The sequence below is a fragment of the Manis pentadactyla genome, chromosome 10 (genome assembly GCF_030020395.1).
Source record: "Manis pentadactyla isolate mManPen7 chromosome 10, mManPen7.hap1, whole genome shotgun sequence".
In the NCBI taxonomy this organism is placed as follows: Eukaryota; Metazoa; Chordata; class Mammalia; order Pholidota; family Manidae; genus Manis; species Manis pentadactyla.
Window position 1 is genome coordinate 35,131,851 of NC_080028.1, and position 114,370 is coordinate 35,246,220.

The 114,370-nt window shown below is 38.3% G+C and overlaps 2 protein-coding genes across 2 annotated transcripts; both read left to right on the forward strand.

Annotated features, from left to right (window-relative positions):
• Positions 1-18,265: 18,265 nt before the first annotated feature.
• LOC130678981 (cyclic AMP-dependent transcription factor ATF-1) lies at positions 18,266-35,006 on the forward strand. The gene is made up of 5 exons (XM_057486573.1): positions 18,266-18,422; positions 24,357-24,487; positions 26,934-27,116; positions 27,198-27,357; positions 34,421-35,006. Exons 2-5 carry the CDS (start codon positions 24,442-24,444, stop codon positions 34,563-34,565), a joined length of 534 nt encoding a protein of 177 aa, XP_057342556.1. The 5' UTR covers positions 18,266-18,422; positions 24,357-24,441; the 3' UTR covers positions 34,566-35,006.
• Positions 35,007-49,016: 14,010 nt separating this feature from the next.
• On the forward strand, positions 49,017-82,061 carry LOC130679256 (transmembrane protease serine 12-like). The gene is made up of 6 exons (XM_057487879.1): positions 49,017-49,137; positions 51,126-51,656; positions 52,067-52,262; positions 57,971-58,239; positions 78,612-78,754; positions 81,532-82,061. Exons 1-6 carry the CDS (start codon positions 49,017-49,019, stop codon positions 81,781-81,783), a joined length of 1,512 nt encoding a protein of 503 aa, XP_057343862.1. The 3' UTR covers positions 81,784-82,061.
• The last annotated feature ends 32,309 nt before the right edge of the window (positions 82,062-114,370 follow it).

A 114,370-nucleotide genomic window follows, 5' to 3' on the forward strand; every position in this document is an offset into this window, starting at 1 on the left:
TTTAAAATGTCTTTCTGGCATGTCTGGCATAACTTCCATACATTTCTAGTAGATCAGATGTCAAGGATCCAGGAATACTTGGGTGAAATTTGCCTTTAGGCTGGTGTCCATCCTAGCTGGCTTACCCTCTGATTTAGCAGCTGCTCACCACTTTCTTTCACTCACCTCATTGCCTCCACTCACTGGCCCGTGCACGAGCTGCCTCATTCAGCTTCTGCTTGGCCGTGCTCATTTGCATGCTTCCATTCCAAATAACAAACTATGCTGTCACTTTTGAGATTGCCCAGAGATTTTAAAAGGTTCATTGATCATACTTGGGGTCAGGTAGACAACAGTTGCTTTCATGGAGATTTATTTATTTCAATCACTGAGCATTTCCCAGGTAACTGATTAATAGACAATCCATGAACTTAAAGACCTCTTACTGAAATGGCAGGGATGGTGGCGTTGAGGGGAGGCATCATGGAGAAATACCGTGCAGGGAGCTGATGGGGTATGTGCCCTCGAGAAGACTTGAGAGTGCAGCAGTAAAGGAGCCTGGGGAAAGCCAGAAAGAATTTGGGGAAGAGGTGACCTCCTTTTGTGACCCCACACCCCCGCCCAAATGAAGTTCCTCTCATAGCAGTCACATCCTCCAGCTGTACACACATCACTCCTGTAATTGTCATCTTCCCTAGGAAACTGGTAATTCAGTAACAGCATACAAAGTGGGTGCTTAAGCCACATTTATCAAGTGAAGGCATATGATCTCAGTCTTATGGGGAGAGTTGGACTTGGCTGTGAGGATGGGGGATGTTCTCCCAGGCAGAGGAAGTAGAAGGCAAGAGGAATAGAACAATACAGCTTCCCCAAACCATCACTGGCGTACCTTCTCCAGCTGCTTATCAGAGGGGCAGGGAGTCCTTTCCATTTTGAAACAGGCTCATTTGGCTCTGCCATAGTTGGGGGTTATGCAGAATAAAACCTTTTGGCCAGGTAGCTGACAGATTCAAAGTCAAACCGCCAGCCACAAGCACGTCTCAGAATATGGTTCCCTCCTTGAGAGACAGCGCTGTGATCATGATGGCACCTGCCCTGGACTCCCCACGAGTGCTTTGTTTATGGCTGTCCCCTTCAAAGCAGAGTGCAAACATGCTCTGAATGAGCAGGCAGCGTAGAGTCTGTGTACCTACAGCCCTCAACAAAGGCAGCAGAGCTGGAGAGCTGCCAAGACAGTAAGCTGCCTGCTGCACAACCAGGAAAAGGAACCGCTAGGCTTCTGTCTCTGGCACCTCCCCACCAATTTCTCGATATCCTTAGGCATCTGAACAGGCTGCTGTTGCTCTGGGGCAGAGTGACGCGCACAGTGACATTGATATTAACATCTTCCTGATGACTTCCTTCTGTTTACCACACCGTAACATGAAGGTGGAATTAATCCAGAAAATGTAAAGTATGTGTTACCAAGACAATGGACTCACCAGGTTTGGGAGATGTGTCCTATAGCTGCTGTCCTATCACACAGCCCAGCCCTTGATGCCATCCCCTCTGTTTGGGGCACTGGGTAGGTTTGGCAGGACTGTCCAGGCAGGAGAGGCCCTCCCTGTTAGTGCATACTGTGCCACCAGGGACCACACTGCAGGTGTGCAGGCCAGAGGGAAGTCTGCAGGATCTGGAATTGCTGGTTTCTGAAAGCTGCTCCCTGGTGAAGGCAGCCACTCCCCAGGGCTGCAGCGCCCTGCTTTGAAGCTCAAGGGGCTTTGCCAGGCATGAACTCTGGGTCACCCAAGAGAAATCACACCTTCAGGTTCAGTAGGGGTCATACACTCCAGCAGGAGATGTAAGAAGGACATTTGAGACATAGGGATCTGTGCTGAACCCGTGGACATTGCATGTTTGCCTCAGGCCCACAGCAACTTCATGCAAACCTCTCATGCAGGTGCATGTGTTCAGGCAAACCTGCCAGCAAAGTGTGACACGGCCAGGATGTAAAGGAGCCAAGGTAGGGAGTGTGGATAAAATGAGAGTTCCTGTGGCCAGGATTCTCACCTGGCCCTGGTTGACTAGCTCACTGCACACCTGTGGGCACTATATGGCTGTTGACTCTATAAAAAGAGCTCCACCCAGTGCTCTGGGTGAGACATGGCGGCAAGGCTGCAAGGCTGCAGGAGAGCAGAGGAGAGGCTGGAGGGGTGGCAGTGCCTAGGACAGACGCCCAGAGGATGGCTGTGCTGGAGGACTGTGCAGAGAGGCCTGGAGGATGGCTGCGCAGGACCACTGTGCAGGCAGAGTGGCCCAGAGGACGGCTGTGAGGACAGAGGGGCCCAGAGTCAGAGACCGACTTGCTGCATGCAGACTCACTCTGAGTGAATGGGATTCTAGGGACTGACCTGCCACCTGGAAATAAAGTTGGGTATAACCCTTTCACCTCAAGAATGTTTTGCTGTCATTTTCTTTGGTCACACTGAATCCATAGCGAACTTGCCTGGGGCTGAAACCCATTGGCAAGACAGGGAGGAAGAACTTTCTCCCTTATTCTTCACCAGGGGCAGGAACAACTGAGAAGTCAGTACACAGGAATGGCCCTACTGTTGGAGCATTTGGGGAGCATGGCTCTAAAATCTCGGTCCTGACTGCAGGAGCTGATTGTAAAAGCTCTCTTTTTATAGAACTGTTTTATGTGCTCCTGAACTTCTCATGCATTTTCAGTCTCCTTTGAAGGACACAACCCATCTTGTGGGGTGCCTGGGGTCCCTCCTCTGCCCCTGTGATGCATATGGAAATGAAAGGCATGAGCCAGGGCCTCAGCTGTGATGGACCCAAACTCCCAATCTCTGCCTCCCACAGCACCGTGGGAACACATCTTCGTCCCTCACCAGAGGCCCAGAATGGGGCTGCCTCTGAAAAAGGTGTAGATGTTTGGTTTGGCAAACTCACTTTCTTCTACATCTGGGACTCACATCTCAAGTTTTTTGTGGGAACTTGGATGTAATATTTTTCTTGGCTTGGTCTAAATATAATCTTCAGAAGGCAGAAGAGGAATGCTTAGAAAGTACACACCTTGCTGGTGTCAAGGGGAAAGAGTTCTAGTTCCTATTATACATACAATTCGGCTTCTATACCACTCAGATTTCTTTATTCAGCTGCCATTGTTCTAATTCTCATCTGCGAACTACCTAAAATAATAACTCTCAGGGTCTACAGTAGTTTCCCCTTTGGCAATCCTGCCAACATATTCCTAGAAGAATCTTGTTTCCTCAGCCTTCAATGGAGGATGGTAAAGCTCTGAACAGAGCTTGATACAAAAATGACTGCAATTTTTGGAGAGGGTATCCTTTTCCTAATTTGCATAAAAGCTCCCCATGATTAATGATGTATCTGGGAGAAAGAGAACTCTGGCCCATGCTTTATGTGTATTATTCCTTGTCTCTGAGCTTGTGGTTTGAGGAAGGGAGGGCCACTTTTTTCACTCACCCCCAGCCTTAATTGTTAAAATATTGTAACAAACATACTAAATGGTTTTGAAAAAAGAAAGTAAATTAGTAATGCCACAGTTATTCTTGCAAATTCTGTCATTCCTGTCCACATGTAACGTACAGATTATATCAGAATGTATTCATAATTTTCTCTGCTACCATTTTTGACTGAACATTATATTATAAGCACTCCACATTTCTATGGGTTTCTGTTTTTCATAATTATAATTTTACTAGTATATAATTTTCACTGAAGAAAAGAATGACAACAACTTTAACTTTTTCCTGTTGTTGGATTTTGACACTGCTCATAGTGTTTTGCCTTCATAGATCACACCTCTGCAAGTAGTGGTGGGTCTTCAGCTTGTTGTGTTTTTAATAAATTCCCAGGAGTGGGATAAAGTATTACCAGTTTAAGGGCCTTTGATATGTGTTGCCATACTGATTTCTTATGTAAACGTTTACATCCTGTGGATTCTTTGTGGCTGAATAATGCACAAGCCAAGTCAGGAATGATTTTCAAAGTTTATCAACTAATTGGAGCATTGGTAGTGACTGATCTAAACTGACGTCAGCTGGTAAACCTGCCTGGGCACATTGCCTGGAAACGTATTAGCCCAATTAATTCTTGCAACAACACTATCAGTTGGTTTAGTACCATGGTACAGACATGAACACTGAGGCTTAGAAGGTTAAGTTACTTGCCTAGACACACAAAGATGAAACATGACAGAGGTGAGATTCTAACCCAGTCTGGCTGGCACCCTAATTCTTAGCCAGGAGGTTGCCCAGCCCACAGGGTGTTAGGCTACAACATGAGCAGGAGGGCAAAAGGAGAGAACTTGAAATCCTGTGGGGACTGAAAATGGGTTGTTTCAGTTTCCTTTTTGCTCTTTTGTTTCCTACATTATTAAACTTTTTCATTAGCTTCTCCTGGTGTCATATTTATTTGCAACTGTTAAACATTAGAAGATTTCAGAGGGGGAGTTTATTTAAAGCATAGTTATTAAAATGGCTATTTTGATTTAAGGATTTCTTCTGCTTTGCATTACTCACTTGTCTCATATCTCTTTAATCTATAGTCATTTCTAATAAAGAACATTCAGAACCTACCAGCCAAAGCACTTTAAGTGATTCTTGCCAAGTCTCATTTAAGCATATTATCTCTCTGTCAAATTATTACTCAGCCATATCCTTGTCCTTTTATCATTTATAAACTTGGCAATGTGTCCATTCAGGAACATTACAAAGTCACTTATGTATATGAGACTGTGTCTTCTTTATAGTATCCCGTATTCTCTTAACTGGAAAAGTCCCTGATTGTTTTTCCCTATAATGTGCAGTTTTTTTCAGTTGAATTTCTATGAGCTGGACTGTAGATGTTGACCTTTGAATGGGGATGGATGACAGATGTTTTGGAGAAGTTGAGAAAAAGCTGTTTCTGGTTGTAAACATCAGAGACCCTAAAGAAGAAGATTAGAAACCAGCCTACAAGATTGAATATCCTGGATGTTTCCCTCAAGAGCCTAGGGCCTGGAGAGAAAACTAGGACTGCTGAGCACCAGGGCTTAGTAGCAGGTGAGTGATGGTTGGAGTGGGCAAGTTCCCTATATTAGTGTGAGTTTCCCCAAAGCAGAGACTGAAGCAAGAAACTGAGTCAAAGTAACTTATTTGGGAGGTGATCCTAGGATGCTGGAGTGAGAGAGCAGGAAAAGCGAGGAATAGAGAACAATTTAATGTGGAGGGACATGTTCAATGTCACTAATGCAGGCTTAACTTCTGAGAAGTATATGGAATGTGTTCTACAATCTTCCACTTGAAAGACAAGTGGCTGGAGCATTTATATGACTCCAGTCCCCTGTTAGTTGAGGTTGCTCTGGTGTAATAATGCCCCCAGGCTGCACTCCGTGTGGGCCGCTTCCAGGCCAAAAGGGCTCCTCCGGTCCTGGAGAAGTAGCCGCAGGTGAGAGGGAGCTCCTGGGAACTATCGCAGCCATGGCTGAAGGCAGAGGTGAGCCAAGGCAAATAACACAGCCACCAGAGGTTTCCACTGCACAACCACAGAATGAGATTTGAGGCTCTAACTCAAAATGTATCTCCAACTTGACTTCTCCCCACCTCTACCATCATCACCCTGGCCGAGGCCACCTTCATCTCTCACCTGGACCTCCGCAGAGCCTCCCAACTGGTCTTCCTGCCTCCTCACTTGCCTTCCTACATTCTTTGCACCTCAAGCACCCCTGGAAGCACATCATACCACCCTTGTAGGCAAAATCCTCAAGGGCTTCCTATCACCCTGAGAATACACGACCAAGTTCTCACGTACCCCTGGCTCCCTCTGTAGCTTTATCCCCAGTGACTGCTTGGTCACCGGGCTCCGGCTGCAGGCGTCTGCTTCACCAGGAAAACGGTTCTGCCTCTCCCTTTGCTTCAGCCTGCTATGATCTTCCCTCTGACTTTCACTTGGCCCCCAGTCACGTTTTTTGCCCCCTTATCAGTGTGGGCTTCCCTGACAACTCTTCCTAAATTATAAGTCTAAACTCTCTAACTACCTGTATCCAGACTTTTTTTCTTCATAGCACCTTTTGCCATCTAACACTAGCTTGTATATTCGTGGCTTAGTTTGTCGCTTGTCTTCCCCGCCAGAATAAAATTGCACGAAGACAGTGGTTCACCATCTATCCCCAGCATCAAGAAAAGCCCCTAGTGTATTATAGGTTCTGAATAAATGTTTGTTTAACAAGTGAATAAATGGATGATGCCAGAAGCTTGCTGCCTCCTCCTTTGAATTCTACCCCCAGTGCTCCCTTCAATGCCATCACCCCGGTGACCCAGAAGGGCATGCCTTCCATGGGTGCTCCATCACATAGATCAAGGCAGTGAGAGCACCTGGTAACCTGAGGTGGGAGGGAAGGTGGGCAGGCATGGGGGCACCGGCATGGGGCTGAGTCTCAACCAATCACCAACCTGTGGTCTCTTTGAGACCAGCCCTGCTTGACGTGTTGTGTGAGGACCAGGGCTGGGATTGGCAAATTCTGTGCTTCTTGCCTCTTTTCTAACTCTTTCCTCTCTTCCACCCCCTTAGGAAATGACAAGGGAGGAAGAACTAGACCGTCTGGGGCCGTGGGAAGGTCTGGCAGAGAGAAATACTTGACAGTGGCAGTACTTGGGAGGCATAGCTTCATCTCCTTGTAGCCAGGGACGGATTGAAATAATGCAGGCCAGGGCCAGTTACGGATGTGAGCCTGGCTTTGCAGGAATGTGCTTTGGGGAATTTTCACAGAAATCAGCATTTTTAGCGAGAGGATTTTTGTGAGGAGGCAAAGACTTTCTGCATGGCCCCTCTTTCTTCACCTGCACACCAGAAGACCTTCTGCTAACACCAGAGAAACTTGACATTTCCTCAGGTAGTGCCCCAATATCTGAACTCATCCACACATTTTGTTCTTCAAAACTTACCCGTGCCCTTTAAGACTCTGTTGATGTTTTAATGGGAAAAGGCCAGCATCCTGTTCTCCTACTCAAGTAACAGTTTGATGGCATTCTAGAAACAACACCTGCAGCTTCCTTTTCTAGGTCAAAGAAGTGATTCTAAATATGGACCTTGAGGCTAGCAGGAGGAGAGGACAGGCCACTAGAGAGGAGAATTTGTGGCAGGCGAGACTTCATGGTGTGGACAGTTGTCTTCTTTGAGGACAGGCTCTAGAACCTGACTTCCAAAGTCCAAATCCTAGTTTTGCCGTGTGGTTAGTTTTGGATCAGTGGGGATTTGTTAACCTCCTCATGCCTCAATTTTATATTCCGCAGAGTGGCGATAATAGCCAGACCATCCTCGTAGAGTTGGTGTCATGTTAAATCATAATAACTGGACCTTTCTCATAGGGTTGGCATGAGTATCAAGTGAGGTAATGCATACGCAGGTGCTTACAAAAATGCTTAGGAAACTAGGTTTCGGAGAAGGTGGCAATGATGATTCTGTAGGACTTACAAAGAGAATTCAGAAAAGCCAACAATTCTTACTCCTGGCTTTCTGCCTTTGTAAAAGTGGCTTACCTAGTTTCCCTGTCTACAACACTTCCTCAAAACACTGTTTTGGGTATGGAATTGCAAAAATCCATCACTTTCTGAAACATCCTGTGACATATTGTTGACCAGAGAATGAAGTCAAGGACACTCAAAGATCTCTCTGATCTGTCCTCAGCTATGCACTATGATTCTTGTGGTTACAGGTGAAAAACCATGTAAACTGGGTAAACGAATAGGGAATGTGCTGTCTTCTCTATCTGAAAAGTCAAATGAGAGATTTCTTTAGACATGACAGGATCCAACGTGTGTAAATGAGGTGACCTTTCTCTAGGGCAGGCACTCTCCTCAGAGGGACCATTAGAAAGTTCAAGTTTTCATCCTCCTTTACAGCTACCACTCTCATGGAAAGAGACTCTTAAAATTCCAAGAAATTCTTAGAATTTAGTCTTGGGACATTGGATAACTTATGTCATGTACCTATTTTGAAGCAATTACTACATCCAGGGAAATGGAAGGTAATGATGGGTCAAGTGATGATCACAGACTCTGCAGAGCGGGTTGGTCTGCAGATTTTAAGAGTACATGGGTTTCCCCAAAAGGAAGAGTTTCCATAATGCAGAGAAGGGATTGAGTAAGAAAAAGTAACAGATGTCCGCCACAACCTACTCTTCCTGAATTCCCTACCGTTCTTCGAACACATGCTGCAAATTTCCACTTCCTGCCCTTGTACATGATGTTTTCTTTGTGCCTGTCTCACACCTCCACCTATCAAAAGTTCAAAGTATATTTTAAATTATACTTCCTTTATGCAGCCTACTCCCTGACAATCATAATTTATTACCTTTCTTATAGTTCTTACCATCATCCAACGTGTATTATATAATGTATTGTGTACATGCCTTTCTTTTGTTACTGGAATGTAAGCTCCTTAAAGGAGAAAATTGTGCCATGTACCATGTTGCACACATGTAACATGAGTGTCCTCTGTCATATGAGAGCCTTGTGTCAGCTGTAAAGATTAGCTGTTGTTTTCATCATTATTTTCTTGTACTATGTTGTCTACTTTGTAATTTCCTAATAAATGTTTGATTTACTAAAGTACCTAAGTGTAATAAGAAGTGATTTTCAGCAGTCTCAGAATTGTCTATATTCACTCTCTTTTCAAACTCAAGATTAACATTATTCAGGTGCAGAATTATGCCACCTTTCAAGATGCTTCAGGCATCTGGGCCAAGCAGAGTTATGATTTTATTTTGTGTCTGCTTTTAGATTAAATTCTTTGGCATTGCTTCAGTTTTATCCCTTAGCAGCCTTCTACACGTTAATACTCCCTCTTTATCTGATGGTTCTTAATCAAATGCAAAGCTTTGAGTTTTTAAAGAGCCTTCCCTAGGGCCAGTGAGCATACCTCACTTGCCTTTGGATGGTCAGATAGCCTGTAATAACAATGCATGTCATTAGCAGGCACTGGCCCATGCTACCAAGGCCTGCGACCTTGATCTGACCCTGTGACTTTGGCTTTCCTCAGAACCTGCAGCCCATTCACCAACCTAGCAAATGAGTGTTGCTGGGCACAGGAAGGTTGATGCCTGGCAAAACCTGAAGTGATTACCATTCTTCCTCTGTCTTCCCTTCCCCCATTTGTACATACCCTTCCTTTCCTGAGAGATGCCCATAGTCTACACCCTCTTGCTGTTCAGGACTACATTTAGGGAAGGCCGTCCACATCTCTATTTTCTCCCCTGTGCTTCCTCCTCCTCTGTTCATAACAGTTCTACTTGGTGAGGACTCTTTCTTTGGGGCCAATAATGTTTTATTAGATTAGTTGAAGTTATTGGTTATGATCAATGAGTTATGGTTGTTGGTGACTTGATAGGTCGATCCTTCCAGATGGCACATTGAATTCACACCCCGAAAGGGACTGTGCAGAAAAAACCTTCAGCTCAAAGAAAAGACAAAAAAAATGAGATGGATCTCAGGCAACAAAGCAGCTGTGTTAAAGGCCTGGGGATGGACCAGAGTTGGAGCAGGGCCAGATAAGCATGCAGTTAGCAGCCTTAGTTAAATGAGCATCCCCTAAGAGGGAGCAAGAAACAAGAGTGAGTGTGAGACCAGAGCAGAATATACCCACTGATACTAATGCCAGAAACTCACTGAAAACACTCGTTACTCAGTCCTCCTGGTAAGCTAATGGTGCTGCTTCTATTTATATTTTAAGAGGTGGGAGTCTGGGGTCCAGGGACAAAATCCACTGGTGGGAGCAATACTTTGGGCCAATTTTTTTGCTACACTTAAACCATGTGCTTATGTGCTTTATATCTATTAACCCATTTAATCCACCTCTTAATCCTTCAGGAAAGTTGCTGACAGAAATCATCCTATTTTGCAGGTGAGGAGACTGAGACTCAGAGGTTGGCTTACATTTCCCAAGTTTCCCAGTTAGCATACTGTATTAATATTCAAATCAAGGTCTATTCCAAAGTCCTTGTTCTTCACCACCACTGTCCTCCTATCCAATCCTGTCAAAATTGGCAACTTAAGCCTTTTCTTTAACTTCTCATACACAGATCCATCCACAACTGACTTCTCATCTACAATGTGCAATCCCTGTTTTGAAGCATTTTTGAGCATCTACAAGGTACAATCACTATGAATTACCGAGAATACCAAGATATGTAGCAAGTGCTCTGGAAGCAGTAAAGATGGAGCAATGAGCTATGCCTAGAGTTTGATGAATTTGAGTTGGTTGTTGAAAGATGAGTAGAACTTTGGCAAAGAACAGGAGGAAAAATGCTTTAGAAGGAATCATATTGTTTCCCTTTTGGGCTCCGAGAACATGCCCAGTCCTAGAAAGCGAGCACAGAGTTTGCCAGATGACCCTGACCTTGTTTGTGTTCCTCCTGTTCTATGTCCCTGGAAGAGGATGTGAGCTCCTTGAAGAGGGTGGGAGAAGGATGAGCAGGTCTGGGGTGACATGACACAGCAAGGAACAGTACAGGAAGCCTAGAAACTGCAGAGGAAGAATAAGAAACAGGAATGCTGGTTTGGCTTTTTCATAACCAGAGCTTAGGGAACAGAGAGGCAGAGGCATAGATTGTGAGGATGGTAATTTAAGTCAAAACGATATGGATGGTTAAACTGAAGCAAAGACCTTTAGGCTGAGGTTTCAGGGAGACTGTCCTGGTTAATTTGTCCTAATGAGAAAAAATTCATTGGTTTGCATAAAGTGATATTAGTCAGTGGTACCTAAAATAACAAAACAAAAACTCTAAATATTAAACCATAGGAGAACTATTAGGTAATATTTGGTGTATCAATGCAATTGAGTCTCGTAAAGCCATTTAGAGCAACAGTGTAAGAACACAGAAACTGCTTACGTTAATATAGAACAATACAAGATTATATTCACACTCCCAGTGTCTAGGAACTGTAAGTTAATATACCAAAATGAAAGTGGTTGTGTTGGTTGGTATTATTTTTACTTTTCACATTTTAAAAGGGAAAGGTTATCTCAAGGGGATTTTTCTAAGGTTATGTGATAACATTGAGAGTAATGGCCACTAACATTTATTGAACACAGTCTATGTTCCAGACCCTGTTCTATTTCATGGATCATCTCATTTAATCCTCATACCAGCCCTGTCAGGTGAGTGTGGTTATTTGCTTATTTGATGAAGGACGTTGAAGGCTCTTGCCCAAGATCTTACAGTCAGATCTGAGACAGAAACCCAGATAGTTAGACTTCAGAATTCATGCTATTTGCCATCATGCTGTGCTGCCTCAGTTTAACAAGGTTATTTTGACTTGAACAGCCTTTCTAGCTTCAAGGTGACCAATGTCATTTTGAATCTTCTTGGGGAAAAATATTTTGAGTAGTCCATTAAGAAGGCACATGTATTTAGGGCCAGTGGGCATAATGCAATCCTGCACATAAGAAAAGCTGGATTCTCTGTTCAGTTTAACCATGGAACAGCCCAGCTAATGTGGGAAATTTCCTCAAGTCCCTGACTCCAAGAATTATTTAATCTCTCTGTATAGTGCTATAGCTCCTGTTATACACAAACCCTACGTATCTAATAACTCTTAACAGAATCTTCTCTGTCAGCAGAGGTAAAGCAATCAATTACTGGGCATAGATTTATAAGTGAACAGGGCATTCACTTTAAAGAGTCCCTGGAGGAGCTCTGTTAACATCGTCCCCCAAAACTGTCTAAGCTATGCCATGCCAAGTTCTGGCTGTGTGTGCAGTGAAGTAGGTTACTAGGTGCTGTACGATGTAGAATTTGTGATAAACACAGAATTGTACATTTTGTAACAAGAATGCAGCACACTTTCATAGAAGTTTTTAATTGGTCTTTGTTGGGGGTTGAATTGTGTCCCCCGAAAAATTCATATGTCGAATTCCTAACCTCCACTGTCTCTGAATGTAACCACATTTGGAAAAAGGATCCTTGCAAATGGCATTAGTTAAGATGAAGTCAGCCTGGAGCAGGGCGGGCCCCTGATCCCCTATGACTGGTGTCCTTCTCAAAGGGGGAAATACGGAGACAGACATGCCCAGGTGGAGAACACCATATGAGGATGAAGACGGGGTCAGGGTGATGCAGCAGATCCAAGGAGTGCCAAGACAGTGCCCAGAAACTAGGAGGGAGGCTCCAAAACTGGGAGACAATAGTTTTTTGTTGTTTAAGCTACTCAGTTTGCGATGCTGTTATGGCAGCCCTAGTAACTAACATTGTCTCTACCCAAGTAGTCTCTTAAGAGACTAAATGATTATTCTCCCCCATAATACAAATAACAGTCAACACTTAACAAGTTCGAAAAAAGATCAAGCATCTTATATGCATGAACTCAATTCTCACAGCTCTTAAGGGTAGGAATTTTATTATTCCCTCTGTTTTGTAGATAGAAACTAAGGCACGGAAACCAGGGTACCCCAGCTAAAAAGCGCTGGGGCCAGGATTTCAAATTGAGTGTTGTTTCCACAATGCCATGAAAGGGAGACAAAGGCATGGGAGAGCTGCAGAGCAGCAGAAATGAAATGACAAGGACACAATTATTGAAAAGGAACTGGAATTTCTGGGCAGACTGAGACATGGGGATAGAAGCAGAGGGCAGGAAAATGAAACTTTTGGGGGTACATTTCCAAAAATGTATTTCATGGAAACCTGTCAGCCTGACATGCTGCATGAAGAAATGGTTCCAGGGTTACCCAACTGGGAGAAAGGCTGCTTACTCTATTTCCTACTCAGAGATTCATGGCATCCCTCAGCATTTTAAATACTCTGACAAATTTTGCAGAAAAGAACTCTATTTCACTTGGTTTAACCCAGCACTATTCAAACTTATTTAATTATGGAATCTTTTTGCTGCTGTTTATCTCTAATGTTACAGAACAAGTTCTGTGGGCCAGAGAGAGCAGCTGGAGCAAAGAGGCCTATAGATGAGTCTACATAGCAGTTAACATCCTTATGTTAGTTAAGTTCTTTGTCCAATCCCATCACCTCTTTTTCTCTTTCATAGCAAGACTCTCAAATATTACTAATTTTTTAAGTTAAATACTGGGCATACAAATAGTATATGGAGAATAATATAAAAAACACTCATGTTAACATCACCCAGCTTAAGAAATGTAGCAGTATGCATACAGTTGGGACCTCCTGTGTAACTTTCCCAAGAAATTCTCTTCTTTATAACCTCACCTGCTCTCTAGTGGTAGCTACCACTACTATCCTGAATTTCTTAAATATTATTCACATGCACAGCTTTATGCTTTTATTACATATGTATGCATTCTTAAACAATATGACGTGGTTTAACATGTTTTTAAACTTGGTATCATTGTATATACCTTCCTGCAACTTGCGTTTTTCTTCAGCATTATGTGTGTGAACTTTTTCCATGTTAATATATTACCTCTAGTTCATTCACTTTTACTATAACATGGTGTTCCATTGTAAGAATATGCCGATATATATTTGTGCATCCTCTTATTTTTTTCCCATTTTACTATTACAAATAATCCTGCAATAAATAGTCTCATGCCTGAAGTGAGAAAAGTATGAGAAGCTTTCTTTAGCACATATGTAGAAGAGTTGGGTTGTTGTGTATATGCATGTTTGGTTTTACAAAATATGTATTGCTAAGTTGGTATCTAGAGTAGTTATGCTGAGTTCAATTCCTACTCACTGTGTATGAGAGTTCCAGTGGCTCCACATTAACTCTTGTTTTCAGACTACATCATCCATGCCAAATTAATGGTTAGAAATATTTAATTATAGTTTTAATTTGCACTTGGCCATTTACTAATGCGATCACTGGTTTTATTACACGCTGATTGGCCATTCAGGTTACCTCCTCTGTGAATTGCCTCTTCCTTTGCATATTAATTTTCATTTATTTTTTTCTACTGATTTGTTTATCTTTTTCTCAGACTTTGTAAGTTCTTTATTAGTTCTCAATACTAATCTTTACTCAACTTTTTGCTTTGTAAATATCTTCCCGAAGGCTAGGGATTTACTTTTCACTTTTTGGAGGTTTCTTTGCATATTAGTTATAAATTATAATATAAGCAAAGTTATCTACATTTTCATTATGATTTGAACTTTCTGTGTTTGTTTAAGAAATCTTTCTCAACACTCAAGTTGCAGAGATACTCTCCTCTTTTCTTCTAAAAGTTCTAAAGTTTTGCTTCTTACATTTATATCTTTAATAAACTTGGAGTCGATTTTTGTATATGATGTGAGGTAACGATCCATTTTACCCCATTAGATAGCATATGGTCATAGCACCATTTGTTGAATAGTCTATCATTTCCCCCATAGATAATCTTTGCTGCTACCTCTGTCATGATATGTTAGTATTATACAAGTCCCTTTTGGATCATAATACTTTATCATTATTCTGTTTATATCTACACCAAGAGCATACTGAATTAGTTACTATCTGTAGCTTTATAATAAGTTGACTTCTGGTATGGTAGGCTAGTTGCACTGATGGGTATAATTAATGGGCTCCTTGAATCCATGCCATTTGCAATACAACTTTACAGCTCATTGGATCAACTACTTACTACTAGCTAAAACAAACTCTAGTGTCATCTTCCTTTTCTACCTGCCAGAACTCAATATGCACAAAATCACAAGGACCGTCAGGACGTCTGAATGATTGCTTTTATCCTTTCAGAAATGTAAATTAATCCCATCAGAAGCTCTCCCCATTAATTAGTTAAGTGATTGACTTCAGCTAGGGTCTGAAAGGTAAGGGGACCTTTAATTTATTTTCTGTGAATGTAATGATAACTCTAGAGTCAGACTCTTAAGATTTGTGAATTCTCTCTTTTTATCTTTTTAATTTCTCTATCCCCATAGATACTGTACATTTGGTACAGTAAGGAAGTTAAAGGCTTTCTTAAGGGAAAGCACCTTTTGGGGTACTGCCAAGGAGAAACAGAGCCAGAGACATTTGTTAAAGGTAGCAAGACATTTTATTCAGACTAATGCAGTATAGAAGGGAGACTGCAGCATAAATCGAGCTCAGCTATGGGTGGGAGCCTTTTAAACTGCTGGGGTATGCTAAAGAAAAAGTGCTGAAGATGTTAGTCGGGGAGGTTGGTCAGGTTCATTAAGTCATCTGTGTTTGCTAATTGGCGCTTATCAAAGTTAGGGTCCTAGCCTCCCTGGTGATTCCATTTCAAAAGAATAGCTCCCAAGTCCTTGAGAAAGACATTTCTGGGTAGTAGATTTACATCTCAGGGGTCAGAGAAAGGATTTATTTATAACTGCAAGTTTCCTAAAGTAAATCCTTTAAGAAAAGTAAGGTCAGGGGCCTATACTCAGGTTTTGACTGAACAGGATACTAATTCTTCAGCAGCATTTAAGGAGGCTGGGGTCATCCTAAGGCACATGGCCTTCCACAGAGCAACTGTGATAGAATTTGGTTTTGTGTATGGGCCAGGGGAGGTTGGATGGAGTGGTTTGCGTTGGCAGTTCCTAGTACCTGGATAAAATTTTTTATCTAAAATTTCATGAACAAGGGATGATAAAACTGGAATTTTATCACAGAATCTTCAGTGAAAGAGAATAAGGCATTGTTTTGGGGGTCCTATGCAAACAAAGAAAAGAGGGAAGCATTGGGAAAATGACTTGCAGTACCTTAGAAGCAGCCTTGGATTTTATTTTGCAACTTAAGTCCAAGAAGAATGGTGTGACCCAGAGTGGGCCAGAGGATGATGAGAGATTTCTGTCTGGCAAAGCTTCTTGGAAGAAGTAGAACCTGAGCTGAGCCTTGACGGTTGATGGGCAGGCTTTTCTTGGTTTAGCACTTTATTTTGGTATTTCCATGAAACCCATCTAATTTCCACAGAACTAAATTATAATTTCACGATTCAATTTTTTATTTGAAATTACTGATTTTTCCTTAAAGTCACTGCCCAAAATTGGTATATTTTCTCCTTCTTGACTTGATTTTTCTCCTTTTCTCCTTTTCAAGTTCTTGGTTTTCAACCAGATCTCTTCAGTAACACGTTCTAAAGAGGCTCCCCTTTTTTATATAACTTCTCCGCCCAAAATACCTTTTGACCCCCTCCTCATACACACCTTCAAAGAATTGTTTATCCTTCAAGACCCAGCTGAAGTAGCACTTGCTTTGCTCCCACAGTACAGTACTTTCCATGAAACCCCTAGTGCAGCCCATAGAAATACCTCTAACATTTGATTAATGGATGTGGTTAAATATAATACTCTCTGAAATGTGTTTTCCAGTGTAGATCTCAGCTGTCCTATGTGTATAGGTACAGCTATTCAAAGAATTAGTGGTTGAGAGAGGAGATTTTTATATCTGAGTCTTCAGACACATTGAAGTTTCTGTAGTTATGCTATTATAAACCAACAGAACAATTAAACAGAAGACAATTTGGGGGGAGGTTATTGCTTAGAATTTAAGGATGTTAAAGGCTTTCTTAAGGGAGAACACCTTTTTATCCCAGTGGTATCCTTCACGAAAAAGAGAATTCTGAAGGGTGATGATGTGAGCATCTTAGCAAAGTAAGAAAATACCTAACTTACGCTTTATGGAGGTCAGATAAAAGAGAATTTTCTCATAGAAGAGGATGTTTTTATTTATATCTGTTATCAACCTTCATATTAACACCTGATAACAGTAGGAAGGAAGGAGCTACCCTGGGTTCCTTTTCTTTCTACTCTTTCTCATTTTATCTTCTGGCCCCTGAGAGTGTCAGAATGCCTTTGGTCCTCTCTCATTTTTAGAAGTGATAATTCTGGAACAAAAGCTGTATACCTCATTTTTTCCTCCTGGACATGTAGTGTTTCTCAGTGTTATCAGCTCTAGGACTACATCTTTCTGTGATTTTCCTATATGCAAGGTGGCTGCTGTGTGGATTTTTGAGTTTAATATGAAGATTTTACTTTTATTTGCCAATGTCATGAAAGAGAAATAGTTGATCTTAATTATGAGTAATCTCTTAGTTTTAGAAATTTTCTTATTTGCCTTTAGTGTGAGGCTTTGGGATGAATTGAGGGACAAGCAGTGAAAATAGTTAAAGGTGCCGATTAGAAATGGCATATCCATAATACTTGAGGAAACATGGAAGTGACATACTTATTAGTGTTATTATTTCCTAGTTATAAGCTGTGAATTTTTTCTTATTTGAAGATTGAACATAGATACAAATAAGTAGTTATACAAGAGAATTTGTTTTTTAAGGAGATTATAGGATATAAAACAAACCTCTCTGAAAATTTAAAATCCAAGTCTAAATAGAGGAAGGCTTTTCTGTACATAGTAAGTAATGTAGAGAATTGATTTGTTACATCCTTTCTTGAAGGCTGTTCAGGATATTTGGAGATACTTTTAAGTGAAGATGAAGTCTGGCATCATAATGGAACAATGGACAAATGTTGGGAAATTTAATACATTTTAAAAATAGAAAATAACTTGTTTTCTCAGTTATAATAAAACTTGCATATTGTGTTGACATATTTTTAAAGAGTTTATTATTAATAACTTAACATTTAATGTGTGCTTGGCCATATCCATGCACTAAATGCTTTACACATATTAATTCATTTAATGGTGAAGGTGAGGTGAAGCTAATTATGTTACACCTGCCCTTGCCAAATCTAATGGTTTGTTCTTGGCCTCACCTGTTAGCAGCACTCGTCACAGTTGATTATTCTTTTCTCCTCAAAATACTGTCTTCACTGGTTTTCCAGGCCACCTCACTCATTTGTTACCCTCCTGCCTCAGTGGTGGCTTGGTCTTGGTCTCATTTGTTGGTTCCTCCCCTCCTTTCCAACCCCTTAATGTTAGTGTCCTTGGTGCCCTTCTCTGTGTCCCCATTGAGCTCATCTAGTCTTATGGTTTTAACGGCTATCTAAAGAATCTGAAGTTTCTGTGTCTGGGCCAGACCTCTTCCCTGACTCCCAGGCTTGTATATTCAGCAGTGTCCTCAATGTCATCATCTAGTAGTATTTCAAAGTTACCATGTCTGAAACCCAAACCAGATAGCATTAATGATTTAGAAAAACTTTTGAGTAATGTGAGTCATACAGAAATAGGGTAGAGCTCAGAGACTTGATTTTACAACTCCAGTGAAATAATATTGCTTTATTTTGGGGATAGACTTCTTAGTTTGAACCTGCTGTATTGTGTGTTACTAAAATAAACTTTGTCCTTTTCTTCCTTTCTTTTAGACCTTAGATTTAATGATAAATGAATTTGGGTGGCAGAAGACAGATCGTCTTTTTCTGAAAGTAGAAATTCAGTTCATTAGTTTTCCATCTGATTGTTCATCATCATAAAAACCAGTTCTGTTTTTCAGGTATCATCTTTATCAGAAAGTGAAGAGTCTCAGGACTCATCTGACAGTATAGGCTCCTCCCAGAAAGCCCACGGGATTCTAGCACGGCGTCCATCTTACAGGTAAGTGCTCTTGTATCAAACCTTGCATGTATTTGTATGGAAAAAGAAGTGTTGAGAGAGAAATTCAAGCCAGATTAGGAAGGGCCCAAATTGGTATGCTGGGAGAAATTTAGATTTTCTTCTGGCAAAGTATTTGATTTCCACATTTACTTTTTGATAGTTAACTTTAATACCAATAGGAAAAAAGACTGTAGATTTTAGGAATTGAGCTACTTTGTGTTTCTTTTCTTAGCTTCCTAACTCTGGGCTCTGTGTATCCCTTTACTGAAACACATTCTGCATGTTTTTTTATGCCCCATTTCCTCCTGGAAGCTTTCTCTGATTACATTCTCTCCAGCTCCCCCAGACCAGGTTAGGTCTTCCTGGTGTGGCATCCTTTTACTGACCCCTGTTAACATTACTTATCTCATCCTGTTGGAATTCTAGTTTATTTAAGAGCATAGCCCATGTATTGTTACTTTTTGTGATCTCAAGGACTAGCAAAGTGACCATACAAGAGTAAATACTTAATAATTGGTGAATGAAGAACTGGAAGTAATATAACTAGTTGACAGAAGCTGTTGAAATAACCTGGGGGATTGCATATGGGTAATGAGAGATCCTTGGAGTGTGTGGATTTGAGATACCGCTCTGGTAGAAGTGACCAAGCCTGGTGACTAGATGGTAGGAGGAAAGGAGGAGAGAAAAGGATAAAATGCTGTCTTTGGAATGTATAAATAAATGCAATAAGATTTCAGATGTTATGAAAGAACATTCCTGCTTGGCGGAATGAGCAAGGAAAGACTTCATAAGAGAGATGATTTGGATCACCACCAATCTGAGATATCAAAGATAGATTATATGATAATGAAGAGGTTGGCCTGTGGCCTGTAATGGAATTGGGAACTTAAGGTGCAGGGAGGAAGAAGAGGTTCTGTAAGAAAAGGTAGGCAGGAGTGAAATTACTTAGAACCATGTTAAATAACAGACAAAATTTTGTCCGGAGTTTTTTGGGATGAAAAGAAACCCTACTAAAATGAGCTCATAATCCATTATTGGCAAGCAGATACAACGAATGGAATCAAACCTCTGAAGAACTTCAGATAATTATTAAAGTCATAAAACCCTAATAATACTACAGTGAAAGACTGTGAGGGATGTAAAAAGTAAGTACAACTTGCCATCCTGCCTAAAGCAATCTACAGATTCAGTGCAATCCCTATCAAAATATCAGCAACATTCTTCAACGAACTAGAGCAAATAGATCTAAAATTCATATGGAACCACAAAAGACCCCAAATAGCCAAAGCAATCCTGAGAAGGAAGAATAAAGCTGGGGGGATTATGCTCCACAACTTCAAGCTCTACTACAAAGCCACAGTAATCAAAACAATTTTGTAGTGGCACAAGTACAGACTCATAGATCAATGGAACAGAATTGAGGGCCCAGATATAAACCCAAACATATATGGTCAATTAATATATGGTAAAGGAGCCATGGACATACAATGGGAAATGACAGCCTCTTCAACAGCTGGTGTTGGCAAAACTGGACAGCTACATGTAAGAGAATGAAACTGGATCATTGTCTAACCCCATACACAAAAGTAAACTTGAAATGATTTCAGGACCTGAATGTAAGTCATGAAACCATAAAACTCTTAGGAAAAAACACAGGTGCAAAAATCTCTTGGACATAAACATGAGCAACTTCTTCATGAACATATCTCCCCAGGCAAGGGAAACAAAAGCAAAAATGAACAAGTGGGACTATATCAAGTTGAAAAGCTTCTGTACAGCAAAGGACACCATCAATAGAACACAAAGGCATCCTACAGTATGGGAGAATATATTCATAAATGACATAAGATAAAGGGTAGACATCCAAAAATATAAAGAGCTCATGCACCTCAACAAAAAGCAAATAATTCAGTTAAAAAATGGGCAGACAATCTGAACAGACACTTCTCCAAAGAAGAAATTCAGATGGCCAACAGACACATGAAAAGATGCTCCACATCGCTAATCATCAGAGAAATGCAAATTAAAACCACAATGAGATAACACCTCACACCAATTAGGATGGCCACCATCCAAAAGGCAAACAACAACGAATCTTGGCGAGGATGTGGAGAAAGGGGAACCCTCCTACACTGCTGGTGGGAATGTAAATTAGTTCAACCATTGTGGAAAGCAGTATGGAGGTTCCTCAAAAAGCTCAAAATAGAAATACCATTTGACCCAGGAATTCCACTCCTAGGAATTTACCCTAAGAATGCAGCAGCCTAGTTTGAAAAAGACATATGCACCCCTATGTTCATCGCAGCACTACTTAAAATAGCCAAGAAATGGAAGCAACCTAAGTGTCCATCAGTAGATGAATGGATAAAGAAGATGTGGGGTACATATACACAATGGAATATTATTCAGCCATAAGAAGAAAATAAATCCTACCATTTGCAACAACATGGATGGAGCTAGAGGGCATTATGCTCAGTGAAATAAGCCAGGCAGAGAAAGACAAGTATCAAATGATTTCACTCATCTGTGGAGTATAAGAACAAAGAAAAAACTGAAGTAACAAACAGAAGCAGACTCACAGAACCCAAGAATATACTAACAGTTACCAAAAGGTAAGGGACTGGGGAGGATGGGTGGGAAGGGAGGGATAAGGGGGGAAAAGGGGCATTATGATTAACAGACATAATGTGGGGGGGGGGGCACAGGGAGAGCTGTACAACACAGAGAAGACAAGTAGTGATTCTATAGCATCATACTACACTGATGGACAGTGACTGTAATGGGGTATGTGGTGGGGACGTGATGATGAGGGGCGTCTAGTAACCATAATGTTTCTCATGTAATTGTAGATTAATGATACCAAAAAAATAAAATCATTTCAGTCACAGGAATGGAAGTATAGCATAGGGAATTTAGCCAATAATACTGTAGTATCTTTGTATGGTGACAGACAGCACCTATACTTATTGTAGTATTTATAACTGTGTATTATTGAATCACTATGTTGTACATCTGAAACCAATATAATATTCTGTATCAGCTATATTTTAATCTAAAAAATTATTTGAAAACTAATTTAAGAAATTACTAAATGGAAGGAATGTAAAAATAAAGAAAAGTGAACCTAAGATTCATTTGTGACAATTAACTGTTTAGAACAGTAATGATTAATTGGATAGTTCAAAAAGCAAAGAAATATATCAGACAGGAACGGCCTATTAGAGTCTTCTGTTGATTACCTTTAGATTTACCTCAGACTACTAAAGGCAGTCACCAAAATACAAAAAATTTAATTTCCGAACAATGGGACTCTCCCAGCACACAATTAGGAAATAATAGAAATCTCTTGAGTCCCTCCCCCAGTAAACATAAAAGCTATGTACATACAAATACTGACCTGAAGCCAGACACATGAAAACCAAGATACACCCACTTCAGCTCAAAAAAGCAGAAAAAGTATTTCATCAAATTTAGTACCCACTCGAATAAAATAGGCTTCCTTGGCATTCATAAACTTTGAGAACTGAGCTATATATAGGGCAGACAATGCCTCAAGTCCCAGACTGGCCTCTATACAGTACACACTGGCACTACAGAGGCTTAAAAAACTGAACTGACATTGGAACCACAACCTAGAGGAGGCTGGTCAAAACTTGCATCCTGGACACAACCAGGTTGACAGCCTGCTTAAAACAATATCAAAAATTCTTCATAGGATTTAAATAAAACTTGAGAGTCTGATATCATAATATTAAAAATGTCCAAAATTACTTTTTATACAACAAACCTGGAATAATCAACTTGCATGGGAAAAGACTTCAGATGCTATCTCCTAGATGACACACATGTTGGAATTACATGACAAAGGGTTTTTTTTTTAATTTTTCAATTTTGATATCATTAATGTACAATTACTTGAACATTATGGTTACTAGACTCCCCCCATTATCAAGTCACCCCCACATACCATATTACACTCACTGTCATCAGCATAGTAAGATGCTATAGAATCATTACTTGTCTTCTCTGTATATACTGCCTTTCCCGTGTCCTGCCCCCTATATTATGTGTGCTAATCGTAATGCCCCATTTTCCCCCTTATTCCTCCCTTCCTACCCATTCTCCCCAGTCCCTTTCCCCTTGGTAACTGTTAGTCCATTCTTGGGTTCTGTGAGTACATGACAAAGATTTTAATTCTGTTTAAATGAATGGAAAGATAGGAACCTTCAGCAAAAACCAAATGGAAATTTTGGAGCTAAGAAGTACAGTAACAAATAGAACCTCACTGGATGTGTTTAATAGAAGAGATGAGATAAGGAATTAATTTAATGGAGATTGTCCAATCTGAACAACAGAGATTGGAAAAATTAGTTCTCAGGGACTTGGAAATCAATAGCAAAAGATCTAACATTTGTGTCACTACAGTTGGGAGAGAAGTATGTTGCAGAGAAAATATTTGAAGAAGTAATGGCTGAAATGTTCCCAAATTTGGTGAAACCTACAGATTAAGAAAGCTCAGCAAACCCTAAACAGGATAAGTGCAGAGAAATCCCTGCCCAGATAGATCATAAACTGCTGAAAACTAAAGACAAAAATCTTGTGAGCAGCCAGAGAAAAATGACACATTATTTTCAAGGGAACAATGTGAATCACTACAAATTTCTTATCAAAAACCAAGGAGGCTAAAAGGAAATGAAATAAGATTTTTTAAGTGCTGATAATTCAGAATTCTGTGTCTGTTGAAAAAGTCCCTCAGAAATAGAGGGAAAATAAGTAATCTATCTAGGTGAAGGAAAACTAAGAGAAGTCACTGACAGCAAGCAGCCCTGCTTTAAACTGCTAAGACAGGAGACCTGGAAAGTTAGGAATGAAGACACAACAGTAGCAAGGTCTAGGCAAATAGAATGGACTATTCTTGTCTTACTGAATTCCTTAAACTATATTTGATGGTTGAAAAAAATGGTATTTTTCTGGTGGGGTTTTCAGTTTATAGAGATGTAATATATGAGACAACTGCAAGGGGGGAAGATAAAGAGATTTAATGTGGTATGGTTTCTAAGGTTCACTTAAAGTGGTAAAATAGTAATTCTAAGTAGACTAGGTGTCTGTAACACCTAGAGCAACTACAAAAAATACTGTACAAAGATTTAGTGAAATATGCAATATATAAAATAAAATGAATTCTGAAAAATCTTCACATAGTCAAAGTAATGCATCAGAATTCTTTTTAAAAAATGGTATAAGATCAGTAACAATTTTATTAATAAGACATGGTTTAAACTAATTAAAAGATTATAAAACTGTAGACCAGTATTCATCATGAATGTAGACACAAAAGTCCTCCAGAAAATACTAGCAAACAGAATCTAACATATAAAAAGCATAAACCGTAAACAAGTAGGATTTATGCCAAAATGCAAGATTGGTTTAAGTCAATTAATGTAATACGACCATCTCAACAGACACAGAGAAAGCATTTAACAAAATCCAATACCCTTTAGTGATAAAAATGCTCATCTAATAGAAGGAAGCTTCCTCCACCTGATAGCTATCATATTTAATTTAAGAAAAAATTTTTGATCTTTTTAAATGAAGGTCACTGACACTATTTAGAAAATGAAGAGGAACCTTGTTAATTAATGAAATACTTTGCAACGGAGTCATCTCTGCAGGGGAAGAGACGTTTTATACTTCTACAAGGGCCTTGTACATTGAAAATTTGTTCACTGTGTCTTTCCAAGTAGGCATAAACTAAATATAACTAACTGCAGTACATAATTACAATAGTGTGTGCTTAACCAAAGGATTCCTTGACACACCAGTTTAGGTGTCTAGTAGATTATAGTACTTTTAACCTGAGATTGAAAAAGGTTGAACAATTTCTTTTTCTAAAGCTATCCTCATTACCAGCATTAAGAGTTCTATTTTTCACAGAAAAATTTTGAAAGACCTATCTTCTGAAGACACGCGGGGCAGAAAAGGAAACGGAGAAAACCCTGGAGTTTCTGCTGTCACGTCTATGTCTGTTCCAACTTCCATCTACCAGACTAGCACCGGACAGTACAGTATGTATAGGAATAAATTTCCACATGACAGATACACAAAAACTAACCTTCCCATGTAAAGAAGTGGTGTGCAGAAAGACTCATGCTTCAAAAGTGATGATTATTAAAGGATAACTTTTGAGCCAAAAGTAATGCAGAGTACCTTTTTCAGCATTATTTCATACACTCTTTACAACTTTGGGAGGTGTAGGCAGTTATCACTTTGGGAGGGAACTCAGGCTTAGAGAATCAGACAGTGTCCCTAAAGTGACAGAGATTGTTAATGATACACTTTGGAGTTTTGACAAGTGTGAAATACACATCCCATCTGACTACCTCCTACCATCTCCAGTCACTACCACCACGTTGGTTTACACTTTAGCCTGAACTACTATAGTAGGTCATCCTGCTTCCATTCTGGCTCTCATAGTTTTACATACCTCAGTTTGATTGATTTAAAATGTCAATTCAATCACATCACACTTAGAGTAAATCCTGCAAGGCATTACATTCAGGATCTGGCCTTGCCCACCTCACTGATCCATGTCCTGTCACTTGATGGCATTCTGACACTTTCTTGCTGTTGCTCAGACACATGAAGCTTTGCCTGATTTTTGGAGTTGTCATCCCTCCTGCCTGGCACATTCTTCTCCCATCCTCACCTCTGCCCTGCTTAAGTGTCACCTCCTCAAAGAGACCACTCTTTATAATTATGGATGAGCTTGTTTCGTTTTTAAGGAATGTAAGTTCCTTGAGGGAAAGAACTTTGCAGCTGTTCCCTTGATATATAGAACCTGACACAGAGTAGGCTTTCTGATTTAAAGAATAAATATAGAATACCTCTGTGAGGAGACAAAAAAAATGGGACTGATTGTAAGGACAGAAAGGAGGCAGTTAAGCAAAACTGATTTTTTTTAATGTACACATGTATTACTGTTTGCTGAGGCAACATATTCACAAGTTAAAAATTATGACATACTAATATGACTTACTAAAACCACTAAAAATTATGAGAAGTACATAGAAACTCAGACAAATATTGCATATATTATAATTGAGAAAAGTACAGTACAAACTAGTATGTAGGGCAGCACTGAGTAGAACTTCCCTGGTGATGGAAATGTCCTATATTTTCATTGTCCAACAGATAGCTGCTAAGTGTGACTGTTGAGCACTGAAATTCACTGGTATGAGTAAAGAACTGAATTTTTTATTTGGTTTAATTTTAGTTAGCTACATGTGACTACCATATTGGACAGTGCAGATTTATATTCAAACAGGTAAATATACATGTTAAGAATAGGAAGACAGGTTGAAAAAATGGAAACAATTCTGTATTATAACATATATTTAACATCAAAAGATGTATACCTATACATATGTGTGTATAGATACACATATTTTGATATACATGAATATATCAGTCTCCTAGGAGCATAGAAAAGGATTAGGAAGGATGTGTACCAAAAGTAACGGTTACCTCAGGATGAGAGTGACAGGTGGACAATGGAAGAAATAGGGATATGTAATGGGACTTTTTATATATTTACATTTTCAGGGAAGGAGATTGAAAGCAATTGCTAATGTAAATTTAATACAAATCTCTGCATCTAGAAAGTTTTAATGTCTTCTGAGTCAAAAAGTATGTGGGAATATTTATGGCAGTGAGGGAGCATAACTGGGAACTCCTGAAAAAAATTTTCAGTTAAAACACAGAGAGAAGTGTATTTTGGCTCCCTGGTAGCCAAAGCATTAAAGGGGGAAAAAGTGTTGCATAATTACAGTATGAAAAGAGGATACAGGCAGTAGATTCTTAAGGGGAATTATTATGGAAATTACATATTGCTAAAAGTTTTCTATTTGGCTATGCTGATGGGTGTTTCATTTAAGGTTTAAGGAGAAAGCATGAACCTAAATAAAATTCAGTGAAAAATGCTTGTGGGGAGTTTACATTTAAGAGGTGTTACTGCTAGGGAGTGGAGCTAAGAAACAGTATGAAGAATTATTTTTTCATTATGCAAACTTTATCTGATTTGGATTTTTTCCCCATAGGCACACTTACATACTCAGTGCTTCTTTTGAATAAAAATTACAAACTATGTTAACGTTTCCTTCTACTTATTTTTCCTTTAAAAGTTAGCCCTCAGTACCTTCTTCTAATGCCCCAGAACTGCTGTAACAGTGTTAGCAATTAGCATGGAGTGCTACATGGAGTCCAAAATGTTTTGACCAGTTACGTTGTACAATTTGAGACCAAGGGAAGATGAGCACACCTGAACCATAAACATTTGATAAGGAAATGCCATTTTCTTTCTTTTATGTATAGCTCACCCAAAGTAGTCAGTAGTTACCAGGTGGAACCGCATTCAAACCTGCTTTAACAAGTAGTGCTTGTTTCTTTCACCAATCCTTCGCAATTAGTATATTGCATAGCCTCACAATAACTATGTTGTCTCCTTGATTAAAGTTGCCATTGCCCCAAATGGAGCCTTACAGCTGGCCAGTCCAGGCACAGATGGAGTACAGGGACTTCAGACATTAACCATGACAAATTCGGGCAGTACTCAGCAAGGCACAACAATTCTCCAGTATGCACAGACCTCTGATGGACAGCAAATACTTGTGCCCAGCAACCAGGTGGTTGTACAGAGTAAGTATGTTTGTCTGTTGGAAGCATCCCAAAGTCATTTCAAAAGCACTTAGGAATTAACTCATTCTTTTGACCACACAGCTGCATCAGGAGATATGCAGACATATCAGATCCGTACCACACCTTCAGCTACTTCACTGCCACAAACTGTGGTGATGACGTCTCCTGTGACTCTTACATCTCAGACAACTAAGACAGATGACCCCCAATTGAAAAGAGAAATAAGATTGATGAAAAACAGGTAGGTAGAATTATCCTACCAGAATGGGTGATGTTTTGCTAATTTCAAAACATAACCAGATGTTAATTGGAATTCTATATTAGAAAGAAGGAGGATTATGTTAGCTTTATTTTACTGAGTGTTAGATTGTCTAGTTAGTCCCATTCTTGCTGCTCATCATTGATTATAGAGCAAGAAGAGGAAAGAATTAGTGGGAATGTGCATAATACCTAGCATACTTGGAACTAATATAGAAATGCTTTTAAAAACTAATTTTGATATGAAAGTACAGCAGTGATTTAACTCCCAGAAACATTTACTTTCATTTTAAAACTGCTATATGCTTTCTGTGTATATCAGGTATTAAAAAAAACCACTGGTTCCTTGAGAAAAAAAGAATATAATGGGTAGCCTTCCTCAATGTGTTCAAGATTTTTTTTAAAGCTACTAATAAACTATACTAAGAACAAAAAAGGGTGTAATTAGCCAGATACAAATTTTTAAAATTACCATAGGATTCTATTTTCAGTTACTCAGCTATAAGTTATAAAATTAGGATAAAAGGATGATTTTCTAGAGCAATAAAAGTTGTCATGAAAGGACCAGATTCAAGATAAAGTATTCCTTTACTAAAAACTAAGAGCAAGCATCACTGTAAATGAACTTGGTAACAATGCAGGGACTGTCGTTTGGAAGTGCCAACAAATGCAGTAAGTTAAGGAAATGAAGTACAAGAATGATACTTCTTTGCTAATGATGTGATTATGTACCTAGAAAACCCAATAGACTTTAAAAATTACTAGAATGAGACTTCTCTTTCTGACAGTGTGACCTCAGCTACATATTTTTAAAAGCTTGATGAAATAGAAAAACCACCCTTTTAAATGACTGGGTGAGCCTACAGAAAAGAGAAATCTGTTAGATTAGGAATCCCAGAAGTCAAGACCCAAAAAATACTACATCCGTAAGCTGAGAATTGTTTAAAAATGGTTCCAAGTCCATACTGCTCCTAATTACTTAGAAGAAAGCTAGGCTTCTCAACATAGGCTTCAGTGAGTTCCTATACATTGAGTTTTAACAAATACAAGTTGAAAAATCAGACTACCCAAGGAATTAGGTCTCCATCATGATATAAATCTTTTGAAGTGTAAATAATAATACATACGTATTTTTTGAGATGATGAAACTGAGGCCTAGAAAGGTTATTTGCCCATGGTTATACTGCTTAGTAAGTGGAAGAGGTAGGATTTAAACTTCTATATCCAGGTTCCAGAGTCTTAGATAGTACTACATTACACTTCAGGAACAAGAGTTAGCAGAAAGGGCAGAGAGCAAGTTTTGTAAAGTCTCCAGTTATTTAATGAAGAAAGGGAAAGAAGTATGTCTGCTACATGTAAAGAAAAAGATGTCACTGAAAATCAACAGATATATTCATCTGCTTAGAATATCCAGGGACTCATCTGCAAGATATTTATTTAAAAGCTTGAAGAAGAACCAGTATAAAACAGAAAAAAAGAATAAAAGAATTTAGATGAAAGAAGTAAAGTTATTACTATTTTTTGTATGATTGCCTTGGGGAAAAAAACAAATGAACTTACAGAAAAATTATTAGAAGTAATGATTTTAAAAGGTTACTACATACAAAATCAGTTTTCAAAAATCAACAATTTCTTCACATCAGCAATAAAGATTTTGGTAATAGTTATAAAAAAGATAGCATTTATGTTATCAACCAATAAAATAACTGAGAAAGCTAAAAAAATGTCTGGGACTTTTATGGAAAATACTATAAAATGTTTAAAAGACATTAAGGAAGATCTAAATAAGTGGAGAAATGCACTACATATACAGATACAGAAACTCAGTATTATAAAGATGACTATTTTCCCCTCAACTGATCCAAACAGGTTGCTTGAAGAGCTGATAAGGTGAAACTAAAATATATAGAAGAGTAAAGGGCTAAGAACAGCTAAAATATTCCAGACGTAAGGGTAACGTGAGGAGATACCAAGTTTAATTTAAATCTATGTTAATTAAAATAGTGTGATACTGGCATTGAGATAAATGAAATAAACCAGTGAAGTAGAATACAGAGCTCAGAAACAGATCCATGAACATGAAACCTTGATATGACAGGAGAGATTATTGGGTGAATGAGGGACTCCTCAATAAATGGTGCTAGGATAATTATACATGAACAAATATTTTCTGTCTTCCTCCCACCATACATAAAAATCATTCCAGATGGATTAAAAATACAAATGTAGAAGATGAAATTTTTAAACTTTAAGGTGAAAATACGTAATTTCATAGAGGTATAGGGAAAGGTTCCTTGAAACCACACGCAAATATTAAATGAATCTCCATTAAAATTAATAACTTCTATTCATCAAAAGATAACATAGAGCAAGTGAAAATATAAACTTTAAACCTATAGAAGATACTTGCAACATATATAACCAAATAAAGTTGATTGAAAAAGTACTGGCAAATATATGAATAGGCATGTCCCATAAAACAGAAGTGGTTAATAATCACATAAAAAACTGTGCACCCTTATCAGTAATCAAAGAAATGCAAAGTAATATCATACACTGAGATACCATTTATCCCCACCCACCTGGCAAAAATCTTAAAGTCTAACCAGGAGATGGCAAGAATTTGGAACAGTGGAATGGAACTCAAATACTGCTTATGGGAGTAAATTGGTACAACCACACTGAAAATTATTTTGTACAGTCGACCTGGATATGCTCTGTGACTCAGCTGTTTTACTCTGTGTGTGTGGTGACAGAGAGTTTGCAGGAACTATGCATAAGATTTTATGCTATTTCATAGCAAAAATTAGGAAACCACTTAAATAATCCAATAATAGAATGGGTACATAAATTGTGGTTGTTTTTATACAATGTGATAATACTCATTTGTAACAATTGAGTGAATTATCACTTTAGCATGAACAAATATTAGAAAAAGTTGCAACAATACATAAAAGTAAATTTTATGGGCATATATACATATATGTTAAAATTATAAAAATAAGCAAAAGATTGAATCTGATAATTGCCTCTGAGAAGAAGCAGGGGTATGGAATCAGGACAGAGGGCCTTTCAACAGTATGGATAGTATTTTCTCTTATTAAATTGGGTATTGGACTTACATGTGTCCAGTTAATTATTATGCTTCATAATTTCTGTTTATCTCACATACATGTTTTTTTTGTATTCTTCATAATAAATTTTTTAAAAACAAATTTATAAGGAAATTTAATAGAGTGTTTTTTTACTAGAATTACCATCTTGCAAATAATATGAGAAGTGATGTTATCATATTAGTGACAAAAACTACAAAATACTTAGTAAACTTAACAGGAAAGGCCAAGATCCACATTTAAAAAATCATCTTGAGAGCTGAACAATATCTGAATAAATAGAAAATACACTGTGTTCTTAGAAGACAAAGACAATTAATATTAAATTTCAGTTTTTCCAAAATCACATACAAACTTTATGCAATTCAAATTTAGAATCTCTATAGATCTTCATGGAATTGGACGAAATCTGAAAATTTACATGGAAGAAATCAGTTGCTTATAAAGAAGGTGCTTGTCTTATGAGGCATTCAAACATAATCTAAAGCCATTATAATCAAAACTTGATATCAGTAAGGGGAAGGACAGTAACATTAGCAAACAGGATATAGAGCCCAGAAATAGCTGCTTGTGCTAGTTAACTACACTTGTAAAGGACAGCCTTTTTAATAAATGATACTAAAACAGTCAACTCCATATCTGGAAAAAATTAAATTGGACTATTTTAAACCATTTCAAAAGTAATTCCAGGTGGATTAAAGACTTTGTGAAAACTTAAGCCATAATATATAGTGTATGGCATTTTTATGGCAGCCACGAAAGAGACTTAGAGTATGGCATAAGATACAAAAATATGAGAAGTCAAATAATGTAGGCTAGAAAATAATGTAAAAACAGATAAAGGATTAGTATGTATAATGCACAAAGTTCTTAGGTTTGTCTTAATAATTTCTACTTGTAAAATGGGCAAAAGGTATGAATGGATAAAGTGTATGAATAAGCAGTGTATATAAGAGCAGATCCAAAAGACCAATAAACTTTCAGAAAGATGCTCAGGCTTACTAGTAGAGAAATGAAAGAGATCTGCAAAAACAAAACATCATTAAAATAGTGTGTAAAAAAGTTGCAAATAATATCAATACATAGTATAATAAATACTCCAAAAATTCAACATCCATTTATGATAAAAACTCAACAGCAAAGTGGGTATAAAGGGAGCATACATCAACATAATAAAGGCCATATGTGACAGATCCATAGCTAACATACTCAGTGATGGAGTACAAAGCATTGAATGTCCTCACCACAGCAATCAGACAAGAAAAAGAAATAAAAGGTATCTAATTAGTAAGGAAGTGATGATATTATATATAGAAAACATTAAAGACTTCACCAAAAAACTACTGAATTCATTAAAATTGTAGGTACAAAATTAATATACAGAAATCTATTGTATTACTATATACTAATAATGAACAAAGAAATGAGAAAACAATCTCATCTAAAATTGCACCAAAAAGAAGAAAATACTTAGGAATAAATATAACCAAGGAGGTGAAAGACCTGTACTTTGAAAAGTATAAGACGTTGTTGATGAAAGAAATCAAAGATGACACAAATAAATGGTAAAATACACGATGCTTGTGGATTGGAAAAACATTGTGAAATGTCCATACACTCAGAGCAATCTATAGAGTCAGTGCAATCTATAGATTCAAAATGCCAGCATTTTTCACAGAACTAGAACAAATAATCCTAAAATTTATATGGAACCACAAAAGTCCCCAAATAGCCAAAGCAGTCTTGAGGATGAAGAACAAAGCTGTAGGTATCACACTCTCGGACTTCAAACTATACAACAAAGTTACAGTAATCAAAACAGTATAGCACTGGCACAAAAATGAACACACAGGTCAATGGAACAGAATAGTGCAGAAGTAAATCACACTTAGGTGGTCATTTAATCTACAAAAAGGACAAGGATATAAAATGGGAAGAAAATCTCTTCAATAGTGTCACTGGGAAAACTGGACAGCTATGTGCAAAAGAGTGAAATCTGACTGCTTTCTCACAGCATATACAAAAATAAACTCAAAATGGATTGAGGATCTAAATATAAAATCTGAAACTGTAAGACTCCTAAAAGAAAACTATAGGCAGTAAACTCTTGGACGTCAGTCTTAGCAGAGTTTTTTGTTGTTGTTTTTTAATCTGGCCTCTCAGGCAAGGACAACAAAAGGGGGGAAAAACCCATTGGGACTTTAACAAAGTAAAGTTTTTGCACAATGAAGGGAAAGCATCAACAAAATGAAAGGCAACCTACTAGATGGGAGAAGACATTTGCAAATAATATAGCCAATAAGGGGTTAATAATCCAAAATATATAAAGAACTCATACAACTCACCACACAAAAAAATCCACTTAAAAAATGGGCAGAGGGCCTGCATAGACAGTTCCAAAGAAATCAGGTAGCCAACAGACATATGAGAAGATGCTCCACATCACTAATCAGCAGGGAACTGCAAATCAAAACCACAATTAGATAGCACCTCACCTGTCAGAATGGCTAGTATCAGACAAGAAATAACAAGTGTTTGTGAGGATGTGGAGAAAAGAGAGTCCTTGTGCACTGTTGGTGGGAATGTAAATTGGTGCAGCCACTATTGAAAGCAGTATAGAGATTGCTCAGAAAATAAAAATAGAAATATCATACAATCCAGCAATTCCACTGTGGGTATTTTCCAAAGAAAACAAAAACATGAATTCAAAAAGATATATACACCTCTATGTTTACTGCAGCATTAATTACAGTAGCCAAGATACACAAGCAACCTAAGTGTCCCCTGATAAATGAATAAGATGTGGTATATATACACAGTGGAGTATTATTCAGCCATAGAAAATGAAATCTTGAATTTGACAACCTGTATGGACCTAGAGCCATATTATGCTAAGTTAAATATGTCAGAGAAAGACATACAATATGATTTCACTTACAGGGGGAATCTGAAAAATAGAACAGACTCATAAAGATCGAGAAAAAACAGGTGGTTGGGCAGATGGGCAAAATAGGTGAAGGGAATTAGGTACAAACTTCTAGTTACTAAATAAGTCACAGGGATGTAAAGTGCAGCATAGGGAATGTAGTTAATAATAATGGTAGTAACTTTGTATGGGGACAGATGGTAACATTTTGTGATAAATATAAATGTCAAATCACTATGTGGTACACCTGAAACTAATATTGTGTGTCAACTACAATAAAAAATATTCAAAATAACACTTTATAACTTCTATATGTATATAATACTTGTATGTGACTTCTTCAAAATATCCTTAGAGGACGTACAAAACTGAGTGTCAACTGTATATAATTAAAAGTCAGTGAATAAAATTCAAAGAGTCTATGCCATAAGTTAACCAGAGGACCCATAAATATCACTCGTTGGTATTTATTCAAGAAAAGACAAACGTTCACAAAGAGAATGGCACAAGAACATGAATAGCAGCTAAAACTATAAAGAGCCACGAGAATAATCAGTAAATGGAGGTACTCATAGAGTGGAATTCACTCAACAGTATAAAGGAACAAACTGCTGTGCAGCAACAGAGGTGAGCCTTGAAAATATACTGAGTAAAAGGAGGCCAGATGCAGGAATACACATATGACTGCTGTATGAAGTTCTAGAATAGGAAAAACTTCTGTGGTGATAAAAATCAGAACAGTGGTTGCTTGGGGCGAGGACTGATCAGGAATAGGCATGGGGAAACATCCTGGGGCAATAAAAATGTTCCGTCTTGATAGGTGTGTAGGTTATATGTTTGCCAAAACTGATTGCATTCTACACTTGAGATCTGTGAATTTGCTGTATACAGATCTTAGTTTTTTAAACAAGGGGGAAAAAAAGGTAACCAGAGAAAATTACTAAAGTGCATTTACCATTTAAAGAATGTAAACTTATCTAACACTGGTTTTTAATACTTATATTTAGAGAAGCTGCTCGAGAATGTCGCAGAAAGAAGAAAGAATATGTGAAATGCCTGGAAAATCGAGTTGCTGTCCTGGAAAATCAAAATAAGACTCTAATCGAAGAGTTAAAAACTTTGAAAGATCTTTATTCCCATAAAAGTGTTTGATTCTTCAGAAAGAAAATATTTTTGTGGACTTGCCTAAAAATTAGATGGATTTTTTTTCTTTCTAGTGGAGTTTTATAAGTTAAAAGGTCAAAAATGAAGACTTTTATTTAGGCTTTTGCAACTGAAAGATAACTATCTTATGCAAGAGATCTGGTGACAGAGGATAAAGTGGAGAATGACCTCAAGGAAGTTACTGGCACAACCGGAAGCTCTGTAAACTTAAACATACACAAACTCAGGAAACAGTAAATGAACTTGCACATTTAAAATTTCCAAATAACAATAGCTGTCAATAATCCAAAAATAGATAAGATGAAATTTGGTAAATTGAATTTTTAAAAATGAATCAGTTTACCCTATAGGTTTGCATTTCTTACTGTTTCCTAAAATCTACCTTTTCAGTTGTGTATTTTATTTCTACAACAAATCCTTAATTACAAATATAAAAGCTAAAACAACTATATAAATTATGTGTTGATTATGTATACTTGTTCTATTGTCAGGTCTTTTAAATTGGTTTTTAAAAGTTTGTTTATTGGGCTTGAGAGGGTTTTGAGACTGGGTCAACTATTTTTGAGGCCTTGCCCTACAAGGCATCTAAGGTACCTGAATGGAGTGTGGTGACTTGGTAATATTTTTTATCAGAATGGAAATAAAATGTTTAAAACTACAGTCCTTTTAAACAGTTTGTTTTCTGGTTACTCTGGGAATGATGATTTTTTACAAGTATATAAGAAATTGTTTTTTGATTCTATATTCTGTATGCATTTGAATATACAGTACTTATTCTGTTGTGCTTTAATAGAATGGAATGTTTACAGGCCCTTGAGATGATATTAGCGTATTTTTTAAAACCTGAAGATGCATACCAAAGTTTTCCAAGAGGATTTTAATAATCAATTTAATGTAAGGTTTATCAGATTCTAAAATAGTACAGTTATTTAAGGCAATTTTATGTTAGAGACTATTTTGTAATGCAGTGAATGGTACATTTATAAGAAAGTGACTGCCAATATATTTTTATAGCTAATCTTTATAAATTCTAAAGTTGAGTTTTTAATGATTAAATTTTTATATAGTGTGTTTAGTAAAAAAAAATATTTTGCATCTCAAAAGTATCGTTTTTATATATATAACGGGAAGTTCCCAGATTGGCTAATATTTGAATTGTAAGTTTCATATGCAGTTTATCCAAAATTCAAAAATGCTGTCAGTACACCAGTGTTTAACCTCTGTATTCCAATTTGTATACACTTTGAAATTGTACTGCAAAACTATCGTGTGCTTAATGTATTGTTGTCTGTGAAATTAAAGAACATCTGATAAAATTAAGTTTGCTGGATGTAAAATAATGTTGCTTGATACATGAAAGACAAGCTTCCTGATAGCCATTCTATTAATTATGCTAATTACAGTGTATTTCTAGTTTTAAAATGAGGATGAATTTACAATTTTGGTCTATACAGTCTCTCAAGAGGAGACATGTTTATTTGTTTTGATTCAGTCAGAATCAATTATAACAAACTAAAGTTTTTGTTTAGGACATGGTTAAGGCTCATGTTATATGAAAATCTTAACCCAATTGGTAAACTTGTGATTAATCTTAATGAAAAATTTCATTAACAGGGTCTTTTAAAATGGGACCCTGCTGACATGACAGCAGTTTATGAAAAGAAAGGTTAGTCACCAGAGTGGGATTACTTATATTACTTAATTGTGTAAAAAGCCAGAGTCTCAAACTATTGGCCCATTCATTAGGCCTGAAAAATATGAGGAGGTGTGGGTCATATGTATCAAGAGCATTTTGAAGGTAATACTGGGTAGATGTTATGGTTGGCTTCAGTAGAGAAAGTCAAGCTCTTAGTGCCTTAACAGCTGGACACACAGAAATGCTTGTAAACTCTTCACTGCTGGTGTAGGGTCTTGCTCTCACTAGCCCAAATTACCTACTGTAGTGTGTATAACAGGCATGGACAAGCCACTGGTGATTCCATAAATACATACCAAATTATCTTCCTAGGTGTTTTCCTTATTTGAATCCAATGTGGAGCTTATGACATTTTAAAGGTGATTATAGCCCAAATCTGAAATTAGACTTCAAAAGTTCAGTAGACCGTAAAAGTTACTTTCTTAGCTAAATTTGCTGTTTTATATAAACTTACTAATTTATATATTATATTGATGGAAGTACGTTATGGCCCATAAACAGACCTGGAGCATATAAAATAAGATGGTTATTATTATTTTGAAGAGCAGGCATGTGTTAGAGCTTTGGAAATCTTAGTACATGATTATTGATTCAGCAGTTATATCAAAGTTACTGGTTAAATCTTTGTTTTTCTCTTAACGTAAGTGGACATAGAAAGGGTATAAAATTACATATTATGGCTTGGGATTACATAGTTACCATAAAGACAGTTCAACTTCCCAGGAAAGATGCTATAATTGATAAAAAGTGAGGGAAATTGGACTTGAGGACTTAGTAGCTAAGTAAAAGGAAAGGTCACGGGTTATACAAAATAATGTCAAAGTTTATAAAAATCTTACTGCAGTAATCATACATTTACTCTGCTATACAAAATAAGTTTTTCCTTTTGATACTGCTTGTTTTTACTATAAAATTTTCAAGATTGTACAATTCAGAAGCCTGCTCTAGAGAGACTTTGGCAGGAATCTTTGAGGGACAGTCATTTGGAGGGAGTTTTAGCCATGTAATGCTTTTTTAGAAAAGAGAGGTTCTGAAACTATAACCTTTTACCAGTGTAAGTTTCTTTGCAGCAAATGGATAAGCACTAGAGATTAAGTCCTTGCTATTTCATGGTTGAGATGCATTTGCCCAAAATTGACAGGATATATGTAGTACAGTTCGCTGCCTTCAGTAAGTATATATAATAGTTTTTAACTGGTAAGTTATGTAAATACCAATTTACATTGTTAATAAATCCAGGTTATCTGTTTACATAATCTACACAGTCATACTATTTCCTTAATAGTTTGACTATTAAATAGATAGTCAAATAATAAATAGGTACTATTTATTGCTATGTATATGCACCAGAAACTATTAAGAGTAATTGCATTCATTTCACTCAGCAACTATCAATTGAAGGTCTTTTATATGCCAAGCATTCCTAGGAAAAAAGCGATGAACAAAGTAGTGTTACAGCTTTTGTGGCACTTAGATATTAATGTCATTCTGTGAGACTTGTCAATCTTGTCTAAGATTATGAGTATTAATAACTAGGGGCCTGGGATTTTAACCCAATCTCTAATCATTCAATCTAAAATTGTAGTCTCTCCCCAACCCACAACACACCTTTATTAAATCGAAGGGGAGACTGTTTTGTGCTCTTCTGTATCCCCCCAGTTTAGGGCAGTGCTTACCTGGCTCCCTAGAGTGTGCCATGCTTGTCAAATGAATGAGGGTCTGGGGTTCAAACTCACCAAGGCACAAAGAGTTGATACTTGGCCTAAGGTCACACTGTAAATAAAAAAGCTAGGGTTCAGACCTAGGTCTGATCAACTCCGAACTCTGTGGCCTTAACCACCAGAATGTACCTTTCTTACCGTGTGTTGAAGAGTCTGAAAAGCTTTATTCCCTTATCTTTATGCACCTGTATCGATTTTAAAATTCTATTTAGATGTGTCCACTAGGTGGCAACTTCCATTTTAAAATCAAGTTTTACAACCTTTTAAAAATACACAGTAAACTCACATTAATCTATCAAATCCTTGTAACCTACCATCTAGAATTCAAAACTGTTAACTTTTTATCTTAAGATCATTTTCTGAAGAAAAATGCAGAAATATAAAAATTCAAAATATTAGTTTTTTAATATACCTCTCATAATTGACAGAAAAGGAAAATAAGACAGATTTGAATGATTAAAAATCTTGACCTGATTTATTGAATTTCATCAACTAAGTTACCACTGATAAGGCACACCATTACCTTAAGAACCACTAAAAGAAAAACCACTGCCAGGTAAACTATGACATCTCACTGATGGCCAGAGGCTTACTGATTTTACTGATGTTTGTGAAAAATGTGCATCTTACAATCAATGAAATTTGATGTACAATACAGACTTAGAAATAGTTCTTTTCAAACATGAGTGTTTATAAAAACAGAACCATGTACTGGGTAGTAGATTAAGTCTGAACAAATTTTCAACGGATTGGCTTCATACAGGCTGTTGCATTGATCTCTGGGTGTCTGTCCTTTCACCAATACTGCACTGTCTTGATTACTGTAGTTTTATACCTAAGTCTTGAAATCAGGTAGTATGAATTCTTCCAAGTGTTATTGTTTTGTTTTTTTCCCCCAAATTGTTTTGGTTATTCTAGTTCCTTTGGCTTTCTATAAGGACTTTATAATCAGCTTGTCTTTATCTACCAAAAAAAAAAAAGATTATTATATTTGTACAGTGATCTGTGACAAGTGATTATGATTTGCTGAAAGCTCAGGAGGTGGTTAGCATTTTTTGGCAAGATGTTATTTTTAAATTAAGTACGTACATTTTGAAAAGATGTTATTGAATTATATCTAATAGAATACAGTATAGTGTAAATACAGCTTCTCTATGCACTGGGAAACCAGAGAATTCATCTGACTCATTTTACTGTAACTTGCTTTACTGCAGTGGTCTGGAACCAAATCTACAATATCTCTGATGTATGTCGGTATTTCTTTTCCTTTTTTGTTACAACTATTTGAAATGTTTAAATTTCAGTTTTCAGTTGTTTCTGGCTAGTAAATAGAAAGAGGCCTGTGTTCTGCAACCTTACTAAATTCACTTACTAATTCTAGGAGTTTTTGGTAGATTTTAGGGGGTTTTCTACTAGATAATGTCATTTTTGAATATAGGCAGTTTTTCTTTAAAATCTGTATGCCTTTACAATGACAATAAAAACAGTCTAGAAGAGTTTCAAAAAAAAAAAAAAGACTCAACCTGTTGTTTTCCAGTGAATAATATATTGTTTTATATGTTTCTGAGGATAGTAAATGTAGCTTGGGGAAATTATGAAGAGTTCTTTTAATATATTTTCTGAATTATATAAAAAAAAATCTGTATGCCTTTAATGTATCTTGCTCTATTGTACTGCCCATGCTTTCTACTATAATGTTAAACAGGATTGGTAAGAATGGGATTTCTTAATTTGTTCCCAATCTTAGAGAGAAACGACTCAGTCTTTCAATATTAAGTATAATATCAGCTATAGGGTTTTTAAAATAGAAGTCCTTTCTCAGTTCATGAGATCTGTAGTGATGTCCTTTTCTATTCCTAGTTCATGAGATTTTTTTTTTAATCAAGGATAGATGCTGACTTATCAAATGCTTTTTCTACACCCATTGGTATTATCATACGGCTTTCTTCATTACTCTCTTTATATGATAGATTTTGTTAATTGATTTTCTAATGTTGAACCAGTCTTGCATTCTCAGGATAACTACCACTTAGTCATGATGTATAATCTTTTTAATATAATTCTGGACTTATTTTGCTAATATTTTATTGAAGATTTTCCTGTCTCTGTTCATGAGGGATATTGGACTGCAGATGTTTTTGTTCTTGGATGTCTTCAGGTTTTGGTATCAGGGTAATGCTGGCCTCTAATGAGTTGCTATTAAAGAATTTTAATTAATATTTTAAGTGTGATAATGGTGTTTCAATGTTTTAAAATGTTAATATTTTTTAAATTAAAAAATTTATAGATAAAATGACATAATTTTTGGTATTTACTTCAAAATAATTTTGATAGTTGGGGAAAGTAGGTAGGGATATAAATATAGCAAGACTGTCCATGAAATGATAATTGTCAAAGCTATATAATGGGCACATGGATTTTATTATTCTTTTGTATATATTTGACATTTTCAATACAAAAGGTTTAAAAACTAAATAAATGGCGCTAGAACTATTGGTTATTTACATAGGAAATTGAGTTCCTACATCACACCATACACACAATTCAATTCCAGGTGGATGAATTTGTCCACCTGGAATATACAAGTCAAAAACAATAAAACCTTTAAAAGACAATGTAAGAATTAGCTTTATGACTTCAACTTAGGGAAGGATTTAGACAAGTCACAAAGTACAAAGCAAAAGGAAACAGTGCTAGATTCAGTTATGTAAAAATTAAGAATTTCATCAGAAGATAAGCAGAAGAAAATAAACAATAAATTAGAGCAGAAATCAATAAAATTTTTAAAAAAGGAAAATCAATGAATAAACTAATGAAGCCAAAAGCTGGTTCTTTGAAAATATCAGTAAAATTGATAAGCCTTTAATGTGTCTAAGAGAAAAAGAGAAGGCATAAATTAATTTTAGAACTGAAAGAGGGGACATCAATACAGATCTCAGAGGCATTAAAATAATAAAGGAACACTTTGAATATGCCAACAAATTTAATAATTAGATAAAATGGACCAATTCCTTGAAAGATGGAATCTGACAAAACCCACACAAGAAAAACTACAATTTGAATCGGCCTTTATCTGTTAAAGAAATTGAGTTAATAATGAGTAACATTCCAAAAGAGAAATCACCAGACCCAAATGGGTTCATTGCAAGATTCTACCAAATCCTTAAGGAAGACATTACACCAGTTCTCCACAATCTTTTTCAAAAGATATAAACAGAATATTTCATGACCCATTCTATAAGGTTAGCATCCTAAACCCAAACCAGACAAAGATAGACAAGAAAACTACAGACCAATATCTCTCATGAACAGATGCAAAAATCCTCAATAATAAAATATTAACAAATCAAATCCAACAGTTATATACAAAAAGAATTGTACATTACCAAGTAAGAGTTATTGCAAGTATGCAAGGTAGTTCAACGTTCAAAAATCAATGCAACCCACCACAATGGGCTAAAGAAGAAAAGTCACACAATCCTATTGATACAGAAAAAGCATTTGACAAAATCAAACACCCATGTATGATTTTTAAAGAACTGTCAGTAAAAAGGAATAAAGGGGAACTTCCACAATTAGATAAATATCTACAAATAAGCCTACAAGTAACATCACACTGGTGAGAAATTCAAAGCTTTTCCACTAAACTGAGGAATAAGACAAGGTTATCCCCTCTCACCACTGCTTTTCAACATTATGTTGTAAGTTCTAGCTAATGCAATAAGACAAGAAAAGGAAATAAAAGGTGTACAGGTTGGAAAGGAAGAAATAAAATTATCTTTGTTCACAAATGACATGTTCATCTGTGTAGAAAACACAAAAGATTGTAAAAGGGAATTCCTGAAACTTAGTAAGTGATTATAGTAGGGTTGAAAGATACAAGGTTAATAAAAGTCAATTACTTTCATATATACCAGCAATGAACAAATGGAATCTGAAATTAAAAAATACAAGACCATTATATATTAGCACCCCCCCAAAAATGAAATACTTAGGTATGAATCTAACAAAATATGTATAAGATCTATATGAGTAAAATGATAAAACTCTGATAAGAAGTAAATAAAAGGAGAGGTGTTCTATATTAATGGCTAGAAAGACAATATTGCCAAGATGGCAGTTCTTACCTACTTAGTCTACAGATTTAATGCAAGCCCAAATAAAATCCCAGCAAAATACACTGTGGATATCAACAAACTTATTCTAAAGGTTAAAAAGAGAGGAAAAAGACTCAGAAGAGGCAATACAGTATTGAAGGAGAGCAATGATGGAAGATTGACAGTACCCAACGTCAACAAATACTATAAAGCTACAGTAATGAAGACATGGTGGTATGGGCAAAAGAACAGATAAATAGGTCAATGGGACAGAACAGAGAACACAGATATAGACACATACATAAATATAGTCAACTGATGTTCAACAAATGAGCAAAGGCAACAAAGTCTTTTCAACAAATGATGCTGGAACAATTGTACATCCACATGAAAAAAAAATGAATCTAGACATAGACTTTACATACCTCATAAAAATTAACTCAGACTGGGTCACAGATTTAAATGTAAAACACAAAAGTATAAAACTTTACAAAATAATATAGGAGAAAATCTAGATGACCTTGGTCTTGGCAATGACTTTATAGATGCAACCCTGAAATTATGATCCATAAAAGAATGAACTGGTAAGCCGGATTTCACCAAAATTAAAATTTTCTGCTCTGTGAAAGTCAATGTGAAGACAATGGAAAGACAAGTCACAGACTGGGAGAAAATATTTGCCAAAGACATCTGATAAAGAACTGTTAACCAAAATACACAAAGAATTCTTAAAACTCAATAATAAAAACAGAAATAACCTGATTCAAAAAAAGGCCCAAAGACCTTAAAAGAGATCTCACATACATAAATGGAAAAAAAAAACCATGAAAAGATGCTCCATATCACATGTCATCAGAGAAATTCAAATCAAGGTGAGATACCACTATACACCTATTAGAATGGCCAAAATCCAGAACGATAACACCAAATGCTAGCAAGGACGTGCTACAACAGAAATTCTTATTTATTGCTAGGAGAAATGCAAAAAAAAAAAGGCAGTACAGCCAGTTTGGAAAACAGCTTGGCAGTTTCATACAAAACTAAATGTACTCTTATCACAAGATCCAGCAACTGCACACCTTTGGGTATTTTCCCAAAGGAGTTGAAAATGTATTTACACAAAAGCCTGCACGCAGATGTTTACAGCAGCTTTATTCATGATTGACAAAACTTGGAAGCCACCAAGATGTCCTCAAACAGGTATAATGGATAAATAAACAGTGGTACATCCAGACAATGGAATAGTGAGCACTAAAAAGAAGCTATCAAGCCATGAAAAGATGTGCAAGAATGTTAAATGCATATTATTAAGTGAAAGAAGTCAATCTGAAAAAGGGTACATAACTGTACGATACAGTTATGACATTCTAGAAAAGGCAAAACTATGGAGACAGTAAAAAGCTTGGTGGCTGCCAGTTAAGGACATGAATACAACAAAGATAAATAAATTACCCAAATGGGTACTTAATATAATTAATGAATGTCCCCTAAATATATGAAAATATATTTCCTAAAATATTCCTTAAAAATATGAAAGAGAGACAAATATACAAACTCATTCAAAATCAGGAAAATGCAGATTGAAACCATGATTTCTCAATGCATATCCACAAGACTGGCAAAAAGTTAAGCATTGGTGATAATATGAACAATGGGACCAATGCTGCTCATTAGAGCATATTGATAAGACATTTCAGAAAACAATTTGGCATATAATAAGGCAATAGTATAAATCCTCTGTGAGCCAGCAATCCCAACCTGGTATATAATCCAGAAAAACTCACGCTTATATGCATAATATTTGTTGTAATAGCAAAAATCCGGAAAGAATTCAAATGTCCATCAATAATAGATTTCAATGTTGATAAATACATAGTCACACCATGTGCAAGTAAAAATGCATGAATTACAGATACAGATAACTACATGAATGAAAATCAAGAACCTAATACTGGATTGAACAAAGCTAGCTGCAAAACAGGATCTGGGAAGAGAGAGGCAGAGGAAGATCCTGAACTTGCCATCTCCCACAGCCCCACCAATTCTACAGCTACATATGGACTACTTCCCTGTGAAACAGATCTGAAAACTTGATGAACTGCTCTCCACAACAAAGGATGAAAGAACCACTGAGATAGTAGAAGAGACAGAGACATGATCTCTCAAAAAGACAGCTTTGTACTATCTTCATAGTTTTTCCCTTTCTAGGGGATATAATACACTGGGCTCTCACCAAACAGGCACTTCTCCCTGAGGGACAAGGGGCTGCTGCACTGTATCAGGCACCCCAGCCCCTAGGATCTGCTCCAGAGAGATGAGCCCCCAGAACTTCTGGATTGGAAAGCCCACAGGGCTGATACCTGCAGGTCCCAAATGCCATAGGAACCTGAGAGTCCCCTCTTGGAGGGCTGGTGTGCAGTCTTGCTTGGAGACCAACTGAAATACAGCAGTTTGAACAAAACCTAGCATGCCCCACAAACAGAAGGAATGGCACCGGCACGGAGGTCCTCCCTGAGGAGGAAGGGTTTCAAGCCCCACTCTGGGCAACCCCCACCCTGGGGATCTACAGCAGGAAGACAAGCCCCTGAAACATCTGGCTTAGAAAACCAGCGGAGCCTAACACAGGGAACTTTGAAAAATAGCTGGGCTTACTTTTGGAAGAACCAGAGTTACAGGAAACCAAGGGCCCTTTGCTTGTAAAGAGCCCGCACACCAGTTTCACTGACTCTGAGACCAAGCACAGAGGCGGCAGTTTCAAAAGTGCCTGGGCCATACTCGGGTAAGATTTACTAAGTTTAGAGTGTGAGCTAGAGGGACAGGGATCTGTAAGAGCCTTCTCAGGAAACAGAAGTGCTGATGGACACCATTTCTTTTGCCCTCATCCAGCCTAGCTGGCCCAACACTGACAAGTATCTGTTCTGACACCGTCCAGCTACACTGCTAGCACTACTTGCCCTACCTTGTATTCCAGTGTGGATGTTCCCAGCCCAACCCCCCTGCCCCAGCAACATCTGCAAATGATATATCGAATAAGGGGTTAATATCCACTACAAAAAAAGCAAAGAATCCAATTTAAAAATGGGCAGAGAACCTGAATAGACATTTCTCCAAAGAAGACATACAGATAGCCAACAGACACTTGAAAAGATGCTCAACATCACTAATCAGCAGGGAACTGCAAATCAAAACCCCAATAAGATAGCACCTCACCTGTCAGAATGGTTAATATCAGACAAGGAGTAACAAGTGTTGGTGAGGATATGGAGAGAAGAGAGCGCTTGTGCACTGTTGGTGGGAATGTAAATTGGGGCAGCCACAGTGGAAAACAGTGTGGGGTTCCCCAAAAAACTACCATATGATCCAGCAATCCCACTCTGGGTATTTTCTGAAGAAAATAGCAACACCAATTCAAAAATATATATGCACCCCTATCTAATGTTCACTGCAGTATTACTCAGAATAGCCAAGATACAGACGCAACTGAAGTACCCACTGACAGATGAACATGTGGTATATGTACACAATGGAACATTACTCAGCCATGAAAGAGAATGAAATTTTGCCATTTTAGCCAACATAGGTGGACCTAGAGAATATTATGCTAAGTTAAATATGTCAGACAGAGAAAGGCAAATACCATATGATTTCACTTACATGTAGAATCTAAAAAGCAAAACAATTGAACAAACAAAACAGAAAGACTCAGAAATACACAGAACAAGCTAGTGGTTAACAGAGGGAAGGGGATTGGGAGGATGGGTAAAATAAGTGAAGAGGATCAAGAGGTACAAATTTCCAGTTATAAAATAAATAGGTCATGGGAATACAAAGTACAATATGGGGAATATAGTCAATAATATTGTAATAACTTTGTATGTTGACATACAATTTAAGTTTAACTTTCAGTTGAATAAAAGTTCAGTTCCTCTGTAATGTTAGCCATATTTTCAGTGTCCAACAGCCACATGTAGCTTGTATGTCATTGTATGTATGTCAACTATACTTCAATTTTAAAAAATCCAAAACAAACACAAAGCTAGCTGCAAAAGAAAATTCATTGTGTGATTCAACTTATATAAAGTTCAAAAACATGCAAAACTGAATAATATTTGGATCTGTCCAATAGAACTCTCTGCAATGATGCAAGTATTCTATAACTTTGCTGTCCAGTGTGATCATCACAAGCTACACGTGGCTGTTGGACACTTAAAATATAGCTAACGTTACTGAGGAACTGAACTTTTATTCAACTGAAAGTTAAACTTAAATTGTCACCCATGGCTAGTTGCTACCATATTGTACAGCCAGGTTTATAAAGAGAATCAATTAAATAACAAATATGAAATGCAAAATATTGTTTACTTCTAAGGGAAAGTGAAAGGGACAGATTCAGGGAGGGGTGCGAAGAGGATTTCAAATGCAACAATAATGTTCTTTTTCTTAAATGGGTATCCTTGTATTTTCATTCTTTAAATCCTTCACAAACTGCACTGTAACTATTCTTTCATGTGGATGAAACACTTGACAAAACAGAAACAGTGAATGAGGTGATTGGAATGTGGATATTTACATTGTTATTATTGTTTAAAAGTCTACATAATGAAAACGATTATTTAAGGGTTCATAGCACTAACTTAGACGTATCCCAAGTGGAGCAGGGAACAAATAGGAGGAATAAAACCCCTCCCAACTCCAGACCCTGTCAACCCTGCCCCTCCATGGGTGCCCCTGGTCACCCCAGACCCCAGCATAATGTCCCCATTCTACTTCAAGGGTAGGAGAAACAAGATGTATTCTCTGCTGCTGCAACTTAGTGGCTTAAAAAAAAAGTGTTATCTCACAGTTTCTGTGGGTCAGGAATCTTGAGTGTAATTTAGCAGGGTACCTTTGGGTTAAGGTCTCTCAGGAGGTTGTGGTTAGGGTGTTAGCCAGAACTGTGGTCTCATCTGAAGAACTGTCCACAGGAAGATCTGTTGCCTGGTTTGCTCATGTGATGTGCTATGACTGGGTTCTTCATGGGCCGATAGACTGAGGACTTCAGGTCCTCACTGCCTGCTGCTAGAGGCCACTCCATAGGGACACAGAGCCGCTCACAATGTGGCAGCCAGTTTCCCTTCTCTAGCAAGAGAGCTTGAGAAAAAGTCAAGGCAGAAGTCACAATCTTTTTATAACCTAATCTTGGAAGTGACAGCCCATCACCTCTGTCACTTTCTATTTGCTAGAAGTGTGTCACTAAATCCAGCCCACGCTAAAGGGGAGGAGACTCGACAAAGGTTTATACCTTACTGGGAGACAGGGCTAATTAGAGGCCATTTCAGAGACTGCCTACCACACTAGAGGATATTTGTCTGCTGGTGGGAATGATCCCACAAAGAAAGGAAGTGACAGTGCAGGAGAGAAGGGTGAAGATCTAGAAAAAGCAGAGGAAAGCCAACCATTGAAGGTTTGCGTTTACTGACCCACTGCATTTTTCATTGTCCTTGTGACTTGGGTGTATGCACTTGTTTTTCAACAGGTGTATAAAAGAAATCTGTTAAATCTACTGTCTGTCGCAGCAAGACCTGTCATCTTGGTCAGTTTACAAAGCCAATCTGATCACATCCTAACACACAGAAACGCCCCCAAACTATTCTACCCCCCACCTTTTAAGTATCATCGTCCACTAAACTATTCGGGGAACAGGGACTTTGTTTCTTGTCTGCCCCTGGGTCATGTCATGCTGAAACTTATTTCTCTAATATCACCTGCCTCCCACCCACTGATTTCAGCTCAGCCCTGAGCTTCTGTACCCTTTCCCACCTGGTACCACCTGTAAGCCCCAATTAATAGCCTCCTTTGATTTAATGCTGCTTACCACGACAACCTCAGAGGGACGGCAGGAGCAGGGCGGCTGTCCTTCAGCTGGCCCCTACTTTAATCCTCTACTGTGTGACCAGGCTACTACAGCCCACACTGTCCCCTTGTTACTAAAGGCATGGGGTTAACAGAGGCAAGCTTCAGCACAGCTCAAGAGAGCAAGGATGAAACAATTTAAATGGAACAGTAGACATCATTGTTCCTTAAAAACCCAGGGTCGACCCGGCTCACTGACACTCACAGACATCTCTGAGGCTCAGGCCTGGTCGGTCGTATGCCATCTTGTTGGTCTGCCTTCTTCTTTCCTTCCTCCTTCTCCCCCAGCTTCCTTTGCATACTGACAAATTTCTCTTCACTATGCTGAGCAATCAGTGCCCTTCACCAGATGTATGAAGCAGGCTCCTCAAGAGCCATCTTAAATGGCTCATCTAAAGGGAAGAAGAGCCATATATGTTGACTCTGAACTCAAAGCAGATTCAAGTCAAATACAAAACCAGGAAAAAGGCTTCAATTTAGCTTTTTCTCTTCCATATTTTGATAAAAAATTTTAAGGCATGGTTTCTCTCTTCAGTCTCCGTAAGATAACAGAAAACAGTAAAAATAATAAAATTATATACACACATATTATTTTTGTGCTAGGTAATTTTATGTGTCAACTTAACTGGGCTAAGGCTGGTAACATATTCTTTCTAGGTGTGCCTGTGAGGGTGTTTTTGGGAGAGATTAGCATTTGAACTCGTAGACTGAGTAAAGATCCACCCTCCCCAACGTGGGCAGGTGTCATCCAATCCAATCCCCTAAGGGCCCAAATAGAACAAAAAAGAGGAGGAAGAGCAAATTTTTCCTCTTTCTTCTTGAGCTGGGACAGCCATCTCTCCTTCCCTCACACATCAGAGCTCCTGGTTCTTGAGCCTTTGGGTTGGACTGAATTACAGCACTGGTTTTCTAGATCTCCAGTTTATGGCACATCCTGGGACTTCTCAGCCCCCACTGCATAAGCTAATTCCTATAATCTCCCTTTTGATACCTCTATATATGCAACTGGTTTTGTTTCTCTAGAGATACAAGCATGGATACATACCCACGCCTCTGTCTTTGCCCAGCCTGTCCTCACTACATCTTCTTCCACCTCATGAGCTTCAGTCTAGGCCCTGTTCACATTCCTCTCCTGCAAGTTGCCTTCCCAGACTGTAAGGCAAGAAAATAGATATGAGCGGAGTAGAAAGAGAATAGGCCAGTAAAGCCCACTAGAAAGGACTCAGTTAACCAGTTAAAACTAGAAAGCCAGAAAAGACTCAAGAGTTAATCAGTTAATCAGTCAAGGCTCAAAAGGTCAGGAGCAACTTGGCCTTAAATGTTTGAATATTCCCCAGATAAAGAGAAGTATCTCAGTATAACCCATGTCTTCACTGTGCCAATTAGATCATGCCATTGTAAAATTTACTTCAGCCTGCTAAAAGGCCCAGCTATAAACACCATATTAAAGATAGGAAGATTTTACTTTAAAGTCAAAATTGCATTTTAAAAAATCCAGAAAGTTAAGATTCTTAACATACTGTTTAGCAAATAGACAATAACTCAGCCCATCCTGGGGGCAGGGCAGGTGGTCTTAATTGATAAGCCCTCAGACCAGGAAGTTGCTGTTCTGGGAAGAAATCAGCCATAAATTTCTTATGTTAATTTTGCAGAATTACCTGGAGAACTAATAAGAAAAGAAACTTAATGACTCATCTAGGATGAACATTCTGGGAGCACTTAACAAGTCCACACCCATAGCCCTTTGAAAATCCTCAACCACCTATAAATCCCCAGACCCTAAAACTTAGGGGCAGGTGCCTCTTCTTTGAGGTAGTCCACACTCCCCTTTCTTTGAGTGTGCACTTTTTTGCTTTAAATAAACCTCTCACTGCTCAATTTATAACGTTTTGTCTCTGTGCTTCTCCCGTGGTGTCTTCTTTGTTACTCTGCTTTTTCATTCTAATCCTCTGGATTTCAGCTCAAACCTTCACTCTCTCTGCCCTATTTCAGATAAATTGGAAGGGGCTACTGAGAGCTCAGATCTGGGTCTCTCTGCCCTGTTTCAGATAAATTGGGAGGAGCTACTGAGAACTCAGATCTGGGCTTGCAAATTACCGTCTCCTGGGTGACCCAGACAGAACTGCAGTTTAAGGCCATACTCTTTAGTAGCCTGCCTGAAAGTCTCCCTTCTTTGCCTTTAGGAAGTTCGCAGAACATAATCTCACTCCATCCAGTGCTCTGTGGCTCCCACAAATCTTGGGGTAGCCGGGACTGAGTTCCCACGCCATGCAGATCCAAGCAGACACTGAACCCCAGGTGACATTGGCTTTAGGAGTTGGCGTGGGATGTGCCCCATGCTAAGTAGCAGTTCAATGAACTTCCTTTATCATTCTGTTCTGTCATTCCCTGGCACTCTTACTTTAATAAATTCTTTCCTCCCCTTGTACTCTTGACTTCCCTGCGTCTCTGAACTGACTTGCCCCCAACAAGACCGCCACAGCTCACACCAATATCTTATGTCTGAATTAACATTAGGCTTGAGGGTCACCATTTATTTCTTTGCTCCCCATGTGAATTAGTCCTGATTTTCTCCGCTGGCCAACTTGTTAAGTTCTCTGGGTCAGAGGACCAGGTCTTAACACACCTCCAGTGATGTGGTACTTATTTCGGGTGTTTGGTACATAGTGTGAGGTTAATATCTTTGTGTGTTTGGTGGATTAACTGAAGCCATTTATCTGTGCCCTCTCCCCTCACAGTTTTGAATGCCAGGGGGGCACTTCACGGGTTCTGACAAGGGCAAAGAATAATGCATCTCTCAGGCTGGGGGATGAAGAGAAAAAAGAGAGGGAGGGAGAGAGGGTGTATGCGCAAGTGTGTTTGTGGGTGGTGGTGGTGCAATTACCATCATTCAGGCTTTGTCCTTAACTTTGCATGTCTTTAAGTTTGATTTTATCATTTTATCCTGAAGTGATTGGTTGAAGGCAAGCTACTACAAACCAACTGATAATGAGATCAATCTGTGTGTGTATAATGGCTATACGGTCTCGAATCCAAGCCTCCGTCCTTGCTGTGCCTTGGCTTTACCTCGCCCTTCCCTAGCCGACCCGCCGCGGTTTACACGCCCTGACTTCCGGAAGCCTTGTGGCCCTACAAATCTGAGCTAGCAGCACCCAGGTTCCAGCACCGCCCGCCTCTGCTGGCCTGTGCAAGCGCACGGCTCTGACAGGCGAGGCGGCCGAGCGCCAGGAGCTTCCCGTATTGCTGCCCGGTAAGCGGACGCCCGCTGGTTTACCCCCGGAGGCCAGGGTCATCCGGGCACCCGCCCGCCTCACAGGCTGCCGGCGCCTGCTCGCCCCTCGCCTGCTTTGCGAGCAGCCCTCGCGCCTCTCCGCCTCACACACCGCGGCGCGGGCGGGGAGTGCTGGCAGCCATTTTGCGCCCCCGGAGTTCCGAGATGGGGCCGGGGCTCCTGAGCGCGGCGCTGTTTGTGGGCAGCGCTCTCCTGTTCGCAGACCACTCACGCTCCGAGAGGAGCAGGCGCGGCCCCTCCTGGGACCCGGCCGGCGGCCCCGGGTGGCTTGCGGCCATGCGGGGGAGGCTCGGGCAGAAGGGCCGCCAGGCCCAGGCGAAGGAAAGGTTGGATGCAAAGGGCAGTATCTTCGGACGGTCCCCCTTGGCCTTTTTCCCACTTGTAGGGCTGGGACGTGGGTCCGTTCTTTTCTGTTGTTCCGACTGTCTTGAAAACTTATAGACCTAAGCAGTCCAATTATGAGGAGACTGTAGTAGTAGAAGTAGTGGTAATGGTAAAGATGCCATTAACTTATGTGGGGCATCTGTATATACTCCTCAAAGCATTCTGCGGTTTGTTATTCCCATTTTACAGATTAATAATTCATTGGAATTCAGAGTTGAAAGGGCTATTAGGTGACTTCGTACTACAGTTGAGAAAGACTTACCCAACAAGTTAAACAGGAAGTATTAGAACTTGTAGCTCTTGATTCATCAGTTTTTTAAAATAGGAATTTCAAAGATTAATGTGTTAAGATTAGAAATTAATATTATTAGGTGTTCAGCCAAATAATATATCATTTTTATTTTTAGATTGTGGAAAAGCACCACTTGCGGATGTGCTGAAAGGGCCTCAGATTACAGGGGGCACGGTAGCTCAAACTGGCGCCTGGCCGTGGATAGTTAGCCTGCAAATTCAGTCTGGTAAAATTTCTGCTCATGTCTGTGGGGGAAGCTTAGTGAAAAATAAGTGGATCCTCACAGCCGCCCACTGCACTAAGGATTTTAGGTATGTAGACAGAACACACCTCCTGTTTTATCCTCAGGGGATATCTTGAAGTGGTAGAGAATCATTTGACTCCAGCCCTATTCAGTTAAGCTGTATGTTTGCAAGTAGCCATAATGCCTTATACACAGTGCACTGAATATTTGTTGAAATAAATCCTTTAAATCAGAGGTCAACAAACCTTTTCTGTAAAGAAATGTTTAAGGCTTTGCAGCCCATACGGTCTCTGTCACAACTACTCAAGTTTGCCTCTGTAGAACCAAATCAGCGATAGACAAAACAATTGAGTAAGTTTACTGTGACCCTATAAAATCATTTATGAATATTGGAATTTGAACAAAATATTATTTTGTTATTTGGTTTTTTTTTCCTAATCATTTATAGGTGTAAAAATCATTCTTTGTTCATGAGCAATATAAAAAGGAGACAGGCCAGATTTTTGGACTGTGGGTTGGAGTTTCTTGGGCCTTTCTTTAAATAATGAAGCTTTAAAAATTATATTGTAATCAGGTGTTTGTCTTTCTCACCATTAGATCATGAGTTCTTTGAAGACAAGGACTGCATGTTTTATTTTATATTCCTGGTACAAGTATAGGACTTGGCATACTTTATAGGAGACATGGTAAATGTTTATTGAGTCTATGGATGATGTCAGTCTTGGAGAAGTAGGATTTACCAGTTAGAATAAAACTTTACAACCATCCTAACCTATTTAATATCAAGGTCTATAATAAATCCTTTAGGAAACCATGGAACCTGTCATATGGTCTCTGTTTAGTCTTTAATTTTTAAGAGACTAGCTGTCTTAGAAAAGTCTTTAGGAAGAACTAACAAGAATTTCAAAATCCAGTCAAGGGAAAGTGGCCTAATGGAGTACCTAAAGTTTTCCATTTATATACTACATTTTAAACATTTTGGTTCTATGAATTGGCCTTTTGAGGAATAGGGATTAGAAAAATGGGAAGATACTGAGGTATAAACCAAGGATTTATACCAAGAAAGAGGTCAATTCTGTTCTTTCAGGTGTGGGTGTTCAACAACTACTTTCTAACATGCTATCTTTAAAAACTGCTTTTCAACAGCTTTCAAACCTTAATCCAAGGGAGGAAAGACCTACTTGGTATGAAGAGTCTTGGAAAAGGTTCTCTTGCCTACTTAGTCCTGACATTGTACCTTTACTGGTCTATTCCTTTGACACAGTAGGGAGAACAAGGAGTTTGAAGTGGACCTGTATCTTAGTCCTCCCCTGACACTTTGTGGTGCAGTGGTGTTAAGACTCAAAAACCTGCTATATGTATGACCTTGGTCAAATAATTTAGGTTCGCTATCTTGTCAGAGAATCTTAGAATCAAAGAGGCATTTTAAAGGTCTAGTTCAATCCTCTGTCCTGTATATGAAAACTAACTACAATATTAAAATAATGTATTCTCTAGTCAGAAATAATTATTGCTTCAATGTACTGAGCCAGGCATTCTTTCATACGTAATTTCCACTAATCTTCACAACTGCTCTTTAGGGAGACCCTGAGACTTCAGCATTCTTAAGTATTTGCTCATGGTTCCATGCTGGAAAGCAACAAAATCAGGAATCAAATCCAAATTTGTCAGACTGAAACCCACCCACATAACCATAATTGTATCATATGGTTCTGTACTTGAAATACCTCTTGTGAGGTTGAATTGTCTTAGGAAGAATCTCATTTCCATTTCAGACAGCCTTAATTCTTAGAAAGTTTTTCCTTATGTTGTATTGTCTTGGTTTTTGTTCTGCCTTCTGAAGCCATGTATATAAAACCTGATTCTTCTTCCAAGCATTTGAATATAATGTCCATATTCCACTTAACAGTTCTCAAGACTAAATCTTATTGATGTTTTTACCCCTTTACTCAACAAGCATTTAGTGAATGTATGTTATACACTAGAACAGGACTCTGTGCTGAGGAAGTAGATATTACTGAGGCATAGTCTCTACAAGTTTCAGGAGTTTCCTTCTGTCTCAGAGGACTAACTCTGTCACCTATTCCTGTTCCCCTCCTTGCACATCAATTATTCCTTATTCCCTTTTATAACAACCATTTATCAAAGACTTGCTCTAAGATTAGGTTTTGTCTAAGGATGTTACATATAATTCTAAATTTAAAAAGCCCTCCTCAGTGGTACCCCTCTGCAAAGCTATTATAATCTCCATTTTACACTTGAGGAATCCAAAGACCAGACAGATTTGCTAACTTGCCAAAGATCACATTGCTCTTAAGAGGCAGCCCACTGATTTAAGCCTAGGTCTCAAACCTATGCTGCCTCAATGTCTCTGCTATTTTTCAATCTGTTGTTCGTTTCTTCCCTATAGACTTCAAACATGTTTAGATCACCTCATCATTATTTAACAAACAAACTTTACCTGTTCCTGTTCTTCCCTTTACTGGGAGACTCCTTGAAAGTGACACTTCCTTTTTGCTCATTGACTCAGAAAATCCCAATTGCAATCTGATTTTTGTGGCCAAAATATACTATTAAAGATCCACATCCGTGCCAAAGCCAATGACCTCTCTCCATCCCCGTCCTGTTTGATCTCTAGAATACTTGCCGAAGTTGACTGCTGCTCTCCTTGAAATTATCTTTTGTTGATTTCTAAGATACCACGTTCTGTCTCTTTTTGTCTTTTCTCCTCCTCCTTGATAAGCCTTTGTCATCTTTTAAATGGCAATATTTTCTACACTTCTACTTTCTATCCTCTTGGCCTTATCATCTGTGCTCTTTTCTAGAGATGTCTCATCTACTTCTGTTTCAGCAGTTTGTGTGCTGGCAACTCCAAAGTCTCTCCAGCTGAGTCATATTTCCAGCTCCCAACTATACATATATATTGGAGTCACATTCTCAACAAGTCCAAAAATGAATTTTTAAAAATCTTTCCTTTAATCCTATTCCTTCTCTATTCTCCCATAATAACATCACCAATAGCTCTATTACCCAGAAGGCTAGCTGACTCTCTGTATTATCTCTGAAACCTGTTTCTTCTGTCCCCAATACCCCCTGCTGATCAGAAGTAAATTCAGAGTATCAGTCCCCATATCCCTAGCTCATCACTTACACTACTCCTATAACTATGTGAATGAGTGAAGTGGTATCTTGCTTTGGTTTTGATTCACATTTCCCTAACGATTAGTGATGTTGAGCATCTTTCCATGTGCTTTTTGGCCATTCATATATCTTTTTTGGGGAAATGTCTATTCAAGTCCTTTGCCCATTTTTGAAGTGGGCTGTTAATTTTTTTGTTGAGTTGTAGGGTTTCTTTATATAATATATTCAGGATATTAAACCTTTATCAAATATAATTTGCAAATACACTCTCCTATAGGTTGTTTTTTCACTCTTGAGAGTGTCCTTTGATGCACAAAAGTCTTTAATTTCAGTGAAGTCAAATTTATCTATTTTTTCTTTTGTTGGCTGTGATTTTCACGTCGTACCCAAGAAATTATTGCCAAATTCAATATCATGAAGGGTTTCCCCTGTGTTTTCCTTAAAGACTTTTATTACTGTTATTTTTAGGTCTTTATCTGTTTTCAGTTAATTTTTGCATATGACAAAAGGTAAGAGTCCAACTTTATTCTTTGGAACGTATATATTCAATTTTCCCAGCACAATTTATTGAAAACCCTGTCCTTTCCCCATTGAATTATCTTGGCACTCGCAGTGAAAATCAATAGATCCCATATAAAAGGGTGTATTTCTAGGCTCTCTATTCTTTTCTACCTGTCCTTACGCCAGCACACACTGTTTTCATTGCTGTAGCTTTGCAGCAAGTTTTGAAATAAGGAAGTGTGAGTCCTCCAACTTCATTCTTCTTTTTCAAGATTATGTTGGCTATTTGGGGTCCCTTAATAGTTTATGAATTTTAGCATGGGTTTTTCTATTTCTGCAAAAAACCTCATTGGGATTTTTATAGGGATTGTATTGAATCTATATATTGCTTTGGGTAGTATTGTTATCCTAATATTATTAAGTCTTTCAATCCATGAACATTCCATGTCTTTTCATTTACTTATGTCTTTAATTTCTTTCAGCAATGTTTTGTAGTTTTAAGTGTATACAACTTGTTTTATAATCTTATGATCTGAATATAAACTGCAGTGGATAAATAATATAAATTGAGTAAGTTTGGAAAAGAAAGGAAGTATTTCAAAGTAGCTTAAAGCAATGATTTCTTTTTAAAATAAATAGCACTAGCACTTTAAAATTTTTCACAACCTTTTTAGAGGTGGCCTAGTCCACTTTCATGACAACCAAATATGTTCTATTTCCTTGAGAGAAATTCTAGGAAGTAGAATTGCAGGGTAAAATAAAATGCAATTGTTACAGACTATTGATACATATTGCCAAAGTAACCATCTACTTACACTTTCTACAATGAATGAGTGCCTTTGTTCCTCTGACTCTTGTCTGTACTGAGCATTATCATCACACACATACATAATCTTTGCCAATGTGAGGGTGAAAAAAATTTCAGCATTTGTAAGTCGACTCATAGACACAGAGAAGTGATTGATGGTTACCATGGGGGAGGGGTTGGGGAGGTTGAGGGGGATAAAAGAGCACAAAAATTCTCAAACATAAAAGTTGGTCATGGGGACAGTAGAATACAGCATGGATAATACAGCCAATGATTCAGTAATATCTTCGTATGATGACAGACAGTAACTGCACTCATGGGGGTGAGGATTTAATCATATGGTTAACTGATGAACCACTGTGTTATATATCTGAAACCAATATAAGATTGTATATCAACTACACTTCAATAAAAAAAAAATTTCAGCATTTGTAGACAACAGTTTCTCATTACCAATTCAATTCTAGATGTAATAACAATTAAACATTTAGGGGTTTACTTGTTGATTTTTGACCCACAGAAGATTTTTTGGTGTGGTTTGATTTTTTGCTTGCTTTTTGTTTTTGTATGTCAAGATCCATTAGTTGCTTATTTTATATTTACTGTTATGTTTTATAAAGTCCCTTCTCATATCAATGTTATGTATTCAACTACATTTTCTTTCTGGTTTAATTTTTATAATTCTTGTGTAATTTAGTATCCAAATGTTTCATTCTAAAATTTCAAAAATTTATAAAAGCAGAAGGAATAGTTTAGTGAACTCCCATTAGAACTCTCACCCCATTTCAAGTTATCAGCTCATGCCTGATCTTATTTCATCTTAATCTCATCGATTCCCCCCTCCAATTATTTTGATGCAAGTCTCAGATATACCATTTTATGTACCTCTAAAAGTATGAAATATTTATTTAAAAGACTTGGGCATTTAAATACTGAATCAATTTTGAGGGTTTTTTTAGTGTTTAGTGTGTTTGGAGGATTTAATTTTATTTCACTGTTAAGACTAGTTAGGTAGATAGTTATTCCAATACCATTTATTGAATAATTCATCTTTTTGTCCATTGTTAAGAAGTGCTACCTTAATCATATATTAATTTCTCATGTACTTGAATCTGTTTTTGGACTTTCTGTCCATTGTTCTTTTTCTCCTTTCCTCCATCATGATATTTAGGTTTTTATTTGATGGGACTTTATGTTGCATGAAAGCAGGATTCAATTTTTTTTGTTAATCACCCAACATGAGAAATAACAAAAACTAGTGAGATTAAGAATGTTTACTTACTAAAATAAATATGTTTGTAATGGAAACATTTGCTTTCTTTCAGAGATCCTTTAATGTGGAGAGCTGTGATTGGAACTAATAATATACATGAGAAACATCCAAATACCAAGAAGATAAAAGTTAAAACAATCATTATCCATCCAGACTTTGAAATAGAATCTTATGTAAATGATATTGCTCTTTTTCATTTACAAAGAGCAGTGACATATGATGACTATATTCAGCCTATCTGTCTCCCTTTTGATGTTTTCCAAAACCTGGACCCAAACACAAAGTGTTTTGTAAGTGGCTGGGGAAGAACAACGGAAGAAGGTAATTATAGTCTAGATTTTATTGATATAAATCTTTCTGATTATTGGAGAGGGAAAACTCTTATATATTTATCTATGTCATGAGTTTGAACAATAGGTCTTTATAAACCAGTGAAAAGAAAATATCCTCTTGTATCTTTTTCTTCTCTGTGGGAGAGAAAATTATCTGCCAAAGCAGAGATAAAGACTTTCTCCCATTATACATGCCAAGAGACTTGAACCTTTAGCCAGTCTTAAAGAGACTGATGGTTCTAAGTATATTTGTAGTTTCTGAGACTTACGGGTGATGGCAGAACTGCATTTTAAAAAATCTATTTATTTTTATTAAGGTCTCATCGATATACACTTTTATGAAGGTTTCACATGAAAAACATGCTGGTTAATACATTCACCAATATTATCAAGTCCTCCCCCGCAGTCCATTGCAGTAACTGTCCATCAGCATAGTAAGATGCCACAGAGTCACTACTTGTCTTTTCTGTGCTCCACTGTCTTCCCTGTGACCACACACACAAAGTGCACTAATCATAATACACCTCAATCCACTTCTCCCACCCTCCCCCACCACTCACCTTTGGTAGACGCTAGTCGCTTCTTGGAGTCTGTGAGTCTGCTGCTGTTTTGTTCCTTCAGTTTTGCTTTGTCGTTATACTCCACAAATGAGGGAAATCATTTGGTACTTGTCTTTCTCCGCCTGGCTTATTTCACTGAGCATAATACCCTCTACCTCCATCCATGTTGTTGCAAATGGTAGGATCTGTTTTCTTTTATGGCTGAATAATATTCCATCATGCATATGTACCACCTCTTCTTTATCCATTCATCTACTGATGGACACTTAGGTTGCTTCCATATCTTGCCTACTGTAAATAGTACTGCGATAAACAGGGGTGCATATGTCTTTTTGAATCTGAGATCTTGTTTTCCTTGGGTAAATTCCTAACATTGGAATTCCTGGGTCAAATGGTATTTCTATTTTTAGTTTTTTGAGGAACCTCCATATTGCTTTCCACAATGGTTGAACTAGTTTACATTCCCACCAACAGGGTAGGAGGGTTCCCCTTTCTCCACACCTTGCGAACATTTGTTGTTCTTTGTCTTTTGGATGTTGGCCATCCTAACTGGTGGGAGGTGCTATCTCATTGTGGTTTTAATTTGCATTTCCTTGATGATTAGTGATGTGGAGCATCTTTTCATGTGTCTGTTGGCCATCTGACTTTCTTCTTTGGAGAAGTATCCGTTCAGATCCACTGCCGATTTTTTAATCAGGTTATTTGCTTTTTGTGTGTTGAGGTGCATGAGCTCTTTATATAATTTGGATGTTAATCCATGTCAGATATGTCATTTATGAATATATTCTCCCATATTGTAGTATGCCTTTTTGTTCTGCTGATGGTGTCCTTTGCTGTACAGAAGCTTTTTAGTTTGATGTAGTACTATTTGTTCACTTTTTATTTGTTTCCCATGCCTGAGGAGATGCTTCAGGAAAAAGTTCCTCATGTTTATATTCAAGAGATTTTTGCCTATGTTTTCTTCTAAGAGGTTCATGGTTTCATGATTTACATTCAGGTATTTGATCCATTTTGAGTTTTCTTTTGTGTATGGAGTTACACAATAATCCAGTTTCATTTTCTTGCATGTAGCTGTCCAGTTTTGCCAACACCAGCTGTTGAAGAGGGTGTCTTTTCCCCATTGTATATCCATGGCTCTTTTATTGTATATTAATTGACCATATATGCTTGGGTTTATATCTGGACTCTCTATTCTGTTCCATTGATCTATGGGTATGTTCTTGTGCCAGTACCAAATTGTCTTGATTACTATGGCTTTGTAGTAGAGCTTGAAGTTGGGGAGTGTAATCCCCCCAGCTTTATTCTTCCTTCTCAGGAGTGCTTTGGCTATTCAGGGTCTTTTGTGGTTCCATATGAATTTTAGAACTATTTGTTCTAGTTTTCTGAGGAATGCCATTGGTATTTTGATAGGAATTGCATTGATTCTGTAGACTGCTTTAAGCAGGATGGCCATTTTGAAAATATTAATTCTTCCTATCCGTGAGCATAGGATGTGTTTCCATTTATTGGTGTCTTCTAGTTTTCATGGTATAAGTCTTTTACCTCCTTGGTTAAGTTTATTCCTAGGTATTTTATTCTTTTTGATGCAATAGTGAATGGAATTGTCTTTATGATTTCCCTCTCTGCTAGTTCATCATTAGTATATAGGAATGCAACAGATTTCTGTGTATTGATTTTGCATCCTGCCACATTGATGAACTCAGTTATTAGTTCTAATAGTTTTGGAGTGGATTCCTCAGGGTTTTTTATGTACAATATCATGTCATCTGTAAACAGTGACAGTTCAATATGTTCCTTACCAATATGGATGCCTTTTATTTCTCTGTGTTGTCTGATTGCCGTGGATAGGAGCTCCAGTACTCTGTTGAATAAAAGTGGGAATCCTTGTCTTATTCCTGATCTTAAAGGAAAAGCTTTCAGCTTTTCGCTGTTAAGTATGATGTTGACACATATGACTATATGTGGCCTTTATTATGTTGAGATACTTGCCATCTTTACCCATTTCGTTGAGAGTTTTTATCATGAATGGATGTTCAATCCTGTCGAATGCTTTTTCAGCATCTATGGAGATGATCGTGTGATTTTTGTCCTTTTTGTTGATTTGGTTTCTGATGTTGATGGATTTTCGAATATTGTACCATCCTTGAATCCCTGGAATAAATCCGACTTGGTCAAGGTGGATGATGATCTTTTTAATGTATTTTTGAATTCACTTTGCTAATATTCTTTTGAGTATATTTGCATCTATGTTTATCAGGTTTCTTGGTTTGTAGTTTTCTTTTTTTTTGTCTCTGCTTGATTTGGTATTCTATGCTGGCCTCATAGAATGAGGCCTCATAGACCTCTTCTAGTTTTTGGAAAACTTTAAGGAGGATGGGTATTAGGTCTTCACTAAATGTTTGGTAAAATTCAGCAGTGAAGCCATCTGGTTGAGGAGTTTTGTTCTTAAGTCGTTTTTTGATTACCAATTCAGTTTTGTTGCTGGTAATTGGTATTTTCATATTTTCTGCTTCTTCCTGGGTCAGCCTTGGAAGGTTGTATTTTTCTAGAAAGGTGTCCATTTCTTCTGGTTATCCAGTTTTTTAGCATATAATTTTTCATAGTATTCTCTAATAATTCTTTGTATTTCTGTGGTGTCCATAGTGACTTTTCCTTTCTCATTTCTGATTCTGTTTATGTGTGTAGACTATCTTTTGTTCTTGCTAAGTCTGGCCAATGGATTATCTGTTTTATTTTCTCGAAGAACCAGCTTCTGCTTTCATTGATTCTTTCTATTGTTTTATTCTCGATTTTATTTATTTATGCTCTAATTTATATTACATCTCTCCTCCTACTGACCTGGGGCCTCATTTGTTCTTCTTTTTCTAATTTCATTAACTATGAGTTTAGACTGTTCATATGGCATTGTTTTTCTTTCCTGAGGTAGGCCTGTATTGCAGTATACTTCCCTCTTAGCACAGCCTTTACTGAGTCCCACATGTTTTGAGGTGTTGAGTTGTTGTTTTCACTTGTCTCCATATATTGCTTGATCTCTGTTTTCAATCGGTCATTGCTCCATTGATTATTTAGAATCTGTGTGTTTGTGGGCTTTTTTGTTTTCTTTGCCTAATTTATTTTTAGTTTCATACCTTTGTGGTTTGAGAAGCTGGTTGGTACAATTTCAGTCCTTCTGAATTTACTGAAGCTCCTTTTGTGTCCTAGTATATGATCTATTCTGGAAAATGTTCCATGTGCACATGAGAAGAATGTGTATCCTGTTGCTTTAGGATGGAGTGTTCTGTAGATATCTGTTAGGTCTATCTGTTCTAGTGTGTTGTTCAGTGCCGCTCTCTCGTTTCTTATTTTCTGTCTAGTTGATCTGTCCTTTGGAGTGAATAGTGTGTTGAAGTCTCTGGAAATAAATGCATTGCATTCTATTTCCCCCATTAATTCTGTTAGAATTTGTTTCACATATGTAGGTGCACCTATGTTGTGTGCATAGATATTTATAATGGTTATATCCTCTTGTTGGATTGACCACTTTGTCCTTATGTAATGTCCTTCTTTGTCTCTTGTTACTTTCTTTGTTTTGAAGTCTTTTGTATGATGCAAGTACTGCAACTCCTGCTTTTTTCTTCCTATTAGTTGCATGAAATATCTTTTTCCATCCCTTCACTTTCAATCTGTGTATGTCCTTGGGTTTGAAGTGAGTCTCTTGAAGGCAGTATATAGATGGGTCTTGTTTTTTATCCATTCAGTGACTCTGTGTCTTTTAATTGGTACATTCAGACCATTTACATTTAGGGTGATTATCAATAGGTATGTACTTATTGCCATTGCAGGCTTTAGATTCGTGGTTACCAAAGGTTCAGGGGTTACTTCCTTACTATCTAGCAGTCTAACTTAACTCACTTAGCATGCTATTACAAACACAATCTAAGGGTTCTTTTCTTTTTCTCCTCCTTTTTCTTCTTCCTCCATTCTTTATATATTAGGTATCATATTCTGTACTCTTTGTCTATCCCATGAGTGACTTTGGGAATGGTTGATTTAATTTTGCATTTCATTTCCTCTGGTGACAGCTATTTAGCCTTAGGAACACTTCCATCTAGAGCAGTCCCTCCAAAATACACTGTAGAGACAGTTTGTGGGAGGAAAATTCTCTCAGCTTTTGCTTTCTGGAAATTGTTTAATCCCTCCTTCAAATTTAAATGATAATCTTCCTGGGTAGTGTATTCTTGGTTTGAGGCCCTTCTGCTTCATTGCATTAAATACATCATGCCACTCCCTTCTGGCCTATACGGTTTCTGTTAAGAAATCTGATGACAGCCTGATGGATTTTCCTTTGTATGTGATTATCATTCTCTCTCTGGCTTCTTTTAAGACTCTATCCTTATCCTTGATCTTGGCCTTTTTTATTACTATTTGTCTTGGTGTTGTCTTCCTTAGGTCCCTTGTGTTGGGAGATCGGTGCACCTCCATGGCCTGAGAGACTATCTCCTTCCCCATATTGGGGAAGTTTTCAGCAATCACCTCCTCAAAGATACCTGCTATCCCTTTTCTGCTCTTCTTTCTCTGATACCCCTATAATTCAAATATTGTTCCATTTGGATTAGTCACACAGCTCTCTCAATATTATTTCATTCCTAGAGATCCTTCTTTCTCTCTGTGCCCCGGCGTCTTTGTATTCCTCTTCTCTAATTTCTATTCTATTTATAGTCTCCTCCACTTTACCTAATCTGCTTTTAAATCCCTCCATTGTATGTTTCGTTTCTGATACTGTATTCTGTAATGATTGAATCTCCATCGGGAATTCTTCCCTGAGTTCTTGAATATTTTTCTGTACCTCCATGAGCAGGTTTATGATTTTTATTTTGAAATCTCTTTCAGGAAGATTGATTGGTTCAGTTTCACTTGGCCCTTTTTCTGGTGTTTGTGGGATTTTGATTTGAACCACATCCCTTTGAAATTTCATATTTGTATGTGGCACCCTCTAGTGCTCAAAAGCTCTACTCTCTGGGCCAGTCAGCCCCTGGAGCAATGTCGGGGGTTTTAGGGGAGCAGCAATGGTGCTTGGGAGGAGGAAAGGTGTTTCCTGCTTCCCACCTCTATGCCTGTCTCCACTACCAGAATCAGTGGGCCGAGCACACAGGTATAAGCCTCTATGCTTGGCATTTGTAGCTGCCATAGGTGGGGTTTCCCTCTCACTGGCCTGACTCCAGGGCAGGGGCTGCCAGTTTGCAAGCCTGGTTGGGTCAGGCTGGGAGGAAGGCTCAGCAGGCTGCATATCATGGTTGGGGGCCTTGGAGCTGCATAGCCAGCCAGGGGATAGAGCACCTGAAGCTTCTCAAAGTTCCCAACCTGCTGGGCAGAGTGTGCCTGGACAACTTTGTCCACCTGTCCTTTCTCCTGAGCAGTAAGCTCTGTGAAATCCTTGCCCCTTTAGCATCCTTCTCACTGTTAAGAAGTCTCTCAGACTGCCTGCCTTTCTTTTGTCCCAGAGCAGCTGGATGTGCATCCTTTTTCCACAAGTGGTTGGAATCTCAGTCTCTCCAGGTATTCCACCTGTCTTAGCTTTCCAACCCCACTAATCTCCACAGCACCATGCAATATAGGTTCCTGCTCCCAGAGCAGGTCTCCAGTGCTGGGTGTTCAGCACTCCTAGGCCTTCTCTCCCTCCGCACTCTGTTTATCTTCCTCCTGCCAGTGAGCTGGGGTGGGGCAAGGGCTTGGGTCCTGTTGGATCACAGCTTTGGTACATTACCCTGTTCTGTGAGGTTTGTTCTTTTCTCCAGCTGTATGCAGTCTGGCGCAGCTGTCTTTCCTGTTGCTCTTTCAAGATTAGTTGTTATTGATTATATTTTCGATTTATATGTGCTTCCGGGAGGAGGTCTCTGTCTCACCTCTCACGCCACCATCTTTAATAGTATGTCAATCTTTAAAAAAACTTAAGACAGTGGGCTCAAGATAGCGGTGTGCATAGGGTGGTGGAACTCTCCTCCCCAAACCATATATGTTTCCTAAAATACAACAAATACAACTATTCTTAAAAGAGAGACCAGAGGATACAGTACAACAGCCAGGCTACATCTATATCTGCGAGAACTCAGCATCTCACGAAGGGGGTAAGATACAAAGCCGGGACCTGGTGGGACCTGAGCACTTCCCCCACCCCAGCTCACTGGTGGGAGGAAAGGAATCAGAGTGGGGAGGGAGTGGAAGGGCAGGACTGCTAAATAACCAGCCCCAGTAATCTGCACCAGTAGCACAGACACACATTGCATGGTGTGCTGGATATTAGAGAAATGGAAGGGTAGGGTCCAAGACAGAGACCATGAGCAGGTCCCCACAGCCAGCTCCCCTGGGACAAAAGAAAAGCAGGTGCTTTTTAAAAGTCTTAAAGGGACAAGGGCTCAACACCTGAACAAAATCGTCCCAGCACACTCAGCCCAGAAGGATAGGAATGTTGAGAAACTTCAGGCCCCCAAACCATCTAGGGGGTAAAGTAGCCCCAAAGCCCTTCACAGTGATAAGCAGCCTGCCATTTGTTCTCCCTGATGATGCTACAAGCAAACCGGGTGATCCGCCATAGCTGTGGAGCAGCCAGAGAGCAGCCCAACCCACAGCAACCACCCAGAGTCTCCTCCCAGTGCGCAGCTAACTGGCACAGGCAGCAAAAGCTGGAGCAGAACCTGAAGGCACGAAGGGACACCATTCTCACAGGAGAATACACCCGGCATGGCTGTGACTCCGCATAGTGCTCAAGGCTAGCCTGAGGGCGGCCCTGCCCATGACAGCTCAGGAGATTGTCCCAGAGTCGTCTCCTGGTGTGTGGGTAACTGGCACAGGCAGCAGAACCCAGAGCAAGGTAGGTAGGGAAGGCACGAAGGGGCACTGTTCTCACAGGAGAACACACCAGGCGTGACTACAACCCCATGCAGTGCTTTATGCTAGCCTGAGGGTGGCCCTGCCCACAGCAGTTCAGGAGATTGTCCCAGAGTCTACTCCCGGGGTGCAGGTAACCAGCATAGGCAGCAGAGAAGAGCAAGGCGACCAATAAGCAGGAAGGGACTTTGCTCTCCCAGCTGACATACATGCCACCTGCCTGTGACCACTTCTATAACCATGAAAACATGGAAGAATCTGGTCCAGTCAAAATCACTCAGACAATCCCAATGAGAGGGCCTGGTGAGATAGATATAACCAATCTTCCTGAAAAAGAATTCAAAATAAAAGACATAACCATGCTGATGGACCTGCAGAGAAATATGCAAGAGCTAAGGAATGAAGTCCAGAAGGAGATAACAGAAAAGAAATAATTGATAGAACGGTTTAAGAGCAGACTGGATGAGATGCAAGAGACTGTTAATGGAATAGAAATCAGAGAAAAGGAATACAGAGAAGCTGAGGCAGAGAGAGATGAAAGGATCCCTAGAAATGAAAGAATATTAAGAGAACTGTGTGAGCAAGCAGAACAATATTCATATTATAGGGGTACCAGAAGAAGAGAGAGAAAAAGGGATAGAAAGTGTCTTTGAAGAAATAATTGCTGAAAACTTCCTCAAGCTAGGGAAGGAAATTGTTTCTCAGACCATGGAAGCCCACAGATCTCCCAACGCAAGGGACCCAATGAGGTCAATACCAAGACATATAATAATTAAAATGGCAAAGATCAAAGACAAGGACAGAGTATTAAAGGCAGCCAGAGAGAGAAAAAAGATTACCTACAAAGGAAAACCCATCAGGCTATCAGACTTCTCAACAGAAACCTTACAGGCCAGAAAAGAATGGCATGATATATTTAATGCAATGAAACAGAAGGGTCTTGAAGCAAGAATACTGTATCCAGCACAATTATCATTTAAATTTGAAGGAGGGATTAAACAATTTCCAGACAAGCAAAAGTTGAGGGAATTTACCTCCCACAAACCACCTCTACATGGTATTTTAAAGGGACTGCTCTAGAAGGAAGCACTCCTAAGACTAAATATATGTCACCAGAGAAAATAAAAGCAAAGCAAAGAAAGCAGACCAACCAAATACTAACTAAAGACAAAAAATATAATCAACTATCCACAAAAATAGTCAAAGGAAACACAAAAGAGTACAGAATAAAGCACCTAACATATAAAGAATGAAGGAGGAAGAACAAGAAGGGAGAGAAATAGAGAATCATCAGACTGTGTTTATAATAGCTTAATAAGAGAGATAAGTTAGATGGTTATATAGTAAAGAAGCTTCCCTTGAACATTTGGTAACTACGAATCCAAAGCCTATGATGGCAAAATGTACATTATCAATAATCACCCTAAAAGTGAATGGACTGAATGCACAATAAAAAGACACAGAGTAATAGAATGGATAAAAAAGCAAGACCCATCTATATGCTGCTTACAAGAGACTCACCTCAAATCCAAAGATATACACAGAATAAAAGCGAAGGGATGGAAAAAGATCCTTCATGCAAACAATGGGGAGAAAAAACAGGTGTTGCAATACTTATGTCAGACAAAATAGACTTCAAAAAAGAAAGTAACAAGAGCTACAGAAGGACATTGCATAAAGATAAAGGGGGCAGTCCAACAAGAAGATATAACCATTATAAATATATATGCACCCAACACAGGAGCACCAACATATGTGAAACAAATACTAACAGAATTAAAGGAGGAAATAGAATGCAAGCATTCATTCTAGGAGACTTCAACACACCACTCACTCCAAAGGACAGATCAACCACACAGAAAATAAGTAAGGACACAGAGGCACTGAACAACACACTAGAACAGATGGGCCTAACAGACATCTACAGAACTCTACACCCAAAAGCAGCAGGATACACATTCTTCCCAAGTGCACATGGAACATTTTCCAGAATAGACCACATACTGGCCACAAGAAGAACCTCAGTAAATTCAAAAATACTGAAATTCTACCAACCAACTTCAGATCACAAAGGTATAAAACTAGAAAAAAATTGTACAAATAAAACAAAGGCTCACAAGCACATGGAGGCTTAACAACATGCTCATGAATAATTAATGGATCAATGACCAAATTAAAACAGAGATCAAGCAGTATATGGAGACAAATGACAACAACAGCACAAAGCCCCAACTTCTGTGGGACACAACGAAGGCAGTTCTAAGAGGAAAGTATATAGCAATTCAGGCCTATTTAAAGAAGGAAGAACAATCCCAAATGAATAGTCTACAGTCACAATTATTGAAACTGGAAAAAGAACAAATGACACGCAAAGTCAGCAGATGGAGGGACATAATAAAGATCAGAGAAGAAATAAATAAAATTGAGAAGAACAAAACAATAGAAAAAATCAATCAAATCAAGAGCTGGTTCTTTGAGAAAATAAACAAAATAGACAAGCCTCTAGCCAGACTTATTAAAAGAAAAATGGAATCTACACACAAACAGAATCAGAAATGATGAAGGAAAAATTACAATGGATACTATGGAAATACAAGAATTATTAGAGAATACTATGAAAATATGTATGCTAACAATCTGGATAACCTAGAAGAAATGGACAACTTCCTAGAAAAATACAACCTTCCAAGACTGACCAAGGAATAAACAGAAAATCTAAACAGACCAATTACCAGCAATGAAATGTCGCGCGCCTCGTCCTCGCCAGCAAGAACAGCACGCAACAACAGCAGGATTCTTCTGCAGAAAGCTTTAATCTTCAGCTCTTTTGTGATACAATCATCAGGGGAAGGACCCAAAGGGAAAGACTGGGCTAGCTATATAGTTCTCATGCTCCAAGCTGATTGCGCGCTGCCTGTGATGCTTCATTAGCATAGCTGCTACGATACGCCAATTGGTTAGCAGGTGAAGGTCTAATTAGCATGTGGTATGCGGCCAGGAAGTGGCGGGATTATCCAGAAGTAGTCTTTGTTTTGCCTACAACTTTTTCTCAAGCTGGGCGCCATTTTTAGGTGCGGCAGGTATGGCTACCAAGACAATTACATTAAGAGACTTCTAATATTAAACCACCTTTGAGTTCCTTAGATACACTTATCTTGTCTACATTAAATTGTTTATCCTATTCTTTTTTTTTAAATGTTTTTATTTTTTTAGTTTGGAATCATTAATATAAAATCACATGGACAAAACTGTAGTTAATAGATTCACTTGTTTATCCTATTCTTTATAGATTCAGTGTGCTGATAATTTGTTTGGAATGATGCACTTAATGATACTGGCCTCTCTTGTATTATACTTAATCTGACTTGGTCAAGATGATTACTGTCCTCATACACTGAGTTGGGGCATGTTCTCTCTTTTTGGATTCTTTGAAATATTTCTATAGGTTTAAATAATCTGTCTCTGGTAATTATGGTGGACTTACTTGTTCTGCATTCTCGTGTTTTATTTTTGAAAACAATATTTCAGTTACTGATTTACTTCCTTTACTCTCCATAGGACTATTCTTTTTTAGTCAGTTTGGGTTGGTTAGAATTTTCTAGGGATTTATCCATTTTATCTAAGCATTAAAATTCAGAACATTACATTGTCTAAAGTATTAATTACCTTTTACTTCATAATATTATTTATATTTGTGCCTTGTCTCCTTCTCTCATCAGTCTTACCAGGAAGTCTGTTGTTTTTTTCAACAATATTTCAACTAAATTGTAGCTTTGTTGGTCCTCTTTTTCCTGATTTTATTTTCTATCGTTAATTGCTGTGCATATCTATTTCTTTTCTTCTACTTTCTGTGGGTCATGTAATGTTCTTTAAAGCTTTTTTTTTAAGTTGGACATTAATGCATAATGTTCAGCCTTCTCTAGTAGGTCAAATATTTATTCTTCCACATGGTTGAAACTAAAAGTGTACTTATTTAGAGCTTTAAGTTTCCCTTTATTACCTTAGCTGCAACACTCAAGTTTTGCTATGTAGTATATACATGGATTAGTTTTTAATTTTTCTAATTTATTCTTTAAAATTGAACTATCCTTGTACAATCTTATATAAGTTTCAAGTATACATATACAACACAGTGGTTCAATAGTTACCAACATTATTAAATTCTTACCCTCTCTAATGCAGTTCCTGTCTGTCAACACAGGAAGATGTTACAGAATCATTGGCTGTATTCTCCACGTTGTACTACCATCCCTGTGACCAACTTATAATTGAGAATTTTTGTGCCGTTTAATCTCCCTCACCCTTCCCACTCACCCCTTCCATCCCCTTCCCCATGGTAACCACCATTCCCTTCTCCATGTCTATGAGTCTACTGCTGTTCTGAACATTCTGTTTTGCTTTGTTTTTATATTCCACAAATAAATGAAATCATGGTATTTGTCTCTCTCTGCCTGACTTATTTCACTGAGCATAATACCCTCTAGGTCCATCCATGTTGTTGTAAATAGCAGGATTTTTAAATTTTTTATGGCTGAATAATATTCCATTGTGTATATGTACCACCTCCTCTTCATCCATTCATTTATTAATGGACACTTAGGTTGCTTCTGTATCTTGGCTATTGTAAATAATGCAGCAATAAACATAGGAGGGCATATATCATCAAAACAGGGATTTTGTATTCTTTGGGTAAATTCCTAGTAGAATTACTGGGTTGATTGGTATTTCTATTTTTAGTTTTTTGAGGAACCTCCATACTGCTTTCCACAGTGGCTGCACCAGTTGATATTCCCACCAACAGTGTAGGAGGGTTCCCATATCTCCACATCCTTGCCAACACTTGTTATTTCCTGTCTTTTGGATAATGGCCATTCTGATTTGTGTGACTATCTCATTGTGGTTTTGATTTGCATTTCCCTGATGATTAGCCATGTGAAGTATGTTTTCATGTGCCTGATGGCCATCTATATTTCTTCTTTAGAGAAATGTCCGTTCAGGTCCTCCACCCATTTTTTAACTGGATTACTTACTTTTTCGGTGTTGAGGCATATAAGCTTTTATATATTTTGGATGTTAATCCCTTATTGGATAAATCATTTACAAATATATCTTTCCATACTGTAGGTTGCCTTCTTGTTCTTCTGATAGTGTCCTTTGCTGTACAGAAGCTTTTTAGTTTTATGTAGTCTGACTTTTTCAGTTTGATTTTGTTTCCCTTGCCCAAGGAGATGTGTCCAGGAAAAAACTGTTCATACTTTTACTCAGATTTTTGCCTATGATTTCTTCTAAGAGTTTTAAGGTTTCATGACTTACATTCAGGTCTTCGATCCATTTCAAGTTTACTTTTGTGTATGAAGTAAGGCAATAACCCAGTTTCATTCTTTTGCATGTAGCTGTCCAGTTTTCCCAATACCATTTGTTGAAGAGGCTGTCTTTTCCCTTTGTATAATCAAGGCTCCTTTATCATATACTAATTGACCATATATGCATGGGTTTATATCTGGGCTCTTATTCTGTTCCTTGATCTATAGGTCTGTTCTTCTGCCAGTACCAACTTGTTTTGTTTGCTGTAGCTTTGGAGTAGAGCTTGAAGTCAGAGAGCATAATCCCCCAAGCTTTGCTCTTCTTTCTCAGGATTGCTTTAGCTATTTAGGGTCTTTTGTGGTTCCATATGAATTTTAGAACTATTTTTTCTAGTTAATTGAAAAATGATATTGGAACGTTAACAGGGATTGCATTGAGTCTATAAATTCCTGTGGGCAAGATGGCCATTTTGACAATATTACTTCTTTCTATCCATGAGCACGGGATCAATTTCCACATATTGGTGTCTCTAATTTCTCTCATGAGTGCCTTATAGTTTTCAGAGTATAGGTCTTTCATGTCCTTGGTTAGATTTATTGCTAGGTATTTTATTCTTTTTGATGCAATTGTAAATGGAATTGTTTTCCTGATTTCTCTTTCTGCTAATTCATTGTTAGTATATAAGAATGCACAGATTTCTATGTATTAATTTCATATCCTGTTTTTTGCTGAATCCAGTTATTCTAATCATTTTTTTGGTGGAGTCTTTAGGTTTTTCTATGTATACTATCATGTCATCTCAATAGTGAGAGTTTAACTTCTTCCTTACCAATTTGGATGCCTTTTACCTATTTGTGTTGTCTGATTGCTATAGCTGGGACCTCCAGACTATGTTGAATAAAAGTGGTGAGAGTGGACATCCTTGACTTGCTCCTGATCCTAGAGGACAAGCTTTTAGGTTTTCACCATTATTATTTAGTTTCAAGGTTTTAAAATATGATTTCCTCTTTCACATGTGAGTTTGGTAGTTATTTTTTATGTTCCAAATATGGTTAAAAATCTTTTGTCATTTTTTGCAAAGCTTTATTGATGTTTAATTTATAAAACATAAAACTCTCACATTGTAAGAATACAGGTCAGTGATTTCAAGTAAATTTATACCAGCACCACAATACACTTTTAGAATTCCTTCAACTTCCAAGAGTCCCCTTGTGGCGACTTACAATCAATGCCTGCCTCTAGTCCCACACTCGTGAAATGGTTAATATGATTTCTGTCTATATGAGCTTGCATTTTCTGGAAAGTTTGTATAAATGAATCAATTAGCCATAAATATATGTTGGGTTTGGACTCTATTGTGTTCTATTGTTCAATCTCTATGCTCTCGTTAAACCAATACAACGCTGTCTTAATTTTTTTATTTTTACTTTTTTTATTTTTTATTTTTGTATCATTAATCTACAATTACATGAGCAACATTATGGCTACTAGATGCCCCCCATCACCAAGTCCCCCCCACATACCCCATTAGTCACTCTCCATTAGCATAGTAAGATGCTGTAGAATCACTACTTGTCTTCCCTGTGTTGTACAGCCCTCCCCATGCCCCCCACCCCCTTCATTATGTCTGGTAATCGTAATGCCCCTTTTTGTCCCTTGTCCCTCCCTACCCACCCATCCTTCCCAGTCCCTTTCCCTTTGGTAACTGTTAGACTATTAGTGGGTTCTGTGAGTCTGCTTCTGTTTTGTTCCTTCAGTTTTTTTCTTCATTCTCATACTCCACATATGAGTGAAATCAATTGATGCTTGTCTTTTTCCGCCTGGCTTATTTCACTAAGCATAATACCTCCTAGCTCCATCCATGTAGTTGCAAATGGTAGGATTTGTTTTCTTCTTATGGCTGAATAATATTCCATTCTGTATATGTACCACATCTTCTTGATCCATTCATCTACTGATGGACACTTAGGTTGCTTCCATTTCTTGGCTATTGTAAATAGTGCTGTGATAAACATAGGGGAGCATATGTCTTTTTCATACTGGGCTCCTGCATTCTTTGTGTAAATTCCTAGGAGTGGAATTCCTGGGTCAAATGGTATTTCTATTTTCAGTTTTTTGAGGAACCTTCATACTGCTTTCCACAATGTTTGAACTAGTTTACATTCCCGCCAGCAGTGTAGGAGGGTCCCCCGTTCTCCACATCCTCACCAACATTTGTTATTATTTGTCTTCTGGATGGTGGCCATCGTTACTGGTGTGAGGTGATATCTCATTGTGGTTTTAATTTGCATTTCTCTGATGGTTACTGATATGGAGCATCTTTTCATGTGCCTGTTGGCCATCTAAATTTCTTCTTTGGAGAAATGTCTGTTCAGCTCCTCTACCCATTTTTTAATTGGATTATTTGCTTTTTGTTTGTTGAGGGCATGAGCTCTTTATATATTTTGGATGTCAATCCTTTATCAGATATGCCATTTATGAATATATTCTCCTGTACTGTAGGATGTCTTTTAGTTCTATTGATGATGTCCTTTGCTGTACAGAAGCTTTTCAGCTTGATTTAGTCCCATTTGTTCATCTTTGCTTTTGTTTCACTCACCCATATGTTCATGAAGAAGATGCTCATGTTTATGTCCAAGAGATTTTTGCCTTTTTTTCTAAGAGTTTTATGGGTTCATGACTTACATTCAGGTCTTTGATCCATTTCAAATTTACTTTTGTGTATGGGGTTAGACAATGATCCAGTTTCATTCTCTTACATGTAGCTGTCCTGTTTTACCAACATCAGCTGCTGAAGAGGCTGTCATTTCCCCATTGTATATCCATGGCTCCTTTATCATATATTAATTGACCGTATATGTTTGGGTTAATATCTGGACTCTGTATTCTGTTCCACTGGTCTGTGGGTCTGTTCTTGTGCCACTACCAAATTGTATTAATTACTGTGGCTTTGTAGTAGAGCTTGAAGTTGGGAAGTAAGATCCCCCCTGCTTGATTCTTCCTTCCCAGGATTGCTTTGGCTATTTGGGGTCTTTTGTGGTTCCATATGAATTTTTGAATTATTTGTTCCAGTTCATTGAAGAATGCTCTTGGTATTTTCATAAGGATTGCACTGAATCTGTACATTGCTTTAGGCAGGATGGCCATTTTGACAATATTAATTCTTTCTACCCAAGAGCATGGGATGAGTTTCATTTGTTAGTGTCCTCTTTAATTTCTCTTAAGAGTGTCTTGTAGTTTTCAGTGTATAGGTCTTCCACTTCCTTGCTTAGGCTTATTCCTATGTATTTTATTCTTTTTGATGCAATTGTGAATGGAATTGTTCTCCTGATTTCTCTTTCTACTAGCTCATCATTAGTGTAGAGGAAAGCAACAGATTTCTGTGTATTAATTTCATTTCCTGCAACTTTGCTGAATTCAGATTGTGGAGTCTTTAGGGTTTTTTATGTACAATATCATGTCATCTGCAAATAGTGACAATTTAACTTCTTCTTTACCAATCTGGATTCCTTGTATTTATTTGTTTTGTCTAATTGCCATGGCTAGGACCTCCAGTACTATTTTGAATAACAGTGGGGACAGTGGGCATCCCCTTCTTGTTCCCAATCTTAAAGGAAAAGCTTTCAGCTTCTCGCTCTTCAGTATGATGTTCGCTGTGGGTTTATCATATATGGCCTTTATTATGCTGAGGTACTTGCCCTCTATACACATTTTGTTGACAGTTTTTATCATGGATGGATTTTGAATTCTGTTGAATGCTTATTCATCATCTACAGAAATGATCATGTGGTTTTTTGTCCTTCATTTTGTTGATGTGGTGGATGTTGATGGATTTTTTAATGTTGTACCAATCTTGCATCCCTGAGATGAATCCCACTTGGTCATGGTGTATTGATCCGCTTGATGTAGTTTTGAATTCAGATTGCTAATATTTTGTTGAGTATTTTTGCATCTATGTTCATCAGGGATATTGGTCTGTAATTTTCTTTTTTGGTGGGATCTTTACCTGGTTTTGGTATTAAGAGTGATGCTGGCTTCATAGAATGAGTTTGGAAGTATTCCTTCCTCTTCTATTTTTTGGAAAACTTTAAGGAGAATGGGTATTATGTCTTCTCTATATGTCTGATAAAATTCAGCGGTGAATCCATCTGGTATGGAGGTTTTGTTCTTGGGTTGTTTTTTGATTACCGATTCAATTTCATTGTTGGTAGCCATACCTGCCGCACCTAAAAATGGCGCCCAGCTTGAGAAAAAGTTGTAGGCAAAACAAAGACTACTTCTGGATAATCCCGCCACTTCCTGGCCGCATACCACATGCTAATTAGACCTTCACCTGCTAACCAATTGGCGTATCGTAGCAGCTATGCTAATGAAGCATCACAGGCAGCGCGCAATCAGCTTGGAGCATGAGAACTATATAGCTAGCCCAGTCTTTCCCTTTGGGTCCTTCCCCTGATGATTGTATCACAAAAGAGCTGAAGATTAAAGCTTTCTGCAGAAGAATCCTGCTGTTGTTGCGTGCTGTTCTTGCCGGCGAGGACGAGGCGCGCGACATAATTGACCATTTTAACTGATTAAAGGATTTTTTAAATATATGATTATCTCAATAGGGACAGAAGCATTGTTAAAAGCTCACAACAATTTAGACACGGAAGGGAACTTCCTTGACCTGACCAAGGTTATCTACCCCCAAAGTACAGCAAGCATCATCATCATAGAAAAATATTTCCTTTAAAATCAGGAATTATTTTCCCCACCTTCACTACTTATATTCGATATTGGAGTAGAGTTTCCAGGAAGTATAGTAATACTAGAAAAAGATGCGGAAGACATACAATTGAGAAAGGGCCTAACAAAGCATTAATTTTTTACAGATGACATGACTATCTACATTAAAAAATAACCTATAATCCATCAGAATTAAGAGAGTCTAGTAAAATGGCCAGATATGAAACCAAATATATACCAAAATCTATATCATTTCTATATATTACTGATAGTTAGAAAACATAATTTAAAAAGTTAACATATGTCACACCCACGGGGATGATGATAATCAAAAAGTAACAAGTATTGACAAGGATGTGAAAAAAATGGAACCTCACACACTGCTGGTGAAAATATAAAAATGGTGCAGCTGCTTTGGAATACAGTTTGGCAGTTCCTCAAAAATGTAAATACACAGTTATCATGAATCAGAAATTCCATTCCTAGATATATGCCCAAGAGAAATGATAGCGGGTGTCCACACAAACCTGTATTTGAGTGTTCATGGGAACATTACTCTTAATAGTAAAAAAAATAATAATGAGATAAAGTGTTATATATTCATACAGTGGAATATTATCAAGCCGTAAAGAGGAATGAAGTACTGATATAAGCTTCAACATTATGCTAAGTGAAATAAAACAGACACAAAAGCCCGCATATTTTGTGATTCATTTATATGATGTCCAGAAAAGATAAAGACAGAAAGTAGATCCGTGGTTGGAATTAAACTATCAGCAATGATATTAACTACAAATAGGTAACAGAAACATTTCTGGAAAATCCAAAAATACATAGAAATTAAATGTGAATTGGAGCATAGTATGTTATTTAACCACTGTTAAATTTCCCAATCTTGATAAATGGACATACTAAAATATTTAAGGACACAGGCACAATGTCTGCCATTCACACACACCAGCGGAGTACAATGTGTGACAAAAAGTAAAAAAACTGGTGATTCTGAGTAAAGGGTATTTGATAGTTCTCTGTGCTATTCTTGCTACTTTTCTATATATAACTGAAATTTTATCTAAATAAAAAGTTGCCAAATATCTATAGGAAAAAAGAAAAACAGTTAACAGAGGAAACAATGGTACTAAAGAATGTGGGAGTGGGCATATGGGCTGTTCCCTGAGAAATTCTTTCGTCTGTGCTTGTGTTTGAAATTTTTCATAATAAAATATTAGAAAAGAAAGTGAACAGAAATTTACATTTACAATAAATATGCAAATGATTAGGTAGCTAAAAACAAATCTAACGAGATTGCAGGCCTTTTATGGAAAAAAAATTCCTAGTACATTTTTAAAAGACATTGATAAATACCTAAGAAAATGGATTTCAAAGACTCAGTATTATAAAGATGTCAATTTTACCTGAAAAACTGAAAAAAAAAAAAACGGGATAATAAACCCTAACATGAAATTTGAGACAATTGAAAAGCTCATTGTAAAAGACCTAACACGCAAAGCACTTCTACAGAAGAAAAATAAGTTGGAGGAGTTGCCATCCAGAAATCGTTCATTCTAAGGCTATAGTAATTAGTCAGTGTTATATTTAAGCAAGGATATTCTCAGTGACTGGTGTAACAGAATAGAAAATCCAGACATCTCTTTCTGGACTCTCTTTTCTATTCACTTTGAAAATCTCTGGTCATTTTGAATAGCCCTCTACGAATACCACACTGGCATTAGTATTGTTCAGGTTCATAAACTGGGCAGTAAGTTCACAGGTCTTCATTTGGTTACTTTATTCTATAACTTGTATGTTACATATATTCTCTTCTAGGTACCCAGTATTACTTGAAATGGTTCCCAAATAAAGGGCAGAATGTGTCTGGCCTCTAGGAAGGCTCGATCCAGGAATCTGAATGCACCTGGGATCCACTACATTTCTGTTTCCTATTCCTATTCTCTGCGTGTTGACTTACTTTCTCAGGCTGCTTGTTCTCAGTAGGCTGGAATTATGGCCACAGGCTGCTTTGGACTTACATCTAAACAGACACGTGACTATGGTGTGAAAGGTTCTTCTCTGGCAGCTCCAGTTAAAAAGACTGCTGGAGAAGTGTTCTAACTGACTAGACTTATACCAAATGTAGTCACCCTGAGAGCAATGAGTGTCATCAGGAGAATGGAATTCTGTGAATGGAACACTGAGTCATCTACCCACCTGCAGCCAAGGGGACAGAGTCTCTTACTAGAAAAGTTAGGGAAGATGTGGGGCACAACCACAGATTCAGCTATCACCCATAACAGCTGCAAGTCAGACAGGCTGATGGGATCAGATGCTGTTAGAGCAGGTTTTCTATGGATAAATCTTACAATGATGTGTCTTTCAATGGTTCCTGAAGTGTTGTCTTATATTTTCCTATCTTTTCTGTAGCAAAGAACCACTTTATGTTCAGGAATTAGCAGATAAGTCAGGGGAGTATAAGAATTATGAATGTTTTATTGTCATGTTCACCATCCTTCAAGACTTAGCATCATTAGAAAATATAATAAAAATTATATGCAACATAAGAAAGATAGACGTAACATTTACCTCTTTAGTCCTCGACAATTTTTATACAGCTTTATTTTGTAAAAACAATAGGTTGTTTTGTGAGACCTTCAAGACATACATGAGAATAACACTAAAAATAACCTGAAATTCCTATCATCTGGAGGCACCTGTCATTAACATTTTGGTGAACATCCTTCCACAATCTTCCTTGGCATATATACACGTACATACACATATGAATACCATTTTATGTAATTGTTGAATCAGTCATTTTGGAAAGAAAACCTATTCAACACGAACATTTTATATCACTGTCAAAATGCCTGTCCTCCAAAATAATTGATTTTTTTTTTTTTGTTAACAGGTAATGTTACAAATATGTTACAGGAAGCAGAAGTACATTATATTTCTCGAAACATCTGTAATTCTGAGAAGAGTTATGGAAACATAATTCCTAGCACTTCCTTTTGTGCAGGTGATGAAGATGGAGTTTTTGATACTTGCAGGGTAAGACCAAGTAATTTTCCTTAGAAATATTTTCTAAAGCCAGATGGGAACCTTAACAGGCCTTTGATCACTTTCTGTGAAGGCATAATTCAAGTCTAAAAGTGCTAAATTCCTTTTTCTCCTTCTTAACTATTCCAACAATCCAAATCCTCTTGTTTTCCTGTTTCCTTAGTTTCTACAGTCATAGCCAACAATAGGCAAAATCTGTCTTGAATCTTTTAATTACCACCTTTATTGAGTTTTATATATATAAATATAAATATATATATGTGTGTGTGTATATATATATATATATACAGTTCATCCTTTAAAGTATATAACAACTCAATGGAATTGTACCTTGAAAATTATGCTTTTCTAACTTTTGTCTAAGAGAAAGTTCAGAAAGGAGAAATGGGGAAATGGATGGAGGAAAATAAAGTTCAGGAGAGGATGAAGCTTTATAGGGAAATGACAATATTACCCTTTGGTTTTGGTTGTTAATAAAAACTCTGGATTTTATGTAAACCTTCTAAACTTCCTATCCATAATCATGTGTAACTGAAAAGTCCTGATGGCTTCAGAAGAAATAGTTCTCAGTTGGGTTGTTGGGACACAATAGTTTATTTTGTTTGGTTTTAGTTTCAGTGTGGAATTTGAAATTAGAGTATTTGCCTACCTGAAAGTTCAGTTGAATGATAAAAAAAGTAAGGCATCCAGGGATCCAAACAGGATAGTTTCATCTGTGGGGGAATGAGAGAATTTAAACCAAGTTAATGAGAGATGTGTACAGTGGCACTGAGAATATAACCAGTTATTAAGATGTATCACTGAATATTAAAAATAAATTCATGAATACTAAAAATATTAAGTATGCAATTCAATGGGCTTTTAGTATATTTATGGGTAGTATAACCATCACCATAATCCAATTTTAGAATGCTTTTTTCAACTCCAAAAGAAATCTCTACTCATTGTAAGTTACTTCCCATTTTCCTCTCATCCACCTCCAGCCCTAGGAAAACACTAATCTCTGTAGATTCATCTACTAAGGGAAATTTCATGGGAATGGAATCATTCAATATGTGGTCTTTTATTATTGCTTCTTTCACTTATTACTAGATTTTCAAGGTTCATCCACACTGTAGCATGTATTAATACTTTACTAATTTTATTGCTGAATAATATACCATTGAATGGACATGCCACATTTTATTCATCCATTCAGTGGTTGATGAACATGTGAGCTATTTACACTTCAGGGCTATTACAAACAATGTTACCATAAACACTCAAGTATAATTTTTTGTGTGGGCATATGTTTTCATTTCTCTTCAAAATTCCACCTAGAGGTAGAATTGCCAAGTCAATATCAAACATTTTGAAGAACTGCTAAACTATATTCCAAAGTGACTGCGCCATTTTACCTTCTCACCAGCAATGTGTGAGCACTCCGATATCACCATATCCTTGCCAGCATTTGTATTGTCTGTCTTTTAGATTATAGTCACCCTTGCAGGTGTGAAGTGGTATCTCCTTGTGGTTTTAATGTACATCTCTCTGATGACTAATGATGTTAAGCATCTTTGATGTTAAGCTTATTGGCCATTTGTGTATCCGCTTTGGTAAAATGCTTATTTAGATCCTTTGCCCATTTTAAAATTGTTATTTATCTTTTATTTATTGAGTCATTAACATTCTTTACATATTCTGAATACAGGTCCCTTACCAGATATATGGTCAGCAAATATTTTCTCCCCTTCTGTGGACTGTCTTTTCACTTTCCTGATGTTATTATTTGTAGCACAAAACCTTTTTATTTTTATGAAGTCAAATTTATCTATGTTTTTGTTTTGGCTCTTGTGCTTTTGAATCTTTCTTTATTCCTTGTCTTCCCTACTTCTAAATTTACCAGCACTTCACTCCCAAACAGTACCCCATGCTCTGATCTTTTCCTACTCCTTCTGATTTCTGCAACTTAGGGCTTATCTTTCCTGTGTCCTTTACCTTAAAAATCTTGCTGAGTAAAATAGTAAAGAATCTAATTAAATTGAAATGCACTCATTGTCAAAAAATAATTATTCAGTGCCTATCTTATATAGAAAATTTGAAAACACTTTAGGAACACGATCCTTAACCTTTAGATACTGGAAGAGTTATCTCAGTGTCCTTGTTGTTTTGAGAGATTAGTAGTCCTTGATTATGTTTTGGTACATTGACAGCCTTGTATGAACTATGACAGACATTTGTGATTTATAATACTATTGAGAGGCTTAGCCGTATTTATTCCTGCTATCCTGCACCAGCCACTGTCAACACTTAGAAAGATGCCATCTCTTGCAAGATGCCAGTTTACTCCTCTCCATTAGCTAGCAAACCATACACAAACCTAAAAGAATCCTTCTTATATCTTAAAATTATACTTTTCACACATGGCATTAGGCAGAAGTATTCTAATAGTATTCTACTAGAAGTATACTTTTAAATTATATTTCTCCTGAGTAATTATACTAAAAAATGCAAACAATTTGGTTTATAGTATTCTTGTTCAAAACTATTCAGATGGGAAGTTTATCTACCAGCTATATGGTTCTTCTAAATACCGGGCCAGACAAATACCTCCAGTTTGAGTTGGAATAAAACTGAAAATCTATAGATCTCTAAAACTTGAAGATAATATTGAAAGTGTATATTTATGTAAATTATGTTTAATGTGATTGTGATAGATTCATTCCAGATTTGCTGTTGTATAAAGACATCTAGAAGTAACTAAGGCTATTTTGGGACTTTTTAAATAGGGTGATAGTGGTGGACCATTAATGTGCTACTTACCAGACCAGAAACAATTTTTTGTAATGGGAATTACCAGTTACGGATATGGCTGTGGTCGAAAAAATTTTCCTGGTGTCTATTGTGGGCCATCCTTCTATCAAAAGTGGCTGACAGATCATCTCTACCAGGCAAGCAATAAAGGCATATTTAATATAAATATTCTACTGGGACAGATCCTTGCAGCTCTAGGTTCTATTGTATTACTAGCTATTCCATAGAGAAATTCTGAAGAATGTTTACTTTGTATTGCATCCCTTTCCATGTTCTATATAATGAAAATCATTTATTCTTTTGATTAGTAAGTATCCACGTTAGAGTTCCCATGTGGACATTTTTGGAATAAAAGAGTTGTGGCTTACTAGATATGTAATTGTAAATTTGGTACTAAATCACATGCTTCCTTGATGTGCCTCTTTTACTTTGTAATCATAATTTTGAATTTGGAATACCTTCCTAGAGTTTATATATAAAATTAAAAATATACTTTATGTATGTAGTGCCAAATAATAAAGAGTTTATAATTAAAACAAAAGCTACTTTTTATTAATCAGAACTCTTTCCTTTTAAGTTACACTTTATTTTACTCAAAAACACTTGTCTGTATATTATTTTTCAAATTAACATCTTGTTTCTGGTTCTCAAGGGCTATTTGGAGAAATAAGCATTTTCTTATTATTTAAATGTTAATTATAATAGTTTACTTCATATCAGTACTTCCTTTCCTATGCCAAGAGAACTGCAGTGCAGGTACCCCAAAATAATGTACTTTTTTTTTTCAAAATAATGCACTTTTTATTTAGAAATTTATGATGTGTGACATTTTTGCAGCACTTTAACCTGCTTTTGGAACTTTATTTTCTTGAAGCCCATGCTAAAAGTTTGCATTCCTCAGGCCTTCCAGATTAATTGTGAGGAGAGGTGACTGACAAGCAAGGTGGGAAAAGAGGGTCGCCAATCTAGAATAAACTTTACAATGACCAAAGTATAGAATGAGTTATTAATATTATCAAGAAAATGTTGACCAAATTAGTATCTACTACAAATCAACTTTGGAGAACCCATGAAGCTGAGAAATAATTTTCTCATCTTTCTTGTTTATGTTCAACCAGCTAAAACCAAGTGTTTGAGATTGTTGTTCTGCTTTGCTTTAACCTAATTTCAGGTTTTTACTGAAAGAAAGCATAAGTTTTCTATCTATTAACTCCCTTAGGGATCATTAGTAGTTTAACACTCAAAGGGTAAAACACTGCGTTTTACAGATTTGCGAGCAACACTGAGGGAATATTGACTGTTCTTTCTTGAAAGAGACCCTATATTATCCACTGACCGTCTTATAAGGAATTAGTTGGTAATGCTTGTACAGAAATCAACATAATGTATTAGTCTTTTCCTATTTATTCTGAGCATTCAGATTCACCTGATAGCCCTGAATGTTAATACTAAAAAAAACTCTTCTAAAATGTATTCACGCCATTAGAGGGGAAGCTCTTGCATTCCACTTCAAAGGTATGTCCTGATTGCTCTTTAGGTCTGCATTTCTAGTCAGGTAGCTTAGTTCACTTATTCCACTAACCAGAATTCAGTTATACAACATTTCTCTCCACTACCACAGACCGTTAGACTATAGACCTTGCGATTTAAGACCGACTTTCTTTCAAATATCATCCTGTTACTTGGTAACTACTTACCCATAACTTAGTAGTTACTTATCCACTGTGTATATGTACATCTTCTTTACCCATTCATCTATTGATGGACACTTAGGTTGCTTCCACATCTTGGCTATTGTAAATAATGCAGCAATAAACCCAGGGGTGCATTTATCTTTTGGAAACAGGGATTTTGTTTCTTCAGGTAAATTCCTAGAAGTGACATTACTGGGTTGATTGGTATTTCTATTTTTACTTTTTTTCAGGAACAAGAGTTTGGACAATTATTAATACTTACAGTATTGCTGTCAGTATTGACTAATTTGATTATATGAAGTTCTTTTCTTTTTCTGAAGTATCATTGATACACAAATCTTATATTGGTTTCAAGTGTACAACATAGTAGGTCAACAGTTACCCATATTATTAAATCTCACCCCCACTAATGCAGCTCCTGTCTGTCAATATAGGAAGATGTTAAAGAATCATTGGCTATATTCTCCATGCTGTACTACCATCCCTGTGACCAACTAATATTACGATTGAAAATTTTTGTGCCGTTTTATGCCTCTCACCCTCCTCAGAACCCACCCATCCCAATACTCCCCATGGTAACCACAAGTCACTTCTCAGTGTCTATGAGTCTACTGCTATTTTATTCATTTTGTTTTCTTTTGTTTTTATGTTACACAAATAAATGAAATCATATCTTTCTCCACCTGGTTTATTTCACTGAGCATAATACCTTTGAGGTCCATCCATGTTATTGCAAATGGTAAGATTTTGTTCTTTTTTATAGCTAATGTTCAATTGTGTATATGTACATATCCTTTATCCATTCATCTACTGATGGACACTTAGGATGCTTCCACATTGTGGCTATTGTAAATAATGCAGCAATAAACACAAGGTTGATATATCTTTTCAAAACAAGGATTTTGTTTTCTTCAGGTAAATTCCTAGAAGTGGCATTAGTGGGTCGATTGATGTTTCTATTGTTAATTTTTTGAGAAAACTCCATATTGCTTTCCACAATGGTTGAACTAATTTACATTCCCACCAAGTGCAGGGTTTTCCCCTTTCTCTGCATCTCGCCAGCATTTGTTGTTTCTTGTCTTTTAGATGTTTGCCATCCTAACTGGTGTGAGGTGATATCTCAGTGTGGTTTTAATTTGCATTTCCCTGATGATTAGCAATGTGGAGCATCTTTTCATGTGTCTGTTAGGCCATCCAAATTTCTTCTTTGGAGAAGTGTCTGTTCAGATCCTTTGCCCATTTTTTAATCAGATTACTTGCTTTTTGGGTGTTAAGGCATATGAATTCCTTATATATTTTGCATGTTAACCCCTTATCAGATAACTCATTTATGAATATATTCTCCCATATTGTAGGATTCCTTTTTGTTCTGCTGATGGTGCCCTTGGCTGTACAGAAGCTTTTTTGTTTGATGTAGTCTCATTTGTTCATTTTTGCTTTTGTTTCCCTTGCCTGAGGAGATGTGTTCAGGAAAAAGTTGCTCATGTTTATATTCAAGAGATTTTTGCCTATATTTTCTTCTAAGAGTTTTATGGTTTCATGACTTACATTCAGGTCTTTGATCCATTTCGAGTTTTCTTTTATGTATGGAGTTACACAAGAATCCAGTTTCATTCTCGTACATGTAGCAGCCCAGTTTTGCCAACACCAGTTTTTGAAGAAGCTGTCTTTTTGCTATTGTATATCCATGGCTCCTTTATCATATATTAATTGGCCATGTATGTGTGGGTTTGTATCTGGGCTCTCTATTCTGTCCCATTGATCTATGGGTGTGTGCTTGTGCCAGTACAATATTAATTCCTATTCATGAGCATGGGATGTATTTCCATTTATTTCTGTCTAATTTCTCTCATGAGTGTCTTGTAGTTTTCAGGGTACAGGTCTTACACTTCCTTGGTTAGTTTTGTTCCTAGGTATTTTATTCTTTTTGATGCCATTGTAAATGGAGTTATTTCCCTGATTTCTCTTTCTGCTAATTCATTATTAGTATATAGGAGTGCAACAGATTTCTGTGTATTAATTTTGTATCCTGCAACTTTGCTGAATTCAGATATTAGATCTAACAGTTTTTTGGTGGAGTATTTAGGGTTTTCTATGTACAATATCATGTCATACAAATGATAACAGTTTAACTTCTTTCTTACCAATTTAGATGATTTTTATTACTTTGTGTTGTCTGATTGCTGTGGCTAGGACATCCAGCACTATGTTGAATAAAAGTAGTGAGAGTGGGTAACCTTGTCTTGCTCCAAATGTAGAGGAAAAGCTTTCAGCTTTTTGCTGTTAAGTATGATGTTGGCTGTGGGCTTGTTATATATGGCCTTTATTATGTTGAGGTCCTTACCCTCTGTACTCATTTTGTTGAGAGTTTTTATCATGAATGGATGTTGAATTTCATCAAAGCTTTTTCAGCATCTATGGAGATGATCGTGTGTTTTATGTCCTTTTTGTTGATGTGGTGTTATGTTGTTGATTGATTTTCAAATATTGTATCATCCTTACATCTCTGGAATAAATCCTGCATGATCTTCTTGATGTATTGAATTCAGTTTGCTAATATTTTGTTGAGGATTTTTGCACCTATGTTCATCAGGGATATTTGTATGTAATTTCTTTTTACATAATGTCTTTGTTTGGTTTTGGTATTAGAGTGATACTGGCCTCATAGAATGAGTTTGGAAGTGTTCCCTCCTCTTTTAATTTTTGGAAAACTTTAAAGAGGATGAGTATTAGCTCTTCTTTAAATGTTTCATAAAATTCAGATATGAAGCTATCTGTGCCAGGAGTTTTGTTCTTAGGTAATTTTTTTATTACCAGTTTGATTTCATTGCTGGTAATTGGTCTGTTAAGATTCTCTGTTTCTTTCTGGGTCAGTCTTGGAAGGTTGTATTTTTCTACAAAGTTGTCCATTTCTTCTAGGTTATCCAATTTGTTGACATACAATTTTTCATAGTAGTCTATCATAATTCTTTGTTTTCCATGGTGTCTGTAGTGATTTTTCCTTTTTCATTTCTGATTCTGTTTATGTGTGTACACTCTCTTTTTTTCTTAATAAGTCTGGCTAGGGGTTTATCTATTTTATTTTCTCAAAGAACTAGCTCCTGGTTTCATTGATTCTTTCTATTGTTTTATTCTTCTCAATTTTATTTATTTCTACTCTTGTCTTTATTATGTCCCTCCTTCTACTGACTTTGGGCCTTATTTGTTCTTCTTTTTCTAGTTTCCTTAATTTTGAGTTTAGACTGTTCTTTTGGGATTATTCTTGCTTCATGAGGTAAGCCTGTATTGCTATATATTTTCCTCTTAAAACTGCCTTCACTGCATCCCAAAAGTTTTTGGGTATTGAGTTGTTTTCATTTGTCTCCATATATTGTGTGATCTCTGTTTTAAAATGGTCACTGATCCATTCATTAATTAGGAGCATATTGTTAAGCCTCCATGTGTTTGTGAGCTTTTTTGTTTGACAATTTATTTCTAGTTTTATACCTTTGTGGTCTAAAAGCTGGTTGGCACAATTTTAATCTTTCGAATTTATGAAGGCTTTTTTTGTGACCTAGTATGTGATCTATTCTGGAAAACATTCCATGTACACTTGAGAAGAATGTGTATTCTGTCTTTGGGAGTGTTCTGTAGATGTCTGTTAGGTCCGTCTGTTCTAGAGGATTGTTCAGTGCCTCTTTCTCCTTACTTATTTTCTGTCTGGTTGATCTGTCTTTTGGTGCGAGTGGTGTGTTGAAGTCTCCTAAAATGAATGTGCTGCATTCTGTTTTCCCCTCCAATTCTGTTAGTAGTTTGACATATTTAGGTGCTCCTATATTGGGTGCATAGATATTTATACTGGTTACATCCTCTTGTTGGATTGACCCCTTTACCATTATATAATGCCCTTCTTTGTCTCCTTACTTTCTTTGTTTTGAAATCTATTTTGTCTGATATAAGTACTGCTACTCCTGCTTTTTTCCTTCTTATTTGCATTAAATATCTTTTTCCATCCCTTCACATTTAGTCTGTGTATGTCTTTGGGTTTAAAAGGAGTGCCTTCTAAGCAGCACATAGATGGGTCTTGTTTTTTTATCCATTCTGCAACTCTATGTCTTTTCATTGGTGCATTCAGTCCATTCACATTTAGGGTGATTATTGATAGATATGTACTTACTGCCATTGTAGGCATTAGATTTGTAGTTACCAAAGGTTCAAGGGCAGCTTTCTGATTATCTAACAGTCTATCTTAAATAGCTTATTACTAGGACAGGATTCAAGATGGTGGCATGAGAGGTGAGAAGGAGAACTCCTCCCAAAACCACAAATAGTACAAAAATATAGTTAAATAATACAACTAACCCTAAAAGAGCAACAAGAAAGAAGGCTGAACCAGACTACATACAGACCTCACGAACAGAGCAGATCTCACGAAACAGGGTAATGTACAAAAGCCTTAATCCTGCGAGACCCAAGCCCTTCCCCCACCCCAGCTCACCAGCGGGAGGAAGAGAAATGGAGCAGGGAAGGGGTGGAAGCCTGGGACTGCTGAACACCAAACCCTGGATATCTGCTTTGTAAGTAGAAGCCTATATTGTGTGGGACTCTGGATATTGGGAAGCTCAGACAGGCGGAGTGCTTGAGAGACTGAGATTCCGGCCTTTTGTGGAAGAGGGGATCCACATCCGGCCGCTCTGTGTCAGACGAAAGGCAGGCAGTCAGAGGCTTCCTAACAGCAGAGGGCTGCTGAAGGAGTGGGGTTTGCAAGGAGCTTGCTGCATGGGAGAAGGGAGCTAGACAAGGTTGTCTGGGCATGCTCTGCCAGCAGGTTGGGAAATTTGAGGAGCTTCAGGCACTCCATCCCCCTGGCTGCCTACTCTGCTCTGAGGCCCTACACTGTGTCACACAGCCTGCTGCACCTTCCTCCTAGCCTGCCCGCTCTAGTTCACAAACCGGCAGTCACTATGCTGACATCAGGCCAGCCAGAGGGAGGTCCCACCTACAATAACTAGAGAAGCAAGCACAGAGGCTTAAACCTGTGTGCTCAGCCCACTGGCTCTGACACTGGAGACAGGCACTGCAGATGGGAATCAGGAAACTGATCTTTCCTCTCCCCCCAGACACCAGCTCTGCTCTCCTACAACCCCCAACCTCACTCTAGGAGCTGAGCAGCTCCAGAGACTGGAGCTTCTGGGCACTAGTGGGCACCACACAGAAATATGAAACATCAAAAGAACATGCTTCAAACCAAAGTCTCACAAACCCCAGGAAAAGGGCCAAATGAAACTTAACAAAATTCCTGAAAGACAGTTCAAAATAAAAATTATAAACATGCTTATGGAGGTACAGAAAAACATTCAAGAACCAAGAACAAATTTAAGTCAGAGATTCAAACATTAAGAAATACCATATCTGAAATGGAACATACAATGGAGGGATTTAAAAGCAGATTAGATGTAGTAGAAGAGAGAGTAAATGGAATAGAAATTAGAGAATAGGAATACAAAGAAGCTGAGGCACAGAGAGAAAAAAGAATCTCTAAGAATGAAAGAATATTGAGAGGACTGTGTGACCAATCCAAATGGGACACTATTTGCATTACAGGGGTACCAGAAGAAGAAGAGAAAGAAAATGGGATAGAAAGTGTCCTTGAGGAGGTAATTGCTGAAAATTTCCCCAGTCTGGGGAAGGAGATAGTCTCTCAAGCCATGGAGGTGCACAGATCTCCCAACACAAGGGACCCAAGGATGACAACACCAAGTCATATAATAATTAAAATGGAAAAGATCAAGGATAAAGACAAGACTTTTAAAAGAGGCTAGAGAGAGAAAAAAGATCACATACAAAGGAAAAGCCATCAGGCTATCATCAGACTTCTCCACAGAAACCTTACAGGCCAGAAGGGAGTGGCATGATATACTCTACCCGGCAAGGTTATCATTTAAATATAAATTTGAAGGAGGGATTAAATAATTTTCAGATAAGAAAAAGCTGAGAGAATTTACCTCTCACAAACCACCTCTACAGTGCATTTTGGAGGGACTCCTATAGATGAAAGTATTCCCAAGTCTCAATAGATGTCACCCAAGGAATAGACAAGACTACAGAATATGATTCATAAAATACAAAGAATGAAGGAAGAAGAAAAAAGGGGGAAAAAAAAGAACCTTTAGGTTGTGTTTGTAAAAGAACATGAAGTGACTTAAATTAGAATGTTAGATAGTAAGGGAATTGCCCTTGAACCTTTGGTAACCATGAATCTAAAGGCTCCAATGGCAATAAGTACATACCTATTGATAATCACCCTAAATATAAAAGGTCTGAATGCACCAACCAAAAGACATAGAGTTACTGAATGGATAAAAAAACAAGACCCATCTATATGCTGCTTACAAGAGACTCACTTCAAACCCAAAGACATACACAGACTGAAAGTAAACGGATGGAAAAAGATATTTCATGCAACTAATAGGGAGAAAAAATAGTAGTTGCAGTACTTGTATCAGACAAAGTAGACTTCAAAACAAAGTAATAAGAGACAAAGAAGGACATTACATAATGATAAAAGTGTCAGTTAAACAAGAGGATATAACTATCATAAATATCTATGCACCCAACACAGGATCACCTACATATGTGAAACAAATACTAACAGAATTAAACGGGGGAAATAGAATGCAATGCATTCATTTTAAGAGACCTCAACACACCACTCACTCCAAAGGACAGATCGACCAGACAGAAAATAAGTAAAGAGACAGAGGCAATGAGCAACATATTAGAATGGATGGACCTAACGGACATCTACAGAACTCTCCATCCAAAAGCAACAGTATACACATTCTTCTCAAGTGCACATTGAACATTTTCAAGAATAGATCATATACTCAGCCACAAAAAGAACCTCAGTAAATTAAAAAAGACTGAACTTGTACAAACCAGCTTCTCAGATCACAAAGGTATGAAACTAGAAATAAAATTATACAAAGAAAATGAAAAAGCCCACAAACACATGGAGGCTTAATAACATGCTCCCAAATAATCAATGGATCAATAACCAAATAAAAACAGAGATCAAGCAATATATGGAGAGAAATGACAACAATAATTCAGCAACACAAAATCTGTGGGATGCAGTGAAGGCTGTGCTAAGAGCGAAATATATTCCAATACAGGCCTACCTCAGGAAAGAACAACAATATCAAATGAAGAGTCTAAACTCACAATTAATGAAACTAGGGAAAGAAGAACAAATGAGGCCCAAAGTCAGTAGAAGGAGGGACATAATAAAGATTAAAGGAGAAAAAAATGAAATTGAGAAAGAATAAAACAATAGAAACAATAGAAAGAATCAATGAAAGCAAGAGCTGGTTCTTCAGGAAAATAAACAAAATAGATAAACCCCTAGCCAAACTTAAAAAGAAGAGAGTCTACACATATAAACAGAATCAGAAATGAGAAATAAAAAATCACTACGGACACCACAGAAATACAAAGAATTATGAGAGAATACTAGGAAAAATTATATGCTAACAAACTGGATAACCTGGAAGAAACGGACAACTTTCTGGAAAAATACAACCTTCCAAGGCTGATCCAGGAAGAAACAGAAAATCTGAATAGACCAACAAAGAAATTTAATTGGTAATCAAAAAACTACCCAAGAACAAAACTCCTGAACCAGATGGTTTCACTGCTGAATTTCACCAAACATTTAGTGAAGACCTAATACCCATCCTCCTTAAAGTTTTCCAAAAAGTAGAAGAGGAGGGAACACTCCCAAACTCATTCTGTGAGGCCAACATCACTCTAATACCAAAACCAGGCAAAGACATCACAAAAAAAGAAAATTACAGACCAATATTCCTGATGAACATAGAGGTAAAAATACTCAACAAAATATTAGCAAATGGAATTCAAAAATACATTAAAAAAATCATCCATCATAATCAAGTGGGATTCATCCCAGGGATGCAAGGATGGTACAACATTAAAAAATCCATCATCATCCACTACATTAACAAAAAGGACCAAAACCACATGATCATCTCCATAGATGCTGAAAAAGCATTCAACAACATTCAGCAGCCATTCATGATAAAAACTCTCAACAAAATGGGTATAAAGGCAAGGACCTCAACATAGTAAAGGCCATGTATGACAAACTCACAGCCAACATCATACTTAACAGCGAGAAGCTGAAAGCTTTTCACCTAAGATCGGGAACAAGACAAGGATGCCCACTCTCCCCATTTTTATTCAACATAGTTCTGGAGGTCATAGCCACGGCAATCAGACAACACAAAGAAATAAAAGGCATCCAGATTAGCAAGGAAGAAGTCAAACTGTCCCTGTTTGCAGATGATATGATATTGTACATAAAAAACCCTAAAGAATCCAATCCAAAACTACTAGATCTAATATTTGAATTCAGCAAAGTTGCGGGATACAAAATTAATACACAGAAATCTGTTGCATTCCTACACACTAACAATGAACTTGCAGAAAGAGAAATCAGGAAAACAATTCCATTCACAATTGCATCAAAAAGAATAAAATACTTAAGAATAAACCTAACCAAGGAAGTGAAAGACCTATGCCTGAAAACTATGGGGCACTCTTAAGAGAAATTAAAGAGGACACTAATAAATTGAAATTCATCCCATGCTCTTGGCTAGGAAGAATTAATATTGCCAAAATGGCCATCCTGCCTAAAGCAATCTACAGATTCAATGCAATCCCTTTCAAAATACCAAGAGCATTCTTCAATGAACTAGAGCAAGTAGTTCTAAAATTCATATGGAACCACAAAAGACCCTGAATAGCCAAAGCAATCCAGAGAAGGAAGAATAAAGCAGGGGGAATTACGCTCCCTGACTTCAAGCTTTACTACAGAGCCATAGTAATCAAGACAATTTGGTACTGGCACAAGAACAGACCCATAGACCAGTGGAACAGAACAGAGAGCCAAGATATAAACCCAAACATATATGGTCAACTAATATATGATAAAGTAGCCAAAGAAATACAATGGGGAAATGACAGCCTCTTCAACAGCTGGTGTTGGCAAAACAGGACAGCTACATGTAAGAATGAAACTGAATCATTGTTTAACCCCATACACAAAAGTAAACTCAAAATGGATCAAAGACCTGAATGTAAGTCATGAAACCATAAAACTTCTTAGAAAAAAATATAGGCAAAAATCTCTTGGACATAAACATGAGCAACTTCTTCATGAACATATCTCCCCGGGCAAGGGAAACAAAAGCAAAAATGAACAAGTAGGACTGTAACAAACTAAAAAAGCTTCTGTACAGGAAAGGACACCATCAGTAGAACAAAAAGACATCCTACAGTATTGGAGAAAATATTCATAATGACATATCCGATAAGGGGTTGACATCCAAATTATATAAAGAGCTCATGCACCCCAACAAACAAAAAGCAAATAATCCAATTAAAAAATGGCAGAGGATCTCAACAGACACTTCTCCAAAGAAGAAATTCAGATGGTCAACAGGCACATGAAAAGATGCTCCACAGCACTAAGCATCAGAGAAATGCAAATTAAAACCATAAAGAGATAGCACCTCACACCAGTTAGGATGGCCAACATCCAAAAGGCAAACAACAACAAATGTTGGCAAGGATGTGGAGAAAGGTGAACCCTCCTATACTGCTGGTGGGAATGTAAACTAGTTCAACCATTGCAGAAAGAAGTATGGAGAGTCCTCAAAAAACTAAAATAGAAATACCATTTGACCCAGGAATTCCACTCCTAGGAATTTACACAAAGAATGCAGGAGCCCAGTTTCAAAAAGACATCTGCACTCCTATGTTTATCACAGCACTATTTACAATAGCCAAGAAATGGAAGCAACCTAAGTGACTGTCAGTAGATGAATGGATAAAGAAGATGTGGTACATATACACAATGGAATATTATTCAACCATAAGAGGAAAATAAATCCTACCATTTGCAACAATATGGATGGAGCTAGAGGGTATTATCCTCAGTGAAATAAGCCAGGCAGAGAAAGACAAGTATCAAATGATTTCACTTATCTGTGGAGTATAACAACAAAGAAAAAACTGAAGGAATAAAACAGCATCAGACTCACAGAACCAAGAATGGACTAACAGTTACCAAAGGGAAAGGGACTGGGGAGGATGGGTGGGAAAGGAAGGATAAGGGGTGAAAAGGGGCATTACGATTAGCACACATAATGTAGTAGGTGGGGAAACATGGAAAAGGCAGTATATACAGAGAAGACAAGTAATGATTCTCTATCATCTTACTATGCTGATGGACAGTGACTGTAAGGGGGTATGTTGGGGGGACTTGATAATAGGGGGAGTCTAGTAACCATAATGTTGTTCAAGTAATTGTACATTAATGATACCAAAATTCAAAATTAAAAAACATTGCTTATTACTCTATTTCAAACACCGTCTAAAGATTCTTTTTTCCCTTCTCCTTCTTTTTTCTTCCTCCTCCACTCTTTATATATTAAGCTTCAATTCTGTACTTTTGTGTATCCCTTGATTAACTTTTTGGGTAGTTGGTTTAATTTTGCATTTGCTTAGTAATTAATTGTTCTACTTCCTTTACTGTGGGTTTATGTTCTCTGGTGTCAGCTATTTAGCCCTAGGAGTATTTCCATCTAGAGTCATCTGTTAAAAATATCTTGTAGATATGGTTTGTTGGTGGTGAATTCCCTCAACTTTTGCTTAACTGGAAATTGTTTAATCCCTGCTTCAAATTTAAATGATAATCATGCCGGATAGTGTATTCTTGGTTTGAGACCTTCTGTTTCATTGCATTAAATCTATCATGCCACTCCCTTCTGGCCTGTACGGTTTCTGCTGAGAAATCTGCTGATAGCCTGATGGGGTTTCTTTTTAAGTGGTCTTTTTCTCTCTCTGGTTGCTTTCAATACTTTCTTCTTGTCCTTGATCTTTGCCATTTTAATTACTATGTCTTGGAGTTGTCTTCCTAGGATTCCTTGTATTGGGCAATCTCTACATTTTCATGAACTGAGTGACTATTTCCTTGCCCAGATTGGGGAATTTTTCAACAATTATTTCCTCAAAGAGACTTTCTGTCCCTTTGTCTCTATTTTCTTCTTCTGATACTCCTATAATGCAGATATTGTTCCATTTGGATTGGTCATACAGTTCTCAATATTTCATTCCTAGAGATCCTTTTTTCTCTCTGTGCCTCAGCTTCTTTATATTTCTGTTCTCTAGTTTCTATTTCATTTACCTTCTCCTCTACCTCATCTAATCTGCTTTTAAATCCCTGCATTGTATGTTTAATTTCAGATACTGTATTTTTCAAAATTTCTCTTTGTTGAAGTCCTCCCTGAGATCTTGAATATTTTTCTGTAGCTCCGTGAGCATGTTTATGACTTTTATTTTGAAATATATTTATCAAGATGATTGGTGATTTCAGTTTCGCTAAGCCCTCTTTCTTCCATTCTTTCTTGTAATTTTGTTTGGACCAAATTCCTTTGCTGCTTCATTTTTTAAGCATTGCCTATGGAATAATAACTTTGTGCAGGTGGCACCCTCTCGTGCCCAGGTCAATTTCCTGTGTGTGAGCCCAGCTACTGGCGAGCAGTGGGTGTATGCCTTTTGCCTTGTTTGTAGTAATCTGTGTGGGCTGTCAGCTGATTGCATGAGCAGGGAAAATACTCTCTGGAGCTGCCGTGCACCTGCAGCAACGGTGGGGGTCACACACAAGTGGAACTGGCACCTGTTAGGAGGAAAGAGCTTGGCTTGGAGGGTTTCCTGCCTTCCCAGGTGTAATGCCTGCCTCCATTGCCAGGGCCAGGGGGCCATGAGTCCAGGAAGGAGAGTATGCTATGCCCTGGTAGCTGCCATGGGTGGGGCCACCCTGCAGCAGGCCTGGCTCAATGGCAGGGTGGCAGGTGAGTGGGAGCCTGCTGAGTAAGGAGAGGAAGGCTGCATACTGCAGTGGGGGGCCTTGGTGCTGCACTGCCAGCCATGGGGATGGAACATCTGAAGCTCCTGAGACTTCCCAACCTGCTCGGTTGAGCATGCCAGGAAGGTTTTGTCCACCTGCACTTTCTCCTGAGCAGAAAGCTCCGTGTAATCATTGCCCCTTTAGCACCCCTCTCACACTTCAAACTGGCCACCTTTCTTTTGTCCCAGGGGGCCGGTTGTGCATATCTGTTTACAAATGGCTGGAGTCTCAGTCTCTCCAAGTATTCCACCCATCTTTGCTTTCCAACTCCACTAATCTCCAGGGCACAACGTAATGTGGGTTTGTGCTCCCAGAGCAGATATCCAGGGCTTGTTGTTCAGTGGTCCTGGGCTTCTGCTCCCTCCCCACTCTGTTCCACTTCTTCCCACCTGTGGGCTGGGGTGAGGGGAAAGATTGCGTCCCACCAGATTGCAGCTTTGCTACTTTCCCCTTTTCTGTGATGTCTTCTCTTCTTTGCCAGATGTAGGCAGTCTGTTTTGTAGCCTTCAGGTTGCTTTTTCAGGGTTAGTTGTATTTGCTATATTTTCATGTTTTATGTGATTTTGGGAGGAGGTTTCTGCCTCACTTCTCACACCGCCATCTTTTTTCCCTAACAGTCATGTGGTTTTTATCCTTCTTTTTGTTAATGTGGTGTATGATAGTGATTGATTGACAGATATACCATCCTTACATCCCTGGAGTAAATCCCACTTCGTTGTGGTGGATGGTCCTTTTGATGTATTTTTGAATTCATTTTACTAATCTTTTGTTGAGGACTTTTGCATCTATGTTCATCCCAGATACCATTCTAAAATTTTCTTTTTTTTTAGTGTTTTTGTCTGGTTTTGTTATTCAAGTGTTGCCTCACAGAACTGAGTTTGGAAGTAGTCCCTCCTTTTCTAAATTTTCTAATACTGTAAGAAGGATGGGTATTAGCTCTTCTTTAAATGTTTGGTAGAATTCAGCTATGAAGCCATCTGGTTTTGCAGTTTTGTCTGTTGGTAGTTTTTGATTACCTGTTCAATTTCATTACTGGTAATTGATCTGTTCAGATTTTCTATTTCTTCCTGGGTCATTCTTGGAAGGTTATATTTTTCTAGGTATTTGTTCATTATTTCTTTTTTTTTTGAGTTACTACCCAAGTTTATTATTTTATGCACATAATCACAACTTATTCTCCTTAATTTAACAGTAGGTTAACATATACATTTTTTTTTGTAGATAATTATTTTTTATTGAAGGGTAGTTGACACACAGTATTATATTATATTAGTTTCAGGTGTACAACATAGTGATTCAACATTTATATACATGACAATTCTAGGTACCAGCTATCACCATACCAAGCTGTTACAATATCTTGACTATATTCATTATATCCCGGTTACTTATTATTTTACCATTGGAAGTGTGTACTTATTTTTTTTGTGTGTGAGGGCATCTCTCATATTTATTGATCAAATGGTTGTTAACAACAATAAAATTCTGTATAGGGGAGTCAATGCTTAATGCACAATCATTAATCCACCCCAAGCCTAATTTTAGTCAGTCTCCAATCTTCTGAGGCATAACAAACAAGTTCTTATGTGGAGAACAAATTCATACATAGTGAATAAGTTCTTACATGGTGAACAGTACAAGGGCAGTCATCACAGAAACTTTTGGTTTTGCTCATGCATTATGAACTATAAACAGTCAGTTCAAATATGAATACTCATTTGATTTTTATACTTGATTTATATGTGGATACCACATTTGTCTCTTTATAATTATTATTTTTAATAAAATGCTGAAGTGGTAGGTAGATACAAGATAAAGATAGAAAACATAGTTTAGTGTTGTAAGAGAGCAAATGTAGATGATCAGGTGTGTGCCTGTAGACTATGTGTTAATCCAAGCTAGACAAGGGCAATAAAACATCCACGTATGCAGAAGATTTCTCTCAGAACAGGGAGGTTGAGGTTCTAAGCCTCACCTCTGTTGATCCCCAATTTCTCACCTGATGACCCCCCTGCGACTGTGCCTGTCTTAGGTTGTTCCTCCCTTGAGGAATCTTACCTGTCTCTGGCTAACCAGTCATCTTCTGGGGCCATACAGGGAAATATAAAGTTGGTAAGTGAGAGAGAAGCCTTATTGTTTGAAATGGTTAGTGAAAGGAAAGGAGCGACACACAGCAGCAATTCACCGGAGAATTCCACTTTATTAGGGAAAGGTGCTGGGTTATATAGGAAGGGGCATGATTTGATTGAGATGTCACTTCTACGGGGCTGGTGGCTATTGGCTAGGTGCTGGGATTGGGAGGGGGGCGAGGGGTGATTTGGCTTCAGGTGGCGCCGGCAGGAACCGAGGACCCGGAAGAGAAGCAGGAGGTTCGCTATCTTATGGGTGGGGACCCTTCATTCCCCCCTTTCTCCTCTATGGGGTTGTGGACGTTACTTTCTCTCTGACTGCTTCCTGCTGAACGGGGGCGGAGAAGAGAGTGAGGGCTTGAGGACTGGGAGGAAAGGGTTGATAGGACTCCCCACAGTAAGGATGAGTAGATGTGGACTTCTTCAGGTTGGAAATCAATGAAGATTCCCTGTAACCATAAGTCGAGGACTTGTTGATTCCAATGGTGCTAAGAGGATACGGGTGCCAGAAGCCAGGCGTCTGTGGCCATTGTTTCCAGGAACAGTTTCCAGCGGAGAGAGGGGTCCGTCTCAGCGTGTGGTGAGGCGGTCACGTGAGGGTGAGGGATCTTCTGTGGCTAAAAGCTGGTATTTCCTGAGTAAAAGCTGGTTGAAAGTTTGATTAGAGATTTTACCAACTTGGGATTTGATCAACTTTATTATGCAAGGCAAGAAGAGACAGGCAAGGAGAATGATTATTATGGGGCCTGCAATGGGCCACAGCCAGGTGAGGAAGGGGTTTGTTAGTATTGAAGAGAATGGGTTGGAATTGGACGCAGAGTGGTGGCTGGAGGCAAGGTCAGTGTGTTTGGTAATGTCAGTTTCTACAATGCCGGATTCGTTGATGTAATAGCAGCACTCTTTCCGAAGGAAGACGCAGGTGCCGCCCTTCTCGGCTGTAAGCAGATCTAAGTCCCGCCGGTTTTGAAGGGTGACCTTAGCTAGCGAAGTGACCTGTCTTTGGAGAGAGGCCAGGGAATCGGCAGTGGATGTCAGGGCTCCCTCAAGTTTGGCGTTGAGATCTTTAATTGCCCATAGAGAGTGACCCAAGGCTCCTCCCGAAAACCCTGCCCCAATGGCTGAGGTGGTCAAAGAGATACCGACCATGATGGGAAGGAAAGCAGCCCTTTTTGTGCGCGAGGGCAAGGGAGGTTGGAGCTCAAGAAATTCTGCCATGCTGTAAAGTGTAAGCTGTGGGATTAGGGTGAAGAGAATGCAGGGTATATTGGAGTTGGGAGGCAGTGAGTTAAAAAGACTGCCATTCCACCAAAAAAAGTGACCTGGTTGCATAAAAGTCTTAAGAGCTGGAGGTAGGGGTGTAGATAGAGAGACAGTGAAGTGCGCTGGAGGGGGAAGGGGTTGAGCCTACACAGTAGTGGATGGTGAGATCATCTGCGTATTCTGGTTCCCATAGGGGTATGTCTGCCAGGGGACGGAAGGGCTGTCCTTCTGCATGGAAGGAGTAGTTGGAAATATTAAGGGGCACGGCGGCCAGCAGTGGGCGCTGTAGTGATGTGCACAGGAAACAATTGGCGGTGTTGAGGGTGTGGTTGAGAAAGATGGTGGTGTCTTGGATGAGCTGTAACCAAGAGTAGGAGCGGGGGTAAGAAGATGAAGAGGTGCCATCAAGAGTTTGGACAATAACTTTTCCGGAATGTCTGATGTCGGATGCAACTTGAGAGATCTGGGAATGAGAGGGAACGTACTCTCGAGAGATATGAAGGGTACCGTGGGGGGTCGAGGACCCCCCATAGTAAACTGAGGCTGTGACTCCAGTGGCCCATCGAGAGTTCCAGGGATCTGGGATTAATAAGGAGAATGAGCTGTTGGGATATTTTATGAAACGGTTGGAGGAGTAATACTGTGGGTACCAGGAGTTACCCATGTAGTGAATGGTGCAAGACCAGTAGGGACATCTCTGTAGGTGTCTGGCCATCGCCTGCAACAGGCTCGTTTTTGGTCATAGAGGAAGCAGAGATAGGGAGAATAAAGGTAGCTGCTAGTGAACACTTCGGTGGAGGGAGGAAAATGGAGGTATAAAGGCTCGGAGCAGCCTTTCAGAGGGCAGTCTGATGTGGCAATGAGGGCAGTAATTTTTGTTTGATGCTGTGTGTAAGTCTATCTGACTTTGAATCGCCATACAAAGGAGGCTGGGTTGGTGGGGAAGACAATAGGAATGAGGAAAAAAAGCGAGAGAGAGCGAGGGAGCAGTAAAGGAGGAAAAAGTCATGATTCGGGTATGGATGGCAAAGGGGGTGAACGGGATTTTGGAGGAAAGAGGACAGTAAGGTCAGGAGTCTGGAGGGAGGGAGAGTCTGTAAACTTTTGTAGGTTAAGAGATCCTTTAGGTGATGTTGGGACAGAATGGTAAGGGGCGCTCCGAATGTCAGTTTATGAGCTTCCTTCTGCAAGAGCTGTCCAGCAGCTAATGCCTGTAGTCAGGGGGCCCATCCCCGAACTGTGGGGTCTAATTGCTTGGAAAGATGAGCTACTGGGGCAAAGGATGGGCCATAATATTGGCCTAGGACTCCTAGAGCTTGACTGGACCTCTCATGAATGTATAATGAGAAGGGCTTCGACAAATCAGGAAGATGGAGAGCTGGGGCTTCCACAAGGGCTCCACGGAGCTTAATGAAGGAGTGTCAGGGTGAGGAGGATAATGGTTCTTCAGGGGGGCCCTTGCTGAGGTTGTATAGGGGTCTTGTCAACAGGAGAAGTTAGGGATCCACGCTCTAAAATACCCTGCCAGGCCTAGAAAGGAAAGGATTTCTGTCTTGGTTTTGGGAATGGGCAGGTCAGAGAGGAGCCGTTTTCTGTCTAAGATAATGGACTTTCTTTGTTGAGATAGAAGAAATCCGAGGTAAGTGACAGAAGGGGAAGAGATTTGAGCTTTGACAGGGGATACCCGGTAACCTCTGGAAGCTAGAAGGTTAAGGAGGGAGGCAGTGTCAAGTTGAGACTGTTCCCACGAGGGACTGCAGAGTAGAAGATCATCGACGTATTGTAATAAGGTGGACTCAGAGTGATCATGATGAAACTTTTGAGGTCCTGAGCTAGGACCTATCCAAAAATATGGGGACTATCTCGGAAGCCTTGTGGCAAAACCGTCCAAGTGAGTTGTTCAGAATGTCTTGTGTATGGGTCCGTCCAGGTAAAGGTGAAAAAATATTGGGAGCAGTATTTACGGAGAAGTTTTGGTTTTATTTTTTTTTTTTATTTTTATTTTTTTAGATAATTATTTTTTATTGAAGGGTAGTTGACACACAGTATTACATTACATTAGTTTCAGGTGTACAACACAGTGATTCAACATTTATATACATGATAATTCTAAGTACCAGCTATCACCATACCAAGTTGTTACAATATTTTGACTATATTCCTTATGCTATACATTACATCCCGGTTGCTTATTTATTTTACAATTGGAAGTGTGTACTTTTTCTTGGTTGTTGTTGTTAGGGCATCTCTCATTTTTATTGATCAAATGGTTGTTAACAACAATAAAATTCTGTATAGGGGAGTCAATGCTCAATGCACAATCATTAATCCACCCCAAGCCTAATTTTCGTCAGTCTCCAATCTTCTGAAGCATAACGAACAAGTTCTTACATGGAGAACAAATTCTTACATAGTGAATAAGTTACATGGTGAACAGTACAAGGGCAGTCATCACAGAAACTTTTGGTTTTGCTCATGCATTATGAACTATAAACAGTCAGTTCAAATATGAATACACATTTGATTTTTATACTTGATTTATATGTGGATACCACATTTCTCTCTTTATTATTTTTAATAAGATGCTGAAGTGGTAGGTAGATACAACATAAAGGTAGAAAACATAGTTTAGCGTTGTAAGAGAGCAAATGTAGATGATCAGGTGTGTGCCTGTAGACTATGTGTTAATCCAAGCTAGACAAGGGCAATAAAACATCCACATATGCAGAAGATTTCTCTCAGAACAGGGGGGGTGAGGTTCTAAGCCTCACCTCTGTTGATCCCCAATTTCTCACCTGATGACCCCCCAGCGACTGTGCCTGTCTTAGGTTGTTCCTCCCTTGAGGAATCTTACCCGTCTCTGGCTAACCAGTCATCTTCCGGGGCCACACAGGGAAATGTTAAGTTGGTAAGTGAGAGAGAAGCCTTATTGTTTGAAATGGTTAGCTTTTTATTTCTTTGCATATTTATGCCCTGTGGCTTCTATGCCCAGCATTTGTCTTGAGGTATCTTTACCACTTGGAGGAGTTATGATACTCGGTAAATTTGATATGAGGCACGAATTCTATTTAAGAATTCGTTGTAAGTTGGAAGGAAGAAGAAAAGCTATAGAAGCAGCAGGCGGGAGAAAACATGGGAAGATTGATTATTTCTTTGACATATCTTCTTGTAGAGTAACTTCAGCATGTATATATTTTAAGCTACTACTTAAATTGCGCACACACATTAACATAATAGGAGTATAGTTACATAACCAAAGCATACCTGTAATTACCAGCCATCTCCAGTGAAACCAAGAAAACCAGTTAGGCACCCTAGGCATTTGTGAAAACTTATCAATGATATGATGGTTATTATCTAACTGAATTTGAATAGTTTTAGAAAAATCAGACAAATTAAAACAACCCATTCCTGGGCACTGTTCACATCCCATATGTTCTTTTAACAGTAAATAGTCTGTAGTTGTAAGATTTTGGAGCGCTACAATTTGCACTTCTCCTAGAAGTTTTGGTTTTATATCAGGCATCAGGGAGAGGGTAGTTAGATGCTTGAGCAGGCATTCAAGAGGTGAACTTTCAGGGAGGGATGAGGAGGCTCCCATGGCTACAGGACAGAGAAGGAGACAAACGGGAAGACGAACGGAGACCCTCGGACTGGGAGCAGACCGCAAGGAGACCAAGGGCGTCCCTGATGATCCTTGGTGGTCTGTGGAAACTCGTATACGAGTCAGAATTTCTTAGGAAGTGTGGGTCGTCACCCAGACTTCTCTAAGAAGGCAGAGTGCCGGAGTCCGAGGTACCTAGTACTAGGAGTTTTTGGTGGAAGGAATTTTCAGCGGAAGGAACGGAAGGAGGAGGTGGGGAGAAAGGGAGCATTCTCATCCGCAAAGGAGTCACCTCGTTTATGGCTGTTGGAGGAGGGGCCTGAGGGTCCGCCGCAGCCGTGAAGGCCTGAGGCAGGGAGAGTTCCCTCCTCGTCCGTGAGCGTCAGCGCCTTGCCGGACGATCACGGTCAATGGCGCTGTGATAGCTCGGGGAAGAGTGGCCTGCTCCAGGGGAAAACTTACCAAAGGCCAGAGAGGAGTGGTGAGTGTGAGGAGCCAGCGCCGGAAAAAGAGGACGAGGGCAAGCTGCTGCTAGTGTTGGGGGGAAGGGGGAAGACAGGGCCCAGTTGGGGTGTCCCATCTCCCGGGTTTCGGCAACAATGAAAGGAAAGGAGCGACACACAGCAGCAATTCACCGGAGAATTCCGCTTTATTAGGGAAAGGTGCTGGGTTATATAGGAAGGGGCATGGGGTGATTGTGGTGTCACTTCTACGGGGCTGGTGGCTATTGGCTAGGTGCTGGGATTAGGGGGGCGAGGGGTGATTGGGCTTCAGGTGACGCCGGCGGGAACTGAGGACCCGGAAGAGAAGCAGGAGGTTCGCCATCTTATGGGTGGGGACCCTTCAGTTAGCTTTTTATTTCTTTGCATATTTATGCCCCATGGCTTCTATGCCCAGCATTTATCTTGAGGTATCTTTACCACTTGGAAGAATTATGATACTCGGTAAATTTGATATGAGGCACGAATTCTATTTAAGGGTTGTAATTAGGAAGGAAGAAGAAAAGCTATAGAAGTAGCAGGCGGAAGAAAACATGGGAAGATTGATTATTTCTTTGACATATCTTCTTGTAGAGTAACTTCAGCATGTATAGGTTTTAAGCTACTACTTAAATTGCGCACACACATTAACATAATAGGAGTATAGTTACATAACCAAAGCATACCTGTAATTACCAGCCATCTCCAGTGAAACCAAGAAAACCAGTTAGGCACCTTAGGCATTTGTGAAAACTTATCTATGATATGGTGGATATTGTCCAACTGAACTTGAACAGTCTGAGAGAAATCAGACAAATTAAAACAACCCATTCCTGGGGAATGTTCACATCCCTTATGTTCTTTTAACAGTAAATAGTCTGTAGTTGTAAGATTTTGGAGCACTACAATTTGCACTTCTCCTAATTCTTGATTGAGTTCCAAGAGTATAGATCCAGTCAAATTTGTTGTTTTACTGTATGCACAGGCCAGCTTAGATATCTCCTTCCTCATTCCCATGGCAAGTCCAGGAACTGGTGGGATGAGTGCATCTATAGCTGTAGCAGTGCGTGGATCTTTGTTGGGGTTTTTTGATGATCATCTTCTGGCATGATTCTTCCAGAGAGTGCTGATGTTGGAAGTTCTCTTTCATATCGTATCTTAGTTCATTTACGGGGTAGCCAAATTAGGCTTTGATCCTCTGTATAAACACAAACAGACCCTTTGCCTACACTTTTATATGCCCTTTATACACTTGTGTAGAAATCATTGGAGGTTACCACACAGGAACTGCCCCCCCCTTTTTTTTTTGTATCACTAATCTACACTTACTTGATGAATAATATGTTTACTAGGCTCTCCCCTATACCAGGTCCCCCCATAAACCCCTTTACAGTCACTGTCCATCAGCATAGCAAAATGTTGTAGAATCACTATTTGCGTTCTCTGTGTTGTACAGCCCTCCCTTTTCTCCTACACCCCATGCATGCTAATCTTAATACCCCTCTACTTCTCCCCCCCCTTATCCCTCCCTACCCACCCATCCTCCCCAGTCCCTTTCCCTTTGGTACCTGTTAGTCCATTCTTGAGTTCTGTGATTCTGTTGCTGTTTTGTTCCTTCAGTTTTTCCTTTGTTCTTATATTCCACAGATAAGTGAAATCATTTGATATTTGTCTTTCTCCTCTTGGCTTGTTTCACTGAGCATAATACCCTCCAGCTCCATCCATGTTGCTGCAAATGGTTGGATTTTCCCTTTTCTTATGGCTGAGTAGTATTCCATTGTGTATATGTACCACATCTTCTTTATCCATTCATCTATTGATGGACATTTAGGTTGCTTCCAATTCTTGGCTATTGTAAATAGTGCTGCGATAAACATAGAGGTGCACTGATCTTTCTAATACTTGATTGCTGCATTCTTAGGGTAAATTCCTAGGAGTGCAATTCCTGGGTCAAATGGTAAGTCTGTTTTGAGCATTTTGATGTTCCTCCATACTGCTTTCCACAATGGTTGAACTAACTTACATTCCCACCAGCAGTGTAGGAGGGTTCCCCTTTCTCCACAGCCTCACCAACATTTGTTATTGTTTGTCTTTTGGATGGCAGCCATCCTTACTGGTGTGAGGTGATACCTCATTGTCGTTTTAATTTGCATTTATCTGATAATTAGCGATGTGGAGCATCTTTTCATGTGTCTGTTGGCCATCTGTATTTCTTTTTTGGAGAACTGTCTGTTCAGTTCCTCTGCCCATTTTTTAATTGGGTTATTTGTTTTTTGTTTGTTGAGGCATGTGAGCTCTTTATATATTCTGGACGTCAAGCCTTTATCGGATGTGTCATTTTCAAATATATTCTCCCATACTGTAGGGTTCCTTTTTGTTCTATTGATGGTGTCTTTTGCTGTACAGAAGCTTTTCAGCTTAATATAGTATCACTTATTCATTTTTGGTGTTGTTTTCCTTGCCCGGGGAGGTATGTTCAAGAAGAGGTCACTCATGTTTATGTCTAAGAGGTTTTTGCCTATGTTTTCTTCCAAGAGTTTAATGGTTTCATGACTTACATTCAGGTCTTTGATCCATTTTGAGTTTACTTTTGTATATGGGGTTAGACAATGGTCCAGTTTCATTCTCCTACATGTAGCTGTCCAGTTTTGCCAGCACCATCTGTTGAAGAGACTGTCATTTCACCATTTTATGTCCATGGCTCCTTTATCAAATATTAATTGACCATATATGTCTGGGTTAATGTCTGGATTCTCTAGTCTGTTCCACTGGTCTGTAGCTCTGCTCTTGTGCCAGTACCAAATTGTCTTGATTACTATGGCTTTGTAGTAGAGCTTGAAGTTGGGGAGTGAGATCCCCCGTACTTTATTCTTCTTTCTCAGGATTGCTTTGGCTATTTGGGGTCTTTGGTGTTTCCATATGAATTTTTGAATTATTTGTTCCAGTTCATTGAAGAATGTTGCTGGTAGTTTCATAGAGATTGCATCAAATCTGTATATTGCTTTGGGCAGGATGGCCATTTTGACGATATTAATTCTTCCTAGCCAGGAGCATGGGATGAGTTTCCATCTGTTACTGTCCCCTTTAATTTCTCTTAAGAGTGACTTGTAGTTTTCAGAGTATAAGTCTTTCACTTCCTTGGTTAGGTTTATTCCTAGGTATTTTTTTTTTTTTGATGCAATTGTGAATGGAGTTGTTTTCCTGATTTCTCTTTCTGTTGGTTCATTGTTAGTGTATAGGAAAGCCACAGATTTCTGTGTGTTGATTTTGTATCCTGCAACTTTGCTGTATTCCGATATCAGTTCTAGTAGTTTTGGGGTGGAGTCTTTAGGGTTTTTGATGTACAGTATCATGTCATCTTCAAATAGTGACAGTTTAACTTCTTCTTTACCAATCTGGATTCCTTGTATTTCTTTGTTTTGTCTGATTGCCGTGGCTAGGACCTCCAGTACTATGTTAAATAACAGTGGAGAGAGTGGGCATCCCTGTCTAGTTCCCGATCTCAGAGGAAATGCTTTCAGCTTCTCGCTGTTCAATATAATGTTGGCTGTGGGTTTGTCATATCTGGCCTTTGTTATGTTGAGGTACTTGCCCTCTATTCCCATTTTGCTGAGAGTTTTTAACATGAATGGATGTTGAACTTTGTCAAATGCTTTTTCAGCATCTATGGAGATGATCATGTGGTTTTTGTCTTTCTTTTTGTTGATGTGGTGGATGATGTTGATGGACTTTCGAATGTTGTACCATCCTTGCATCCCTGGGATGAATCCCACTTGGTCACGGTGTACGATCCTTTTGATGTATTTTTGAATTCGGTTTGCTAATATTTTGTTGAGTATTTTTGCATCTACGTTCATCAGGGATATTGGTCTGTAGTTTTCTTTTTTGGTGGTGTCTTTGCCTGGTTTTGGTATTAGGGTGATGTTAGCTTCATAGAATGAGTTTGGGAGTATCCCCTCCTCCTCTATTTTTTGGAAAACTCTAAGGAGAATGGGTATTTTGTCTTCCCTGTATGTCTGATAAAATTCCCAGGTAAATCCATCTGGCCCGGGGGTTTTGTTCTTTGGTAGTTTTTAATTACCGCTTCAATTTCATTGCTGGTAATTGGTCTGTTTAGATTTTCTGTTTCTTTCTGGGTCAATCGTGGAAGGTTGTATTTTTCTAGGAAGTTGTCCATTTCTCCTAGGTTTCCCAGCTTGTTAGCATATAGGTTTTCATAGTATTCTCTAATAATTCTTTGTATTTCTGTGGGGTCCGTCGTGATTTTTCCTTTCTCATTTGTGATACTGTTGATTTGTGTTGACTCTCTTTTCTGCTTAATAAGTCTTGCTAGAGGCTTATCTATTTTTTTTTTTATTTTCTCCAAGAACCAGCTCTTGGTTTCATTGATTTTTGCTATTGTTTTATTCTTCTCAATTTTATTTATTTCTTCTCTGATCTTTATTATGTCCCTCCTTCTGCTGACCTTAGGTCTCATTTGTTCTTCTTTTTCCAATTTCGCTATTTGTGACATTAGACCATTCATTTGGGATTTTTCTTCCTTTTTTAAATATGCTTGGATTGCTATATACTTTCCTCTTAAGACTGCTTTTGCTGCATCCCACAGAAGTTGGGTCTTAGTGTTTTTGTTGTCATTTTTTTCCATATATTGCTGGATCTCCATTTTGATTTGGTCATTGATCCATTGATTATTTAGGAGCGTGTTGTTAAGCCTCCATGTGTTTGTGAGCCTCTTTGCTTTCTTTGTACAGTTTATTTCTAGTTTTATGCCTTTGTGGTCTGAAAAGTTGGTTGGTAGGATTTCAATCTTTTGGAATTTTCTGAGGCTCTTTTTGTGGCCTAGTATGTGGTCTATTCTGGAGAATGTTCCATGTGCACTTGAGAAGAATGTATATCCTGTTGCTTTTGGATGTAAAGTTCTATAGATGTCTATTAGGTCCATCTGCTCTGCTGTGTTGTTCAGTGCTTCCGTGTTCTTACTTCTTTTCTGCCCAGTGGATCTATCCTTTGGGGTTAGTGGTGTTTTGAAGTCTCCTAGAATGAATGCATTGCAGTCTATTTCCCCCTTTAGTTCTGTTAGTATTTGTTTCACATATACTGGTGCTCCTGTGTTGGTTGCATATATATTTAGAATGGTTATATCCTCTTGTTGGACTGAGCCCTTTATCATTATGTAGTGTCCTTCTTTATCTCTTGTTACTTTCTTTGTTTTGAAGTCTATTTTGTCTGATATTAGTACTGCAACCCCTGCTTTCTTCTCGCTGTTGTTTGCCTGAAATATGTTTTTCCATCCCTTGACTTTTAGTCTGTACATGTCTTTGGGTTTGAGGTGAGTTTCTTGTAAGCAGCATATAGATGGGTCTTGCTTTTTTATCCATTGTATTACTCTGTGCCTTTTGATTGGTGCATTCAGCCCATTAACATTTAGGGTGACTATTGAAAGATATGTACTTATTGCCATTGCAGGCTTTAAATTCGTGGTTACCAAAGGTTCAAGGTTAGCCTCTTTAGTATCTTCCTGCCTAACTTAGCTCGCTTATTGAGCTGTTATATACACTGTCTGGAGATTCTTTTCTTCTCTCCCTTCTTATTCCTCCTCCTCGATTCTTCATATGTTGGTTGTTTTGTGCTGTGCTCTTTCTAGGAGTGCTCCCATCTAGAGCAGTCCCTGTAAGATGTTCTGTAGAGGTGGTTTGTGGGAAGCAAATTCCCTCAGCTTTTGTTTGTCTTGGAATTGTTTAATTCCACCTTCATATTTGAATGATAGTCGTGCTGGATACAGTATCCTTGGTTCAAGGCCCTTCTGTTTCATTGTATTAAATATATCATGCCATTCTCTTCTGGCCTGTAGGGTTTCTGTCGAGAAGTCTGATGTTAGCCTGATGGGTTTTCCTTTATAGGTGACCTTTTTCTCTCTAGCTGCCTTTAAAACTCTTTCTTTGTCCTTGATCTTTGCCATTTTAATTATTATGTGTCTTGGTGTTTTCCTCCTTGGATCCTTTCTGTTGGGGGTTCTGTGTATTTCTGTGGTCTGTTCAATTATTTCCTCCCCCGGTTTGGGGAAGTTTTCAGCAATTATTTCTTCTAAGATACTTTCCATCTCTTTTCCTCTCTCTTCTTCTTCTGGAACCCCTATAATACAGATATTGTTCCTTTTGGATTGGTCACACAGTTCTCTTAACATTGTTTCATTCCTGGATATCCTTTTATCTCTCTGTATGTCAGCTTCTATGCATTCCTGTTCTCTGGTTTCAATTCCATCAAAGGCCTCTTGCATCCTATCCATTCTGCTTATAAACCCTTCCAGAGTTTGTTTCATTTCTGCGATCTCCTTTCTGGCATCTGTGATCTCCCTCCGGACTTCATCCCATTTCTCTTGCATATTTCTCTGCATCTCTGTCAGCATGTTTATGATTCTTATTTTGAGTTCTTTGTCAGGAAGACTGGTTAGGTCTGTCTTCTTCTCTGGTGTTGTCTCTGTGATCTTTGTCTGCCTGTAGCTTTGCCTTTTCATGGTGATAGGAATAGTTTGCAGAGCTGGGACGAGTGACAGCTGGAAGAACTTCCCTTCTTGTTGGTTTGTGGCCCTCCTCTCCTAGGAGAACAGCGACCTCTAGTGGCTTCTGCTGGGCAGCTGCGCACAGACAGGGCTTCTGCTTCCTGCCCGGCTGCTATGGAGTTTATCTCTGCTGTTGCTGTTTGTGTGGCCTGGTTCGGGCCTCTGCTGCAAAGTGGTGGAGTCACGTTGGAGGGGGAGCGGCCTGGAGGCTATTTATCTCCGTAAGGGGCCTCCCTGCTCCCTGCAGCCCAGGGGTTAGGGTGCCCAGAGATCCCCGAATTCCCTACCTCTGGATTAAGTGTCCTGCCCTGCCCCTTTAAGACTTCCAAAAAGCACCCGCCAAAACAAAACAACGACCACAAAAAAAATAAAATAAAGGTGGCCACTCGTTTTTCTTTATTCTCCGGTGCCAGCCTCAGTCATCTGCTCACCGGTCTTGCTGCCCTGTTTCCCTAGTATTGGGGTCCCTATCCCTTTAAGACTTCCAAAAAGTGCTTGCCAAAACAAAACAGCAAAAAAAAAAAAAAAAAAAATGGTCGCTCGCTTTTCTGGTGTCCTCTGGCACCAGACCACTGGTGCCCGCTCAGTTCTTGCTGCCGTTTTCCTAGTATCCAGGGCCCTGCACTCTGGCCCGGATGGCTGGGGCTGGGTGTTCGGCAGTCCTGGGCTCCGTCTCCCTCCCGCTCTGCCTATTCTTCTCCCACCAGGAGTTGGGGGGATGGGTGCTCGGCTCCCGCCAGGCCGGGGCTTGTATCTTACCCCTTTCGCGAGGCGCTGGGTTTTCTCAGGTGCGGATGTGGTCTGGATATTGTCCTGTGTCTTCTGGTCTTTATTCTAGGAAGAGTTGTCTTTGTTATATTTTCATAGATATATGTGGTTTTGGGATGAGATTTCTGCTGCTCTACTCACCCCGCCATCTTCCGCCCCTCTCTTGTCCATTATTTCTAGGTTGTCTAATTTATTGGCATATAAATTTTCATAGAATTATCTAATAATTCTTTATATTTCTACCATATCTGTTGTGGCTATTACTTCTTCATTTCTGATTTTGTTTGTATCCTCTCTCTTTTTTTCTTGCTAAGTGTGGCTAGAGGTCTTTCTATTTTTTTTGACTTCTCAAAGAACCAGCTCTTGGTTTCACTCATTTTTTTCTATAGTGTTATTCTTCCTTCTACTAACTTTGGGTTTCATTTGTTTTTCTTTTTATAGTTTCCTTAATTGTGAGTTTAGGCTTCATTTGGAGTTTTTCTTGTTTCCTCAGATAGGCCTATATTGCTATGTACTTCCCTCTTAGAAGCACTTTTGTGGTGTTCCACAGATTTTGAGCTGTTGAGTTTTTGTTTTCATTTATTCCATGTATTGCTTGATTTCTGTTTTGATTTGTTCGTTGATTTATTGGTTATGTAGAAGCATGTTGTTTAGCCTCCATGTGTTTGTTTTTTGTTCTGTGTAATTTACTGCCATTTCATATTGTGGTCTGAGAAGTTGCTTGATACAATTTCAGTCTTTTTTAAATTTATTGAGTCTCTTTTTGTGGCCCAGTATGTGATCTGTTCTAGAGAATATCCCATGCACACTTGAGAAAAATGTGTATCCTGCTGCTTTTGAGTGGAATTTTCTGTAGATATCAGTGAGGTCCATTTGATCTAATGTGTTATTCAGTGCCTGTTTCCTTATTTATTTTCTGTCTGACCGATCTGTTTATTGATGTCAGTGGTATGTTAACATCTCTGAATATGAATGAGTTGCAGTTTATTTTCCCCTCTAATTCTGTTAGTATTTGTTTTACATATTTAGGTGCTCCTATGTTGGGAGCACATATATTTATAATGGTTATATCCTCTTGTTGAACTGACCCCTTTAGCATTATGTAATATCCTCCTTTATTTCTTGGTACTTTCTTTGCTTTGAAATCACTTTTGTCTGATATAAGTACTGCTACTCCTGCTCTTTTCTCCCTATTATTTGCATGAAATATTTTTTTCCATCCCTTCACTTCTAGTCTGTGTAGCTCTTTGGGTCTGAAATGAGTCTCTTGTAGGCAACATATGGATGAGTCTTGTTTCTTTATCCGTTCTGCAACTTTGTGTCTTTTGATTGGTGCATTCAGTTCATTTACATTTAAGGTAATTATTGATAGCTGTGTACTTTTTGCCATTTTTTTCATTGTTTTCTGGTTGTTTTTGTAGTTCCTCTCTATTCTTGCCTTCTACCCTTCTGTTGTTTTATGAAGGTTTCTTTGGCATTGTGATTGGATTTTTCTTTTTTTTTTTTGTATCTATTACAGGTTTTAGGTTTGTGGTTACCATAAGGTTCACAGATAGCTTCCTAACTGTATAACAGTCTATATTAAGTTGCTGATTGCTCTGTTTCAAACACAATCTAAAACAACTACTTTTTTCTTCTTCTTCCTCCTCCATACTTTATTAGATACCATAATCTCCATTTTTTCATGTAGGCCTGGACTGATTCTGTGTATAGTTGGTTTTACTACTTTCATTTCATTTTGTTTTGTTTGAATTTCATACTACTTGGTAAGTAATTGGTCCACTACCTTTACTGTGGGTTTATTTTCACTGGTGAAAACTATTTAGCCTTAGGAACTCTGCAAATGCTCACTCAGTCCATGTGCTTTCTACCACTTAGCATTCACATAATTGAGAACTTTACTTGGGTCAGATTGAAAAGTAGAAATAGATGCCACATATCTTTGCTATGCTCCTGTTTAAATATATCAGTAGGAAATTTAAGTTGAGTCACTTCTCTCTTCAGCTGGTAGCCAGTCAGATGATACTACTTGAGGAGTATAGTAAATGCCACAATATGTTGTCTAAAAACTGCTTAATGATGAAGACAACTTTGCACTGTGTTTTCCTTACCTCAGAAGTAGATATTGTCCAGTTGGAGGCTTAGGGAACCAAACTTCATAAAGGCTTGGGAAATCTAAAATTATTCTTTTTCTGGTGTGGTCAGATCACTTGGGTGTTCTGGAATGTGATCCATGGTACTTTCTTTGTTATACTATTTCTGACTTAGTTTTGTCTAAATGGGTGTGAAACTTAAATGCTTTATTTATGAGAGAGAATAATGATACCACCAACTTAACATCTGGATAGCTCTGGATGATTAGCAGGGCCCTGCCATGTACATTCAAATGTCAGCATCTGTTATCCATGTTAAAAATGGAGAATGAAGTCCAGAGAGAACGTGTTACTTTAGAATCTCATGTCGTACCCGATCCTGGTGACCATCATGGAGTCATTGGACTTGACCTTTCATTGTGTGAATTTATTCATTAATAATAAGATACCATATCCCTCCCTGTAAACAAAATGTCACAGAGGAGAATGTAATATGTTTTATTGCTCAGAGGAAACTAATAAGGTCCAACCCTTGGTAGCTTAAAATTGGAGAAGGACATTTCAGTACATCAAGTTTTATGCAAAAGGTTTTCAAAGCTTTTCTAAGTAGTAGTATTGAGTATAATAGCATTTCTTAATTGCTCTTAAGTTTCTTACTGTATGTGCATTTCGTAAGCACAACAGTCCAGATCTTGTCAAAATTACTGTGCTTTCTTAACTACAGAGTGCTTTCATTCATATTTTAATGTTTAGGGAAACCGTGTAAGTCTTAAAGCCAAGCTGTACATTTTATGTAGTGGTGTTTATCTAGGTTTAATAAATAAATCATGCGTTTTACTATCAACAGTTAATCAGGAGTGAGGAAATATACTTAGGAACTCTGAATGGTGGGTCTCAAACCATGACAGGTTTTATGAGACAGTCCCTTTTAAAATTTAGTTAGGGAGTTCTGTGCCCTTAGAACTTAGCTATACCTAAGCAGTATCAAGTTTTAATGTGAATTTTTCAAATGCATAAACTTTGGGGGCCAAGAGGGCTAGCACCATCTTAGCATTCATTTGCTGATCTTCCACATCGTGGGCTCTGTTAGACCGTCTTGTGGAGTGGATGCACTGATGACTGCTTGAGTCAAGCCTAATGGAGCCTTGCTGGATGGGGTGGTGTAATTAATCATCACAGCTATGGAGCAGACAGATCAATTATTTGGCAAGCTGAGAGGACTCAAAGTGGTTTGCATTCTGTTCTGTCCTTTCAGAAAGTTGACAAATGGGCATTTAAGCTATGAAAAGATGGTGCCTGTTTACCATATGACCTTTTTCATATAAGTAAAGCAAGAACAAGAATCTCAAGTGATTAATTTTTTTAAGTAAAAATGTTGTGGATTATTAAATTACTATATTTAAGTGGTCCACTATGGTGTACTAATAGTCTTTCTGTGCCTTTTTGAAAATCGTGAACGTTGACAAATTTTGTTTAGAACACAAAGCTGGCAAAAATAAGACAGAAAATAAATGTTTAGTAGGAAACAAATTTTAACGTTTGAATAGGTATAGCCCATAAGAGGATGTGAAGGGAGGGAGGAAACCAAACTGGTATTACTATACAAAGAACTATTAAGAGGGTTTTTTTTAAAAACATAAAAGAGGAAATAGCTATGATATTTTGTTGCAAATGAATAGCCTATGAGGATGAACTCTAAAATATATGTTTCGGAAAACCAAGCAATTTTAGCAGCCTTTTAGGACAGCCTTTAGCCTGCCTGTAAAGTAGAGCTGAGTAGAGCCAAACAGCCAGATTAGATGGCCTCCCGGCACTCTTCCCTGTGATTATTAGTAATGGGGCCCTGCTGCTGTTGTTAGAACCAGGTGTCCAGAGCTGGGCTGGTGATTCAGTGCAGCAGCAAATGGGAAGAAGAGAATTGGCAACTTGGACTACAGCAGCTGGTGTTTATTTTTTGAAATATCTAGGTGCACACGTGGGAATTGATGGGTGCATAGTTGAAGCCCTTCGTTTGCTCCTGTCCCCAGGCCCTAGGTCATCAGGCCAGTGCTGGCAGCGGCCACGTGGTCACGCTGGCTCTTTCCCACCTTGCACACCAACTGAAAACCTGTCTGCTGCCTCGCTGTCCTAAGAGGCAATCTGGGTTGTCATTCTTGGAATCCCTCCAGTCCTGGCTCCCAATGTTATCACTGTCGTCATTTATTTTTTCTGATGTAGCTCTTGTGAAAATTTTGTCTGGTAAGCTGTATAAAACAAG

Coding starts and splice junctions, on each gene's coding strand:
- LOC130678981 (XM_057486573.1), top strand. CDS start 24,442: ATGTCTGTTCCAACTTCCATCTACCAGACTAGCACCGGACAGTACA. Junction 27,117..27,197: donor CAACCAGGTGGTTGTACAGA/GTAAGTATGTTT, acceptor TTGACCACACAG/CTGCATCAGGAGATATGCAG. Junction 27,358..34,420: donor ATAAGATTGATGAAAAACAG/GTAGGTAGAATT, acceptor ACTTATATTTAG/AGAAGCTGCTCGAGAATGTC.
- LOC130679256 (XM_057487879.1), top strand. CDS start 49,017: ATGGATACATACCCACGCCTCTGTCTTTGCCCAGCCTGTCCTCACTAC. Junction 49,138..51,125: donor GCAAGTTGCCTTCCCAGACT/GTAAGGCAAGAA, acceptor TACAAATCTGAG/CTAGCAGCACCCAGGTTCCA. Junction 51,657..52,066: donor CCTTGGCCTTTTTCCCACTT/GTAGGGCTGGGA, acceptor TTTTATTTTTAG/ATTGTGGAAAAGCACCACTT.